At 58.0% G+C, this 115,436-nt stretch overlaps 1 protein-coding gene across 2 annotated transcripts; it reads right to left on the bottom strand.

Moving 5' to 3' along the window:
- Positions 5,160–101,310, bottom strand: PHF21B (PHD finger protein 21B). 2 transcript variants are annotated; one of them, XM_021091398.1, is made up of 13 exons: positions 100,820–101,310; positions 99,905–99,970; positions 36,819–36,911; positions 33,585–33,935; positions 30,470–30,610; positions 20,620–20,671; positions 17,751–17,827; positions 15,263–15,317; positions 13,287–13,309; positions 12,099–12,257; positions 9,089–9,164; positions 8,646–8,749; positions 5,160–7,244 (listed from the first exon to the last, which is right to left on the bottom strand). In XM_021091398.1, the coding sequence occupies exons 1-13, from the start codon at positions 100,871–100,873 to the stop codon at positions 7,026–7,028; spliced, it is 1,470 nt and encodes a 489-aa protein (XP_020947057.1). In that variant the 5' UTR covers positions 100,874–101,310; the 3' UTR covers positions 5,160–7,025. The 2 variants fall into 2 exon arrangements, with proteins under 2 accessions (XP_020947057.1, XP_020947058.1); XM_021091399.1 differs by lacking the exon at positions 100,820–101,310 and adding an exon at positions 100,138–100,383.

Below are 115,436 nucleotides of genomic sequence, written 5' to 3'. Positions count from 1 at the left end.
AAAACTCTTCCCAAGGCTGGAATTCAGATTCCTTTGACCGAAGTATGGTTGCAGTGTTTCCTGGATGGTGAAGTTGGCTGGGTGGCCTGGGCCGAGCTGATCCACAGTCACTGGGCGTGCAGGAAATACCCCGTGGCTTGCAGCTAAGCGGGAGCTGGTCGGTGGTCATACAGAGCGAACTGGGGCTTGACATCATTTTAAAAATTTGGGAGTTCCCACTGTGACGCAGCGGAAACAAATCTGACTAGTATCCATGGGGATGCAGGTTCCATCCCTGGCCTTGCTTAGCGGGTTGGGGATCCAGCGTTGCCATGAGCTGTGGTGTAGGCCGCAGATGTGGCTCGGATCCCACGTTGCTATAGCTGTGGTGTAGGCTGGCAGCTACAGCTCCAATTCGACCCGTAGCCTGGGAACTTCCATATGCCACAGGTGCAGCCCTAAAAAAGGCAGAATAAAAAGTTTAAAAGTAAAAGAAATGGCTCCCGGGTACTCCAAGCTCACAGGGACCTCGAGTGCCAGATGCTTGTATCCTGAAGGTCCCAGGGAAACTCCTGGGGCACCCTCTCAGTACAGGACTCGGGGCGTGTGGTTTTTAACCAAACTGCAGAGCCAGGGTGGGCTCAGCGATCTGAGTTCAATTAGCAACACAGGTGGTTCTGGTTCTCACTCACGCTTGAGAACTGCTCCCCTAAAATAACGTGAAGGACGTGCATTATGTCCAAGTATTGGATAATTGGTCCCCCCGAAAGGGCTGATCAAATTATATTTTCATAGTATTTGGCCAGATTCATTTATATCCGCACAGGAAAAGATATTGACACATAAAGCCTCCTTGTGAAGTTATTGTAGTTGGAGCCATACTTTTTTTTTTCCCTGTCTTTTTAGGGCCACACCTGTGGCATATGGAGGTTCCTGGGTCCCCAGCTCGAATCAGCACTGTAGCCGCTGGCCTACACCACAGTCACAGCACCGCCAGATGCGAGCCGCGTCTGCATCCTATACCACAGTAAGGGGCAACACCGGACTCCTCCCCTCCCCAAGCAAGGCCAGGGATCGAACCTGCATCACAGATACGAGTCAGGTTCATTTCCGCTGAGCCACCACGGGAACGCAGAGTCCTACATTTCTGAACAACGGCCAAGGCCAGAGGTTCACCTTCTGTGGAAACGCTAAGGGATCTAGCGTTGCCTTTTCAAAGCCAGCGGCTTCGGCTAATGCCAGGGGCCAGTTGACTTCGGAACCACACCCCCCGATAGCGTTGTCATTCACACGCATGTGCACACACGCGCACACACGGAGCAGTCTGCTCCTAAGTGTTTTCACCACTGGGTCTCTAGGGATGTAAACCCCGGGGTGGCTTCGGCCAGTTTCCGTGGTGTAAACGCCCCCACCGTGGCCAATGTTAAGCTGTCAGCCTGAAGTCGGTGAACGTGGATTTCGAAGGGGCACACACAGTGATCTCTGGGGATGGCATGAGCCTGCTCTGGCACCAGTGCCATGCTTCCCCGGGGTGGCCCGATCCCGGCTGGGCGCCCCCTCCATTTTCGGGCGGTGCCTCTGCCTCGCCAGAGCCGCAGCAGTGGATGCTGTGCGGACACCTCCTGCTGACCTAACCCCGGGGGTCGGGGAGCTGGGGATCGAGGCGGATCCGCACAGCCTGTCCCAGAGCCGGCCTTCCTCCACCTGGCTTCTTACCCCACAGTGACCTGCCTGGTGGCAGCACCTGGGCGAGGGGAGCTCTGTCGCCTGACCACACACGGGGACCCGTTTGGAGCTGCCTTTCAGGTGGGCGGGAGTGCTTCTGTTCTGTTTGGAAACCAGGGATCCTTGGGGGTGGGCGCTGGGGCCTTACCATGCAGAAGGTGGCAAGGGGAGGTAGATGCCGCGGCCAGCACCTAGCCCTCCGTGCCTGGTGCCGGTTGCTCCCGGGAGTCCTGTACAGGGGACCTGGCAGGCAGGGGAGGGGGCGGGGAGTGGCAGCTGCCCAAGGCAGGGCAGGGCGAGGATGGTGTGCCCGTGAGTGCTCGCCCACTCTCAGCTACCTGCTCACACTTCCCTGGGGGAGCCCCCAGACCATTCGGAGCTGCTGCTCAGGGGACGGGAGGACACAGAGGTGGGGACCAGAAACCACCCTGCAGCGTTGCTGGAAACCATAGGTGCTGTTCTCGGGAGCCATGGGGACTCTGAGACATGGGCGGGCGGCAGGGCAGAGTTTTGCTTAGGAAGCACTGCCCGCCCCATCCCCCACCGTGGGGCACACAGCCTGGCCTAAGAGAGTAGGAGGAGCAACGAGTGTTAGTAATGCTTAGCTAGCCTGTGCCCCCTCCTCTGTTGCCTCATGCCTCCATGGAGTCACCCAGGGGCCAGGGTGCCATCTGCAGCCCCAGACTGGTGAGCTAGCTGGGTGTGGAGCATGCGTGTGCACGGCTTGGTAAGGTGCATGACCAGTGGCCAGCAGCCAGAGGCAGAGCGGCCAGGAGCACAGGCACAGGGTCGCAGCCCGGGGTGTAGTCACCAGCAGGCTGTGTGACCTGGGTGTGTCCCTCGGGGTCCCTGTGCTTCAAGTCCCTGCGAGGGGCTGATGTGTCAGCGCAGGTCTGAGGAAGGTGCCAGGTAGGGTGGCACACAGCAGGTGGGCAGGGCCAGGCTCTCTACCCTGGGGGCTGGGCGATGCGCAAGGCTAACAGGGCAGCCGCGGGTGTTCCCGGGGTGGAAGCCATAGGGAAGCAGATTTCAGACAACCTGCAGCAAGGTGTCTGCTACGCATCATATGGTGACCCCTTGAACGAAGTTGGAAGTCCTAACTCCTCAAGACGTGTGAATGTGACTTGATGGGGAAGTAAGATGACCCAATTTAAAGGAAATCATTTGGGTGGATCCTAATCCAGTTCGACTGGGTTCTTGTGAAAAAGGGAAATTGGGGCAGAGACATGCATGTGGGGGGAAGGCCACATGGGGGGAGGCCAGGTGAGAGTCCACAGGCCAGGGAATGTAAAGCTGGCACAGAGGGAGAACGAAGATTAAGAAACTGACTAGTGTCCATGAGGATGCAGGTTCCATCCCTGGCCTCGCTCAGTGGGTTAGGGATCTGGCATTGCCATGAGCTGTGGTGTAGGTTGCAGATGCGGCTTGGATCTGGCGTGGCTGTGGCTGTGGTGTAGGCCGGCAGCTGCAGCTCCGATTGGACCCCTAGCCTGGGAACCTCCAGAGGCCATAGGTGGGGCCCTAAAAAGGAAGAAAAACTGAGGAAATACAGGGAAGAGACAGCCATCTACAGACCAAGGATGGTTCGAGGTCACAAATGCTGGGAGAGAAGCCAGGAACAGACTCTGTCCCACAGCCTCAGAAGGGACCCGCCCTACCGCTGTCACCGTGATCTTGGACTTCCAGCCTCCAAGGTCCCTGGCCCTGTGAAGCAGACAAAACTGTAAAAAGGTGACTCAAAGTAGGTTGTGGATCCGGCGTTGTCACTGCTTGGGTTTGTTCCTTGGCCCGGGAAATGCCCGCGTGCCATGGGTGCAGCCAAGGAAAGAAACGTTCTTTAAGGAATCAGAGAGCAGAGGGAAGGGAGGAAATACTAGGTCTCTGTGAGGGCGCCTGGGGACAACTGCACCGATAGGGGACAGTCCCCAAGCAAGTGGGGGGCCAGTCAGGGAGGCAGCTGGTGATGAGCATGCAGGTGAGGGAGGACACAGCAGGTGCAAAGGTCCTGTGGTGGGAGCGGGCCTCGTGGGTTCCAAGCAGCGTAAGGAGGCCACGGGGCGGGAACAGAGCCCTCGAGCTGGAGCAGAGCAGGCAGGGACGCTGGGGGGAGGGGCAGAGGATGCAGGACCTTGGCTCTGGTTAAGCAAGGAGGGCACGCAGGGCTGTAACACAGGCCATCACTCTGGCCACCACAGGACGGGGGAGGTGACCATGCTCAGGTGATGGTGGCGGTAATCCAGGCGAGATGATGGCTGAGACCGTGGGGATGGTGTGGGTGGCGTGACATGGACATACCCAGCCGACAGAGGGCCAGTGACCAGCGGTGGAGGCAGCAGTCAAAGTGACTCCACCGACTAGGAAGGCTGAATTCCCCCCGGATGGGGAAGGGGCGGGGGCGCTGGCCTGGCAGAGACGAGGCTGTTGGAGATGCCCGCTGGCATCCGCGCGGCTGGCCGTGGGCAGCTGGAGGCCACCTCCATCTCTGGGCTGGAGATGAAGGCTGGGGAGCCAGCCGCACAGAGTCACGAAGGCAGGAGGCTGCACCCGGCCAGCGAGGATGCAGGACGAGAGGAAAGGACACAGACCCAGGGCCTGAGGTGCTAGGTGATGAGGCCGGAGAGAAACTGGAGGATTCTGACTGTGCGACCCCGGGCCAGGTGGGAACAGGGCGGCGCTGTCCCCGCTGGGGGCTCCAGCGGGCGCTCTGTATTGCATCCCATCCTCTGGCCACAGCTGGTTTGTCCAGCGGTGAGCTCCTCCCCAGCTGGCCCTATGAGGCTTCTGCACAATGTCTGCAGTAAGAACCCGGGGGCCTGGCTTCCTAGTTTGTTCCTCGTTTGACTCAGCCCCAGGGTGGCTGTGGGACTTTGGTGCCTGGGAGGGAGGAAAGTGGTGATGCTGACACTGAGAGGAGGAGGGAGGGAGCGGGGCGGACATGGGCTCTGCGTGGCTGCGCATGGCCTGGGTTTCTGTTACTTGGATTTTTTTTTTTTTTTTTGCCTTTTTAGGGCCGCCCCCGCCCCCGCGGCATACGGAAGTTCCCAGGCTAGGGGTCGAATCAGAGCTGCAGCTGCCAGCCTACACCACAGCCATAGCAACACGGGATCCGAGCCGCGTCTGAGAGCTACACCACAGCTCACAGCAATGCCGGATCCTTAACCCACTGAGCGGGGCCAGGGATGGAACCTGCATCCCCATGGGTACCAGTCAGGTTCGTTACTGCTGAGCCACAGCGGGAACTCGGGTTTCTGCTCCTTGGGACTGTCGAGCCTGGCCCTTATGGGTGCAGGTGCACCTGCTCCAGGGGACCCATGCGTGAAAAGTGGCCCAGAGCTCTCCCCACCCCAGGGCTGCGGTGAGGGCTGGACCCTGACTTTCAGCCTCTCCCAATTCCCACCTCCCTGCCCCACGGGGCTCCCAGACGCCTCAGTGTCAAAGGCAAGGAAACAAATCGCTGGGCTTTGAAATCATCCATCGAGTTTAATGCATCGTACAGAAGGAAAACTACACCTCGCGTATTAAAGACAAACAACTTCTCTATCCTCACTATCCACTGGCCGGTCCTCCCGGGTCCAAAAAACTAAGTCTCAAGACACAGCGGCAGCTACCCCTCCCGGGTCCAACCTTTCAGATCCTCCCATGACATTAAAAAAAAAAAAAAAAAAAAAAAAAAAGTAACCCAATCCATCCAAGAAGAATAAACAAACCAAGAGAAAAACTGGAAGCTGAAGACATTTACACCACAAGCCACGCGGTAATGCATAATTGGCATCCAGAGTAACCAATATATAAGATGTGTGTCTCACAGTTCACCTTGTTCATCAATAAAAGAATATAAAAATCTTGTTCAACCCAGTGTCGAGTGTATTAAAATAGATCTGTATCGTACAGCACAGTTTCTCCCGGAGTCGTGAAAATGACAGGAGGGACCGTGGCAGTCTTGGGATTCCGGCCAGCCTCCTTGCTCTGCACCTGGCAGCGTGTGTGCGTGTGTGTGTGTGCGCGCGCGCGTGTCTGGGGCCACGTGTGCGTGCACACGTGTGTTCGATGCAGTTCGGCACCGTGTGATATGCTGGGGGCGGGAGCCCAGTGGCTCCCCCGGGTGCTTATCCTGTTGTGCCAAGTCCCTCGGGGACTGGAGAGGCTGGTGCGCACCAGGAGTCCGAGCAGCCCCCACCCTGGACGCGGGAGCCCTTTGTAGACGGCGGGCCGCCGCCGCTCCCGGGGAGGCAGCAGGAAGAGGGACCCTCCAGGCTCCCGAGGCCGCCGCCCGCTCTTCCTCCCCCACCCTCACCCCGATTCTTAAGAAAACCCTCTGGATCCCTCCAGTTTGGCAGCTTCCCCCCCCAAGGGGTTTTCCATTCATCTCTGGCAGCAGAGACCGCTGTGAGCAGGAGAAGCAGTCAGCACGTGTCCCCTTCTCATTAAATGTCTCACAATAAAAACGCCATACAAAAATGTAAAGTTATTTTTTTGGCATAGTGTCTGAACTGGCAAGAAAAGAGGAGTGGAACACTCTATCGGCTCTTCGAGAAGAGACAAGAAAAGGCTTCTGTCCTTATGCTCAACAATTCAACCCCAAATAGAAAACCTGCCACACGCCTCCCTGGCAGGGCTGCCGCTCCATCCATCCCGCCCAAAGACGCCGCAAGGAAACGACATCAGAGCGAGAGGAGTCCACGAAGTCGGCAGAGGAGCAGGGCGTGGCGAGGGCGCCCCCAGGACGGAGGGCTGGCTGCGGTGGCAGCACCCCTCCCCTCGGGGGCATCCTTCAAGTTGAACTGCTGCGACTCCATATGCTAGTAACACTGACGGCGGGCCGGGCCTTCTGGGAGGCGGCGGGGTCTACCTAGATCTGCTACCCACTTCGCCCCAGCTACCTCTACTACCCAGCTACCCAGCCCGGGGCTCCCCTCCCGCAGGGTGCCTCGGCCCTCGGCGTGGGGGCCTGGACTGCGGTCCTCCTGGCCCCTCCACAGCCTCGGCCCTTCTCTGTCCCACAGGTGTGGCACGAGGCCCAGGAGACAGCTGTGCCTGGAAGCCGGAGCCCTGGGCCACCCCCTGATGGCCGGGAGCTGACTGGGTGCTCCCCCGCCTGGCTTCTGGGCGGCCCGTCTGCCAGTGAGGGGCCTGGGGCCCCACCCCAACCCCGTCTGGCTCGAGGACTCTCACCCAGCTCCTCCTCCCTCCTCTCCTGCCTCCGTCTGGTTTTACTTTTGTCTGAAACTCATCGTGTTTGTGAATTAAGGCTGATAGAACCCTCAGGTCTTGTGAGCAGGGTCCCGGAGACTCTCCATAGGGGTGAAGACAGGTCCCTGGGCTCAGTTGTGTCCCTGGGGCTGCTGGAGGGCAGAGTGCATGGCTGCTGCTGAGGGCTTGGTCCAGGGCCCGGCCAGCAGCGGGGCGGGGCTGGCGGTTGTCACGGTGACCTGGAGCATCTGCTCGCCCTGAATCAGTCTCAGGAGGGCCCGCAGGCGGTCCAAGGACGACTGGGTGCCCCTCTGCTGGGCCAGCAGGCTCGTCTTCAGCTCCAGGCATTTCTGTCAGGGGGAGGATATCAAGAGAAGGGACTCTGAGTTCGGTGACACAGGCATCCGGAGGCAGCCACCCATCAGCCCTTCCTCCCAAAGGCCCTTCCTTCCCCGGCAGACGTCTGAGAGAATCCAGGAAGCGGGCCTCTTACACACCAGGCGGCGGCGAAAAGTGGAATTAAATGGAAGCCAGACTCCCAGGCGAAGTTTGATGGTTAGGGCTGGACACGGTGGGCACGTAGGGGAGATGTGAGGAAGTCCCCCCTCCTGGCTGCGAGGCCGCCTAGCCCACCACTGCCATGGCTCCTCCTGCCAGAGGAAGCTCAGAGCCTGTTCTGGCTCAGCGGCAGCCGTGGAAGACCTTTAGGTCGTTGGCCAGCTTTCTAAGCTCTTTCTTTTGCCTGCTGGGTTCATGGGTTTTTTCTAGCCTTTTCTATATCATGGCAACACGGTAACGTGGTAAGGAGATGCCTCAAGTTGCAGCTTTCATCCCTTGCTGCTTGGGCAAGTGACTCCCTGAGACCGTGTCCGAAACTCTAAGGCAGGAACAGTCAGTTTCTTCACAGGGTTACCGAGAGGACTGCGTGAGATGCCGCCGTCCCAAGGATTTCACCAGGGCCTGACACTGCTGTGACCGTCCTCACGACCTTCCTCCTCCTTCTCCTCCCATCACCACCGTCAGGACCACCTCCACCCTCCTCCTCACCAGCCTCCCCCACCACCACCACCACCACCATCAGCCAGCACCAGCAGCACCAGCACCACCACCAGCACCAGCACAACCACCAGCACCACCACCACCACCACCAATACTATCCCCATCCTCATCCCCATCATCACCACCCCCACCATCACACACCATCAACACCGTAACTTCACCATCATCACCACCATATCCCCCATCCCACCCATCCTCACCACCATCCTCACCACACCACCACCACACCAGCACCAGCACCACCATATCACACCAATATCACCACCATGCTCGGCATCACCATCCTCCCCACCAGCACCACCACATCAACAGCACCATGACTATCGCCTTCCTCACCACCAGCCTCACCACCATCCTCACCACCACTGTCATCGCCACCAACATCGTCACCCTCGCCACCATCCTCCCTCCACCGCCACCGCCACCCTGTTTCCCGCCGCTCTACAGAGGAGAAGTCACTGCGTCTCCTTTACACGGGAAGAACCCGAGCTTCACGGACAGCCAGGGCCTTGCCAGGGTCACAGAGCTGAGAAGGAGCAGAGCCAGGGGCTCAGGTGCTGGGTAACTGTTTGTCACCGAGGGATGCTGGCGAGTCTGCCTTCTGCCAGGGCCTCAGCAGGTGGCAGACAGCGGCGCAGAGACCTTGTGGGTCTGAGGGCGGACCCCGGCCCACACCCCCGCCCGCCGCGCACCTTCACCGCTGACGCCAGGCGCCGGTCCCGCTCCTCCAGCTGCTGGTGCTCGCTCTGCAGCTCGCTGCCCCTTTGCAGCAGCTTCTGCTTCTCCTCTTCTTTGACTGCGGAAGAGAAGGCCAGGCCCCGCCGGCAAAGGCGGGGAAGTCGGGGCTGGGCTGTGGCTCAGAGGAGAGGCAGAAAGACAGAGTCCTAGGCCTGCTCCTATGGATCCCTCTGGCCACATCCTCCTGCAGGAGCCAGCGGCTCTTGCCAGAGGCACAGGGACTGCACCTCCATCCCTAGAGTCACTGCCCTGCACACGGGACTGGTCCCAGGGTGCCGCTTTTCAGAGCTTTAGGCCAGAACAGCCTCCAGCGGGCCCAACGTGAGTCCAGCGGCCTGGGGGCGGGCGGGGCGGGACAGAGGGAGGCGGGGCCCCTTCGCTGCCTGGGATCTCTTACCTGTCTTGTGGGTGACGTAGGAGTGCACGATGGCCAGCATTCCGGTCCAGGGCACACCTTCATCTTTCTTTAAGGCCTGGAGGGCAGACAGGGAGCTGAGCAAACTGACAGCCCTGGGCCCGCCACACCCTGGCTGTGCCACCCTGGGGGAGACCGTCTCTGGGCTGCTCTCGTGGTCTGGTTCAGAGGCTGCTCAGTGAGACCAACACCCTCAGTTAGGAATCTGCTTGTCGCCAGGACCCCCACGGCACCTGGCATGGAGATTCTTCTCTTTTTCTTGTCTTTTTTGTTTTTGCCATTTCTTGGGCCGCTCCCGCGGCATATGGAGGTTCCCAGGCTAGGGGTCGAATCAGAGCTGTAGCCACTGGCCTACGCCAGAGCCACAGCAACTCGGGATCCGAGCCGCGTCTGCAACCTACACCACAGCTCACGGCAACGTTGGATCCTTAACCCACTGAGCAAGGGCAGGGATCGAACCCACAACCTCGTGGTTACTAGTCGGATTCGTTAACCACTGCGCCATGACGGGAACTCCTCTTCTTTTTTTTTTTTTAGGGCCACACCTGCAGCAACGGAGGTTCCCAGGCTAGGGGTCCAATTGGAGCTGCAGCTGCCGGCCGACACCACAGCCACAGCAACACGGGATCAAACCCACAACCTCATGGTTTCTAGTTGGATTCATTTCTGCTGCACCACAACAGGAACTCCCTGGAGATTCTTCTTGAAAGAAAGAACGAGCGTGCCTTCCTCCCATGTCCCACGGGCCTCAGAGCAACCCGGGAAAGTCAGGGACAAATGAGGGACTGCGTCCGCTCAAAAAGCTGTGACCCTCCCAGGCAGTCACGACACAGGGGCTGGCGGCCCCCAGAGGGGACAGCCCCCACAGTGGCACACAGTCTATCACACCCACCCTCCCCTGGTCGCCGCAAAACCCAGGATGACGCGAGAGTTGGCATTTTTTTGAAATAAAGATGATTCTTCCATGATTTTACAAGTACTACATGTTGTAAAAAAGCATTCTTTAAAAAAAAAAAAACATCAGGAGTTCCCGGCGTGGCTCAGAGAAACAATCCAACTAGGAACCATGAGGTTTCGGGCTCCATCCCTGGCCTCGCTCAGTGGGTTCAGGATCTGGCGTTGCCAATGGCTGTGGTGTAGGTCACAGACGTGGTTTGAATCCTGCATTGCTGTGGCTGTGGTGTAGGCTGGCAGCTGCAGCCCTGACTGGACCCCTAGCCTGGGAACCGCCATATGCCACAGGCGCAGCCCTAAAAAGGCAAATAAATAAGTAAATAAATAAATAAAAACATCAATGCTTCCCTTCACTCAGCCACACACGATATTAACACTGGGGGGGCATTTTCTCCCAGGTTTTTGTTCTGCACCCTGTTTTTCTCAGATGGCTGATGATCAAAACATACAGCAGCTAGAAAGCAATTTTTTCTTTTTTTAATGTAACTCCACAGAGTAAGTCCCAAACAATCACAGAATCCTTGGAAACATCATTTGCAGTGACCACATGACACCTCACGGAGTAAAGCTCTGGAATCTATTTCATTGCGCGAGGAAACTAGCCTGTTTCCATCTTCCATGAAAGCAAGACCGAGGGGCTTGACCGAGGGGCTTCTTTTTGCACGACACCTGACCTGTACTGGACTGCTGCCTCGGACTCTATTCCCTGAAGCAAGACTCCAGGTTTAAAAGTGTACACTTTTGGACTTCCCGTCATGGCTCAGTGGTGAACGAATCTGATTGGGAACCATGAGGTTGTGGGTTCGATCCCTGATCTTGCTCAGTGGGTTAAGGATCCGGTGTTGCCGTGAGCTGTGGTGTAGGTTGCAGACATGGCTTGGATCCCACGTTGCTGTGGCTCTGGTGTAGGCCGGCGGCTACAGCTCTGATTCGACCCCTAGCCTGGGAACCTCCATGTGCCTTAGGAGCGGCCCTAGAAAAGACAAAACAAAAAGGGTACACTTTTTTTTTTTTTTTTTTTGCCATGCTTGTGGCATGTGGAAATTCCCAGGCTGGGGATCGAACCTGTGCTACCGCAGCGACCTGAGCCACTGCAGTGACAATGCCAGATCCTTCACCTGCTGAGCCACCGGGAAACACCAAGGTGTACACATTTTTTTTTTTTTTTTTGGTCTTTTTGCCATTTTCTTGGGCTGCTCCCACGGTATAAAGAGGTTCCCAGGCTAGGGGTCTAATCAGAACTGTAGCCACCGGCCTACACCAGAGCCACAGCACCGCGGGATCTGAGCCGCGTCTGCGACCCACACCACAGCTCACAGCAACGCCGGATCCTTAACCCACTGAGCAAGGCCAGGGATCGAACCCGCAACGCCATGGTTCCTAGTCGGATTCGTTCACCAGCGAGCCATGACGGGAACTCCAGGTGTACATACACATTTTTAAAGCGATGTGTGGGAGTGACCAATTCATCATCACCAGAAGGGTGTGTTTTCGTTTTTACTAACGTGATAGCTTTCCATTTGCGTGTCATTATCACTGAGGTCAAACGTGGCCCTATTTTCTGCGGACTGTGTTGTTAGCCCGGTTCTCCCCGGGGAAGGTGGGGTGACTAAGGCGGCTGCAGAGGGACTTCTCTGCTCGCTCTGCACCCGCGGCCCTCGACCAGCAATGCCTGAGATGCCCGTGACGGGGGCTGTTACTGGCACCTCATGGGTGGAGGCTGGGATGCTAATAAATTCGGTACAGTGCACAGGAAGCCCCCACAACGGACTATCTGGCCCCAAACATCAACTGGACTGAGGCTAATGTTTGGGGGCCAGGTGCCATCTGTCTGGGGTCAGATAACACCTGGCTGTTCGTCAGATAACATCTGGCTGACCCCTCTCTTCCATGACCCGCCCCGTCTCTGCTCACGGTGGAGCTAGCCCAGGAGGCGGACGGCTTGAGCAGCTTCTGATGTTGTGCCCGGTGAAGGCCCTGCAGAGAGAGGGTGACGGTGACAGTGGGGCCGCCCACCCAAGCGACACACCTCCCGTACCTTCTGCTGGCACTTGGGGCACACCCACACGCCCTTGGGCGCTGTCTTGAGGGGCGGGTCCAGGCAGCTGAGGTGGTAGGCCCCCGGGCAGGTGCCGCAGGGCTGCAGGTTGGCCCCCCGCTTGCAGGTGGCACAGTGCTCATCGTGGGCGATCTCGCTCTGAAAGAGACAGGAGGGCGGAAGGGAGTCAGCCAGGCCGGGGGTGGGGGGCGGGGGCCCAGGCCGATGCCTCCCCCCAGCTTGGGAGCAGCTCTTCGCCAGGGTTTCTCAGCGGCTCTGGGAGGAATAAGCCCCAGGGGGCAGCCGCGATGACGCCGCGGGGACAGGCCTGGAAACCAGGAGGAGGAGCAGCACCTGGTCTCCCGCCTCAAAGGCACAGCCCCTCCAGGAGCCCCCGTGCTCTGCAGAGCAGGACTCGGGCTCAAGGCATCTCCTGTCCCCGTGCCCGAGCTGGCCAGGCACAGGGTGGCTGTGGACAAGCGCCACCCCCGCCAGCACCCGCCTGAGACCCCAAAGGGTTATTGCTGCACACAAGACGCTCTAACGGGAGCTTCATCACCTCTTGTTTTTCAGTAGCGTGACCATTACGGGCCTGTGGGAACTGGAAATTTCACTTAGAATTAGGCCTGAAACTTAGGAAAGAAAACAGTAAATAAACTCTGAAGCTGGGTTTACGGATGAGGTCATGACCAGCCAGCGTCCTGGGAAGCAGGGGCGTGGTGCGTGCATGCGGGTCGGGGTCTCCCAGGATCACAGAAACGTGGGCGGGTGCGCGGAGACCCTGAGACTCAACTCCAGGCCCTTATGAGGCGGGGGAAGAGGACCGGAGAGAGCCAGCTCTTCTTAGGGCCACACAGCGAGGCCACGGCGTGCTGGCACCCACCATCGGCCGATTCCTTTAGGGCCTTTGCGGCCCAGGGTCCCCGCACCCTCCGTTCTGTGTGGGGGCAGGTCTGGCTTAAGCCTGCGGGCTGAGCCCTGGGGCGACACCTGACTCTGCCAGGCAGGCTGCAAAGCGGACTGGATGTTGTATGAAGCTCTCGGCACTGACGACCGAGCCGAGGCCCTCTGCTCACTCAGGGCGGCGGGACACCAGGGCCCCGGCCCCCTTGCCAGGAGTCACCCTACCTGGACTGTATGGAGAGCATGCCCCACCCCACCCAGGGGTGAAGACCAGGGGACACGTACCTTCCAGCAGGGGTCCTCATTGGCTGGCACAGGGAAGAAGGGCGGAGAATATGTTAGCGGGCACAGGAGGAGCGCCGATCAGGACAGGAGTCCACGAGGCCCAGAGTCAAAGGGGTCCTCACCCAAGGCATGATGGGAGTATCTCAGGGCCCAGTAACCTCTGGGACCTCACCCAGGGCATGATGGGAGTATCTCAGGGCCCAGTAACCTCTGGGACCTCACCCAGGGCATGATGGGAGTATCTCAGGGCCCAGTAACCTCTGGGACCTCACCCAGGGCATGATGGGAGTATCACAGGCACCAGCAACTCCTGGGTCCTCACCCAAGGCCCTATGGGCGTAAAGGTCTCTGCCGGGTCACGGCCAAGACCCATCAAAGGCCAGGTTCATGGTGGCCCCTGAGCTTCCTAAGGGACGTGGCAGCAGTGAGCTGTCCAGCGGAGGGAACATTGCTCCAGGGATCCCTGAGAGTGACACACTGTCAACCTGTTTTTGGCCACTAACCACTCCCATTCCAGGGAGTGATGCCAAACCACAGATTTTAATGATCGTGACAGTTTTCCTTTCAGTTTCTGGAAATCACACCATCGAGTGGGAAGGGCAGCTCCTACGTTTACATGGCACTCGACAGTTTACAAAGTTGTTCACCCCTGGTGTCACTGTCCCAGCACTGTCTGAGATGCCGGCACTGTCGCCGGCCCATTTTTCAGATCAGTAAACCAAGGCCCAGGGAGGCAAGGTGACGTGCTGAAAACCAGCACAAGCTCCAAGAGACAGGCAGTCATTTCTGCCCTTAGGACTGTTCGTTTCTTTTTCTTTCTTTCTTACTTATTTATTTATTTTTTGTCTTTTTAGGGCCGCACCCATGGCACATGGAGGTCCTCGGGCTAGGGGTCGAATCATAGCTACAGCTGCCGACCTACGCCACAGCCACGGCAATGCAGGATCCAACCCACATCTGTGACCTACACCACAGCTCACAGCACCACCGGATCCCTAACCCAGTGAATGGGACCAGGGATCGAACCCACGTCCTCATGGATACAAGCGGGTTTGTTACCGCTGAGCCACAACAGGAACTCCTCATTTCTTCTGAATTGAGAACAAAAAGCGCCTCCAAGATATGGGTTTCTTGGTCCCTCTGTGGCCTTGCCCTAGGGCAAGGCTGGCACGGGAGGGAGGGGCCTGGGCATCCTGGGCTGGCGGCTGAGGCCAGGGGCCGGCCTGTCAGAGCCGGAGGCCCCCGCAGAAGGTCCGCTCCAGTGCCCTGCTGTGCAGAGGGGGCCTGAGGCCCTCAGGGGAAGGTCCGCCCTGCCACACTGCCAGTCACAGGCAGAGCTGGGCCAGGACCCAGGACGCCCACATCCAGCCAGGGCTCTCGCTGACAAGGGCAGGCACGTGAGGAGCAGGCTGAGAGCCACCAGCCCAGCCCGGGAAGCACCTGCTACCCGAGTATTGGGGGCGGGAGAAAATTTCTCCCCAGGGCTGTCGCCGTGGAGCGGAGGCCACGCCCACCACACCCAGGACCTGGGCAGCACAGGCCGGGCCGGGAAGAGAGGGTGGTGGGGCCCTTGCCAAAAGCACATCGTCCCCTCCCCCTGCCCAGGTCAGCCTGGGGTGGGGGCTGGGCCGCCCACAGCGACCTCTGGCACCACGTGGCCTGGATCTCTGCTCCAGATCACAGAGGGGCCGCCAGGAGCCTGGTTCTGGGCCTAGCATGTGACACTCCTGCGCAGAGCCGTGGTTTCTGCACCCGCCGGTCAGGGGCGCAGCTCCCTGGCCACCCTCCCCAGGAGGCATGAGGACCTGGGCGGCCACGGGGCCAAGGGCCTGGTGAGCCGCGATGAGACGCCCAACAGAAAACAACCACAGGCTCACTGCAGGGGACGAACGGGGGAGGGCGGGCAGCCAGGCCCGCTGGCAGCGGGGGCAGGTGCGCCGGCCCCACGGCGGCCCGGCGGCGGGAGAGGCGCTTACCTCTTGCTGTGAGGAACAGGGGAGTGTTGAGAAAGTTGGACGCCAGCCGCTTCCTCTGCGGGGACAGAAGACAAAAACCAAGCCGCCAGTTTGCATGGTGCCTCCTCGGCTACTCTGACCCCACCTGGGCTCTGGTCCCCAGCTGGACACCCACTGGCCAGAAGCAGAAACAGCGACAGACACAGGGTGCAGAGAGAAGGGGAGAGGCAGGTGGACCCAGACAAAGGCCAGCAAAGGCTCTGCCCTCCGGGTGGCCGTGGAGTCCATTCCTGCCCCCGTGGGCCCATCCGCCTCATTCAGGAAGGACAGGTGGAGCGCTCCAGGTGGGGCAACTCTGTAAGAGAGCTGCCATCTGGCTGCCCAGCTGTCTCCCCCTGTATCTTCTTCCTCAGCTGGCGCTGGGGTCAAGTGGGGAAATGAGAGGTAGGAAGGACTGGCTCCCTAAACCCCCTACTTGGCATAGGGTCCAGGAACAAAACGTGGCCCTTGGAGCCCAAAGTGTCATCGGTAGATGGAAGAAGGTTCTAGGACATTCCAGAAGGTGGCTTTAGTCCTGGGATCTAACAACCACAGGCCACACGGGTTCAGATCGTGGGGGTTCGAGGCGGCTTTAGCTGTGGCAAGAAGACGGTTCTAGGCCTCGATGACAGGCTGTAAACCTGGGTCTCTCGATGTGCTTGGGCCATGTTCAGGGCCAAGGCAGGGCTGCGCTTGGGGCTTCTTCACAGGGGTCTCAGGCTCAAGGTCATAGGGCTTTGTCTCGGCTCTTGATTCCCTAACTGTGGCCACAGACTTCGGAGACTAGGTCATGGCCAGGTCATCCCTCAGGGCAGGGGACAAAGGGGACAGGGTCCTTTCGCACAGAGGACACGCCATTTCCAGGGGTGGAGGTGGAGAAGCAGCTCCCGGATGCTCTTCCCACGGGGCCCAGGGCGTGGGGCACTCTCTCTCAGGACGGCTTGCTCAGAAAATCGGGAGAAGTGACGGCTGAACACATGCATTCGCCCAGCAGGAGTCGGGGGCGGGGACAGGCGGTCGGGCTCTCCCCCAGGACAATGGCAGGGCGGGAGCCGATGACCGCTCCACGGAGCCCTCTCTCCAAAGTGACCTCCAGTTCGTGAGCCGCAGATTTGGGACAACTGGCCCAGACCCACCACCACGCTGGGGGAGCCGAGCACGGCATTTTCTTGGCCCTCATCCAGGCCCAGCAGCGCCTCGCTGGCCCCTGGGACGCGCCAGGCCTTGGCCTCTGCAGACACAGCTTCAGAGGGCTGCCTCACCCTGGGGCCCTCGGGAAACTGCTTCCATTCTAGGGAAAGATTCCCGAGCGTTTTTCCTAGGAAAGCCCAGAGCATCTGGGAAAGCCAGCTGGCAGCCTCTGTGGAGCTGGCTTCTGGAAGATGCCATCTGGATTTCAGCCTGGAACTGCAGACTTTCGTTCCCAAGGGCAAGAAGATTTCTTTCGGGGTCAGTTCCTCCCCGGGGATGCGATGGTGGGAGGGGCCAAGGCGCTCCCTGAAAGCGACCTGAAGTCCTGACGTCATGTCACTGGCTGCTGTGGGGTCATTCGCATCTGATCCTCTAGGGCTGACGTGGACCTTGACCTGGGGGCAGGCGGCTGGGCGGGGATTGGGATGAGGGGGCTGGGGGGCTTCCCTGCACCGAGTTAACTTGAATGCCCTATTGTACCAGTTTGGGCTCTTTGCGGAAAGTGCAGGAACAGCCGTGTTGGAGCTGCAATAGCACAGTGGGCAGGGGGCACAGCAGCCAGGGTCTCTCATAGCCGGCAGAGGGGATTCCTGTGGAGTCACAGCCGCTCCTTTGCCGCCTCCCACCCCACCCCACTCCTCCGCGTGAGAGAGGGACCCGACCTCACTCAGCCCTGCCCGTCCAGGCCTTTCTCTCCGCTCATGAACTTGGGCTGCACTGGTGGGCTCCACAGTAGGGCCGGACTGGCCCTGGGAGGCACAGGCGGCCAGGGTTGCCCGTGACCTGACCTCATGGTCAAGGTGAAGAGTCAGGGAGCCGGCAGCAACCGGCCCCTTTCCCGGCAGGTGAGGAATCCCACTGACATTCTGACCTTCCACATCTGTCTCTTATTTCTTTTAATTTTTTTTTTTTTTGTCTTTTTAGGACTGCATCTGCAGCGCATGGACACTGCAGCTGCCGGCCTACGCCACAACGACAGCAACGCAAGTTCTGAGCCACATCTGTGACCTATACCACAGCTCATGGCAGTGCTAGGTCCTTAACCCACTGAGTGAGGCCAGGGATCGAGCCTGCGTCCTCATGGCTGCTAGTCGGGTTCGTTACCGCTGAGCCACAACGGGAACTCCTGCATCTGTCTCTTAATTGATTCTGAACTCAGGAGGTAAAGAATAACCTAGCGTTGCCCCCTGAACTCTAACTCTCCCTGGGGAGGGAGCCCTGCCCCTGGGACCTCCCCCTCCCCTCCCCCACCGGGGGGCAGAGACGGCAGGACCCTCACCTCTGTCTCCAGGAGGCCGCTGTAGGCCGGGTTGGCTGTGCTTCTTCTCTTCCGCTCTTGGCGCTTGCTCTGGATTTCTGAAAAGGCACAGATGCCGCGGTTACTTGAAGCTTCCTGCTCCAGGGAACCGTGGATGCTTCCTTGGCAAACCCTGGGCACCACCAGCCCCTCCGGTCCGGCAGGCTCTCTGCCCAGCATCCTCGCCCCAGGAGGCTCTGGGCGGGTTGGAGCCCCAGAATCACTCGCTCCGAGGAGGGACAGACCTGCTGGCCTCGGGCTGAAGTATGGGATGCAGGCGCCTGCTCTCAGCACAGCCCGTGTGCCCATCACCCCGGCTGGGGATGTCTCTTGGGACTGCTGGGACAGTAGGTGCCCGCGGGTCAGCTGCTGGCCTGGCTGAGCTGCAGAGCTTCAGGGCTCCTGCAAAGGGCAGGTGCAAGCCTGGGTGGGGCAGCCCGGCTCCAACCCGAGGCTTTCCAGCGGGGCCTGGTGCAGTGGTTTCTCTCCCTCTCCTTCTTTCTCTCTTCTTCTTTCTTCCTTTTGCTTTGACTGCCAGGTGGGCTCTGTTTCTCTGTGTACAGCTGTTTTTTTTTCCAGCCCCACTCACGGCATAAAGTAGTTTCTGAGCCAGGGATCAACCCTGCACCACAGCAGTGACCTGAGCCACAGCAGGGACAATGCCAGATCCTTTTTTATTTTTTTTTCCTTTAATATGAAAGTTCCTGGGCTAGGGGTGGAATCTGAGCTGCAGTCACTGGCCTATATAGCACAGCCACAGCAACGCCAGGTCCGAGCCAAATCTGTGACCTACAGCACAGCTGTGGCAACGATGGATCCTTAGCCCGCTGACTGAGGCCAGAGATGGAACCCACATCCCCAGGGACACCACGTTGTGTTCTTAACCCGTTGAGCCCCAACAGGAACCCCTGTGTGCAGCTGTTTTGACACTGCTAGCCTCTTGGACCTGATCTACCGCCTTTTAAACAGTCTCAATATCACTCCTGTGTTTCCTGGAAACACCTCGGACCCTCTGCGGAGAAAGAATCAAATAAAGAAACATCCAGGAGGCGGAGAGTTTTCCAAATGAGGGGGACGTATAAACACCGTAACTGCCACACGTCTCCAAGCAGCGTGCTTTGACCTCAGGCACCCCAGCAACCCTGCCACGTGGGCAGACGCGGTTTTTCGAGGAGACAGGTTCGGCGCGGGGAGGGAGCTCGCCCAAGGTCACCCAGCTCCAAGCAGTACCGCCAGGACGTGAACACAGGGCTTCGGCCACGGACCCGTCCCCGCACCCAGGCTGCCTCCGTGGAGCCAAGGAGACAGCATGAAGAGTTCTCAAGGCCGCCGAGCGCGGCCGGGTTCCGCACACCCGAGTTCAAGCAGGGCATCCACACGTGCAGCCTCGCCGGCAGAAGGAAGGGCCACGGGCAGGGGCTGCTCAGACAGGGCTTCCCTACCAGGGCCCAGTCAGTGGAACCCCAGGGGTCTGGTCCCTGTCCCTGCCCCTCTCCGCCCACATCTATGCCCCAGGGGCCGCCCAAGGGCACGTCAGACCCGGGGAATGCAAGGGAGGTGGCTGTGGAAGGCCAGGCATGCTACTCAGCACGGGAAGGCCCCAGCGGGCCCTGGGGCCTCGCCAGGTCCCTTCCCTGGGCTTCGGGAACTCACCTGCTGTGCCAGAGAGAACCCCACCTGAGATTAAAGACCGTGAGTGCCTCTGCACGGTGGGGGTCAATTCATTCCCTTCCTTTCCTGGATTTTTTTTTTTTTTTCTAGGACCACACCCGCGGCATATGGAGGTTCCCAGGCTAGGGGCGGAACTGGAGCTGCACCTGCCGGCCTACACCACAGCCACAGCAACGCGAGATCCGAGCTGCATTTGTAACCTACGCTGCAATGTGCGGCAATGCTGGATCCTTAACCCACGGAGTGAGGCCAGGGATAGAACCCGCATCCTCATGGATACTACGTCTGGTTCTTAACTCACTGAGCCGCAATGGGAACTCTGCCTTTCCTCGATTTTAACCAGGAAAAGGAAGTTTGGTTTTCCTCCCCGAATCCAGATTCACTTGGGGGAGAGGGGCGTGTCTTCACCTTTAAAATGCCTTTAGCAGCGAGGTCAGAAGCATGGCAAGCACTCTGGGTTGGGAGCCAGGAGACCTGGATTCCAGCCTGGGCCTGACCCTGGCTGGCTGTGTGACCTTGGGCAAGTGAACCAACTTCTCCGGCCTCAGCTTCCCCACGAGTGCAACAAGAAGGTTGGTCTCCACGCTTTGCAGGCCCTTAGGTTCTATGACGATGCACAGAGCTGATCTGTAATTGCGGTAAAATCAAACAGCACCTGGACTGCCACGCTGACCGACCGGTGTGCTCCAAGTTCCAAGCCCACAGGCCAGCTCAACAGCGGGGGAGGTGATGCTGGGCTTAACTGGGTGCCGGGCTCTCCTCTGGGTTCTTTACAACAACCCCAGGAGAAGGGGTGGTTACCGGCCCATTTTACAGATGGAGAAACTGAGGCCGAGGAGCTGAGTGACTCGCCCAGGCGTCGAGCCGTAGCAATGGCAGAGCAGGGCCCTTGGCTCTTGCCACTTCACTGCGTGGCCTCCCCTCCGGGGGCAGCGAACACACCCGGTCGGTCCCTCCACTGAGACAGGCAGATTTTGTGCAGAGTCACAGGCCGGGAGAGCAGGCGCGATCCGTGGTCTGTGTGATGACGGCCTGGCGCCAACCACGCAGAAGGTGGGCCAGGCTCAGGCAGTGCCATCTGACTGGGAGTCCGAGCCCCACTGCTTCTGTCAGGCGCCAGCTCTGCACCCACCCCCACCCCACCCTGCGGGCAGCGCCAGCCCAGTGCCCTGGTCCTTACCTTCCAAGTGCTCCGTCGTAACCAGGCCCAGCGCTACCATGAAGGCAATTTTCTAAGAGAAGGAAACAGAGAAGGATTAATGCAGCTTTTCTATTTGGAGTTTTCTTAGTTTCTGTCTGATGTCCTCTCTCTGTCCCAGGACCCCCCCCTACCCGGGAGCCCCCATGACTTTAGCCATCCTGTCTCCTTAGCGCCTTGCGGCTGGGAGAGTGTCTCAGGCTTCCCTGTTGGTTTCTGTTTGTTTGTTTTCTTTTTGGCTGCACCCATGGCATATGGAAATTCCCAGGCTAGGGGTCCAATCTGAGCCACGACTACGACCTGAGCCACAGCAGTCAGGTTCTTAACCCACTGTGCCCCAGCGGGAACTCCAGACTTCCCTCGTTTTTGATGACTTGGCTGTTTTGATGGGTGTGGACCACGAAGTTTGTAGGATGCCCCTCGACAGGGATTTGCATGATGTTTTTCTCAGGATTAGACTGGGGTCCTGGGTGTTTTGGGAAACCACAGAGGTCAAGTGAACTTCCCATCCCGGGACGGCAAGGGCCGTCAGTGTGACTGGTCACTGAGATGCCGGCCGTGATCACCCGGCTCAGGTGTGCTTGTCAGGTTTCTGCGCTGCAGTGTCACTCTTTACCATCTGGCCACACTGTCCTTTTGGGAGAAGGTCACCATGCACTGCTGTCACTTAAGGAATTAAGGGTAATGGTCCACGGGTGTTTTTTGGGCCACGGACAAAAAACGGAGTTCCCACTGGGGTGCAGCAGGTCAGGGATCCGGTGTTGTCTCTGGGGTGGCGTAGGTCTTAGCAGCAGCTTGGATTCGCTCCCTAGTCTGGGAACTTGCATATGTCATGGGTGCAGCCATAAAAAAGGAAACTGCATGTAGTAAAATTTACCAATATTTTATTTTGCAGGGTTCAGGTTTCTGCATCTTAGCTGGAGACTGGGTTTAGAAAGCAAGTTGCTTTTGTTTGATTTTAATACCTACAGTTTCTTTTTTTTTTCTTTTTTTTTTTTTTTTTTTTTGGTCGAGCCCATAGGATGTAAGGGTTTCCCAGGCCAGGGACTGAACCCACACCACAGCAGTGACAATGCTGGATCCTTAAGAGCTAGGTCACCAGGGAACTCTCAATTTGTGAGTTTTGTCTTTTTAGGGCTGCACCCGCAATGGAAGTTTCCGGGTTAGGGGTTGAATCGGAGCTGCAGCTGCTGGCCTACACCACAGCCCCAGCAACACAGGATCCAAGCCACATCCGCAACTTACCCTACAGCTCATGGCAACGCCAGATCCTTAGCCCACTGAGCAGGGCCAGAAATTGAACCCGATCCTCAGTGAGCCACAACGGGAGCTCTGGGGTTGAGTTTCTACTAGTTTTTCATGAATGGTTCATGGGAATGACAGCTCCCGAGATCTTGGCAGATTTAAAACTTTGAGTCTGTAGCTTTTCAATGTGAAGGACAGCTTGGCTGGATGTAAGGTCCCAACCTCTTTCCTCAAACTTGTAGAAGTCAGTGTCTGCAGTGAACGCTGCCGTGAGAAGTCAGAAGCCGGCCAAGTTCTTCTCCCTCTAAAGCGACTGTGATGGTTTTCGCCTGGATGCCTACAGGATCCTTTTGTTTCTGGTAAGAGTCAGTAACTTCAGGGAGTTCCCGTTGTGGCTCAGTGGTTATCGAATCCGACTAGGAACCATGAGGTTTTGGGTTTGATCCCTGGCCTTGCTCCGTGGGTTAAGGATCCTGCGTTGCCGTGAGCTGTGGTGTAGGCCACAGACGCGGCTCAGATCCTACGTTGCTGTGGCTGTGGCGTAGGCCAGCGGCTACAGCTCTGATAAGACCTCTAGCCTGGGATCCCCCATATGCCACAGGTGCGGCCCTAGAAAAGAAAAAAAGACACACACACACACACACACACACACAAGCGTCAGTAACTTTAGGAGTTCCCCAGGGGCTCAGCTGGTTAACAATCGGGCATTGTCACTGCTGCGGGGCAGGTTTAATCCCTGGCCCGGGAACTTCCATATGCGGCAGGTGAGGCTGGAAAAACCCAGTCAGAGACGTGACCGGGTTGGGCCCCAGTGTTTATCATTTCCCCAGGTCAACTTGCCGCCTGCTTCCTTTCCGTGAGGACGTTAAAGCTTCTATTTCAGCAAACTTTACTCATATTTCTGTAATTGTGAAGCATCATCGTGCCATGAAAAGTGGAGCCCATAAAATTTGATCCTGTGGGCTGCGTGTCGCGATAGGAAGACTCCTTGTGCTGTCACACGCCCATCACCACAGCGATGTTGCCTAGAAGCTTAAACCACACATTGCGGCCCATCTCTGGGAGCCGTCCTCCCAGGGAGAGAGCATTGGTTTAGATCCCCGGCAACGCCCTGACCAGCCCGCCCGCCAAGGGCAGCAGCAGGAAGAAAGGGCCCCACCGCCTCGAGCGGCTGGTGGGAACCAGGTGGCCTCTGACTTCACTCTCTTCCCTTTTAGTAAAAAGAAGCCTGAATTCTAACTCAGGCGAGATGGGCCTTTGGGACGCAAGTCCAGTGTCTTCTTGATCTGCCGGCTTTCTGAACAAAGGCACTGTTCCCTCACCTAACTACTCATCTCTCTATCTAACTGGCCCGTCGTGCCATGAGCAGTACAAGCTGGGACGCGGTCACATGCCCACATCAGCCCAAGACGAATGAAAGGGCTGAGTTGGCCACAGAGCTGCTCAAACAGAGATTCTGGGGGCCAGCCAGCTTCGGCCAACGGATGCCAGTGCAGTTTCTATGTCACATCGAGCATCCTGCGGCTGAATGGACAGTGGCAAGGCCTCCAGGATGCCCCGGGACTGGTGTCCTCTCACCGGTCCCATTTGGGACGGCTGGGCTGAGCCAATCCTAGTGGCATCTGCGTGGCTGCCTTCTGGTCCCCACTCAGCCAGCCGTTCCCTTCAGGCCACGCCCATGTGCCGAAACAGAAGCAAACGGCCGACCCCATGCCAGCCGCGTTACAGGGATTCGCCTGTTGTATCTACTGGATCTCTCTGCTCTGCTCCATCAGCCTGGTTTTCTTCTTAAAGCCTCCAATTAGCCATCTGTTGTATCTTCTTTGCTTGTCTTCTGTAGGCGCCACTTCCTAATGTTTAAAAATTCATTCCTTCTTTTTTGCATTGTAACCTTTTCTCACTTCTGGCTCCAAGGTCTCTTACTGTGTCTTCCGATGTGTCTATGGGGCCCTGTGCTCCTCCGGTTACACGTCTATTTACACGATGGCCTGATTATTTCTTCTGAAAATCTTCAGCTCCCATTACACCCTCGCCAGCACTTCGGCCACTGAGCCATCACTCCCCTCGGTCCTTGTGTTTCAGCACTGCAGTTTCCTCCTTGGTGGTGATTATTTTATCGATTTCTTTTAATTCACAGAAAAGATATGGGGGGGGTTTATGTGTGGCAAGTATTCTTTAAGATAAAAATCACTTCTCTTTCTCGGAGTGTCCCTCAGAGGGGCTTTGTACTGACTTCCTTCTTCAAATATGGTGCCTCTGTGGTGTTCCGTTTCACCATGTGTCCTTGGCCCCCAACAAGGTCAAGGAGGGTCTGCGGCACCTTCTCTGGTCCTGGATGCCTCATGGGTTGCAGTTGCAACCATCTTCAGGAGGCAAGCTTCTGCCTGTGTTTTCTGAGAGTTGCCAACACCAGACTCTCCCGCTTCCTGCATGTTCTCTTTGCTCGTGTGGTCCCAGTTCGCACCTGACCCAGCCCTGCCTCCCCCAAGGGCAGCTCAGGGACACTGCCTGGAACATGGACATGTGATCCTCAGACAGTGTCTGTGGCTGACGGCGTCCGCAGCCTGCAGCTCCTTGGCCCTGGGCGAGGCCTCCCTCCACCTGCTCCACGCTGCTGCTTCCCACACGCATGCGGATAATTGCTGACTTCTCTGCATCTCTCTGTGGAGCCATATTCCAAAGCACTAATTAGCTCTGTTCATCCAGTCTGGTAAGGTTTTAAAAATCTCAACCAATCACCCGGTTTCTCCTTATTGGATTTTCACATAATTTTTGTACCCATCTGACGAACATTTTATTTTTACGATTTTTTTTATTTCGTTAGCCCTTACTTATTTCAAGTGGATGTTATTCCTTTATTTTTAACTTCTTTGAGTATCCTAAACACACTTATGTCAGAGTCGTTGCTATGAGTATGCCACAAAATTAGCTTCATCTTGCATAAATTCACATTCCGAATGTTGATTCTATTCTATTTTATTTTATTTTTTTCCTTTTTTAGGACCACACCCATGGCATCTGGAGGTTCCCAGGCTAGGGTCCAATCAGAGCTACAGTTGCCGGCCTACACCACAGCCACAGCAACGCCAGATCTGAGCCCCATCTGAGACCTACACCACAGCTCTCATGGCAACACCAGATCCTTAACCCACTGAGGGAGGCTTGGGATTGAACCTGCGTCCTCAGGGATGCCAGTCAGGTTTGTTTCTGCTGAGCCACGACAGGAACTCCCCAAATGTTGATTTTATTGATTGTCCTTCTTAGCATCAGACGGCGTCATGTGTTTAGAACTCTGTCTGCAGACTCATTTTCGCACCACTTTCTTTTCCTCAGTTTTATGTGTCTTTTTCTCTTCCTACTGCTTACCTTCCCTTTAGAGCAAGTCTGCAATCACCCGGGCCTCGCCCAGCCCGTGGGGCCCCAGGCACAGGCGGCTCCCAGACTAGCGGAGAAGCCCAGCTCTGCGCCTCTCTTGCTGGAAGGACTTTTGGGACCCACTGCCCCTCAGGAGCTGCCCTCCCTCCTGGTCACCCTGACCCGATTCTGAACCTGGGGTCCCAGCCCGGGCATCCATCCTGCCCCTGCCTCTACCTCGGGGACACAGTGACACACAGATGCCTCTTTTTTGTGGGGGGGGCAAACCCGGGGCACATGGAAGTTCCTGGGCTAGGCATGGAATCGGAGCTGCAGCTGCCGGCCTACCCCACGGCACAGCAACACCGGATCTAAGCCTCACCATGATCCTCAGCCTTTGGCAAATGCTGGATGGTTAACCCACAGAGCGAGGCCGGCGATTGAACCTGCATCCTCACAGATACGGTGTCAGGTTCTTAACCTGCCGAGCCACAGTGGGAACTCCTGCCTTTTACCTGTTGTTGCTTTTGCAGCACAGATGTATAGTCCAAGTGAGAATTCAAAGCCATCCCGATGGGGGTGCATTGCAAGAAGAGGGGGTGACTAATTCAAAACTGAGGAAATCCTGGAGTTCCCACTGTGGCTCAGCAGAAACGAATCCAACTAGGAACCATGAGGTTTCGGGTTAGATCCCTGGCCTTGCTCAGTGGGTTAAGGATCCAGCGTTGCCGTGAGCTGTGGTGTAGGTGGCAGACAAGGCTCGGATCCCAAGTGGCTGTGGCTGTGGTGCAGGCTGGCAGCTACAGCTCTGATTAGACCCCTAGCCTGGGAACCTCCATATGTTGCAGGTGCGGCCTGACAAAAAGACAAAATAAAATAAAATAACATAAAAATGCTCATCAGGAAAAATATATAAATAAGCATGTGAGGTGACGGATGTGTTAACTACAATTTTTGTGGCGATATACACAGATATCAAATCCCCTTAAACGTACACATTGTTCTATGCCATTCTATTTCAATAAAGTTGGGGAAAATTATTTTAAAAAGAAGGGTGGGAGCTCTCTTGTGCTCAGCAGTCAAGGATCTGGCATTGTCACTGCAATGGCTCGGGTTGCTGCTGTGGTGCAGGTTTGATCCCTGGCCTGGGAACTTCTGCCTGCTTCAGGCGTGGCCAAAAAAATAAAAAAATAAGGAGGAAGATGACCTGGTTATTTCTGGATTATATTTTTAAAAATTTTTATTTTTTTTTTTTTTTTTTTTTTTAAGGGCCTCACCTGTGGCCTACGGAGGTTCCCAGGCTAGGGGTCAAATTGGAGCTATAGCTGCCAGCCTACCCCACAGGCACAGCAACGCCAGATCCGAGCAATGTCTGTGACCTACACCACAGCTCACAGCAACATCAGATCCTTACCCACTGAGCAAGGGCAGGGATCGAACCCGCAACCTCATGGTTCCTAGTCGGATTCGTTAACCACTGAGCCACGACGGGAACTCCTCATGAATTTGTTTTTTTGTTGTTGTTTTTTTGTTTTTGTCTTTTTTAGGGCCGGACCTGCGGCATATGGAGGTTTCCAGGCTAGGGGTCTAATCAGAGCTATGGCCTCTGGCCTATGCCAGGGCCACAGAAATGTGGGATCCGAGCCACGTCTGTGACCTACACCACAGCTCACAGCAATGCCGGATCCTTAACCCACAGAGCGAGGCCAGGGATCGAACCTGCGTCTTCATGGATACTCGTCAGGTTTGTTCCTGCTGTGCCAAGATGGGAACTCATATTTCTACATTTTAGAGAGGTCCTTCTAGCTGCAGGGTCAACACACAGGAAAGAACCACCCCAAAGGGGGGAGGGCAGGGCCGGAAGGGGCGGTGGCAGCAGGGGTGGCACGGAGGGAAGGAGCGTCCGTCTGCTCGGGTCCTGCCCAGGGAGGCGGCCGGGGCGCGGGTGTGTCCGGAGCTCTGCGCTGGCTGCCCCTCCCAGGGGCTCACGCTAACCCAAGGGTGGCCAGGATAACGAGTCACACCGAGACGGCCAGGCTCTGTCGTGAAGAAGCCAGGGGGCCTTGCGACAGGAAGGAGCCGGGGCCCGGGTTCTGCCTGGGCTAGGTGCCCACTGCTGGCCTCGGAGCTGCCTCCTCGTCTGTGATGTGAACATGGTAATTCCCGCCCGGCGCTTGGCAGCTGCTGGGAGGACGCGGAGAGGGGAGAGGGAGCGTGAGCGAGGGAGGCTCCATCGGCAGAGAAGGGGGTTGCGGCCCCGCGTCCCTTCGATGCCTTGGGTGGACTCCGTCACTTCATGTGACGTCCCCACTCCTCTCACAGGGGGCCGGGGCTTGGAAGGTGCCGTGCGGAGGGTGCGTGAGAGCCCTGGGACCCAGCCAGCCACTGCTCTGCAAGCCACTGCACAGAGCCTTACAAACACCAGTCAGTGTCTCTTTACCCCCAGTCCATGCTAAGACCAAGGCCCCTGCGCTCCCCCAGGGCTTGTCTGGTGACGTTTCTGGGCAGCTGCTGCTCTGGCTTCAGGGGATCTTTTTTCTTTTTTCTTTTCAGGGCCACACCTGTGGCACACCCAAGCTAGGGGTTGAATTGGAGCTGCCGCTGCCGGCCTGCACCACAGCCACAGCCACACTGGACCCGAGCTGCATCTGCGATCTACGCTGCAGCTTGTGGCAACACCAGATCCTTAACCCACTGGGCAAGGCCAGGGATCAAACCCGCATCCTCACAGAGACCAAGTCAGGTCCTTAACCTGCTGAGCTGCAACGGGAACTCCTTTTCTTTTCTTCCTTTTTTTTTTTTTTTAAAGGAAGGATCTTGACTTAGATCCTCCACCAACAGGTTCAAAGGGCGCCAGGAAGCCATGTCTGTGGAGCACGCCTGCTCCCAGCCCTCTTCAAAGACAACGTTAATAAGGATTTTTATATCAGGATGTGTTGTAATTGCAAGTTCTATTTAAGTCATTACACGTATTTACACTCATTATGTAGTTAGCTGTAATTATCCTAATTGTATAAATGCACAATAATTGACTAAGATAGACTTTGTAAGAACAAAAAGAATCCACCCAGAAAACCTTCCTGAATGTTGAGAATGCAGCAAACCCCATGGGAGGCCCGGGGTGGGGGTGGGGGGACACTTGTGGGAGCTCGAGCTGCGAGCTGGGCCCTGGCCTGATCCCGTATACAGCAGGTACTCAAACATTGCAGCCGAATGGAACTGACGGTCTTTCCTGAGACAAAACTGAGGCTGAGGTCACAGAGGAGACTGGTTTCAGCCTCGGGAGGGGTCCAGTCTCCGAACCCCCAGTGGGCTTTCTGGACGTGCCAGAGGACGACCACCACGCCACCCTCCTGCTCAGAGATATTCCATGGCTCCCCACTACCCAAGGAATAAGGTTCTGGAGTTTCCGTCATGGCTCAGTGGGTTAAAAATCTGACGCAGGAGTTCCCTTTGTGGCTCAGTGGTTAACGAACCCAACTAGGAGGCATGAGGATGAGGGTTCAATCCCTGGCCCTGCTCAGTGGGTTAAGGATCCGGCGTTGCTGTGAGCTGTGGTGTAGGTTGCAGAAGTGGCTCAAATCTGGCGTTGCTGTGGCTGTGGTGCAGGCCGGCGGCCGTAGCTCCGATTCAACCCCTAGCTTGGGAACTCCACATGCCGTGGGTGTGGCCCTAAAAAGACAAAAGACAAAATAAATAGAGTGACTCTGACACAGTGTCCATGGGTTCAATCCCTGGCCCTGCTCAGTGGGTTAAGGATCCAGTGTTGCCAAAAGCTGCAGTGTAGGTCGCAGATGCAGCTCAGATCTGGCGTTGCTGTGGCTGTAGCGTAGGCCGGCAGCTGCAGCTCCGGTTGGACCCCTGGCCTGGGCACTTCTATATGCTGCAGGTGTGGCCGTAAAAAAAAAAAATTAAAGAATAACGTTCCACTGTGGCATTCTGCTTCCGGTCTTCCAGGATACCCTCCAGTCGTCTATCTTTAATGCCATGCCCAGAAATTCTCCGGCACACACGCTTCCCATGGTCTGGACGGACCAGCTGACTTTCCTGGGCATGCTGTGCCCTCTCCCAGGCACTGCCCTCTGGCTGACTCGCCACCCTCCTGCCTCTTGCCCGTCTACTGGAGCCCCACCTGCTGCCCCAACCCCGTGAGGGCCCCTCCCCCGCGAGGCCTTCCACGGTCTTTCCCCGTGGAAACTCGGCTCTCGGCTTCTCCCCACATCGCTCACAGCTCAGAATCTGTAATTCTCTGATGACACCTGACGGCTTCCTAACCCAAGTTCAAGTCTTAGTGGCCGCGCCTGTGTCTGCCAGTAGGAGCGAGCTTCCCCAAGGCCAAGATGAAGGACACCTGCCCGGTCTCCGTGTCCCCACCTCAGCAGAGCCTGTGTGGAGCTGACGAGTGAATGGACGGAGCTGTGGGTGAAGGACTTCTCTGGACGGCAACACTCTCACCAACAGAATCAGAGGCGTTCGGGGAGCGCAGAGGGATCTCTTCTGCCAGCTGGGGGCAGGTGCTCAGGGAAGGCTGCCTGGAGGAGGTTTCTAAAGGGAATCTCGTAAGATAGACCCGTTGCTAGAGAAGAGGGGCGCTGGCAGACAGAGTCACATGGAAAAAGGCCCAGACGGTGGGTTTTGGCCCAGGGCGGCAGAGGATTCAAGCAGGAACCAGAAGTCCAACACAGAGCTGGCTTTTAAGGCGTTCAGCGTCCTGCTGTGCCACCTACAGATGTTTAGTGACCAGTGGGGCAGAGAGAGGAGCCAGACAACTTCAGAGCCACAGGCTGCCAAGAACAGCGCTGTCCCGTGGACGGAGGGTCCTGATGACGCAGAGATGGAGGGGACAGCTGGGCTCGCGGACCCCACTCTTTAGGGCCTCAGCAGACACAGACTCATGAAATGCTCCCAACATCATTGCCAGGAAGGTTCAGCCCAGGCAGCTCACAGATGAGGAAAGGAACGGGCTCGGCCCCCACCCCCACCCCCAGTCACACGGCCAGAAATGGGCAGCGAGCGGGTGTGCAGATCCAGGCAGCCTCTGGGTCTAGGATCGGTGTCAACCACTGCCCCACACGGCCACTCAGGGAGTAAATCCGTGACACAAGGCGGCTGAGACCTCGACTTGCTGGGCGAGTCCCCCCTCCCAACCCTGCCCCCCCAACTCCCACTGCTCCCGGTGGCTGTGCCCCTGCAGAGCCATATCCTAAAGCCGCCCCCAGACCACGCCACCCACCTCGGGGTTCTCCTGGCTTGGGGGCCGGTCTTCCGTCTTCTTTTTGGTGGCCTGAGCTCCCTGAGATGGCTCCTCCGTGGGCGGCCGCGACTCCGCCGTGCTCTCAGGCTGCGTCTGCACTTGAGGCTGAAGGATGATGACCTGGGAGACCGGCGGGGCGGTGAGGGGGCGGAGCTTGAGGGGGCGGGCTTGAGGGGCGGGGCCCGAGAGGACCGAGGAGGCCGCCCCCGCCTCTCCCACCCCTTGGTGGTGCAGGCCTTCCACCGCCAGGACAGTCTGCCCGAGAATCGGAATCGGACCTGGGTCCAATCCTGTGCGACTGTCTCCCAGCCATGTGGCCTTGGGGAGGTCACTTCCCATCTCTGAGCCTCAGCTGCTTCATCAGTTAACACCTTGGCAACATGCACCTCCAGGTGGCAGTGAACGTTCAGGCGGCAAAGACTCAAGATGCATCAAATGCAGGTAAACTGAGCTCAGACCTGCTCCCTCCTGACGCCACGGTATTAAGGGGGCAGAGGGGCTGGGACCCTTCCTGGGTCTGTCTGGCTGCTTCGCCTGATCCCCCCGCCCCGACAGCCACTCTGCCACCTCCTCCAACAACCCAGGCCACTGTGTCTGAGGTGTTCAAACCTGGCTTAGGGATCAGGCAGGTGGGAGCCGATTTGCTGACTCGGAGGGGCCCTGCCAATCCTGGGGGATGGAGAGGGGAGGGAACCTCGACCCTGCTCAGCAGCACACACAGCAGCCCCACTCCAGTGCCCTCCCGGGGTTCAGGAATCACTGGCTGGACGGACTGAAGGGTCTGAAAGCTGAGACACTGAAGCCTGACCTCTGCCACCCGGCCTCTCCGTGGGCTGGGGTCTCCTCCATCCGTGGCTCGACCACTGCATCTATTCTTTTGGACAACGAATGGGGAAAGAATCTAAGCAAAGGAATCCACCAGGAGCAGCCCTGGTCTGGCCTCAGCCAGGAGTAACTTGAATTTGTTTTTCCCTCCTAAAAACGTAGTGACTTGTGAAGAGAAAAAAAAATTTGGGGGTCTTTTTAGGGCTGCATTGTGGCATATGGAGGTTCCATAGGGGTCAAATCGTAGCTACAGCTGCTGGCCTATGTCATAGTCACAGCAACGCTGGATCCTTAACCCACTGAGCGAGGCCAGGGATCAAACCCACGTCCTCATGGTTACTTAGTCGGGTTCTTTTTTTTTTTTTTTAGGCCTGTGCCTGTGGCATATGGAAGTTCCCAGGCTAGGGGTCTAATCAGAGCTGTAGCTGCCGGCCTATACCACAGCCAAGGCAACACAGGATCCAAGCCATGTCTGTGACCTACACTACAGCTCACAGCAACGCCAGATCCTTAACCCACTGAGTGAGGCCAGGGATCAAACCTGCATCCTCATGGATGCTAGTTGGGTTTTTTAACTGCTGAACCACAATGGGAAGTCCAAAAAAATTTTTTAGACCCTTGTAGCAGACTTTTTGTGTGTGTGACTTGCGAATTTGAAGCTCTTAAGCACAAAAAGAAAATGCATCCCATTTTTCTGCTGGCTTGAGGGAAAGTAGTCTGTTCTTCTTATCGGAATTTTGAAGCCCCAGAATTCTCTGGATGGAATAAAAAAAAGCTCCCTTTTTATATTCATGGGAAAAAACCACTAAGATCCCCAGCAGAAAAAAAGGGCAAAAAAAGTTCTCAAATGAAGGAGATAAGACTCTTGAAAAATACAGGGAACCCTTCAAGCCCAACACTAACCAAAACAATTCAATTTTCAAACATCAGCATCTGGGAAGTTCCTGTTATGGCTCAGGGGTATTGAACCCAACTACTAGGCATGAGGACGAGGGTTTGATCCCTGGCCCTGCTCAGTGGGTTACGGATCCAGCGGTGCCGTGAGCTGTGGTGTAGATCAGACATGGCTCAGATCTCGCGTTGCTGTGGCTGTGGTGTAGGCCGGCAGCTTCAGCTGCAATTCAACCCCTCGCTTGGGAACCTCCAAATGCTGTGGGTACAGCCCTAAAGAAGGCAAAAAAAAAAACCCAACCAAAAAAAACAAAAAACAAAAAACAAAAAAACCCAGAACAAAACCAAAACTAACATCTGTTTGCACCGACTAAATGAGCAAAAAGTGTTTTAAAATGCCAACACTGAGTGCCAGTGAGGTTGCAGTGAAACACGTACGCTCATCCAACAAACGTCTGCTACGCTCCCTCTCTGGACCAGGCGCCGTCTGGGGTGGGAGTTTCCTCACTGGAACTTGCCACCTGACTCTGGCTGGTGATGACCCTTTGGAGATTCCCTGGGGATGCCGTCCCGTCTGGAAGTGGGTGGGCCCAAAAGCACCCTCCCAGAAATACACCGCGTGCAGTACCACAGAGCTGCGTGGAAGTGGCTGCCACTCGGGCTGGAAAGTGGAAGGGACACTGGCCATAGGCAAGGGACGGGCAGCCTGGTGGACCCTGAATTGGATACGGAGGAAAAGAAGCCAAAGAGAGGCAACAGCACCTGCTACGCAGCCCCAAGTGCACCACGCAATCGCCGGGGAGCTGGGCGTGGAACCGGAGAGGATCTTGGTTTTAGTTTGAAATCTTGGCAGGAAGTCATGACGATTTCCATGCAGTCACCCAGGGGCCAAAAAGCCCCTGACCGCCTCCCTCCACCCGCAGAGACCAGGCACGGGCCCGCCGTGCCCTCGGCCACACGTTTCATCGGCTAATGAATTGTTCTGAGGAATGAAGTTGCTCAGGCACCGAGGGATCGCACTTTCCCGACTGTGTCCACTCGCTCAGCCACGTGTCCTTTCGCTCCCCGTTCATTCGCTTGTAGCTCCCGAGTCCCACCTCGGTCCTCCCACCTTGACTCGCTCGCTCGGCCCTCCGTCAGGCGCCACTCCTGCCATCCGGGCAGCGGGACCCTCCCCACTGCTCCGCCCGGGCCGATTCCCCGACGGCTCATTCACGCTCTGTTCCTTCCCGCCTCTGTTCCCACTCCAGCCATTCGCTGGGCCGCCTGACGGTTCTGCCAGCTGGTCACGCGCTCCGCCCGGGCCTCCTTCACCCGACCCCTCCCGACGCCTGCCCCCCGGGCGCGTGGGCCCACCTGCCCGCGGGCACGCGCTCACCTGGTTGTCGGCACTGATGAGGAGGGGCTGGACTTTGATGCTGTCGCTGACCGCCGACACGGCGGTGCTGGGGGCGATGGCGGCGGCATGGCTGGGGGCGGTGGAGATGATGGCATAGGCCACCCCGGCGCTGCTCAGCGGCGAGGTGATGGCGGCGGGCTCGGCGAGGGCCTGGGGCTGGCTGCCGGGCGTTGGCACATGGCTCACGGTGTTGTTGGCAGTGGGGAGGGCCGGGCTGGGGTTCTTGATACTGACCACGGTGGCCTTCTGGAAGGTCGGGGGCTGCTTGGGGGGCCGGTCCCGGCCGGGGGTGACGGGGAGGCTGTCTGGAATCAGAGTCTTTGGCCTAACCTGGGGAAGGGAGGCAGCGGCACGGGGTCAGACAGGCACACAGACGAGGTGACATGAGCAGAGCCGGACTGGGGACGAGTCCAGGCACGGCACGGACACGACCCCGCCCAGAGACTCCCACGTGAGAGGTGAGGGCCGGGCAGCGGAGCGCCCATGGACCCACCAAGGCTGCCTGCGTCCCGGGCTGTGCCCTGCCTGGCCAGGGGCGTCTGGTCACCAGCGGCCACAGCGGAAGGGGAGGTCTGGGGTGGTTTCCGTGCCAGTGCCACATGGCCCCCGTTAGGAAGGCGTCTCGCCAGGGCCACCACGGAGCTGGTCTCCACTTGGGTGGCCCTCCCTTCTCCCGCCACAGTGGGCCCGCAGCCAAGCAGACCTGCCCTCTAAGCACAGGCACGACTTCCCCGCCATCAGGGGCGTCGCAGAGGCCGGGCTGAAGGCCTGGCACCTGCCCTGTGGATGGCCGGGCTGGGGGTGGACGGCCCTGTCCCGCCCGCTCTGTCCTTGGCACCTCTGGTCTGTGGAGCCAGGCTCAGAGCCCCACACAAACAGATACTGAGTGTGGAAGGTTCCCTCTGGTCCTGGCCGCAGGCGGGGCGAGAGGCAGCCAGCGAAGACCCCAGCTGTGATCTGCGCTCACGTCCCAGGGGCTCCGTCCTGTGCTCTGGGGGCCGCCCCCGTCATTCGGGGTACGACCACTGGCCCTGGTCCACACGGCTAACAATCCATCGATCGGACTCTCAACGGGGGTCAGCCGGGCCCAGACGGCAGCGCTCAGCTCTGAACATCAGCTCGGCCGGGGGCTCAAGGTTTGGCTCAAACGGGTGGGCCTCTGACCCAGAGAAAACACATCCGGGAGACCCCTGAGCTCAGGACCTTTCACCCCTGCCACCCAGAGCCGTGCACGGCCAGGCCCGGTCCTCCCCGCCCGTGATGCGCGCCCCCTCCTCTGGGCCTGTGGTCGGTTCCCACCGAGGCTGCTGGCTCTGCTCCCATGTGGCTGCTTCCTGTGACGGCAGCAGCCGGCAGCCAAGCAGGTGAGCACTGGGCAGCTTCTGGCCTGAGTGGACCCCCTGGCAGCTCACCAAGCCCGCAGGTCTGGACATTTGCTGGGAGGGGGATGGCAGAAGCCCGGGAGCAGCAGGGGGAGGGGAAGGAGCAGGGCGGGTGCAGAGGCTGGGGGGTGACAGCGACAGTGTGTGTAAGTTGTGTGTGTTGTGTGTGCCATGTGCTGTGTGTGTTGTCTGTGCACGTGTGCTGTATTGCTGTGTATGTGTGTGTTGTGTTGCTGCATGTTGTCTGTGCACATGTGTGGTATTGCCGTGTGTGGTATGTTGCTGTGTATATGTGTGTGTTGTGAGTGCGGTATCTTGTCTGTGCATGTGTGTTGTGCATCGTGTCACTGTGTGTGTTCTGTTGCTGTGTATGCGTGTGTGTTGCGTATGGGTTAGGTTGCACGTGCTGTATGTTGTATTTGTGTTGTGTGCTGCATGCTATGTGAGCACGTGTGTTGTGTGTACTATATGTTGTGCATGTCATGTGTGGGTTGTGTGTGTGTGTGTGCATGTGTGCTGGGTGTGTGTTGTGTGTGTGTCTTGTGTGGGGGGGGACTTGGACTTTTACAACCGAGGGAGGCAGGTGGGAGTGGGAACGAGGGAAACAGCTCTGACCTGATCGGAAGCCTTTCCCTGGCCCCCATCCTGACCCTCCCTTTTGCTCAAAAGCCTTCCATGGCTCCCGGCTGCCATCAAGTCACAGGCAGGCAAAGCTCACTCCACAGCTCAGCATCCAAGGCCTCCGAAAAGCTGCTGCTGCCTCGCCAGCTCTGCGCCTGCTCCCACCGCCCTTCCAGGGCTGCGAAGCCTGCGGTTCTGGCCTCCCCGTGTCGCTTGCCTCCCTTTCTCACCCCTGTGTCCTTGTGTTCCACTTCCAGGACGCTCATTCCCTGGGGTCTGGCTCCCCGGCACTGCCAAGACTTCCCACCCTCTGAGGCCTGCTTCCAGCACCACCTCCTCCAGGAAGCCCTCCCTGACCGCTAGGCAGGCTATGGGCCTCCTCGGAGCTCTCACGGCCCTTCCCTGCAGATCCTTCAGACACAGCCCAACCACCCGAGTTCAAAGCGTCTGACTGCTTGTCTGAACCCCTCCTGGGCTCTGGGCTTCCTGGGGGCAGGACCCTGTCGAATTCGGTCCAGGTGGAGATTCAGCGAGGCTGCCACGAGGACAAGAGGGCCGCGGACAGGCAGCAGCCCTCACCACCTGTGCAGGTGGCATCCCGGGTGGCTTAGCGCAGGTGGCCCACAAAGCCGGGCGCTGGGCGACAAGCAGCAGGCATCTGCTTGAGGCCAGGCACTGCTCCAAAGGCTCTGTGCCCCCTGGTCCGGTCCCCACTGAGGAGACTCGGCTCAGGAAGGTGAAGACGCCAGGTGACTTGTCCAAAGGGGGCAGGCCAGTCAGGACAGGACCCAGGGCACCCAGCCTGCGTCTGGGTCTCCCGAAACGCATCCTCTTGCCCCCGCTTTCTCACGCTTTTCTGGCCGGGACCCAGACTTAAAATCTCCATTACATCGTGACCCAGCCCAGAAACAAACTGCTGATGAAGGATATGCTGATGACGTGTCTTGACCTCCTCTCTTCTAGTCCAGCCTGGTTTACTCCATTAAAAAAAAAACAAAAAACTGGTCATAACCCATTAAATTGATCTTGCAATTCTTCACTCTGTGAAACACCGAGTCTGATCCAAAAATCTCTGCAGGACAGACAGAGGGGGCAGGAGAAGGGAGGGACCCCCACGCGGGTCGCGCCCAGCTCACTGCCCTCCGGAAACCTCAGCCCCAAGGACTGGGCGCAGACAGACAGAAACAAAGCCCGCCCTCAGGCTGCTTACCTGAGGTAGCACTGCCGCTCCTTGCCCAGCCAACCTCTGCAAGGAGCTGACCTGAGGACCCGTGACAGGCACTGCAGTGATGGTTCCCAAAGCCTGCAAGACAGAGGAGGGTGGCACTGGGACCCACATGCCCCCCCCCCAGCTGGCACCCAGGGTGTGCCCTGGGGACCGTGGACGCTGCTCCCTTCTCTTCATTCTGAGTTTTTTTCATCACAAACGTAACACATACCATGCAAGAAATTTTGGAAGCTAGAGGAAGAAAAAGAAGGGCACCCCCAGGAAACAAATGGCACCCCCAGAAAACATTCACCCTTTGTTTGGCCTCAGCTTCCTTCTAAGTACGTTTTCTCCACAGCTGAACACTGAATTCTGTAACCCGTTTTTCTACTTGTACTTAAGGGCACATGTGAGATTGCCCCATGTCACGACCATCTGCATAAAGCACTCTTCCAGTGGCTGTGGGGTCTTTCAGGCAGCAGACACCACGGCGGTTCCTCAGCCAATCCCATCCTCCCAGAAATGTGGGTTTTAGTCCCGTCCTTTTCCAATGAACAAGCAGTGCTGCCATTCACATCTCTGCGGATAAAGCCATTTCCACATCACAAGCATTTCTGCAGGACAGGGTCTGAAAATACGGATCAATGGACAGGAAGTGTTAAAGGCAGGACTGTTGGGGCCCGCGATGCAGGTCTCCACCAGGCTGCTCAGCAGGGCAGAGACCAGGGCTCACCCTGACACACCCTCAAACCTCAGCCTCCGAGTCCAGGCTCTCTCCAGCACGCACAGGCCAGGATGGATATTTAGGGTGGGGGGATGGGAGATGACACCTCCCAGGGACTCCAGGGCCACACAGATACAGAGGATGTGTTATGGCCCCTTTTCTGGGAAGCACCACTACCCACAGCTGATGAAGGGCAGTTCCACACAGCACATTGTACTCCAGGAGTCTGCCTGGTGGGCAGAGGCATCCGTCACTCGGAGCCAGCCAAACCGCCAGTGACCAGTGGCCAGATGCTCTCGTGAACATAGATGCCAAAATTCTTTGCCAAGTGTCCGTGACTCAATCCCAACAATAATAAGAAGGATAATACATTCCAAACAAGCTGAACTTATCCCAGGAAGGCTAGACTAATGTGACATGGGTCAGAAAAAGATGCTAGGGTTATCTCATCAGATGCAGAGAAAGCCCTGAGCCAAATCCAACATCCATCTATTCCTGATAAAAACATGTCAGCAAACTAGGAATAGAAAGTAACGTCCTTAACCTGATAAAAGGCGTCTCTGAAAAACGCACAGCTACCTCACATTTAATGATGGAAGACAACTCCTTTTCTGCTGAGATCAGGAACAAGGCAGGGAGGTTCTCTCTTACGAGTCCTCAGCCCCACTGGACTAGAAGTCCTAGCCAGTGCAATAAGGCAAGAAAAAGAAATGAAAGGCTCCCACAGGAGGAAGAAGAAGTGACACTGTCTCTGCAGATGGCCGTATCGTTGACGTGGAAAATTTACGCTGTTAGAACGAACAAATTAAACAAATAGTTTAACGAGGCTGAAGGGTACAATTTCAATATACAAAAAGCAACTGTATTTCCACGTACTAGCGCCAACATGTAGAAATTTTAAAAATGGTGACCTGCCACCTGCGAGAGCACCAAGAAATAAGGAATTCTTAGGGGTAAATATGACAACAGTCGTATTAGAGTTGTACACTGAGCAATTTCAGAGACTGCTGAGGAAACTGAACCAGCACCTCCCCAGAGACAAGCGGATCATCAACCCACACACCACAGCGGGAACTCCTCAGTATTAGGAGATGTTACTTGCCTGCCCTGATCAATCCATAGCTTCACTACACCCTCCATCAAAATCTACTCCCAAAAGGGCAGAAACGGACAAGGTCCTTTCAAAATGCGTATGGAAAATGCAAAGGACCCAGAATAGCTAAAACCACTTGAAACAAACAAAAGACAAAAAAAAAAAAAAAAAAAAAAAAAAAAAAAAAAAAAAAAAAAAAAACAAACAAAGACAACATCCAACAAACAAAACGAGTGATTTATTCTTCCCAACTTCAAGACCTAGTATAAAGCTATAGCCATCAACACAGCGTGGCATAGACAAATTATACAGATAGGTCAACAGAACCAAATAGAGTCCAAAAAGAGACTCACACGAATGTTGTCCACTGATTTGTCAGCAACGACTGCAAAGTCTATTAATTCAGTGAAGAAAGGACGGTCATTTCACAAATGGTGTTGGAACAGACAGATACCCTATATATTAAAATCAAACAGGAGTTCCTGCTGTGGCTTAGTGGGTTCAGAATCCGATTGCATGAGTTCCTGTGGTGTCTCAGCAGTTAACAAACCCGACTGGTACCCAAGAGGACGAGAATTCGATCCCTGGCCTCGCTCAGTGGGTTAAGGATCCAGTGTGGCCATGAGCTGTGGTGTAGATCGCAGACGCGGCTTGGATCTGGCGTTGCTGTGGCTGTGGTGTAGGCCGGCGGCTGCAGCTCCAGTTCGACCCCTAGCCTGCGAACCTCCATATGCCTCGGGTGTGGCCCTAAAGAGACAAAAAGACAAAAATAAATAAATAAATAAATAAATAGAATCTGACTGCAGCAGCTTGGCTTGCTGTGGAGGTTTGGATTCAATCCCTGGCCTGATGCAGTGGGTTAAAGGATCCAGCATTGCTGTTGCTTTGGCGTAGGTCGCAACTGTGGATCGGATCTGATCCCTGGCGTGGGAACTTCCATATGCTGTGGATGAAGCCATAACATCAAAAAACAAAAAAACAAAACAAGCAAGGAAAACCCCATAACTTCCATCCGTACCTCTCACATGTTTAAAAAAAACACCACTCAGTGGATCAGGGATCTAAATGGAAAAGCTAAAACTGTAAAACTTCTAGAAGAAAACACAGGAGAAAATCTTCAGGGGTGCGGGTTAGGCGCAGGGTCTTAGGCACAAAAGCATAATCCATATGAAAACAAATTAATAACAAAAATTTAAATTAAAATAAATGTGAGGATTTATTCAAAAACGAACAAACTAATAGACAGGACTTCAAAAAATTAAAAACACCTGAAATTGGAAAGACAGAATTAAGAGAATGAAAACGTGAGCCCCAGACTGAGAAAACACACATGTAAATCACTGATCTGATAAAAGACTTGTACCCAGAATATATAAAAGAACCCTCACATCCCAATAATCAGAAAACAAACAACCCAATTAAACAGCGATCTGAACAGATACTTCACTCAAGAAGATGCGCTCATGGCAAATACACAAATGAAAAGATCCTTAACAGCATTCGTTATTAGAGAAATGCAACCAAACCCCAGTAAGATGCCACCACACACCCGTTCACACGGCTCCCCCCGAAAGAGGCCGACCAAGTCCGGAGGCGGTGAGGTGGGCTCGCTCTTCTTGGGAACGGAAAGTGGCCCAAACACGCTGGAATACCTTGGCCGTTCCATAAAATGTTAAACGTACATTTACTGCTACGGACTGAAGGCGGATGTGCCCCCAACACTCGTATGCTGAAACTCAACCCCAATGTCATGGAATTTGGAGAGGGAGCCTTGGGGGGTGATGACGTCATGAGGGTGGGGCCGTCGTGATGGGGTCAGCGCCCCCTCACAAGGAGACTCACGGAGGGCTTCCTGCCTCCCCATCACCCACCAGGGGCGAGGACGCAGTGATAATGTCTGGGCTCACTTGCCGAAGCCTCACTGCTCAGTGAGATGGTGTCAGCAGGCGGGGCCGCAGGGAGGGTGCTTAAGCCAGGAGGGTGGGACTTGAGGAAATAAATGCCATCAGTGCCTATAAAAGAGGCGGCAGCGTTCCTGGCCCCTCCCCCATGCAAAATACAACACGAGATCTGCAGCCGGAGAGCCCTCACCTGACCGTGTTGGCGCCCTGCTCGCCAGCTCCCGGCGTCCAGACCTGGGAACCGCACACTTCCGTTTACAAGAAGCCGTCCAATCTGCGGTCTCTTGTGACAGCAGCCCGAATGGACGAAGAAGAGATCGTCCGTCATCAAATCGCGACACGCGCTCGCACGGCCAGCACCCTGATCTTAGACGTCCCAGGCTCCAGAACTGCGAAAAGTAAACGGCTGCTGTTTGGGGTTTTTTTTTTTTTGTCTTTCTAGGGCCACACCTGCGGCATATGGAGGTTCCCAGGCTAGGGGTCCAATTGGAGCTGTAGCCACCGGCCTACATCACAGCCAAGCAACACTGGATCTGAGCCACATCTGCGACCTACACCACAGCTCACAGCAACGCTGGATCCTTAACCCACTGAGCAAGGCCAGGGATCGAACCCGCAACCTCATGGTTCCCAGTCGGATTCGTTAACCACTGAGCCACGACGGGAACTCCTGGCTGCTGTTAAGCCCCACTGGGTTGATAGTGTTTTTGTCATAGCAGTGCCGACTAAAACATTCAACTCATAGGTGTCACTCAAGAGAAAGGAAAGCTCATGTCCGTCCAGAGGCTTGCCCGTGACTGTTCGCAGGAGCTCTAGCCATGATCGCCCAAACTGGAAACGGCCAAGCGTTCATCAGCAGGTCCACAGATAGACCAAACAGTCACATAGTCACCCAGTGGAATATTACTCAGCAATGAAAAAGGAACAAGCCACAGATACCACATGGATGACTCTCAAAATAATTCTGCTGAACGAAGGGAGCCAGACCAAAAAAACAGGGAGGACAGATTATTGTATGATTTATAGAAAATCCCAGAAAACGCAAGCTCATTTAAAGGGATCAGAGGCTGGGTGGAGATGGAAGACAGGAGGCACAACACTCTATCAGTGGGTGGAGCTGTGGGGCCCCTGGGGAGTGAAGAAGATTCTGGGGCTCCGGGACCACCGGCGCAAATCCACGCCCGACACCCGTAGGAGCCAGAAAACAGGCATGAAGTGGCTTTCCTGGTAACTCTCTTCCTGCTAAGGTCCCCAAACAAGCCCTCCAGACAAGGGGTGTGTGCCGTCTGCGTGTGTTGCCAGTCGTGTGTCTCTGTGTGGAAAGGTGACAGGGCTGCCGTGTGTCACTTTCGCAGTGTGTTACTGCATCAGCTACTTCATTCTCCAGCATCCGGGTGGGCACATGTGTCCTGTGTTTCGTAGAGATCCCTCTCCGGGTACCTCTTTGGCTCTGTGTCTGTGCGTCCTGAGGGAGCCAGTGATGCTAAGCCTTCACTCCAGGTTGGTGTTCAGCCCTCTCTGCTGGCATGGGACCCTGGCGACTTCCGCCCACACACCTTAGAAACCGACCATCAGGGAGGGGAAGGAGGGGACCACGGGAGGAGGGGTGGGGGAGGGTGCTGGAGAGGCAGAGCCTGCCAGGTCAGGGTGGGTCCGGCGAAAGACCCTGGAGCCCAGGAGCGTTGCTTTGACCTCGTTCTCAAATACTCAGTCACCAAGACAGACGACCTGCCACGAGGAAAATGCTGGACGCCTGCAGATGCTGACAGAACAAAGAGCGTTCACCTGCTCCGTGAACTCCAACCCAACCTGACCACTGGCATTTATACCGCTGCCTGGGCTGCGGGGCGCCCGAGAGCTCTTCACGGGGCACCTTACAGTGGGTGGGTGGGGGCGCCCCTTGTGCCACGTGACCAGATGACTCCCTGGCTCAAAGCCCAAAGGCCCAGGCTTTTGGGCAGAGTTTGCGACAAACAGGCTGCTGAGCAGGGTCCCTCTGCCGCGTGGCTTCTGAACTGTAGGTTTCCTCCCGAACACCAGGGCCCCCTCCCAGCCCCGGCCATCCTCCGTCTGCGCAGAACGGGCGGCCAGGCGCCCCCCGACTGCCGTCTGTCTGCGTCTCTCGGCTCCAAGGCTGAGTCCCGAGTGCGTTCTCCCACGTCCTTATACACCTTTAATTAACAAGCTGAAGAGACGTTTCTCTGGCAGGGCCTGACCTTTCGGCTCCGCGTCGGAATTCATCGATACCGGCAGCAACAATCATCTCCGCGGCTATTTCACAAGCAGGGATGGTTTATAGCCGCACTTTTGTCGGGGTAAATGAGCTCCTGATGAGACGTTTACAGCTCGGAGCATTTTAATAGGAGGGAAAGGGCCGTAAAACTCGAAGATAACTTCACAGTCTTCCTGCATCGGCGGGTCCTGGGGGCAGCTGGGGGACCTCGAGAAGCGCAGCCCCGGCCGAGGCAGGTGGCAGGCGCCCAGGCGGCAGGTGTCATCGCTGACTGGGCACACGGTGGGGACGGCCTGGGCTGGGGGCCAGGCTCGGATTCTGGCTCTGGCGCCGGCGGCGTGTGGCCCTTAGCTCTCTGTGCCCGGCGCCTACCTACCTCCCCAGTTCTAACCCGGGTGTCCGCACTCGTCTCCCCACAGTAAACAGAGTGAAGTGCCCTGGGGTGACGAAGCAATAAAGGAAACCAGAGCCATTGTCCCCGGCTCCCCACCGTCTCAAGTCAACAGTGTTCCCTGGCATCAGAGGACAGGCACTGAGCCCATCTGCATCCGGGGCTCTCACGGGGCCCCAGGCTGTGTCCCTGTGCCCGGGATGGGGCACAGGGCCTGCTCCAGGCTCTGACCTGACGGATTCGACTGGCCTTTCTCATCTCCCCTCTCCTGCTGGACAGTGGCTCCTGGACGGCAGATGGAGGCCCCTGTGCATCCTGGAGTCCAGCCCAGGTCCTGGCCTGGGCAGGTCCAGGGTGAAGTGACTGATGACGTCATCAGACAAAGAGGGCCTGCGGCCCCCAGGGTCCCCCAGGGTCCAGCTCTGGGACCCTGCCCCAGATGCTCAGGGAGCAGGACGGCTTCAGACCTGCACGCATGGTCACCCAGAGCACCCCATTCACGAGGCAGGCCTGCTGCCCGCCAGCCCATGCCAAGCCTCCCCTGACCTCCTGGGCTTGGTTCGGTTCCTGCGCCCAGAGCCACCCTCCCCGTGGGACCCTTGGCGCGCGTGCGAATGAACCCAGGGTGGGGGAGTTGGAGTGGTCCCGTCTTGTCTATATAAACATGTTCCCAAAGCCGACAGACACCCAGCATTAGGGACCAGTGGAGGGGCCGGCCTGTCTCCAGGACTAGACAGGACAAGCCCCCCACCAGTGTCCGCCCCAGCCTTCATCGGCCACGTCTCGGGCACCATCCGTGGACAGGCCTCTGTTTCCAAACAGCCTGCTAATAAGCTCTGAGTCCCAGGGCCCTGCACGCTGACAGTGGAGAGACTGGCAGTCACAGCTGGCAGCACGCAACGTAGCAGGACTGCAGGGCCTGCAGGGACGAGACCACGTGGGTGGCTGTCTGCATCTCCCACGCGCCCCAGCCACAGCCACACAGCAGTCAGAGAGCTCAGTCCTCGGGCTCCTCTTTCCTCTTGGTGGAGGGGGGGGGGCGGGGGGGCGGTCACGGAGAGTCCCTCCCCCAGGCGGCCTGGAGGACAGGTGTATGCCTGGGGCGGGGCTGCGGGGGGAGAGCCTTACACCTCACAGCCAGGCAGGCAGAGTCACAGGGTGATGCTCTCACCCCATGCCTTTTTCCAGGACTTTCTCTGTTCTTAGGACTCACAATTCAGGGCTGACCCCTGCTCTAACCAGGCCCGTCCCATCCCTTCCATAGTTTGTGCATCTCTTCCTGACTCTGAACCCAGCCTCCTGACCAGCTGTGTGTCCTCGGGAGGTTCCCAAGCCTCTCTGGGCCTCAGTTTCCACAACTGTCCGCCAAAGACCACCTCACTCCTACTTCCCAGGCCTGGTGTCAGCGGAACTGTCACAGGACAGACCGAGCCTGGACCAAACCCAGCCGCTCCTGCAGGCTGGAGGGAGGCTCCATCACCACGGTGAAAACCAACTCTCACCCACCCGTAACGCAACGCTGGTGGCAGAGCCTCCTGCAGTGTGAGCTTGGGAGACTGGTGGCACGGGGGCGCCTGCGGACCCCAAGGGCTCCCACGTGCCTCTTCCCCAGTCTGACCCACTAAACCCAAACCGCCAGCCCTCAGACACATGCTCCCAGCGGAGACCCAACTCCGCTTCCCCATGTGCTGGGGACACTGGAAGCTATTTTAAAAACAAGTCTTTTTTCCATTCAGCATTGCCAGGGCTGGTCTCATAGCGAGATCCTCTCATGGGACAGCACCAGGGTCAAGGACACACAGTGCCCTCTGAACCTCTGTCCGTACATCGTGAGCCCATCACTGGGCCAAAGGGGCCACAGACGACGCGGCTCAGAGGCTGCAGGATCCAGATCTGAGGAGAAGCTTTCTTTTTAAAAAATTTTATGGGGCGTTCCCGTTGTGGCGCAGCAGAAATGAATCCGATTAGGAACCATGAGGTTGTGGGTTTGATCCCTGGCCTTGCTCGTGGGTTAAGGATCTGGCGTTGCCATGAGCTGTGGTGTAGGTTGCAGACACGGCTCGGATCCCGTGTTGCTGTGGCTAAGGTGTAGGCCAGAAGCTGTAGCTCCGAGGAGACCCCTCGCCTGGGAACCTCCATATGTCGCAGGTGTGGCCCTAAAAAGACAAAAAAAAAAAAAAAAAAAAAAAAAACCCAAACCAAAAAATTTTTATGGCCACACCGAGGGCACATAGAAGTTCCCAGGGAGGGGTTGAATTGGAGCTACAGCTACTGGTCTGCACCACAGCACCACCAATGCAGATCCGAGCCGCATCTGCGACCTACACCACAGTTCACAGCAATGCCGGATCCTTAACCCACTGAGTGAGGCCAGGGATTGAACCCACATCTTCATGGATACAAGCTGGGTTCTTAACCCACTGAGCCACAACAGGAACTCCAAAGCTTTCGATTTTAACATCTCAGAACCCAGAGGACAGAAACTTCTCAGAGCACTCTGGACTTGCAAAGAGAGCTCCGTTTTCCCCCCAGAGAAACCGAACTGCATGAAGGGAGTGTCTGAGCTGGGACGCCACGCGTCTCTGCCTCCATTTACAGATGCAAAGGCTCAGGCCCAGAAGCCGAAGGCGTCTTTCCAAGACCACACGACTCGGCTGAAAACGCAGGGCTCTTCTCAGCTTTGCCAGCTACGAGCAGGTGCCCGTGTGCAGAGAAGGCATGTGCTTCTGGAGAAAGGCTGGCCCCCACCCTGCCCCGCAGGACAGGCCACGCAGTGGTGCAGGACACACAGGAAGCCACCACGGCCCCTCACCTGCCACCCCTGCTCGGAGCCCTAAGTGCCAGCAGACACAGGAAGAAAGGCCAGCAGGAGGACACAGGTCAGATGACTCAGACATCAAGAGTCCATCCACCCAAGGAAATGCCGGTGGGGGCAGTGGGCAGTGGAGGAAGCAGGTCCCTGAAGGCCTCCTGGGGAGAGGGGACAGCCCTCCCTCCCATCCCCCACACCCAGGCCTGCCCAGGTGACCGGGACTCAGTGTCCTCATCTGAGAAATGGGAGCCTAGCGTTCCCTCTCACAGAGCTTCTGAGGACTGGACAGTGACATTGCGGGGGGGGGTGTCCCAGGGCCCCCTCTCTGTGGGGACAGTACGAGCCATGGGCATTGTCATTAAGCCCCTCCCCCTTCTAGGGCAGCTGCTGCCCAGAAACAGACACCACCGCCCCGGGGAGGGGACCGGCTGGTCTGGGGCCCACACCTCGGTGCCCCTGGTCTTCAGCTGCATCCCACCCCCTGGGGCCACTGCTGTGCGAAGGCCAGGGTTGATATCAACTCAGGTACACAGAAGAAACTAGAGAACACACAGGGAAGTCCTCCTAGAGAAAATGACATCCTCAGTGTGACTCCTCTCGAGACCTCGCTGAAGAGGGCAGACAGGGCTCTTGGGGGCGCGCCCTGTCCCCAGGCAGGTGGGGCAGGTCACCGAGGCTGGAGAGACCCAGGACCCAGAGCCTCTGCTGAGCAGTCAGGGAAGGCCCTCTGTGCGCCCAGGGCCACCCCAGGATGTGGCTCCTGGCTCCTCCCAGGCAAGGCCCTCACTCAGGAGCAGAGGCAGCAGCCTGCCCAGATGGCACCTTCAGCCACAGCCCTGCAAACTTTCAGAAGCACAGCCCCAAATCGGCTGCTGGGAAAGGTCTGTGCCCCAAGCAGCTTGGGGACAGGAGAGGCTTGTTGCTGTGTTTAAACTGCAGGGTTTTCACGCCTGTCTGGGGCAGGAGCTCGGGCAGGGCTCCTGCGTCTCTTCGTTGCCCACCAGGAAGGAAAAGCAGAAGCTGAGTTTTGCCAAAGGAAGCCTCCTGGGGGCTGCCTACAGATTCTGCTCCCATTTACAGCAACACTCTGCCATGCGTCCCTCCCCAGCAAGGGACACCGAGACAGGGGCTGGTGCCACATGGCCAGCCTATGGTGGCGCCTGGGTCTCGCCAGAGCCTGAGCCCTTGGCCACCGCATGGGAGTCCCAGACATCTCGGGGTTGGGGGGGGTCCTGGTCCTCAGTCCCCAAACATCCCTGCAGATCTGTCCCCCGGTTTCATCCAGGTGGGCTCCCGGCCCCTCCCTGGCACTTACCCTGCTCAGATGCCCACAAGCATCCTGTGGTGGGAGGTGATCCCAGGCTGAGACTCTGAGCCAGGGGAGAGGATTCGGGCCTCGGAGCTGGGGGGGGAGGGCCGCGAGCACCGTGCCCGGGGTGTGATCAGCAACCAGAAGAGGGTTTGCGGGCTGCGCGGGGGAAGCCGAGGCTGGGACATGGCCCGCCCCTCGAGGAGCTCAGCCTCCATCACCGGAACAGAGGTCCCGGGGAAGGAAGCAACGGCACACAGAGGAGAATGTTCCTGAGGCACATGTCGGTCCCTCTGCTCGTGAGGCCGGGGAGGCTGGGCTCCAGCCAGCCCTGTGCACACAGAAGCCGGAGGACACCCTGGCTCGCCGGCAGGAGGAGGAAGTGCCCAGGATCCCGTGCGCCCTGTATCTGGGGACAGACCCTGTGACCTTGATTAACCTTGTCTGGGAGACGGGCGTCCTGTCGGGGGCCCAGGACGGCTCTGTCAGGTGTGCATGCCCAGTGGGGCTTCAAGGAGGGCAGGGCAGGGAGGTCCCCTCCGGCGCCCCCTCCGGCCTGGAAAGTGTGCTGGGCTGACCAGAGTGGGGGTCCTGTGGTCCACACCCCCGAGGTTCCAGGCGCCCAGGAGCAGGCAGCCGGCTTCCCAGCCCAGCGCCAGCCGAGCGGCCGTGCAGCTTCTCAAGTTGCCATTTTCCCTGCGTCTTCATGGAACCACCGTGACGCGGGGCAAAGATAACAAGGACGCTCCACCATCCGTAAGTGCCAATAAATATTAATATAACATAAGCACCACTTTTACTGTCGTGCGAAACCAGTTTATTATTCACAGATGAAATCCGCCCGCCCGCCGCCTTTATCACTGTCGGGAACGACTGAGTTCCCAGTGTGCTGGCATGCTCTGCCAGCCCCGACTCGGTGCCCCCACACCTGCCCCCTGCCTCCACTGGCCCCGGGGAAAGGCACATCTGCCTTTGCCTCCCCAAGTCTCCTCCCAGCCCATGTCCGTGTCTACGGCTGGGACCCCATACACACCTGGAACATGCAGGACAGTGGGCGCCAACCCACCTGCACTTGAACTTCATTCCCCTGCCGGCCTGGGTCATGCCAGGCACCCCTGTGCTCACCTGAGGCTGGGGAGTGAGGACCACCTTCCCCGTTCCTGGGACCAGAAGGGCCAGCAGGAGGCACCTGGAGCCACTGCTGTGAGCCACTCCCTGGGACCTCTGATCACAGATGCGCATCAGGGACCGTGTGGTGACGGGAAGGCTCGTGGGAGGGCAACAGGGTCTCCTGGTGAAGCGAGGACCGGCGCACCCAGGCCTGTGGTTCCCTGCCGGGCACATCTGGGGCCACCCAGCCCACGTGCACCGGGACCAGACCTGGGCACTCTCACAACAGCGCCTGCGACAGGGAAGACAGCGTCTGCAGGGGACGGATCAACTGGAACGTGCTCAGGACGGAGAACCTCCCGCTGCCAGAGCGAATGAACCACCGTGCAGGTGGCATCGTGTGAGTGAGGACCTTGGGACTCAACGCAGGACCTGGGCTGCTCCCCAGGGGCAGCAGGGGCCAGGCAGGCTCTCGGCTGGCATAGCCAGCAGAGCGAGGCTGCTGTGTGGGGGCAGTACCTGAAGCCAGGTGGTAAGGTGCCAAAGGTGGGCCAGGGTGGGCCCCTCTGGGGCAGGGGGTCCGAGGGGCCCACGGTGTCGCAGAGGCCAGCTTAGATCTGCCCTTGAGGGAGGCGCCTGTCCACAGGCTTCCACGCCCGCCAGCCCCTGCCCTGGGCATCCCGCTCTCTCCCAGGGCCTGGTGGTGATGGGGGGAGTCTCCAATGCTCAGCAGCCCCCGGGAGAGGGGCGCTCCACCCAAGGGGTGCCCCGAAACCGTAACACCGAGTCTGTAAAACAAGAACCCCCTTCCCAAACCTGCTTCTCCCAGCCCCACGGGGAGAGTCATTTTCTGAAGCTCAGATCCTGTAGCTGCTGCCAACTCCCCACCTCAAAGCAAACCTGTTTACGGAGCGCGCCGTGGGGGAACAGCTGCCCGCACAGGTGGCTCCAGCCAGGCTGGGTCCCGGTGACCCTGACCGAGTGGGGCCAGCGGAGGCAGGCTGCCCGGGGCCACTCAACCAACACAGAGGTCTTCACAGAGGCGGCCGCTCCTAATCAGAAAGCCCCAGAAAACACAAGTGGCTGCGCGGCGCTGACATTTAAAACACACCCTTCAACAGCCCCTGGCGTGGCAAAGTGGCTTAATTAACTTGAAAGGATGTAATTTTATGCTATTTAGTGGGAAATACATACTCTAAATGGCACTGTGGACTAAGAACTGGAGGCTGCGATCTTGAGAAGGTGAAAAAAATTACAGCCATGAGCCCCGGGCAACCACAGGTGTGGGGTGGGCGTGGGGGTGGGGTGTGCTGGAAACTTCCCCACAGATGGCAGCCTCCGAAGCCGCGACAGTGTCCACAAGGCCAGCTAAAACGACCACATCACATCCACTCAACTGGGAAACGAACGGCGGTCTGAAAGAAACCCGGACGAGGGGGGAGCCTGGAGCCGGCAGGACCCCCATCCAGCCCCCCTCGCCAGGCCCTCTGGGCACCCGTTTCCCAAGGGGGAGGTACCCACCTTGCTGCGCGGCTCTGCCTGTGTGGCATGTCACAGGGCGGGGAGCACCCCGGAGGGTAGCCCCTGCTGGAAGCTGCCCCACCCCCGCTGAAGGGGTTGCCTCTTCCAACCTGGGGTGCCCTGGGGGGAGGCCAGCCTCTCGGCCTTGAGGCGGGACGGGGAAGGCAGGGTCACCCACAGAGGACCCAGGGACTGGGGCTGCAGCCTCGCGGGGACACTCGGGAGACCCTGGGGCTACTTCCTTTCTTCCATCTGTTCCCTGCAACGATGCGGCAAAATCCACTGGGAAGGACGTGGGCTCCTGTCTGGGGGCAGGAGGGGCTCACGGGGGCTGCTCCCTCCCCCAGAGATGGGGTGGCCTCTAGGCCTGGGGCAAGAGGAGGGCACAGCCTGGCTGGTGCCTGCCCTTCCCCGGGTCCCCACGGACTGCCCCCACACCTGCCCCCTGCTCTCCAAGACTTGGTGGCGGGTGTGTCTGCTTCTCGGCAGGGGCCCCGGAGCTGCTCCCTGGGCCCCTGGACCCAGAGGCCACCACCGCCAGCTGGGCATCTTCCTGATGAATCATAGAGACGGCGAAATGCATCTATGGGCGGGGGGTCTTCGTCCTCGCAGCCTCTCCCCCACCGACCCCGGACCTCCATGAAGTGAACAGTCATTGGGGAAATCTAATTTCCATGTGCGGTCGGCTGAAGCGCACCCCCACTGGCCCAGCCCCTTCATCCTGCACCTCCAATGGCCAGGAATCTAATTTAGGGGACGCACTCGGCGCCACGGGGAGCCCTGCTAACAGCCACGACACGCTCCCCAAGCATGGAGCGAGCATGGCCTGGGCGGTGGAGGGGAGGGGTGAGGCCCCGGCCCCGGGTGGGGGGGGGCGCCCGGCTCGCCACAGGGGGCCCCACCCGTAGGTAAAGCTGGACATGTAACTTGCAGTGAGTGGGAGAACTGAACGTGCGGTTGGATGGATCTCAACACATGTCTACACCCAAGTAACCACCACCCACACCTAGATACTGAACACTCCAGCAACCCTGGAGGCTCCTGAGAGCCCCACAAAGGGGGTTCCCGCAGGGGGAGCGGGGTCCAGCCCTTGGCAATCGGCTCCTGGTTTGAATTCATGACCGGGCAGCGGATAGGAAAACAGGATTAAATCCACACTACTTTCCTAACCTGTGGGCAGTAATGAGACTCAGCACTGTTTATCGAGCAGGCGCCCCCCCCCAGCCTCGGCCTCCGCCCAGCCCTGCGTGGACAGAGTGAGCAAGGCAAGGTGACGCTGCTCCGCCAGCAGAGATGCGGGGACATGGGGGTGCGGGGGGACACGGAGGTCCTGCTGACGCGGAAGGGCGTGGGGTGCTGTCCGAAGTTGAGGAAGCACCCCTGCATCTGGGCGGTTCCCACAACACGGGGGAGGAGCTCAGGACCTCAGCCCGCAGAGGAGGGAAGTGGGGGGCAGAGGGACCTGCCCCAGGAGAGCGGCTGTGAGGATGGGAGGGGACCCCAAGGGGGCCCAGGCTCTCGGGTGTCCGCGGACAGCCCTTTCCCCTGCCCTGCAGGACGAGACCAGGCCCCGCGGAGGAAGGGAGGACACACAGAGAGGAGCTCGGGTGCCCTCGGGCTCACACACACAGGCGGGGGTACCACTGGGCAATGCAAGGTGCCAGCCACGGTGCCCGGCGCACAGGAGACCCTTCAAGCCTGTCCAGGGCAGGGCGGAGGGGGACTGGGAGATGACGGCCGTGCTGGCTCCCGGGGCCTTTTGCACGCGGCCTGTGCAGCAGGAACCACACTGAGCGCGGGAGGGGAGGGGCCTCGGGAGGGGCGCAAACGTCGCCAAGTGGAAACAATTCTGGCGGCGCCTCCACTTCTGAGCGACTCCGGACCAGCTGTCTCACCTCCGGATTCAGTTTCCCTGTTTCTATGACGGGGCCACCAGCGTCCAGGGCAGACAGTCAGGCAGGTCACTAGAAGACAGCTCCTGAACTTGACTTTGAGATGACAAAGGCCTAGAGCAGGGGGCGTGGCGGAGGCCACAGGAGCAATGACAGTCACGGAGTGGGCACTGGGCAACTCCCTCATTCTGCAGCAGAGAACGAGCCCCCACCCTGGTCTGGCCTGCAGTCTTTCCCCAGCAGGATGCTGGATGCCAGGCCCCCCTCATGCTGAACGGGTCCGAGAGCTCACCGCTGGGAAGCCTTCCGGCCTCGCTGAGACCCACACGGGGCACAGGCCTGAAGATCCAGGCAAGGACGGTTGCAGCAGTGCTGGGCGGACACCGGCTGACTCTCACCAGAACCTGCCTCCAGCCTCCCCATGTCCCCAAGATGACCCATCTGCCTGGGGGAGGCTGAGCCAGCGTGTCACGTGGCCACTGGCACAGGTCCACGCGGTGGGAGACGCCTCTCAGAGAACTTGACCGGGGCCAGGGGCCCTACTGCAAAGTTCCCTCCAGGCACCCCTAGCGTCAAGGAAGTCCCAGGAGGACTAAGGTCCCCCACACCCCGCAGGCCACACTGAGGGGCCAAAGCCACCTCTGAACACTCGGACAGATGCCAAGGCACAATGTGCTGTCCTGAAGGGTCCCTCCCTTCACCCCAGGGGACGACTGGGCAGACTCTTCCTCTGCAGGCTCCCCGAGGTCCCCAAGGACGGTGGTCTGCAAATACTACCCACCCCCCAGACACTGTGTCCTCAATGGTGACAAGAGGAGGAGCCTGAGCCAGGGATGGGGGGACAAACTCTTTGCAGCACACGTGTATGGGCACACACGCGGGCGTGCACGCAGTCGCTTCTGCCTGCAATGCCCTTCTGTGCCTGTGCCAGGCCTTTGTCAGCCTCCGTGAGAGTGGGTGACAGTCCCTAAGCCCTGTGCTGCTGAAGTTCTGGCTGCCTGACCCCAAATGACTGGGTGGGTGGTGGGCCAGGGACCCAAGACCCTCTCCCCAGCTTCAGGTTGGAGCACATGCCCCAGCCTGGCCAATCACAGCACTGGATTATCTGGGAGCTAATACTGGTCTGGTGGGCGGCCACGTGACCCAGCAGAGCCAATCGGAATTCTTCCCTGAGACTGATTCTCCAACACGGGGTGTGTGTGGTGGGGGAGGCTGCCCTCCTGCCAGGGACTCCCATCACCACTGGGCTGGTTCACACTGAGTAAAGGGGGGGAATGCAGGGCGGGAGCTTCATACCTGCAGCTCTGCTTCCCCCAAGGGGAAATTCCTGGGGCCTCTGGAATCTTTTATTTTATTTTATTTTATTATAGTTGATTTACAATGTTCTGTCCATCGCCTTTGAATCTTGATTCCTGGTTAAACACACACTTGCACACAATATAAATACCTCCTCTAAGTCAAGGGGAAAATTAGAGCCTTCAGAATGCCACTCCAGCCAAATGCCCACGCACGCAAAAGCTGCCAGGGACGGTTCCAAGGAGCCTCACAGAGGTCAGTCCACTGTCACCTCCACCCCGAAACGCACTCCCCAGGAGGCCAGCGGGGGCTGCAGGAAAGCGGCCCAGAGCCTGGGCATCAAGTCCCAGCGCTGCCACCCGTGGGCTGTAAGACCCCGCACAGCTTACTCCGGCTCCCTGGGGCTGCCCGTTCTTCTCATCTGCAAATCAGGGCCACCTGACACTGCACAGGTTTGCTGTGACAGCTAAAAGAGTAGCATGCGGCACACGCCTGGAGCCTGGAGTCCCAGAAAACAAGGCCAGCTACCCCGAGAGGTAGGACCGCTGTGACTGGGTTAGGCTCCCTACCCGGGCCCAGCCCCAGTTTTGTCCTCTGTAAAATGGGAGATGGACATCAGATCCAAAGCAGTGAAGCATCAGTGAGGTTAGGAATGTAAGGTGTTCTGCTCAAAAAAGAGTGGCCCTGCCCCGCCTCTGCCGTCCTGCAGGGCGCCCAGGCCCATGCAGAGCCCGTTGTGGGTGGGAGGGGAGGTGCGCCCCCAGCCCGCAGCCCGCAGGGACCCTCCACGCCCTGTCCTCTCTGTTGGGGTGTTTTAGAAGGCATGGCATTTCTGCCGGAAATGAGTCAAGTGCTGAAAATAAGCTTTAGGTTTTGAGGTAAATGCACGGGGCTGGGGTGAGAGTAACGCACCCTCGGAGGCTACCCATGGGGGAAAACACCTCCAGGAGGCCCCGGGGACGCGGGGCCACTGTCTTCGCTCCTGGGATGAGCGATGAGCGCGAAGGCAGTGGGGCTGGTCCTGCTTCGTCATCCTCGCCTCCAGGTGGCCTTGGAGGGCTCCTCCCAGCCGGGTCTGGCGGGGCCAGGGGTGGTGCTGGGCGGCGGGACAGGGGACTGGAGAAGCTACTGGCACCCAGACCGGTTCCAAGCAGCTCCCTGCAAGTTCCCGCTGTGGTGCAGTGGGTTAAGACCCTGACTGCAGCAGCTCAGGTCACTGCAGAGGACGGAGGGCCGGGTCCCAGGCCTAGTGCAGTGGGTTAAAGGCGTAGGTCACAGCTTCGGCTTGGAATCGGTCCCTGGCCTGGGAACTTCCATATGCTGCTGGTGTAGCCATTTAAAAAAAAGAAAAAAAGAAAAGGCAGCTCCCCGCAGAGGCCTCTGAGGGCACCCAAGCCCCAAGGCCCCACTCTCCCCCTGACCTGGCCGAAATGCTGGCCACTGTGCATGCCCCCCAAACCCCTCTCCTCCGAGCTCCAGATCTGTGTGGGACAACCACACCGGGATGGCCCCTTGCTCACAAGCCAGTCCTCCCAGGCCCTCCACAGCAGGCAGGGGTCCCCCTCTGCCCATGACACATCTGGCTCCGCCCGGCCCCCCTTCCGGTCTCGAAAGCCTTCTTTGACTTCCCTGGCCAGGTGGTCGCCACAGACTGCTGGGGGAGCCAGAGGTGATGCGACACCCTGGAAAACAGTTTCCTACCCAATTAAACACGCCCGCTGCCCTAGGCCCCGGCAATTTCACAGACACGTGGAAATGTGTCCTCAGAACGGCGTCTGCCCAAGTGTTCGGCGCAGCCTCGTTCGGAATCACCCCAAAAATGTCCCTCACCTGGAGAAAGGACAAACGTGGTGACGCACCCAGGCCACTGGGTGTCCAGGAACAGGCAGGGGGAGGAGCCTCAAGCAAATGCAGGGGGACAAGAAGGCCACTTCCTAAGGGGCCTGTGGACACGAAGCTCGTGGAGATGAGCAAGGTGTGGCCCCCGGGGGAGGGCTGCTGGGGCAGGTGCGCGAGGGGACTCCCGAGGAGACGGGACCATTCCGCGTCTCCGTCACAGGGCAAGGCACTGCGGGCACACAACTGCCAAAACTCCTCAATTAAGACCTGTGAACTTGGAGTTCCCGCTGTGCATCCCTGGCCTGGCACAGTGGGTTAAGGATCCGGCATTGCCGCAGCTTCGGCTTAGGTAGCAACTGGGGCTCAGATCTGATCCCTGGACCAGAAACTCCATATGCCACAGGGAGGCCCCCCCCAAAAAAAACCTGTGAACTTCAATGTATGCTAATTCTATCTCAAAAAGAATTAGATATATTTTAAAAAACAGCAAGAGACCTCCTGGAAAGAAGGTGGGGGCGCTGGAGAGGTGCCTGCTGAAGCGCAGACCCAGGCCCACGGTGGGGGGCAGGGGGAGAACGTGGATCATCGCCCCCAGCCCTGCCATCTGGAGGCGCCTCAGCCACCCGGCTGCCTGCGGATGGAATCCACAGCCCTCATTGCGGCGTGAGGGCCCGAAGGGCAAGACGCTGACTCCGGGAGGGGGCCCGGGGCCCGGGACCCGGGAGTGGGGTCAGGAAGAGGTGTGGTTTCTGGAGCGCTGTGAAAGCGCCGGGACAGACAAAGGCCATTTACAGACACAAAACACACGTGGGCCTCGTGACCTCGGACAGGAAGTCACTGTCCTGTTAGGCTTCTGTTCTCATCTCTCGGACAAGCATCAAAAGCAGCTGAACCTGCAGAGAAGGACTGGCCGGCCGGGGCCTAAGAGAGATGGAGGAGGTCCCCAAACCTCCCTCAGGCTTCTGGGCCGGGCACGGTGGCACCTGTAGCAGGCAGCACGGGCAGCGGCAGCGGCAGCTCAAGGAACGGCTCAGAGTCGCAGAAGGGACCAGAGGCTGCACAAGCAGAAGCCCTGGGAGGCCACGGAGGAGGGGCAGGGAGGCAGATCTGGGGGCCCTGGGTCTTCAGCTGGACATGACACGAGTCATGAAAAAATCCTGGCGACAGCCTGGAGTTGGGTGGTGAGACCAAAGTTATGAAAAAGGCGACGTCCTTCTCGAGAAACAGCCAGGGGAGCGTGTGGAAAGTGACTGCTGCTTGGAGCCTCGATTCCTCTTCGGCAAAAGGGGACACTCAGGGTAGAAGGCAGACGTGCCTGCGACACCGCCAGCCTCCGCCAGGCTCCGGGTGGTTAGACCACGGGGAAACCACGCCTTCTCTAGGCCAGCGGGCCGGACGCTGCGGCGGCCAAAGCCAACAGTCAACTTCATTACTGCCGCACTCGGAACACGAGACTGGCCCTCCCTTTCCACGGGGGCCCGCGTCCCCGGCAGGTCTCTTCACCCGCATTAGCGCTGCTGGTCTTCAGACCGCCCGCCGCCAGCGACTTCACAGAGGCGGCCGGGGTCCAGCGCTGCATCCTCGCGTTCGTACGTCAGAATAACGAAGCTGTGCACAGCAGCAGGGCCCAGAGGACAGGGGGCATATTTTAATTTAAGATTTGGGGTCTTAAGTCATGAGGGACAACTGGGGGAGGCGGGGAGCAGGCACAATCCCTGGGGGCCGGAGCCAGAGGCCGAGATGCTGCCCAGGTCAGCTGGGGCTGTGGGAGGACGGCATGGACCAGGCTGGGATGCGGGGCTGGGCTCTTGGGATGGGGGAGCGGGGGCCTCTCTGCTCAAGCTGCACAGATGCTCGAGCCCCTCACACCATCCCCGCCCAGGTGGCCCCTGCACACCCGGGGGCCAGGGCCAAAGGGGGACTTCCCTGCCCAGGGTGGTCTCCCCGAGCCTCTTTCCTCCGTAAAGCTGGAGAGATGCCCTCCTCACAGCATCTCAGGAGATTTCTGCATGAAGGGTGGGCGGTACCTCTACAAGGTGTTCCCAGCGGCCCCTCCCACCCCTCCTGCCTTCGTTTCCTGTAAATTGCCAGGGATGAGGATGTCTGAATAACAGGATGGGTGGAAATGCCGTCAGTGCTGGCAAGGGCTGCAGGGGGAGTTTTCTCAAGCTCTTGTTCCCAAGGAAATTCTCTCACAGGTTCCTCCTGCTTCTTAGGAGGCCGGTAGGCGCTGTGCTCTCCCGGGAAAGGTGGGCGAGCTGGTTTTCCCAGGAGCATCAGAAGAGGGTGAGTGAGAGCCGGGGGTCTAACCGGGCTCCCCCTCCTCTGTGAAATGGGGCGACCTCATTCTGGCCGAATACTGAGGTCCGGTGCTTCACACACGTCTAAATCTGCATTCCCACCCCCCTCCTGAGCGGGAACCCGGAGCTCACAAAGCTTCTGCTTTCTACAAATCCCCCGCTCCGGGAGTGGACATGGGCCAGTTTCTAGGACAGAGGCTGGAAGCCTGGGCTTGTCTCCTGCCCATGGCCCTGGCCCCAAATCTCTGTGCTGGGCTCAGGGCAGAGCGCCTCCGGGAGGGCTGGTGAGGGGGCACAGACAGTGATGCCACTGGACAAGGCTCCCCTCAAATACTGATGACAGGGTCGGGGTGGTAAGCAGTCCGTGCTTAACCTCGACAGGTGGGGGCGGCAGGTGGGGGCGGCCTAAGCAAACCTGAATCTTGGGGCTGCACGGAGGGCTGGTGGTCCAGGAGGGACCGGAACTCTGGGGTCTCAGCAGGGAGATGGGGACAATGCCAGATCCGCGTCCGGATCCGCTGCTGCACCATCTGGCCAAAGCACTCTCCTCTCTCTCGGGCACCCATTTCTGCATTCCACAGATGGTGGGCTTGGAGACTTGGGGACACTGCAAACTCTCAGGGACCCCCTTGGTCAGCCCTTGGGAAAGCTGAGAAGGGGGTACCCAACCGAGACCCTGGGGTTTCTTCTACAGCAGCCCAGGGAGCGTGGGAGGTGGGAGGCCTGGGTGCCAGGAGCCCACGTTCCAGGCCTGGCTCTGGCCCTGAGCCCGGAAGCCAGGGGAGACGGTCCCCACAGCGCCGCCCTCCGTGGGGACACTGAGAACTTCCACAGGGGAAGGGACCCATCCCCACACCTGGGGGAGGGGGCAGTTGTTAAGTCTGCATGTGGTTTCCCGGCTTGTTTTCAAGCAGAAGCTCAACCAACTTGGAAGGTCAAACTGGAAGCTGACAGTCAGCGGTTCCACCTGCATCTCCGGGCGCCCCCAGGGCTCATGCAGACCAGACCGGTCCCGGACGCCACTGGGCTCCCTTGGTGGGATCACGTCCCGTTTCCCCGTGGCCCCTTTCATTCTATTTTTCCTGCTCTGATTCATTCATTGGTCTCTCTGCTCACCATCTAATCCCAGCCTGGAGTGGATCTTTTAACCCGGCCAACATCTCTGAGTGTTTTCTCTGCTCTTGCTTCATGGAAAGGGAGTCAAAGCGGAGTGGAGCAGGGGGCTTGCCGCCCGGATGCAGACTCTCCAGCAGAGCAAGGCCCCAGCCTCCTCCAGAGACCCGCAGCTTCCAGGTGTACAGGCTTGGCTCCAGAGGTTCCGCTGCTGCCCAGCTCCGACTTCACCTCATTTGACTTGGAACCAAGACGCTGCAGGTACCCCTCCCGCATCCGCTGGGGCCCCCACACCCCATCTCCTCTCCTGGACTCTCCCGGATCCATCGCTGCTTCCCAGCGTCAGGCTGGGTCCTCCAGGTCCAGTCCAGCTTCTTAAGAAGCCTCCTCCAGCTCAGGACCCACCCCAGTTTCCTCGACCCCTGAAAGGGTCCACGCTGTGGCAGGGGGTGAGGGACGCTGCGCGGGCAGGAAGGCTGAAACAGCGCTGGCAAGGTCTCTGAATGTCGCCACAGCCGCAGTTTCTCTTCCCAAATCCGCTTGGAAGACATTTTCACCAGCGCCCAATTCCAGTCAGCCCCAGAAGGAATCCGCAGCCCCCAGGACGCATCGGTCCCTCCCTCCTCTGGGCCTGAACCTCTTCGTCTCGGGCTCGGGGGACTTTCGGAGCCCCTTTTTGTGTGTAGAGCGACTCCTTTTCTTTTTCTTTTTCGGCTGCACCTGGGGCACACGGAAGTTCTGGCAGGGATCACACCACCACTGCAGTGACTTGAGCCACAGCAGTGACAGTACCAGATCCTTAACCCACCAGGCCACCAGGGAACTCTGAGACTCACCTTCATTATCTCTGAGTCCCACACACGCAGGGATCTGGACCAGGGAGGACGCTGGCCCCTCCTCAGCAAAGCCTCTGCAGCCGGGGGTTGGGGGGGGTCCCTTGTGCCAACCCAGCCAACCTGAGCCACGAGGGATGTATTTCTGGGTCAGGTCCTGCCCTGACTTTTCCAACTTCCAACCGTCTCACCTGGTTCTCCGCCAGCATCCGTCTGGCTGCTCCAGGGACACTTGGGTCTATAGATTCACCGAGAAGCAATTACTTTCCCCCCCAACCATCACTTCGCCAATGGCAACATCCCTTCTGGCGCCAAGTCCGTGACATTGGCCCCCGGCAGGTTCGAATCTCCCCGCACTGTACCTGCAGAACCACCTGGGAGAACGAAGGGTCCTGAATCGTATTCTGCTCCTGTGTCTTTAACAAGGGGGTCCCGGCTCCACAGAAGGCTGCCAGGCTTCTCCAGCCCACAGATCAAATCAGGTCTGTTGCCTAATTTTGCACAGCCCCCTAGCTAGGCTTTTTAAAATGGTTTTGGCGGGGGATCACATAAATATTTTGTGACGTGTGGACGTGAAATGTGCATATTGGTCGCACTGGATCAGCCACACCCACTCCGTATCGCCCACAGCTGCCTGACAGCAGCAAAGCACTTACAACAGAGGCCCTGTGGCCCCCAAAGCTGAGAAGCTACACAGTCTGGTCCTTTGCAGAAAGTCTATCTACCTCCCAGCTAAGCCACAACAAGGGCTCTGTCTGGATCCAACCACGTGCCCAGTGCGTGTCTCTCTGGGGCTGCCTGTGACTTCAGGGGACGCCAGGACATCAAGCAAGGCTGAAGTCCGAGGCTGGGCCTCACCGTCCACTCCGTTCAAGTCAAGAGGCTTGACTGGACCAAGGACCCCAGAGGGGACAGCTTACCCGAGGCGCAGCTGCTACCAAACCCAGTTAACTCAGAACCCAGGCTGCCAGCGCTGGGGGGCATGAGGGTGCTTTTCCAGCACTGATGAAGCCGGAAACAGAGAAGGTGTCATAGCAAAGGAGGATGGGGCCTTGTGACAAGATGCGGGCAGCCTGGACCACGAGGTGATGGGGCGCAGGGCCCAGGCTAAGCAACCCCGTGGGCCCAGGTTTGAATCCCTGCCCTGTGAGGAGGGCCTGAGGAGGGCCCAACCCTCTGGGCCTCATCCCCCCTGCTGTCTGCTCTGAGGGAATCCTGTAAGGAGCAGATAGAGGGGTGTGACGCAGTCGGTGCCAATTCCAGCGTGTGCACGTGCTCAGGACGTTACGCTGCTGCTGCCGTTACCAGTCAGTCTCAGCTCAGCCCCCGAACAGCCCTGTGGGCTCAGTATGTTTATCCCTGTTAACACCTTTTGAAAAAGACTCAGAGAGGCGGAGGGACCTGCCCGAGGTCACACAGCAAGATGCAGCCAATCTGGCTGGACCTGGGCCCTCTGACACCAGATCAACGCCATCCAGCCATGCGTCCTGGCGGGCTGTGGGGCGGCAGCGGGGCCGGCTTCCCAGAGGATGGACGCTGCCCCGGCCACTTCAGCTGGGCTTTGAAGGCCAGGCTGATCTTGACTCGTGGCACAGGGCCTGCCCTCCAGGGCAGGGGAAGGGGAAGCTCAAGGCGAGGAGGCGTGAGGTGTGAACAAACAAAAAGGCGCAGCAGTGCCACGGGGTGTGTGGGAGGGCGGGCAAGACAGAGCTTCCAGCCCCGCAGCCACTGTCAAGCTGAGCCCGGAGCAAACACAGAACAGACCCCTGGCCAGCCATCCAGCTGGGTCGGGCCCGAGTGGGCAGAGGGTGGCGGCCGGGTCCCTGGTCGGGAGCACGGCTCCGGGCTTAGACGGCCTGGTGCAAAATCCTGGTCCGTGCGACCGTGGCTGTGTGACCTCGGGCAGGTCCGGAACCTCTCTGGGCCTCAGTTCCCTCATCATGACCTGTGCTCACAGGCTGGTTGTGACCATTACGTGCGACGATACAAGAAACAAGGGAGCAGAGTCCCCGCGGGCCGGTCCTGACGGCCGAGATCCCCGTGCCTCCGAGGGAGACCGGTGAGGTGAGAGGACGCAGGAGGGGGCCAGGTCCTGCAGGTCCGGCCGGAGAGGAGCCGAGCAGTAGTGACCGCGAGGAGGGCTGTTCCAGGAAGACCACCCCACAGAGGCCCCCACCGACGGACGGGCGGAGGCCCGACCTGGGGCAGCGGGGTCAGGGCTCCCCCCCCATCACGAACCTTTTCCTGGTTACTCAACCCTCCCGGGGACGAGGGTGGGATGAACTAGTCCTCTCTGCCCACGACGGCCCCGGCAGGACGGCGCCAAATTACACCCAAGAGTCAATGAAATCGTCAATATTCCCTTTACTCACTGCAGGTGGCAATTCAGGCCTCGTGACGCTATTGTTTAATGGCAGAAATACTGGGATTTATCCGCATTATGGGACTCAGAAGGGCGGGGCTCTCTCCGCCAGGCGGCCACCACCTAGGCAGGTGGGGGGTGGAGCCCGGGGGGACCCTCCGTGCAGAGAGCACGTGGCCCTTGGGGAGCCCCCCCTCAACGCTAACCCCGGGCCACTGCAGGGACTCCCAGGACAGTGCTGCCCAGTTCCAAATCCACTTGGCCGTCTCTGGAAACCGGAAACAGGCAGAATTCAGGGATGGGTGGCCCCTCCCGATCCTCTGACCTCCCTCGCCTGGTCCCCGGAGCTGGGGCGGGAGGAAGGGCTCTCCTGAGGGCTGTGTCCCCCTAATCCTCCCGCCACTGCCCCCCCCAGGTACCTTCCTGGACCCACAGCCACGGCCAGTCACCACCCCCCCTTTCCGCAGAGGGACCGGATCCCGCTCCCCAGGCTGTGAGCCCAACCAAGGAGGATGCATCGGCCGTTTTCTGGGTCAAGCAGCGAATGCGTTCTTTACAAGGATTCCCCCTCTCTCCCTAACAGCCACACCCGTGGCGGAGGAAAGCTCCCGGGCCAGCGATCAACCTGAGCCGGAGCTTCGGCAGTGCCGGATCCTTAACCCACCCCGTTGGGCCTGGGATCACACGTTCTCGTCCCGGGGCCCCAGAGGTGCTGCCGATCCCGTGGCGTCACAGCAGAAACCCCTAAACTAATTCTCACCTGCTGTTAAATAAGGTGAGTCGTCCACAGCCACCCCTCACCTGTGCTTTTCCCCGGCTTCGCGTTTTCTCTGGCTTGGTTTTCTACGACCCTCTTGCTACTTTGCCTAAATCCCCTGAGTGAGTGAGAAGACCTTTTTCTGTAAAACAGCCACGTGCCAGTTCCTTTTTTTCTCTGGAAGCTTCCATCTTCTGCTCCAACCTAAACGGGTCTCTCCCAAGGTTGCTGGGCCCCTCTCCTGCACTAGGTGGGTTTCTTTCAGAAGGCGTCGGGCAGGGCTGCTGCCGGAGTGAGTGCGGGGCTGTGTGCAGAGCGGCTGGAACAGGGCGTCGGGCTGATACCCGGGTGGTGTCATTACTGACGCAGGTCCCAGGCCTCGGTCCTCCCTGCATGGGGTTTCCCACTCTGTCCCCCCAAACACAGGTCCCACGCCCCAGACACACTCTGAAGTCAAGTCTCTCCTCTGACAGAGCGCCCCAGCCCTGAGAGAGGAAGGGGACCCCGCATGGCCCATCAACTGCCCACCCCATCACCCCCGCACCTGGCCCCTCCCACTGGGGGGCTCAGCCTGACCCCTGCGGGTCCCTTCTGCACCGCCCCCAGCAGGAAGACCACACCCCCCACCCCCAGGGAGAGAGCCTCACCCACTCTGCGGGCATTTAAACGCACCGGTTATGCTAAATTTCAGCCGAAGTGATTAATAACTACATTTTAAAGGGGGCGACCTCCCAGCGTACGGTCTTTGGGGGCAAGTTCTTGCCTGCAGCACATGCTCAAAGGTGACATTAGACCAGAGACGGTCTCTTGGATTTATTCATTTATGTGGGGGAGGGGGGGAAGCTTCTTCCATCCCAGGTTTGGGTGTGGGGCACCCCGGAGATTCACTAGACACCGAGCTGGGAGCTGCCCCTGGATGGTTCTCAGAGCAGAGCCTTCGGCTCACATCCGCTCTTGCTTTGTGCTGTGTGAGCCTGGGCAAGTATCGTCACCTCTCTGGCCTCAGCTTCCTGACCTTAGGGCACCGACCTCTCTCTCCCCTGCGGTTGGTGGGTCTCCCAGCTGGGCTGCCTCCTGTGGTGTGGACGCCCAGCTACTCAGAGTCTCAGCCTTGGAATGCGCTGGCCTGAACCACCAGCCTGGAGGTGGGTTTTGCCGACACATCCCTCCCCAGCCTCTGATCCCCCCCCATCCCCGGGAGTGGGGTTGGGGGGGTTGGTCCTCTGGGATCCGCGCTCACTCCACAGCCCCGCACACGGCCCCCTCCCCACCCCTCCAGCCACTTCCTTCGGGGGCTTCCTTCATGCTTCTCAGCTTCCAGGTGTCCCCACGGGAGCTCATCGCCAGAACTCGGCCGTTCCTGCCCCACCTCCGCCTCTCGGGCCTTTCCCGGCTCTTCAGGGTTCCAGCCCTGCTGGCCGGCTCATCGCTGCCTCATTCCCTGGCTGGCAGCCTGGGTTCCCATCTGACCTTCCAGACCCGCCCAGCACCTCCTGCCCAACCCTTTCCCAGGACCCTGGGGCGCAGCTGACCCCCCACTTGGGGGCTCCTCTCCATCACGGAACCACGATCCTTCCCCGCCAGGGCCCGAGTGGCTGTGCCTGACCTGGGAGCTGGCAAGCAGGGCCTCAGGGAGGTCTAGCCAGCACCTCCTCCCCCAGGGCGTTAAGCCCTGAGTGTCCAGCCTAGTGGGGCAGGGGCCCTGGCGGCACCACTGCCCGAGCTCAGCTGAAAAACAGCCGGGTGACGGAGGCGGCGGCCGGTCCCTGGAGCAGCGTGGCCTCAGCCAGCTGCTTGAAGTGGCTCCTGCGCCCCAGAGCCCCGCTCAGCTCGGACAGGGTTCTGTGGGACCGAAGGCACCCTGCCCTCTGGCTGAGAAGCCAGAGGGGAGCCAGATGCCAGGCACAAACCCACCCCGGCAGCCTGGGTCTGAGCAGGATACCAGGGGCTCCCCCACCCAGCCCCCTCCCCCCCGCCACCCCTGCACACACGGTTTCCTCCCCACGGGACGTGGAGGCCCATCCAGAAATCAATTTCCAAAGGCCTTGCCACCACGTGCCTGCTCACCCACCCACGGCGGAAGGCAGGGCCGCGTCTCCCACGGAACTCAGCAACACGGGAAGGCACCGGACAGGGCTGGGACGATTCCAGAAATACCTCCACACGCCTTTGAGGGGGGTCGGGCCCTTGTCTGGGATCTGTCTGGTGTTTTCCTCACGTCTAGACAGGGGTCCTGGGTTTGGGGGCGGGGGGATGGCGGAGGTGAAGTGACACTTCCATCTCGCTCCACCCAGGCATGTGTGTCGAGGTGGCTGATCGCCGACCTTGGCCTTGACCACCTGGTGGAGGGTGCTTGTCAGGTGTCCGTGCTGCAGACTTGGGGAGGCACAGCTCCCACCAAGGGGTGCGGGTCGGGCCCCACCTCGAGGACAGCGCGCCTAGGTAATTACTGGAGTCGGCATGGGGGCTTCTCCTTTCTACACTTGTTCAGTCACTTAGGACAGACATTGACTGTACGCTTTGGGCCACAACCCACCACTGTACTTTGTCCCTCAAACGGTCCCAGCGGTGGCCAGGGGGCTCTCTGCCTTGGCTCCTGGCTCCCTTGGACGCACCCCCATCGGGAAGTCGTGTCTAACACAAGATGCTCAGCTCTTGGGCTCCTGTCACCGGGTGCCCTGAAGGTCACGGACACTTCCTGTGGCCAGGGTCACCCCTTGACAAGGGTCAGAGCCACAGGTCCTCCGCGTGATGGCTGTGTGGCTGGGCCGCCTGGCCCCGCGCCCGTCAGGTGGCAGGAGATCCCCAACAAAGGGCGTCTCCAGCACCAAGGGCAGGGGCGCACACGGCTGACAGCTGTGGGGCTCGTGCCCCAAGACCCCCCACCTCTCACTCTGGTCAGAGCATGAGCTGTGGAGTCAAGAGGCCCGGGGCTCAACCTCCGGACCTCTGCTCACCAACCGACAGACGAAGCCGCCTGAGGATGACAGGGTTGGGTGCGCGGACAGCTGAGAGGCCAGGCGGCCCTTCACGATGACACGGTCTAATGACGTTTGTCTGCCACGCACAGCGGTGACCACGACCTCCTCTGCTCCTTGACACAATCTTATAGGGGCCATTTTACAGATGAGGAGATGGAGGCACAGAGAAGTTAATTAACTGGCCCGAGGACATCCAGCTACTCGGCGTCAGAGCTGAGACTCGAACCCTGCCTCATTCCCCCGTGAGCTCTGGAAACCTTCGCGGTTGCTTCTCTTTCACCCTCATGTCCCCTGGCAGCAGGGTCATCTCATGAAACCCCAGGAGGAGAGCTCTGGAGAGGCCCAGAGACCACAGCCCCCCTCCCAGCATTTGCTACTCGGGAAAAGCAGAGCTCAGAGAGGCTGTGTGGCCAGCCCGAGGGCACGCAGCTAGCTCATCAGAAAGCGAGGATGGCACCCCTGCCTGGCAGCTCCGTTCACTCACTTCCAGGGAGAAACAGCCAAGGGTCCCAAGACGGCAAAGAGGTCAGCACATAGTGACCTCCGCCGTGTTCGCGCCCCCGGGCCGCGTGCCCTGTGGTGCATCCCCACCCCACACTGACCTGCTCTGCAGAGAAGGGCGGCAGGACTCCTTTTCTGCACACGATCTTCTCAGGATGGACTCCAGCAACCCCCAATCCATTCTGCAAAGCTACCGGGCTGATGCTGGCTCAACGCCATAGGCAGCACCTGTGCCAGGTACTCAGGGAAGCAGCCCACCCACCCCCGCACCAGCTGCATAACTGCTGCCAGAGACCCAGCAACACCTACCCCTTAAGCCAATGCAGTGCGGCCCCTGCAGGCCACCTGTCACTGGCAGAGAAGTGACCCTTTCACCACAGCCACCTTTAATCACGCCTGATTCTCTCACTCTCCCTACAGCTGTGGGCTCAGCAGGCAAAGAGGGGCCACCTCCCCCATATAAGCAGTCCTCGGACCAGCTCCAGGGAATGTTGCCTCGGCTCGCGTGCCAGTGCTGGTCCTTGAACTCCAGATCTCTGCATCAGGGTCCCCCCTCCACTTCTGAGAGTTCCCCTCCCTGTCCCCAGAGCCAGGAAGGACAGGAGGGGTTCCTAACACACCTTGGGAGCTTTCCATTTGCGGTGTTTCCTCATTCAACACCCGCACCCCATGCCCGCAAGCCTGTTCAACGTGGGTGCCTCTCAAGCCCCTGGGAAACGGCCCCTCCACACCCCGCGGCTGGTTCTGCGATTTCAGCCTCCTGCAGAGGCCGAGGGCTGGTGGACGGGCCAGCGGCGGAGGCCACATGCCGCACGGCAGACCCTCCGGAGGCAGGACGATGGAAAGAGGCATGTCCACCGCGTGTCCACCACTGTCCCAAGCACCTGCAACCCCTGAAGGACCCAACACAGCCCTGACTGACTCCAGGACACCCGGAGCCTTTGGGCAGCCGAGATGGGGCCTGGCTTTCAAGTCGTCTGCTCCCTGGGACACCCCTTCTCCAGCACGTGCCCAGCAGACACTCTGTCCCCTGGGTCACCTGAGTCTGGGCTGACCCTTCTGGCGAGAAGGTGGGTCTGTCTCCCCACAGGGCCGAGAGCTCCGCTGAGAGGTGCTCCATCCTACACGCCTTGCACCCCACCTGGGCACTGACAGGTACCCCACAGCTGCTGACAAACAGAAAGGAAGCCAGCGGATCCGCCAGGCTAAGCACTGGCATCCCCGGGGCGGGGCACGGGGCGCGGGGCGGTGGGCGTGAGGTGGGCCACGTGGGCTGATGATGGGGCTTTAAAGAGAGACGGAAGCCACGCAGTCCCTGTCCCTGAGCTCCCCACGGACGAGCTGGGTCTCGGGGGAGCCCTCACAGCAGAAAACATTAATGAGGGCTAAAGGCTTGGCTTTGAAATTCAAATGCCTTTGCACAGTCTCCATCAACTGCTTCGCCAGGACTGTGATTCAGATCGGTTTTTCCAGACCTCGTGGCTTTGATGTTGTTAATGAAAATATGAAAGGTGATTAAGGAGAGCGCTTCCTTTTATTTTTTTTTAACTTTGCAAAAATGTTTAATGAGTTACGGATGTGGGCATTTGGGCCTACTGTGCATTCATCATTTTGTTCAAGGAGGGAAAAAAACCCTGAAAAGCCAAAGAAGGCTGGAACAGAGCCCTGGCTGAGCCGACTCCCCAAGGGGACGGAGGAAACGGCGGGGCTCTTGTGGCCCACACGACTGAGCCCAAACTCCTCCGCGTGGGCCAGCTCGGGGGCTGTGGGCAGAGCCACGTACAGGGCTGGCACTTGCAAGCCCTTACTCAGTCCATAACACTGAAGGATCACTTTCTGCGTGCCCGGACCTGGTGGCGCTGACCCCTGGGACTAACACGTCCCAGCTCCGGAGTCCCCTTCGTGGCTCAGCGGTTAACGAACCCGACTAGGATTGATGAGAAGGCGGGTTCGACCCCTGGCTTCGCTCAGTGGGTCGGAGGTCCAGATCTGGCATTGCCGTGAGCTGTGGTGTAGGCCAGCAGCTGTAGATTCGATTCGACCCCTACCTAGCCTGGGAACATCCATACGCCACAAGTGCAGCCCTAAAAAACAAAAAGAAAAAAAAAAAATCACCCCAAACAGCATATCCCAGCCCTGTCCCTCTCCAAAGCAGCCTATGCCAGAGTTCCGTGGTTGCCCCAACAGACGGGGCGCTCCTTACTCAGCAGGGATTGTGTCTTTGCTGCCAGACAACCGGGGCCCTACACAGGCCTGGTCCCCGGCAGGTCAAAGGAGGAGAGGCAGGGAACGGAGGCAGGAGGCTGCCTGGACAGAGAATCACAGCTCACTGCGAACAGAAGCGCGACAACTGGGTACCGGCAAGAACACGCATAAGGGAACTTCGACAAGTCGCTGGAGGTGGAGCATAGACTAGTTGGAAAATTAAAAACTCCCAGGGGTGAGTCTAAGGGGACGGTTCCATGTTTTTGTGGGCTTTACCTCCAGGAGTCCCACCAAGTTCTCCCAGGGAACCTGAAGAAAAATCCTCTCGTGCTTGGTGAGAGGAGGGGAAGAGGGAGTCCTGAAATACAGCTAACACATGTCAAGCACCTACCGTGTTCCCAGCTTCGGCGAGACACCATGGGAGGTGGACAGGCCACCGTGGGAGGACACTGCGTGGCCCCTGCTCCCAGAGCTGTGCAAACAGCTGAGGAAGACCTAGCCCCACACCGTGAAACCAAGGAGGACTTCTTGGAGGAGGCACCGAGTCAGTTCTTAAAGGATTAACAGGAGTGCATCAGAAGAGGCAGCAAGAGACAACAAGTGCAGAACACCTGGTGCCTACGTTTGGGACTCTGATGAATCAGCCAGGTCTGTGGCTTGTCCGGGAGGGTTATGTCCCTGGAGTCCTGGACTAAGCTGACCCCCCCTTGTCTAGAAGCACCATAAGCGCTGGGCTGGTGTGCAATGGCGTAAACACAGACGTGTGTAAGGACACAAGTCTTACAAACATGCTCTGAGAGGGCCCACGCTCACAATCTCCCAGACACAACCTACACACTGGAATGTGCCGGTGCCACATGCACCACATCCTTAGACTTACATTGAGGGTTTTTGCTTTGTTTTTTTTTTTGTCTGTCTTTTCTAAGGCCGCACCCATGGCATATGGAGGTTCCCAGGCTAGGGGTCTAATCCGAGCTGTGTCTGCGACCTACACCACAGCTCATGGCAACACCGGATTCTTAACCCACTGAGTGAGGCCAAGGATCGAACCTGCAACCTCATGGTTCCTAGTCGGATTCATCAACCACTGCACCACGAGGGGAACTCTTTACACTGAGTTTTTTTTTTTTTTTTTTTTTTTTTTTTTTTTTTTTTTTTTTTTTTTTTTTTGTTTTTTGTTTTTTGTTGCTATGAGTTCCAGCTAGGCATCGGAGCTGTAGCCACCGCCACCAGGCCACAGCATCGGATCCGAGCCGCTCGCCCACCCACCCGCCGCCGATCGTTACCCACTGACAGCGGACCGCCCGCAACCTCATGGTTCCTAGTCGGATTCGTTAACCACTGCGCCACGACGGGAACTCCTACACTGAGTTTTAACGCTAGAGAGACCACTGTGCCCGCAGCTGGTCACTTCCTGCCCTCGTCTGGGACGCCAGCGAATGTCAGGTCAGGCCAGAAATCACGGAAAAAGAGGGGGAGCTCTTCAAACAGCAGGACTCCTTCCACCCACGCTGGGCTCACAGCTCACATCAGAGCTGCCCAGTGTGAAGGCGATTTAGACTTAGCAAGACCAGAGTGGGGTGAGCAGCTACAGACGCCGACCGATTTGTTTCAATTAATGGTGAGTTTTCCTTGTTACTGAGAGTTTACAGCAGATAACACTGCCCTAGCATCCGATGGTTAAACCAATGAAAAACAATGTGAATTAACAGATGTCGCTGTGACGAGAAGCAAAGGCCCCAACCTGCTGAAGAGCACAGGGAACTCTTCCCACTGTTCGCTCATAACCTGCATGGAAAAGAATCTGGAAAAACAAAACAAAAACGGGTATGTGTGTAACTGAATCACTTTGTTGTACAGCAAAAATTATCACAACATTGCCAATCAACTGATTCAATAAAACTTTTTTAAAAAAAGGCAGGGAGTTCCTATTGTGGTTCAGCGGGTCATAAACCTGACTAGTATCCATGAGGATGGGGGTTCAATCCCTGGCCCCGCTCAGTGGGTTAAGGATCTGGCATTGCTGTGGCTGTGATGTAAGCTGGCAGCTGCAGCTCTGATTCAATCCCTAGCCTGGGAACCTCCATATGCCACGGGTGCGGTCCTAAAAAGAGAGAGAAAAAAGGCAAATGCCCCAGAACTGACAGTTCTGGTCAGTGCCCGCTTCCTGCTGCAGAGTGCCAGGGGCTGGCTGGCTCTCCTGGACAGACGACTCCCCACCCCCACCTCTGTCTTCATGGCTCCTCCACCTACTCCCCAGACACACACTTGGCTGAGAGACTTGCTTCTCACTTCATGGAGAAAAGAGCAGAGACCCTTCCAGAAACCACTGTCACCCTCTCCAGAGACTGATGGTCAAGGGGCCAAGCTCCTGGCTGAGACATCTGTTCCCCCTGCCAAGTCCGAGGCGATGCTGGAGGGCTCACTCCTCCTCTGGCCACCCCAAGGCTGGCCCTGAGCAGGTGGTCAGGGGCCTCGCAGAGCCACGGGGGGGGGGGGGCAGCCTGCCCCTATGCCAGCTGCCTAGGAAACATGTGAACACGTGTTGGAGACACTAGTGACCACCCATGGTGTCTGTCACATGACTCCCACAAGCAGGACAAAAATTCTGGCTTCTCCCACCCTGACCTGCTCACCCCAGCCCCCTTGACCACCCTGCCAACTAATGAGACACTTCACAGACACACGCTGCACCCACGTGTGTTGTGGGAAAGAGCCCCTCCCCCTCCAAAAGCACAAAGGGTTTTCCCTGGCAGCTTATCTCCCCCCCGCCCCCGCGCCCGGAGAACAGCAGGGAACTGAGGCCCCAGGGCCCTAAGAGATGTGCCCAAGTCCACACAGGTAATACGTGCAAGAGGCAGGATTCCAACCCGGGTCTCCAAGGCTCCAGTCACCCTCCTTCCGCAAAGCCAGCGCCAACGCAGGGCAGCGGGGCGCGGGCGCTGTCCGTGGTGCTGACTCCGCGCGGGCCCAGCCGTCCTCCCACTGGGGTCGTCAGGGCTCCTTCTCACCTTGCCCAGGAGGGGGCGCTACTCAGCTTTGCTTCATTTCCAGAATCCACCCTCCGTTACAAACAAAACTTTTTCACAACGTGGCCTTCATGCTACTTCAGGGGGAAAAAAAACCCACCAAACTTGTGGCTTATGTTTGAAAATATACACAGCTGGCTTCATATAGTTTTGACCACTGTCTGATTTGTGAAAGTCGCACAACTTTTTTTCCTCGAGGAACCCGGAGGCGCCCTGCCCCTGGAGGTTATACCGCCAAGGACAGCCCTGACCCCTGCCTGCCTGTCTAAAGCACATAATCTCACCGTGGCCATGAGGCGGGATGCTCCATACCGCAGGTGCACTTTCAGAATCCATGTGTGTTTTTATTAAGTACTGAAGAGATATTAGAAATGATAAAATGTGTGCCATTTAAGGAATAACAACACCATCTGTGCACAAAGGACCAGCTTAAGAAAAGAAAATGAACACTCGCTCTGAAATACCCCTGCCAGCCCCCCTCCTCCCTCCCACAGAGGAACTGCTATTTCACATTCAGCATTTCCTGACTTTTCTTTATCCTTTACCAAATATGGCTATAAAATACATAGTTTCGTTTTGTACATTCTGAACTTTCTATACACGGACTCACGCCAAAGCATGTTTCTGCAGCTTCCTCTTGGACAGAGTACAGATTCCCTGCACGTGGCCTGGTGAACCCCTTTCTGCTGTCATACGAGCCACGTGACTGCTTACCCTCTACCGTCAGAGGCACCCTAGTTCTCAGCACTTGCGTTTGTTTGGACTGCTGGGCACGTGCAGATCCCCTAACACACCTGGCAGCATCTAAGACACGCACCTAGAAGTGCGAGCTCCGGTCCCAGGAGACGCGCACCCGGCTTCGGCTCTTACCAGACTCCCAACCGTTTTCAAAGCTCTCCACTCTCTGGCCCCCACGCAGGCGCTGCGCAGAGCTCCGCCAGTCCACCTGCTCACCAGCCTCACGGACCAGCAGCACTGCCGTCGCTGTGAATCTGACCAGGAGGAAATGGAATCTCTCCCGGGTTTTCACCAGGCGGTCCCTTGACGCGGGCGGAGCCTGACTTTTCACTTGATGGCTTCTTCCAGGAAGGCCCGTCCAAACCCCCAGCCTCGGAGGAAGGCTCTAGACCACGGTTTCGTTCCCCTCTGGGGGACTGTGCAGGCTCACCTTCTGGGCGGATTCTGCCCGGAGTCCCCCAGCGCGGCAGGCCCCCACCCCCAGGGTCCCGGCCACACAGGGGAGCTCATTCTCCCAGTTCACGGCTAAACATCTCTTTGCTGCCCCCCCCCATAAAAATTCCTTAAACTGAGTTCAGAAAGCGTTTCCTCGACCTGTGCCCCTCTCCAGCACCCCCACCCCCGCCACCCACTCCCACCACATGGCCTCCGGCAGCTCTGGACCAACAGCCCTTCCTCCCCCCTCCCCCACCGTGGGCAGATCACATCTTATTTACTCTGCTGCACGGGTAGCGCCCGGTCCTGGCCAGGCACGGATCTGGATCCCCGACGACAGTCCTGATGGCTTGGGGGTGGTGGGGGACCAGCAGGAGCTGCCCTCTGGGGGCTGCCCCTCGGCACAGCCCTGGTAGATGCTGCTGCTGAGGCCAAGTCCCCCCCACCCCACCCCCTGTGATGCCGAGGAAAGGGTGCACACTCCAGAGGCTGCTGTGGTTTCTAACGTGCACAGGCAGCCTGGGGTGTAGGGGCAGCCTCCTCCCAGCCACAAAGATGGCACACGCGGCTGCTTCCCCCAGTCCCCGAGGGCAGCCAGAGGCAGAGAGGAAACCTCGTGTCACCTCTGCCCACATGTCTCCGCCACCCCCTCATTCTCAGCCTAAGGACACGTGGCACCCCTGCGCCTGGGTCACTGCACCTGGGCCTCGGGCTCACGCCTCTCCCCGCCTCCCCCTCCCGGCCCTTTCTCATCTCAGAAGCGGGCTCAGCATCCATCATAGCCACTCACTGGCTCGGAGTTTCCAGAAACTTCAACTCACTGAAGCCTCCGGGATGCTCCCAGGTGACCGTGCTGGGTCCCCCCGAACATGTCAGCATTTTTTTTTCTGTTTTTTAAATTGAGGTGAAATGGACACAAGACACCCCTCTTAAGGTGAACAATTCAGTAGCGTTTAGAACGTTCATAGAGTGGGCCGCCGCCTCCTCTCTCCACTTCCAGAACGCGACGGCCCTCCACAGGAAGCACTCGGCCGCTTCTGCAGGATGTCTGCTTGGTTGGCGCCCCTGTCGGAAGTCTGGGGACTCCTGGAGGACAGGCAGAGTCCTGGGCGTCTCCCTCCCAACTTCCATCCTTGTTCAAGGTCACTGGTCACACTCACCGAGGTCAACAAACTTGTAAACACGTGGTCGCAGGGTTCCTGGGGTCTCCGGACACACCCCAGCACCTCACAGTGTCACCGGCCAGCACCGCGAGCCAGCAGAGATCCCCGGGGCCCCGGGGGAGCCCTGGCTGGGCCAGGGACGACAGGCCACATTCGGAACCCCTGATGAACGCGGTCTGGAGGTGTGGCTGTGCCAAAGGCCTGGCCAGAGATGCGAGGGAGGCGATGCCACCCGCTGCTGCGCTCAGCAGAGGTGCCAGTCAGGGCAGGCTGGAGAGGGGCCCGGGTCCCCCGAAAGTCAGGCCCCCCAAACATCGCAAAGTCACTTTACACGGACCAAGCAGGTCTGGCACGTGTCTCCATGATGCGACTAATTAGCTGTTACTCAGGCTTGCTGACAACCGGGCTCGGGTCCTAGGCCCCCTGGGAGCCGAGTCCCTTCACACGGGGAGAGTGCCCACCCAGTCTAACCCGGGACCAGGAGGCAACATCTGTCACCCAGCACTGCCACCCAGAGTCATCAGCACAGCTAATTACCACTAATTGTAATATCGTTTCTGTCTTGCTGCTAATACATTTAGACTTGCTAATCTAATCAAACCGTTCCACCTTGCCATGCCGCTTTCCAATAAACATTTCTGCAAAGCGAGAAATAAATAAGTAACTCCCGAGCTTTGTTCTCACCTCTCTGGAGCCCCGGTCTGCAGAGACATGGTGGCGGGGCGGGGTGGGGGGTGTCATTTATTTGTCTCAGGACCAAAGGCAGAGAGGAAATCTGATGCGGAACCAGCCTTTCTGTCCAGAGCTTCCAAGGAGAGAGGGAGACAGAGGGGAAGAGAGAGCTGGGGACTGGGAGCAAGAGAGGAAAAGAAGGTGGGAAGGAAAAAGGGGGGAAGGAGGGGAGGGGGGAGGGCAAGGGGGGAAGGGGGGGGGAAAGAGCAAGAAACTACCACAGAGGAGCCGGGGGATCTGAAAGGCCCTCCTCCTGTGTCACCTCCACCCTCCCAGGGACACGTCTCTTGCGGCCCCTGGCTAGACTGGCGGCTCCTTCTCAGGACCCCCAGCAGAGCTCCAAGCCCGCCCCATCCACTCACCGAGCTGGGGGGCTCTGATCTGTTGCCACATCTGGTTGTGGGCGTGTCGAGGGCAGACCCTGTGCTGCTGGTCTGTGTGCCCAGCGCCTCGCATCAGGAAACGCATCCCTCCCAACACTGAGCAAACAGCCCAGCCAGGAGGTGAATGCCCCTTGGATGAGTAAGTGCCCTTCTCCCATTTGCAGATGGCGGCAGACGAGGAGACTGAGGGGGCCAAAGACCTGCCTAGCACGTGTGATCAGGAAAGAGCGGAACCCAAGACTCAGTCTGGGGTAGGTCTGGCTCCCGCCTGTGCTCCACCAGGAAACGGGGAGGGAGGGAGATGGCACCGGCTCCTCCGAGGCCCTAAACCACAGCCACGAGGGACCAGCGAGGACACGGGGAGGCGAAGGGCGCTCTGCTCAAGACGCACCGCAGGGATTCTGCGACCTCTGGGATGGAAACTGACAAAGGGCCGACCATGAGTGCAAGGCCATACAAACGCATCCGGTTCCTACAGCAATGCTGCAGGAGGGCTTCCACACCCTACACGTCCACCCCGGTGCTGAGAGGGGCTTGCCGGATGCCAGGAGGGTGGGCGATCACAGAGCTCCCTGGCCGTGGTCCCCAGGCGGCTCCCTCTGCCTCAGCCAATGCCAGCTCTGACCCCACTGCAGCCTCGAGGGCACAGGGGCGGGGTGGGTGGAAACAGCATCCAGGCTGCAGGCCTGGCCTGGACCAAGTCGGCTTCTGTGTAGCTGACGGCAGGAGGACGGAATGAAGAAAGAAATGGTTTGTGGCAGGGATAGCGGGGCAGAGAGCATGTTGAGAATAAGCCGTGAGGCCTGGCTCTGAGCGGGCACATCCTCGCCACCATCCGGGTGGCTGGCATCACCAAACCCACTTCACAGACGAGGAGCCTGAGGCTCGGAAGGTCGTCCGACCACCAAAAGAGGAGATGGGACTGCCAGCCAGGCGTGGACGGTGCCAAAGCCGCGTTCTGCCCCCTCCTGCACAGGTCCTCCAGCAAACCCCGGGACCCCGGGACCTGCAGCCGCAGCCTCTGCCCAAGCGACACCTGCACAGCTCACACACAAAACTGAAAAATGAGAAGCACACCGGCATCAAATGAGGCTGTCAATTTCAATTAATTTCAGACTTTGTGTGTTTCTGGCAATTATTTGTAACAAGGTTTACAGAGGGCATTTAAAATTAATTGTGATTTTTATCTAGAAATCAATGCTTATTTTTTAAGTAGCTCATTAGGGGTTAGTGTGTATTCCGGGAGCAGCAGGCTCTGTCAGGAACGAGGCACCTGAGGCTAAAGCGCAGCCAGCGAGGGAAGATGTCTCAACTGCGACGATGGCATCAAAGCCAGCGGGATCATGAGACAAAATCGGGTTCGGAGGGAGCAGAGCAAAGGGTGGGGGGGGGATCTATTTAATAGCCTGGAATGGGAAGAGAGAGCTGGGCTCCTTTCCCTCCTCAGCCTTGGCTGTTGACTCTCAGGGAGGTCCAGCCGTCCAGGCTGCTCATCGAGGCCCCCGCCCGGAGACCAGAGAGGAGGGGTCACCTCGGCGTCAGGGACAAGCCTGGAGGAGCCAGCACACGGGACCCGGGACCCGGGCCAGGGCAGGTGATGAGGACGCGCAGGTTATCTTTTGCACTTTCTGTGTTCATTTTTTATTTTTATTTTTAATTTAGGGCCGCACCTGCAGCACATGGAAGTTCCCAGGCTAGGGACTGAATCGGAGCTGTAGCTGCCGGCCTACACCACAGCCATGGCCACACAGGATCCAAGCCGCGTCTACAGCCTACACTGAAGCTCATGGCAACACCAGATCCTTAACCCACTGAGGGAGGCCAGGGATTGAACCTGCATCCTCATGGATACTAGTTGGGTTCATCACTGCTGAGCCATAACAGGAACGCCTGTTCGTTTTTAAAAAAAGAAGTGTTAAGAGAAATATGTTTTAAAAAGACTACTGCAGACAACCGGAAATGTCTAAATACATCACAGAGACGTGAAAACAGCCTGACCTCAGTTTGCAGACTGTCAGCCCTCCTTCCCCTCCCCCCTTCACAAACAGACACCCCACGATTAGCATCTGGTGCAGGCCTCTGAGTCGGAATAACTGCGCCACTGATACGTGCATAGGTCTCACCGCTTATGAAGATGCTGCGACTGCCATCCTGCAGGCTGGGCACATGAGGGTCAGGAAGTTTCCAGGCCTCACGATGCCTCCCGCGACCCCACGGCAGCGCGTGAGACAAGCAATCTGAGGACTGGGGCCGGGCCCCTCCTTCCAGCCTCTGGTCTCCTCAAACGCTCCCTGAGGTCAGTGAGGTAGACGAAGACCACCTGCCATCACCCAACCACCCCCACCGAGCCCACCATCCTCGCCAGTATAACCACCCGTCACCACCACCTCCGTCACCGCTGTCATCACCGTGACCTCAACGCCATCACCACCACCAGCACCACTCTCGCCAGGACCAGGGCCGTCACCATGACAACCATCATCCCAATAATCACACGACCACCATCTCCACCTCGCCATCACCGCCATCAGCGCCAAAGCCGTGTGCCATCCGTACCTTCCCATTTCTGTCAGGTGGGCAGGGACAGGGTCGGCCTCACCCGGGGCCCTGCTTCTCGCACTTCGGGCGTTCCAGAATCTCGCGGGAAGCGTGTCACCCACACTCTTGGGCCCAGTGGTGGAGCTCCTGGCTCCACAAGGGAGGTGACGCCAAGCCTCTCCGGCCGGCAAAGGAGCTCTGGGAGGTTCAGAGGCAGATGGTCAAAGGGCCAGGCTCTGAGGGACTCTGAGCAAAGATCCAATCAGGGGCCAAGTCGGCAAAGCTTGAAAACAAACACTTGTCGAGAATCAAGCGTCACCTGAGCGTTAAAAAAAATGTATCTTCAGTGGCCAATCCCATGAAAAGTCTGGACGCACAGGCTGGCCTGTGTTAAACTTGCTCCATAGTTTATCAACTACACCTTTAAGGTGGTAGGATTACTTATCTTGCTGTTTTTCACTTAAAAATTTAATTCTCAAGAAAAATACTGTTTTCTACACCTGTGATTTCTTTCCAGAACCTCAGCATTAGCCACTGGCAGCCAAGAGAACCGGGGGCTCAGACAGAAGAGGAAGAGACCAGCCCCAAGGAAGGAGCTGATCGGGAATTTTTCAGGCCTACTAAATAACGTCAAAGGCCACAAGAATAACTGCAAAAAAAGATGTACTTGCACCAGAACAAGTATACTTGAGCCCCACCGTCTTTATTTTTTTTTAATTTTTATTTTGTCTTTTTGCCTTTTCTATCCAAAGAAGACACGGATGGCCAAAAAACACATGAAAAGATGTTCAGCATCACTCATCATTAGAGACACGCAAAGGAAAACCTCTCTGAGGTACCACCTTATACCGGCCAGAATGGCCAGCATCCAAAAGTCTACAAACAATATATGCTGGAGAGGGTGTGGAGAAAAAAGAAGCCTATTACGCTGTTGGTGGGATTGTCAATTGCTGCAACCACTGTGGAAAACAGTATGGAGATTCCTCAGAAAACTAAACATAGAACTACCACTTGATCCAGCAACCCCACTCCTGGGCATCTATCCAGAGAAAACCACGACTTGAAAAGACACATGTACTCCGATGTTCATTGCAGCACTGTTTGCAACAGCCAAGACATGGAAACAACCTAAATGTCCATCGACAGAAGAGTGGATCCAGAAGATGCGGTCCATATACACAGTGGAATATTGCGCAGCCGTTAAAAGGAATGAAATACCAGCATTTTTGCCTTTTCTAGGGCCGCTCCTGCAGCATATGGAGGTTCCCAGGCTAGGGGTCTAATCGGAGCTGTAGCCGCCGGCCCACACCACAGCCACAGCAACACAGGATCTGAGCCATGTCGGCAACCTACACCACAGCTCACAGCAACGCCAGTAGGTAAAGGCCCACCAGCCACAGGCGTCCGGCCTGTCTGGGAAAGAGCCCCGCCTCCGTGTCGGGACGGGAGGAGGAAGAAGCGGTCTGGAGCCAGACAGCAAAAGGCCCTGACGGTCGACTGCCAAGACTTCGGAGTCGCCTTCTTCAAGCCGCTGACACGCGCGTCTTCTCCCCGGAGCCCAGGTGTCTCCCACCTGCCAGGGTCCTGGAGTTGAGGGCAGAGGCCAGGCTGGCTGGCGGGGCTCCAGACCCAGCTCGGCCGCAACACAGCAGCTCCTCTGTCCGCCTCAACTCACCTGGGCAAGAGGCTCGGGACGCGGTGAAGCTCTTGCCACGGGCAGCAGGGGCTGGTGCGAGGCACAGAGAGGTGGCGGCAGGGCTAGACTTTGGAAAGACAGCCCTGGCGAGGGCGTGGAATGCACCCCCTGGAGGCAGAGACAGCAAGGAGGCTGCTGAGAGGTGAACTGGAGTACAGAGGCAGGAAAAGGGAGAGGAATGCAGAGGAGGTGAAACTGGCCAGCGGTGGTGGGGAGCTGGGGGGGGGGGGGCGAGGCCAGCGGGCCCCAGAAGCTCAGCGTCGGAGGGCAACGGCCCGGCCCACGACACAGGGTGAGAACACGTTTCCCCGCAGCCCTTGCTGAGCACCAGGCTCCCTGCCGCCTCCTCCGAATCCTTCCAGGCCAGGCCCTGCACTCCCTCCACTTAGCAGGGAGGACCCGGAGCTTCATCAAGGTCACAAGACAAACGAGGGTCAGACACGGGATCTGAGAGCTGCGCGGGGTCAGGGTTTGGAGCAAGAGATCTCCCGTCCTCTGACCTCCCGGAGCACCGACGGCTGCCGCCTCTGGTCCTCACGCCTGGTCTCAGGCTGCCGGGTCACTGCTCTCCATGGTCATGGGGTCTCGGCGACGGCGGGCACTGAGGCGTCCGTTCTTAATTCTAGAGAGCCCCCAACACACACGCTCACACTCACACACAGGTCTTTCCCAGTGGGTGGATGGATGGCCCTATTAGAAACAATGGACCTCGCTCGGTATTCCCGTCGTGGTGCAGCAGAAACCCACCAGGAGCCATGAGGTTGCAGGTTCGATCCCTGGCCTCACTCAGTGGGTTAAGGATCCGGCATTGCCATGAGCTGTGGCGTAGGTCGAAAATGCGGCTCGGAACCCACATTGCTGTGGCTGTGGCATAGGCCAGCAGCTGTCGCTCTGATTTGACCCCTAGCCTGGGAACCTCCATAGGCTGCAGGTGTGGCCCAAAAAAGCAAGAAAAAGCAAGAAATGATGGATCTGAAAATAAGGGGTCGCTGTGCAGATCAGGGCTGTCCAGGCCTAGATGGACTTGTCTGAGGAAACGAACTCTGCCACAGTGGGAGTGATCAGGAGGGAGTCCCTGGGGCCTTTGGTCCGTATGCGCCAAGTGGATTCAGGAAGCAGGGCCTAGAGGTCACATCTTCGCAGAAGCCCATGAGCAACGGACACATCCCATCCCACCGAGAAAAGACTTGACGACAGAAGACAGAACTGCACTGAACTGCCTGCAAAACCAAACACTCACAGACTCCTCCAAAGTCTTCAAAATGATCACAGTCGAATGTAAAAACTGTGTTTCCAGGCCAGGGATCAGATCCTAGCTGCAGCGGCGACGGACGCCACAGCGGCGGCCACTCAAGCTCCTTGACCCGCTGGGCTGGGCCGGGGATGAGACCTGCGTCCCAGCGCGCCAGAGACGCCCCCCGTCCCGCTGTCCACAGAGGGAACGCCTGTGAATTTTTTTCTGCTAATTCTTCTGCCACGTTATCCTCTGCTAGAGCCCAAACACCAGAAGTTTAAGAAATACTAAGGCCAGAAAAAAAGCGTTCCTCTCTTTTGAGCGCTGGGAGGAGGCCGTGTGATGCGGGCGGTGGCAAACGTCGCCCCAGGCCAGGCCAGCGCAGGCTGAGAGCCAGTTAAAGAGCCGCTGAATTAGCCACCTTTGGGGACCTTTCAGTAATGACATCCCTGAACCCCTGGCCGGGGAAAGAGTAAGACAGCAGCTCCAGGAAGCGCCTCCCAGGCCCCCGGGCCTCCTGCCTCTGGGTTCCCACCCATGGGGGCTGTGGATACGGTTTCTTCACCCACGAAACGGAACCTTCCAACGGGTTAACGTACGTGGCAGGGCCAGATACACCGAAATCCTGCTGTGCAGATGTTAGCTGTTGCCGAGTGAGGGCTCGGGGGATCCGGCCCCACACCTGCGCTGAGAATCATCGTAAGAGGAAGAAAAAGGAAAATAAATCACACATGATCACATCTGGACAAACTGCCACAAGAGGGCTAATTTTGGTTTTGTTTTGCTTCTGTCCTTTTATGGCCGCACCCTCAGCATATGAAGTTCCCAGGCTAGGGGTCAGATCAGAGCTGCAGCTGCCGGCCTACACCACAGCCGCAGCCACAGCAACTTGGGATCTGGCTGCATCTGTGACCTATACCACAGCTCATGGCAACGCTGGATTCTTAACCTGCTAGTGAGGCCAGAGATTGAACCCACATCCTCATGGATACTGGTCGGTTCTTAACCCACTGAGCCACAACAGGAACTCCCGGCTACCCTTTTTTTTTGGTCTTTTTGCCATTTCCAGGGCCGCTCCTGCAGCATATGGAGGTTCCCAGGGTAGGGGTCAAATCGGAGCTGTAGCCGCCGGCCTACGCCAGAGCCACAGCAATGTGAGATCCGAGCCGCATCTTTGACCCAACCCCAGCTCACGGCAACACCGGATCCTTAATCCATTGAGCAAGGCCAGGGATCGAACCCGCAACCTCATGGTTCTTAGTCAGATTCGTTAATCACTGAGCCACGACGGGAACTCTCGGGTTATATTTTTAATGTCCGTGTTTTTAACTTTGACACACACCTGAGTGGGAGAAATCCTTGCAGAGGCATGAGAAGTTGTGCGCTGCAGGGGCCACCGGCTTCGTGGAAGCTTCTGCCGTGGCCACGTCCACCCAGGCCCACGTCCGCAGGGCAGACGTCTCCAGGGGCGGGAGACACCCCGAGTTCCCTAGAAGATGGCGATGCCCAACCGGTGGGTCCCCATGTCACGGGACGAGGGTCTGAGAGAGGGGCCGACCCCTGACTTTCTCCCCCGGGGCCACCTTCAGGCACCTCTCAGCCACGGGTCTGTCGGGGGGGGAGAGCAAAAGCCCAACCCAGCAGCTCCATTCCAGGACCACACCCTACGTGAGCGAGAGCAGGGACTCGGACAGACACCTGCATGCCGCGTTCACGGCAGCATCGCTCCACAGCGAAGGATGGAAATCACTGGCTTGTCCCTGACGGGGAGTGGACACACAAGAGGCGGTGCATGCGTGTGCTCCAATGTCGTCCAGCTCAAAAGGGAGCAACACCGTGGCGCAGGCCACAGCGTGGATGGACCTGCAGGACTGCATGCCCAGAGAGGTGAGTCAGACGCGAAAGGACAAATATTGTATGATGCCACTTATATGAGGGACCCAGAGCCATCAAATTCAGAGACAGAAGGTGGAGAGGCTGGAGCTCCCTGGTGGTGCAGTGGGATCCAGCGTTGTCAGCGCCGTGGCGCAGGTTCAATCCTGGCCCGAAAACTTCCACATGCTGCAGGTGTGGCCAAAAGAACTTTTTTTTTTTAATTAGAAAATAAAATAAATTTCTCGAGTTCCTGTGTGGCTCAGTAGGTTAAGGATCTGGTGTCACTGCTGACACTCCAGTGCTGTGGCGGCACGGCTTCGATCCCTGGTCCGGGAACTTCCACGTGCCATGAGCGCAGCCAAAAAAAAGAAAGGAGAGAAGGTAGTGGGGTTGCCACGGGCCGGGGGACGGGCAGCTGTGTTTAGTGGGGACAGAGTTTCGGTCTGGGATGAGAGGACAGTGATGGCCACCTGACATGGAACGTGCTTAATACTGAACTGTCCACTTAAAAAAGGTTGAGAAGACAGAGCTCATGCTGCAGATACTTTACCACAATCGAAATTTCGATGTGACTTAAACCTGTGATGCACATAATAAACGCGTCAACTGAGCAACCTAGAAAAGGGAGCTGTGGCCGGGGCTGTGTTGCAGAGGCACCTTGAGTCTCAGAAGGTTCTGGATGTTAAGCCAAAATTCAGCTCCATGCGAATCCATCCCTCCAACCTCGGCGGTCGCAGGAAGGACCACTCCCACGCCCTCTAGGTTAGGACAGAGCCACCTGAAACCAGGTCGCAGGTAAGGATGGTGCTGCCCACCTGCTGGGGCAAAGCGGATGCTCAGAAGGACAGTGGCCATGGGCGCAGAGCAACGTGACCAAGCTGGAGCCCTGAACTGCCACCCAAAGTGGTAAAAATAGGTGAGCTCTACCTGTATGTACGTGACCACGAGTAAAAGGAAAAATTTTCAAAGGAATTAATTGAGACCCTGCAGTAACGCTGAGCTCACGGCTCAGCCCCGATGACAGAGGAGTTCCAAGGACTGCTGGCCCCGTGCTGCCCAGAAACACGTGCCCGGGGGGACAGTCCTCGGCCAGCTCAGCCCACGGGACAATGAATCTGCATCGATCTCTGGCCTCTGACCTGCCGACCTTGAGCAAGCACAGGTGTTCTCCATCTGGAGACGCCGTGTCCCAGGGTCATGCGTGCTCGCCCGCCTGGCCGGTGAAGCACAGCGTGGGACAAGGTCCAGCTTTCCCGCCATTTCCTCCCGTCCCTCACGATGGCCCTTGAGGGGTCTGGAACCACATCGCAGGCGGTCCCAGGCCCGAACCGGAGCCCAACTCCTCCCTCCTCGTTCAAACCGCGCCCCCGTTTGAAGGGAGGCTGGCTGTCACGGGAGCACGCTGGGAGGGCAGCGGGAGGAGAAGGGACAGTGCCCACTTCCTGGCTACGGGTCGGGCTCTGCCACCTGCAGCTGCGAGACTCCTCCTCCACGCAGCCCCCAGGGAGGGTGAGCCCTGGGGCCGAAGACCTGGGTGGGGCTCTGGAGCCAAGCGACTGGGGACGTTACCTGGCCTCACGGGCCTTGGGTTGCTCATCCGCAAAGTGGGGATAACAGTGCCCCCTGGAGTCCAGCAGAGGCTGCCGAGTCCTGGGGCGCCCCTCACTTGCTGGGGGCCTCAGGCAGGTCACTTATCTCTCTGCTTTCCGTTTCCTCAGTTTCCTCATCTGCAAAATGAGCAGGTTCATGTCCCAGCGCTTCCGGCGGAGAGCGGAGCGGCCGGCCCTGGAGCTTCAGCCCGGAGGCTGGGACCAGAGCCCCGGGACCGCTGGACGCGGCCGCTGCCAAGCCTGCTCCCTCCATCCCCTCACATACACAGGCTGTGTCCCGTGTTTGTCCCCACCCCTGACACCCGCCACAAGGCCAGACCTAGAGAACTGGGAGGGGTGGACGGGGGCGGGGGAAGGACACCCAAGCGCCTGCCTATGCGGGGTGAAGATTTTCCTGATGACAACGATACTAACAGTGACCCCAGGACACCGCCTCCCCTGTCCCCAAGGGCCACGGTCACCCGGCGCCCAGCACACAACGGTCACTCGCTGAAATCTGGATGGAGGACCGACGGAACGATCAATGGTCTTTCCACGCGTACTTCCACAGGCTCTCCCTGAAGCACCTGCTTAGAGTGGCGGCTCCAGAGGAAAAGGATTCCTTTACCAACGACTCGCAGCCGGACCCCGAGGCCCAGACCAGCCCACCCAGCCCCCGCTGTGTGCCCAGAGCCAGCAGGACAGGAGGGCCCTGGGGTGGGGAGGGTGCGGCCCTGCCTCACACAGCACAGCAGCCCCGGGGCAGTGGGCTGTCAGGACCTGGCAGGGGACAGGAAGCACGTGTGCAGGCGACTTGCTACACGACTTAGGGTGACCTCCCGCCCTCGGGCCCCATGCCCAGCCCCCGAGCCCGCGGGCCGGATTTCCGCCCTGTGCGGTTGTCATCTCCCCCTCACGGCTCCCTGAGGCCGACAGGAAAGTGTCATCCCATTTAACAGATGCAGAGACTGACTCAGAAAGATCAGCGCCCATGGGGTCCTGGGGGTTCGGCATCCTCACGCTCGGCCCAGCGGGGTACCCCGCCTGCCACTCCCCGAGGGCCACCCATCTCTGGTTCGGGCAACCCTGGTGAGCCTCAAACTCTGCGTGCGTGTGCAGTATCGCTGGGTGGAGGCTGGCTGGCAGCGCGCCGGGCCTGCTGGCAGGGACCAGCTGCCGGCGTGGGCTGGGGGTTCTGCCGCCGTGGCTGCCACTGTGATACAGTCAGAGAGGGGCTGGGGACCCAGAATCCTCAGGTTCATTTCAGCCCCAGAGCCACGTCCTGGATGAGTAACTGTAGCCCCCGCTGAATCTGCTTCCCACCCCCTGAAAAATAGGGACGAAGAGGACCCGAAGTTCTTGGAAGAAGTAAAGACACATTCTCACCTGTCCCAGGAAGTGCGGGCTCCATCCCCCCCACCCCGAGATAATGGGTTCAGGAAACACAGCCCTTTGGCTCCCACAACTGGCACCAGCGGCTTCCCCATCTCAGTCTCAGCTCCCTCGGAGGCAGGCATGACGAGCTTCCGTGACGGATGCCGTGGGTTAAGCAGAGTCCACCCCAAACCTCCGCAGCTCACCCTGTTTGGAAGTTGGGTGTTGACGGATGTGGTCAATCCGTTGAGGTCACACGGCACTGGGGGGCTCTAAGTCTAGTGATTGGAGTCCTTAGAAGAAAAGCCACAGACCCAGAGGGAAGGCAGCCGTGTGAAGACAAAAGCAGGGGCCTGATGATGCAGCCACAACCCAGGGGCAGCTGGAGCCTCAGGAGCTGCCTGAGAGGCAGGGAGGGTCCCCCCCACCGGGGGGAGCACAGCCCCGCACACCTTGATTTCAGACTCCAGCCCCCAGACGGTGAGGGGGGAAAGTTCTGTCGCTTTAGTCTGCCCTGTGTGCGGTGAGCGCTCTGCTCCAGTGGCCCCGGGACCCTCGACGGCAGACAGGAGAGTCAAGGCTCAGGGGAGGGAAGGGGCCGGCGAAGTCCCCGTGCTCGGAAGGGCCCCGGCCTGTTTCTGCGCGGCGCCGCCCTCCCCACGTCCGCTCCATCCAGAACGCGTCCCATCCCACCGAAAGGCTTGCCGATCATCACGAGGAAAGATGTGCACATGTCCCCACTTCCGCCGCATCCAAATGAGTGTCATCACAGGAAAGAAGTCCAGATAAAAATACCCAGAGCCAGGCTGCGCTGGGAGATACTCGGCACATCCCAGAGGCAGCCTGCAGCGCCTGCACCCGAGCCAGGCTGCCGCCCTCCTTCAGGCCGGGGCCGCGGTCCCTGCTGCCGGCCAGCAAGGTCCCCGCTCCAGGCACCCCGTGCACCTTCTTCATCAACCAGACAAAGCAGAAGAGACGGAAACACAGCCTTGGAAAAGCGGGTCCGTCACCAAAGAGAGGCGGCGGGGGGGGGGCATAAATTACTGTGCCGGAGTCCAGCTGCTCCAGAATGTAATAAACGCGTTGCTAAGATACAAGTGCCAAAGAAGTTCATTAAAGGACACTTTAAACCGAGCTGCCAGACTCTTCTCCCTCGAAAGGCTGCGTATTTGGTGTCATCCCTTGTGTTTATAATTAGATCCACAATATGAGAGCTCGGCCCCCATTCAAGCCCACTCAGCAGAACTCGTTAATAAACTAACTTCAACAGGCACCGGCTTCCGCTGGGGCAGGGGCAGGGGCTGGGGCCTGTTTTATTTACAGAAATACATCCCCGCTCCGCTTACTACTCTCAGCGAGAAGCGAAGGCTCCTCAAGAACCTCAACGGCCCTCCAGCCCAGCAGCGACTGTCCTCCCCTGACAGGAGCTGGGGGCTTTGGGACGGGGGCTCGCTGGGCCTCACACCCCTCGACCCGACCCTGGTTTGCCCCGTAGCTCTGAACATCGGCCCCACGGAGGGACATGGAGGTGAAGGAGGCAGGCAGTTACCTGCTCAGGACCTGCCGTGATGGGGCCAGAGGGAGGTTCAGGCCCCTCTGGGGAGGTCAGGCTGGGTCCGAACAAGGGAGGAGGGGCCAGGTGTCCGGGGCCTGGGGAGGGACTCAGAAGGGCGCACAGGAGGCAGGTTTGGTGTGGCCGGCGGGAGTGTCCTTCGGGCCAAAGCATTTAGAAAAGGCCTTAACGGAGCTCCCATCGTGGTGCAGCAGAAACACATCTGAGTAGGATCCACGAGGACGCAGGTTCGATCCCTGGCCTTGTTCACTGGGTTAAGGATCCGGCGTTGCCGTGAGCTGTGGCGTAGGTCTCAGACACAGCCCGGATCCTGCGTTGCTGTGGCTGTGGCGTAGGCCGGCAGTTACAGCTCCAATTTGACCCCTAGCCTGGGAACCTCCATATGCCGAGGGTGCAGCCCTAAGAAGCCAAAAAAAAAAAAAAAGAAAGGAAGGAAGGGAGGGAAAGAGGGAGAGAAAGAAAGAAAGAAAAGAAGGAAGGAAGGAAGAAGGAAAGAAAGAGGGAAGGCAAGGCCTTCAGGGAGCACCTACATCAAATCGCAGATTTCACGTGAGCGCGGGGCTCTGGCTTCCCCTGGAAAAAACTCAAAAAGCAGGCTGCCCACGGGCCACACCACGTGATGACAGGGCTGCTGCTGGGCCTCGCTGCCCCCCGCCTCCCCACAGAGCACGTCTGCCCAGCGCCCGCCCAGGCTGCCCGCCGCCTGCCCGCAGTGTCGGGGATCCCGCTGTTGTCAGGGCATCACAGGTTGTGACTGGGCAGAGATGGAACCCTGAGAACCTGGGCTTTTGGGAACTCAGCACAGGGACAGCCCACCTGGGCCCCCTCCAGCTGCTGTCGGGACTTCCGCTTTGCTGCTCAAGTGCTGATTGGACCAAAGAAGGTCTCAGAACGACCGGTTGGCCCCCCAGGGAGGTGCCTGTGTAAGGGAAGTCCTCCAGCCTCAGAGCCAAAGCTGGCCTTCTGCGGTCAAGTGCTTTACCATTGAGCGATACCCCCACTGACACTGGCCTTCCAGTAACTTCCAGCTTCTAGTCCAAACCCTGCCTGATGAAAGGGCCACCTTCTCTTCTTCGCCGCGGCCAGTTGGCGACTGAAAGGCAGGGGACAGCCGTGCTGGGGAGGTCAGACCCCGCCTGAACCACCAGCTCCAGACTCCCTCAGACTCACCTGTCACTCACGATCCTGGCCACGCCGGCCTCCACTGGAAACGCCAGGCAGGTCCTGTCTCCCGGACCCCTGCCTAGGACACTCGTCCTGCAGAATGCCCTCTTCACTTCTCCAGCTGCTCTGCAGGCCTGGCTCTGACGCCTGAGGCCACCCCATTTCAAGGAGCCACCTGCCTCCCCTCGCCGCCCCCTGCTCCCCCACACACTCTACTCTTGGCTGAAACACTCGGCCCCTTCCCTCCTATTCATTTATGATGTGTCTTGCCTATTACCTGCCTCGGCCCCTGAGCCTGAGCACATCTCGAAGGCCTCTTCTGTCCACTGCTGTGTCCCCAGCGCCTGGCACAGAGTGGGAGCCCAGCAGGCGTGTGTCCCATCTCCGTAACCAGCGGTGGCTGCTGCCGCCCTCCCTGCCCCCCAACCCCGAGCACTGCCTTCTGCACATGTTGGTGGGTACACCCCGGACAAGACCCAGACATGGACAGCTCTGCCACCCTGACTGCCCCTCCCTGGCACCCCCGGCCCAGCTCCTGCTCTAAGACCCCAGCCAGGTGGTCCCCGAGATCCGCCCATTCCCAGCACCAGCAGCTGTGACCTCGCCCAGGGCCCCTCTGACCTCTGTCCCCAACGACAGGCTAAGTGTCTGTCACCTCTCCTGTCCAGTCAGGACGAGCCCTTGGAAGGACTTTCTTGAGTCCGTGTCCCCTCGGCAGTGACAACCAGGAGAAGGAGCTTGGTGATGTCAGCAAAGAAAAGTGACACTCAGTGGGGCCGTCACACTCCAGCTTGAGACATCAGCCCGGCTGGGCTGCACTCATCTCCACCGAGCTGCATTAATCACAGAGCAGATTCGGTCCCACTGATTGTAGGAAATGCTGCTTGTCGCTTGGTAACCTGCAGCTCACATTAAATTCTGGATCACAGTCTCCAATATGTATACATTTTTAATTGCATTTTCAAGTTCATTTACATGTGCAGATTGGCTTTCCGCCTGAGTGACACCAAAGAGAAACATATCTCCTCCCCTATCCCCCCCCTCGTTCTCTTTCCTGGGGCAAAAGCTTCTCCCCAAATTGATGAGAGCATCGCCCACGTGGGAGCCTGCTGGAATCCCCCACAGAGGCCAAGAGACCCTCACCTGCTATTTCAGGTAACTTCCTGCTGCCTCCCCCCAAGAGATCAAAAGGCAGCGATTATTTCCCCTAAAGATAATCCCCCCCACCCCCCGCCCCCTGCAAACTACTATCTTTTATCACCTTTGCTATTTTGGAAGGTGACTTGGCGAAATCTGACAAACACTTTCTGGTTTGTGGCTGTGTAGGTCGTGGCCTCTGCCAGACACACGTCCACGATGGACCTCTGTCCCCAAGTGCAGCCCTGCAGGCACTCATGTTTCTGGACTGAACCAGCGTGGCGCGCACCGGCCAATCTCTGGTGGGAAGTCTCGTAGGACAGACGGACGGTCCCGGGAGGCGCTGCGCCCTTCCTCCCAGGGCCGCCTCCCCCCTTGGGCGCATCGCAAGCTGGGGCTCTCAAAGTTGACCGCCTTCTGGAAGCCTCCAGGGTGGTGGCCCCAGCGACCCTGCCATCCCCACGAGGACCCGTGTGAGGGACCCAGCCTGCCTCCCCCAGGGGGCAAGTCGCTTCTGAAAGAAAACAGCATGAGCAGAATGGAGTGGCTTGACCCAAACGACATGCTTCCTGGGCAGCTGCACTGTGGTCCGGAGACTGGAGCCTGGGGCCCGGGGCGCCTTCACCACCCCCATGAGGGCTGTCGCTCCAGCGAAGGAGGGGCTTGGGGTGGCCCCTGGTCACGTGTATCTCTGCTGGACGCCCTCTGCCGAGTCTGCGGGACCTGGGCCCTCAACTTCCACCGAATGCCAAGGTTAGGGCCCAATCCCAACTGGGGACACACCAGTCCGGGGAGACAGCAAGCAGCCCGGGGGCTTCGGTCCCGACAAGAGCCACGGTCACCTGTCTGTCCACCTCTCCACCGCTGTCGTGTCTCGGGGGCACCGCCAGGCCCCTGCTTCTCGCATGACTGTTAAAAAGCTACACCGGGAAGGGCTCCCTCTCACCCGGCTGCCCGCCGCGGGCCGGAAATGGCACCCGGCACGTGGGACAGGCACCCGCACTGGTCCTCAGGACAGCCCGGCCTGCAAGCCGCGCCGTCCCCACTTTGCCACAGGAACCCCAACAACTGCCCTCCCTGGCTTACTCGTGGGGCTGCGGAGCCACTCAACCCCGAGTGAAAAAAAGGAAAAATCCCCCCACGGGTGCCCTTTCTGCTGCGCTTTAACAAGACCAACACAGGGACCGAGCGAAAAATAAAAATAAAAACGAAAAAAGCAAAGCGCGGCCCGCTTGAGACCGCAGGGGATGCCCGCTGGTGGCGGTCAGAGGTCACCACCAGAACGAAGCTCCATCAGCCATTTCTCACCACACTTAAGTCGCGAACAAATAAACATCTTAAGGAAGCACGTCTGTTCCTTTGGAGAACAGAGGCCATTTCAAAACGAGGAGATGCCTCCACCTTAACGTATAAAACCCCAGTGACAAGGAGAACAGAGGTGCTCAGGCCACTGCGGGAATGACAGAGCAGAGGGTGGGGGGCTTTCGCCCGGGGGTCCGTCCAGACCACCTGCTGCTGGCTCGTTCTATGCCACAGAGATTGCCCTCCCCACTGCCTGCCCCATGCTCCCCACCCTGGTGCCAGGGGCAGAGACCGGACACAGACCGAGCCCCGCCCCTGCCCCAAGTTCCATGACCTTCTGCTTCACCATAAAATCCCCACTCGTCATCACAAACAGCACCGAACTTGCTGGTGCTTCTCTCTGACATCCTAACTCCATTTCCTTTCATCAGAACACGTGCCCTGGAGTCACAGGACACACCCGACTTTTCACATTCAGCCGAGCTGTCCTGTTCCCCCACATGCTGCGATCGTGAAGCCACAACGGCCCAGAACTGGACCACGGCTCCCTCGCCACTTGCCAGCTGAGTGACGTCAACAAGCCGCTCTAGCTCTCGGGGCTTCAGCCGCCTCCCAGCTAGGATGAGGGTTAAGAGCAGGCCGTGCACAAAGGGCTGTGTGCACAGTGACTGAGGCAGCAGTGGGGGCACCCAGGGTGTCATCCGATGGGACAGCTGACTCGTGAGGCTCAGATCCCACTTGTTGAGAACTTATCCGGCTCAGAGCGCCACGTGTCGTGTCAGGGAATCCTCCCTACACGCCAGCACTCAGCTCTCTGATGGGCGATGCCTGGCCTGCTAGTCCCGCTTCACAGCCCTCAAAGCACAGAGCTGGGGTCACACGTCCAGCCTGTCCAGCTGTAAGGCCAGGCGGTGCTTAACCTCTTCCACGCTTCTCAGAGTCAGAGTTAAAAGCCTTCTTAGGGGGACTCTTCCTCCAGGAAAATCCAAGAGTCCTATTTCCTCAAAAGCTGGAAGTTCCAAAGAGCGTGGGGTAAAACGACCCGTGATTTCATCCTTCCCCTGAAGTCAGGGACAAGGGACTTAGAGAATGAGCCAACACGCGCAAAGGGGCCTCCTTAAGCCCCCCATGTGTGACCAGAGTGTACCCAAGATGCTGCCCGCGGGAAGGACCCCCACCACCGGCTCAGACCCCACAGTGGGCTCCGTGGTGGACCAGGCAGCGCCACGCTGAGCACCGGCTCGCACGAGCGGAGTGACAACGGCAGTGCGCCCATGACTGGGTTTCTGAACAGACAAAGGCGTTGGAGGAAAAACTTGCTAAATCACAGGGCTAATCACCAGCCAGCCGCTCTAATGAGGCGGCATGGGATTACCAAAGTTATTATCAGAGTCATCTCACTGAAAAAATTCAAAGTTAATTGAAATCAATTGTACAGTTCCGACAGCAGGTGTTTTAAGAGGCTAACATATCAAAGCCAACTCCGTGGACCGGCAGAGGGGACAGCAGTCATCAACCTCGACCAAGAAGGACAAGTAACAGGACAAAAGCTCCAGCCTCCCCGGTGCCACGAAGGCCTTTCCTGGGGTCACCCACGTGGCCAGTGCAATTCTACTCAAATCACCCCTTTAGCCCATTGGCAGTTCGATGCACTGTCACCCATCACCTGATTTCACCTCTAAAACCCAGGAAGGTGGTTTTTACTATGATGCCCAGATGGGAAACTGCTCGAGGAAGCAAAAGGACCTGTCCCAGGCGAGCCAGATGGAGGCGGAACAGGGATGGGAAGCCTGGTGTCGTGACCTCAGGGCCTCTGTCCTCCCGGGTACCCCAAGTTACAGTCTAGAGACCAAAGGCTGAACCAGAGGGCACCCCCTCAGTGGTCCCAAGCTGTCTAACTGGGGACGCTGCCCCTCTCTGCCCTGTCCCACTGGGAAGGTGCACCTGGCCTGGCCTGAGCCACACGTCACGAGATTATCTCAACAATCCAACAAAAAGACGTGCATCTCACTGAGGCCCGTGGGCGGACTGGGCAACGGGGCCCTGCTGTACAGCACAGGGGACTCTACCCAGGGGTCCGGGACGGTCCATGAGGGAAAAGAATCTGAAAGAGAACGGACGTGTGTACACGTATAACTGAATCACTCTGCTGTACCGCAGAAATTCACCACAACGCTGTAAAGGAGCTATACTTCCACTAAACCTTAAAAAACGAAAAGAGACGTGCATCAAAGAGGCATTGGGGAGTTCCCTGGTGGCTCAGTGGGTTATGGAGCCAGCATTGTCACTGCTGGGGCTCAGGTCCCTGTTATGGTGCCGGATCAATCCCTGGCCCGAGAACTTAAGCATGCCATGGATGTGTGTTTCCAGTGTTGGGACAGACCCACTGGAGAACCTCAGGGCCGCAGACAGCCAGGGCACAGGGCCTGCAACCTGCCTCTCTGCTTCTCCACAATGCAGACAGATGTCACCTCCTCAGTGACCCACTGCCTCATCACAGCAAGCACCCCATCCCTGCCCGGCTGAGCCCCAGGTAACCCTCCACGCAGGCGCCTGGCTGGACAGGTAACCATGAACATACCTGCCTCCCCGACTACAGGAGAAACTTGCTGCCAGCACAGCCAGTGAAGCCTTAGTGTAAAATCTTGGATGAGAGCTGTCGCTATTACTAAAAATAGCACATCACCCACCATCAAAGCCACCCCCACACCAGGCGGGAGCTCATTACATGTTTGTGGAATTGAACCGAGTTGTTCCCAAGAGATGTCCAGACAAATGTCAAGTGCAAAAAACAAGTTTAGGAAGCGCGTGCTCATGAGTAACCCACTAAGCGTGTTTATCTGTGTTACAAACGTGTGTACATGCACAGAACATGTCCACAAACACACCCGAGAACCAGCACGGCTCTCGTCCGCACAGTAGGAGGGGCAACGGCGGGGTCATGTTTTACGACTCACGTTTGTGCTGTGAATTTTCTCCCCAACAACCAGATGTTGCTTTTACAGCAGAAACTTTGCGAGAAGTTGACTTCTTCCTCCTCTCCGAAATGTTACAGAAACAGGAAGAAAAGCAACTGCTGCCTTCCGCAGTTTTATTTTTGTTTGTTTGTTTCTTGGTTTTTGTTGTTGTTGTTGTTTTCAGGGCCAAAACCTGCAGCATATGGAAGTTCCCAGGCTGGAGGTTGAATCAGAGCCGTAGCTGCCAGCCTACACCACAGCCACAGCAACACGGGATCCGAGCCACATCTGCGACCTACACCACAGCTCACGGAAATGCCAGATCCTTAACCCCCTGAGGCGGCCAGGGATCGAACCTGCATCCTCATGGTTCCTAGTTGTGCTCATTATCGTGTTAAGATTTTACTTCCATAGGAGAAGGGTCATTATTTTTTTGTCTTCAACAAATCCTGTCTCTGGTTTTAGTAACATAATCCTGGACAAATTATCAACGCACTTTATATACACACGGCACAGACTCTGTGCATATATACTGGCATCTTTCAATGTACGGGAGACCCTTGAACAACACGGGTTCGAACCATGCAGGTCCACTTCCACACAGATTTTTGCACTAGTAAATACTGCACTACTGCAGGGTCTGTGGTTGGACGAATCCCCAGGTAAGAGGACCTGCCTTACACGGAGAATCAGAGAATCGCCTAGAAGTTACACACTGAGGGTCACCATCTCCAACCCCCACGTTGTTCAAGGGTCTTCTGTACTTGCTATTTGTTATTACACACTTTACAACTAGTCTAAATCAAATCAGTAATGGAAACCTAGCCAATACATGGAAATACGTGTTAAGTACACACACACTTTTTTTCTTTTTCTGCTTTCTTTTGGCTGTGCTCACGGCATGCAGAAGTTCCCGGGTCAGGGATCAAACCCACACCACAGCAGTGACCACGCCCAGGTCAGGGATCAAACCTGCACCACAGCAGTGACCACACCAGGTCCTTAACCCACCGAGCCACCAGGGAACTCCTACTTTTTTTCCTCTTAAACCAACCCAGCAGAATTGCCCACCGAACCACTTTCAAGGAGCTTCCAGAAGTGTTCCCCCACCAAATTCTCGGTCCTGAGAAGCCCTGGTGAAGTCAGGAGGAGGGTCAGCTCATAGCCACTGACCCCTCAGCCTGCAAAGTACCCGTCACCTAGCAGCCCCCTCTCCTGCGTCATGTTCAGATGCCATCGTCGCTGTAAGAGTCTTCCCAGGCAGGTGACAGATCAAGGTGCTCACACGGCCAGGCCAGGCAGGGAATGAGTTCAAGCCTCCTTCCCTCTCTCCCCTTCTAATCTCAGCACCAAAGCCCTGAAAGCCCCAGGCCTCTCCCAGCCCCAGCACAAATCCAGGCTCTGCGCCGGTGTTAGATGCCCCCCTTGCCCGGCAATCTCTGCTGTCTGTCTGTCTCTCTTATGGTTTAACTGCCAGAAATTCACCAGCAGGTTCTCTCAGGCCATTAGCCCCGAGCTCGGCCACCAGCATCTCCAGCCCACACCCCCAGGCGTCCTCAGGACCCCCCCCCCACCCGTCTCCCCCAGGAAGCTGTCTTCTGTCTCCGGAGACCCACACACACAGCATGGTTCCCACAGAACCTTTCTGGAGTTTCCTTGACACGTGGCTGTTAAACCGCACTCCGTCGTGTGGCTTCCAAAAACAGGGAGCTGCCGGTCTTACTCACCTCTGTGTCCGCTCATTCCAAACACGACCGAAAAAAACTGTTCACGGCAGGCCCACGACAAGGACCACTACGAGGGGCTCCTCTAGGGCCCCGCTGCACGTCCCTGCCGGTCTGCACACCCACCTTCTCCCGGGCATCTGCTCCTTCAGGAAATACGCAGCCAGCCCCTCTAAGGCACTGCTCTGGGACCTGTAAGCTCCCTTAGAGCCTGGCCCAAACGACGGACGGTGTTGAAAAGATGGGAACGGATGACCGTCAGCAGAGTCTCCAGAGCAGGAAAATGCTCGCGGGCGGTACCCGAGGCCAGGAGCCGCGCTGTCTGGGGGCAGGGGGCAGGGGGAGGCACCCCTCGCAGAGGCCGAGCCCTGGGGAGGGTGGGGGGCAGGGCCATCCCTGCAGAGAGCAGAGGGAAACCCCTGGAATGGCTCCAGCAAGGGAGCATCGTGATCTTGTTCCAGTTTAAAGACGCTTCCTCCGGTGGAGAAAGAACCAGAGGGGGCGAGAGCCAAGAGCCGGAAACGACCCAAACGCCCATCAGCTGGTGAACGGACACAAAGTGCGGTCTGCCACACGACGGAACAGAATTCACACCCAAGAAGGTGTGACACTTGGCTGAGCTTAGAAGCGGTGCGCTCGGTGGAAGAAACCCAGTATCTACGAGCCCAGATTGGACCATTCTGTTCATGAGAAAGTCCAGACTGGGTAACTCCACAGAGGCGGAAGGTAGATTAGTGGTTGTTTAAGACTGGGGGTGGGGGTGGGGACGGGGGGCTGATACCCAAAAGATAATGAAAATGTTCTAGAATCGATGGCAGTGACCAGTTGCAAATACCTGTGAACATACCAAAAATACTTGACTGTACACTTTCAACGGGTGAATTATGCAATCCATGAATTATATTCCAATAAAGCTTTCTGAGTGGAGCTTTAGGTGAGGAGGCTGTACTCTTCCAGCCAAGGGATGATGGGGAAGGGACCAGAGTGGTGGGCAGATGGAGGGCAAGAGGGGCCCCGGAAGACGGCTCAGAGAAAAGTGTGGGTCCAGGAGACTCTGGCCGTGGGAGGCGGAGTGGGAGGTCAAGGCCGAGCAGGTGGCAACAGGGCAAAGCCAGGCCTGGGCACCTGCTCTCTCGAGCCCACACTCTTTTCCAGAACATGAGACATGAAGCTCTGAGCAGCAGCATGAGTGATCTTTTCCATGGAATGCTGCTGTTTTAAGGATGAGATTTTGTGAACACCAGGTCAGGAAGGTTAAAAGTTAGCCTCCGGGATGAGAGCGGACTTGGGGGGAGGGCTTGGCAAATGGCGCATCCTTTTACTGAGGGACTGAAAACAAGTGGGCAGCTTTCAGAGTAACTCCACCCCGCAGCTGCCTTCGGTGGATGCTTCTGGTGGAGTCCCTCTGGCGTCCGATGCTGCTAGTGAATCACAGTCAAGACGTGATTCAGTGCCTGGGTGAACGCCACATACATAATACCTTCAAGAAGACATATTTTTATTGCTGCACTTGAGGACGCTCCCTCGGAATCCAGAGTCCATCAAATGGACAGATCGAGCCGCACGCAAGGCCCTGAGTTCAGTGTGTGTGTGTGTGTGTGTGTGTGTGTGTGTGTGTGCGCGCGCGTGTGTCTCTGCCACACTGGTACAGACTGCGTTCATACAGAAGGCTCTTCTCACTCCATGGGGAAGCTGAACTTGCATGAAGTTCAGGTCTGAAGATGCCCCTTCACATGGCAGCTGAACGCTGTGCTGAGAACTCCAAAGACAGAGGGGAGGAAAAAAAAAAAAAAAAAAAAAAAACAAACCCGGTATTCCGGTATTTATGATGTGGGGCTGTTATTTACACGGAAGTTCTTGTTGCTTGACAATTTAGATAAAAATGTTACTGCCTCTCTGCATGTGCTGCAAATTCACAGCGTAAAACCACTGGAGCAACTAATGGAGTCTTCACACATCATATCTTGTTAAAGACGAAGGGTCCAGCCTCCACCAGATTCACACCCCAGGGGTGGGGGGGGGGTGCCACACGGGAATGCGGTCTGGCCACGGAGGGCTGGGCCACGGCCGGGCGCTGACCAGCTGCCCCTTATCTCCCTTTCTCTTTTTTGTTTTTAAGGAAAAAAACATGAACTCTGTTTTCTAATAGCCAGGTCCCACGGAAACTGGTTCCCTAGTTTATCCTCTGGAGATGCTGGACGCTTACACAGGATCCGGATCTCTGTACTTTGGACCAACAAACAACCTCTCTACTTCCAGGAATCCTTGATAAACATCTTCAAGCACTCGTCCATGTTTCCAGAAGTAACGGAAAAAAAATCCCAGTGCCAAGGGCGTGCATGGGAACTCGATGGCGGGCACCAAAGATATTACTCCCTGCTATTGTATTTCTAACAAATGCGGACGATGGGGTCCTCCGACTACTTTACCACCGAGCTCATCACCCACCCGCGTTGGCACTTCTCAGTGACACTTAACCCTTATGTCCCATATTCCGAGCAGGAGCAGCACAAAAACACATCCCCGGAGGTGAAGATGGCGTGTTCCTTCCCAAGCGAACCTCTAAAGGGACACTACCCTTATGTTTACGGGGCGTGAAAAACAAACTCCGGAATCCTGGCTTTTTTCATCCTTGATCCCGCCTTTCAGCTCCTCCTGGGCAGGTGCAGGGGTGACCAAGACGAGCCCACCGCTCCCCTTCAAGACCCTGGGTGCAGCCCGGAACCACCTCCAGAAGCTCATTCCCTGACCTCCCTCCAGCCACGCTGCCAACCACCACCAAACTCGCCCGAGGAGAGGGAAACGAGTGAATGTGAACTCTCCCCAACTCATTTCATAGGTGACCTCGGAAAGATTTCTCGGCGGAGCTTGGGAGAGACGAGGCAGCTTTATTAGCATGCTGCACCACGGCCCCAGCCCCTCCCTCTCTCTTTTATGAGCCCTTTGCTACATAAAATGCCACAAAGAGAAAAGGAAAAACAACACACTTGCAGTTACCAACACAAGTGCCAATGGCCAGGACAAGCCCTGGCTGCTTCCCAAATGGTATTTTCAGCCACTTCAAAGAGAATTGTTTTTAAAAAGCCAGAGAACAAAAGTTTTTGTGGCTTTCTTTCTCTCTTTTTCAACACACACTCCGACACACAAAAAGATGGAGGTACAGTCCGTTCTCGGGCCTCCTTCCCCGAGTTCAAATTTAAAGGCAAAGGCAGCCTGGAGCAGGACAGTTCCTTCCCCAAGCGCCACCACAACCTTCAAACACGATCTTCAAATGTTTCTCTCCTCAGCCTCATCTAAATTCAGGCATGACAGATAATAAATAGCTACTCATTTACTATCATCATAAAAATTTAAACAGCCTTGAAATAGTTGCCACAATACAGACATGATCAAACCTAAGCTCCGAAAAGCCACTCCAAATAGTAAAACTATTGCGATGTAGAAGCACACATAAAGAGACATTGTTGCAATAAAAGCTGCGGGATTATTGGATTTTCTCGCTCTCCGTTTTAAATCTTCTACTCGGAGCATAAGAGTCAACAACTTGCTATTTTACCCAGTGAAAAGGGGGCTTAGTAACCCTCAGCTATCACACGGTATCAGATTCGATGGAGGATTTTTTTTTTTTTTAAGAAAGTATCTGATTTGATTCTACACAGTGATTAAACATCTTTGTGCTCCGCGGAGAAGGGTCTTCCAACCCCTCCCCCTCCAAAAATGGCATCAAAGCAATCAAAATGCTAATGCGGGGCCCGGGTCCCCTCCCCCCGCGAACTCCCCGACTTCGCCGGGGCCGAGAGCCGGGCCCCCCTCCGGCGGGAATGGAAGCTTCCACTCCTGGCCGGGGGCGCGGGGCGGGCGGGCGCGCGCGGCCGGGAAGGGGGCCGCGGCACCGCCAGAAAGGGGTTAACGCGTTCGTCCCGACCCTCGGGTCCCGCCCGGCGCCCCCGACCAGGCGCCGACCCGCGGGAACAGCCATCTTTCTTTCCGCCACCCCCGGCCCCCGCCTCTCCCGCACGCCCCCTCCCACCACTTCTCAACTTTAAAGACTCGAAATGAACACCCGGCCTCCGAGTTCTCCCCCTCCAGACTCCTCCACGTCTCCCCGCCAACCGACGAGCCCTCTGGGGAGGGGGGGGCTTCCGATCGGGCAGACCCGGCCGGGACTTGGGGGAAGAAGGGGACCCGCTCGGCGGCCGAGTCGGGGAGGCGGAGGGGGGGGGCGCTGTCCAAGTTTGGTGCCGACGGCGGCGACCGGCATTCCGAAGGAAGCGCGATCGATGGCTCGGGGGCGCGGCGGGGCGGGGGCGGGCCCGCGGGCGGGCAGAGGGAGGGGAGGGGGCAGCGGGGCGGGCACCCCCGCCCCGCCCCCCTCGGAGCCCCGAGGCCGCCATTGGCTGCGCCGCTCAAAGTTCTCGGCTCGGGGAAGGGGCGGGAGCGAGTGTGCGGGGAGGGAGCGCGGGGGGAGGGGGAGGGGGAGGGGCGCGAGCGGCCGGGAGGGAGGGAGGGAGGGAGGGGGCGGGGGCGCGCGGCCGGCCGCGTTCCGGCGGCGGCATCTGTTCGTGGTGCTGAAACCCCTACCGCTGAGCTCAGCGCAACTAAGTCACAATGGACAACTTTTCCTCGCCGAGGGGCCGGAAGGGGGGTCGGTGGCCCCCCACCGCGAGGAGCTTCTCGCGGGTCCCAAGCTACACCTGATGCCCACGACCAAAGTTGGAGCAGAACTGGGGAGTCCTGGGGGGCGCCTTTCTTTTGTTCCCCGGGAGCGGGCGTCAGGTTCCAAGAATAAAAGTGATGCTGGAGAAGTGGAGGGGAGGGGGGGCCCAGAGGGACGCTGCTTTAAATAAGATTTGCAAGGGAACCAAGAAATCGCTTCCAAGTACTTCGGTGTCCAGGCCCGAATGGCCGCCCCCTCTCCCCCCACCCGCCCTCACACCAGCGTGAAGCGGGGGACACGGAGCCGGGAGAAACTGCCACATTCCAAAAACATGTCCACCAGCTCAAAATGGACGCCGGGCTGCTCGCCGCCTTTTAAGTGCAGCGTCTCTCTTTCGGCCACTGCGGGAGCTGCGCTCTGCCCACTCGGCCGCCCATAACCCGGCTCTTTCTTTCCAGAAAAGGGGGGCGAGTAACTTTGAGGACTGAAGAGACTCCTTTGGGAGTCTGAGCGCGCGGTGCCGAGGGCGGCACTTTTTAGGGTGCCGCCAAAGTGCCCGGCGACCCCTCCTCCCCGCCCCGAGCGGGGGGCGGGGGCCAAGCTCCAGCTCGCTTACTTGTTTGTCGCTGAGCGCGGCGATCCGCGGCTGCCTCTCGTGGAGCTGTTTCTTGAGGTCGCCGTTCTGCGGAAACACGGAGGAGCGGGCTCAGGCCGGCGCCCTGGGCGGGGGTGGGGTGGGGGTCAAGTGTTTCCGGACCCCCGCTCGGGCCGCCAGCCACGCGCCCCAAGTTCCCCGGGGCCGCGTCCCGCTCGCGCGGCGGCCGGGCAGTGCCGCGCGGGGCCGCTTACCTGTGGCTGCCGCCTCATCGGGGCAGCTCGCGGGGCGGGGAGGGGGCCGAGGCCACCCGGCGGCGCGCCCCGAGAGGTGCAAGTTTGCAGGCCGGGGTGTGTGTGCGAGTGAGTGTGAGTGTGTGCCGGGGGAGGGGGGAGGAACAAAGAGCCAAGTAAACACGGCGAGTCCGTGTCGAGCAAAGCTCATAAATATTCAAGTCGCGTCCTAATCTCCCCAACACACACACGCGCGCACGCCGCAATACCGCTCGGGCTTCGGCCGCCACGCCGCTGCTCGCCCGAGCAACAATCGCCAAAACTACTTCTGCAAACTGTGCAGGACTGCACGGGGCGGGTGGGGGCCGGAGGGGGTCGGCGCACGCACTCTCACACAAGCCCCGGGGAGGTTCACCGAGGGGGTCCCTCCCGGGACCTTCGTCCTGTAGACCGTGCTCGAGAAAGAGAAGACGCCGGGCTCGGGTCCCACCGGCCTCCGACCTCCCAAACCGGGCAGGACTGCACGGAAGAGGGGCAGAGGGGAGGTCCAGACCGGGTCCCGTGCAGGTACACACTCCCCTCGCCCCCAGGGCAGGCTCGAGGAGCGGACCCTCCAGCCCTGCAAACCCCGCGACAAGGAAGAGGACGCCGGCCTCCGGTGTCTGGAGCCCCGACCCCAGGCCCGCAGCCCCGGGTCGCCTACCTGGTGGCGCGCGAGTTCCACGGCGAGCGCCTCGGGCCGGCTTTGCAGCTCCATCCCGGCAACTTGGGCGGCACTTTACGCTCACTTTGGCCCCGGCTCCCGGGAAGTTGCGCGGCTCCGCCGGGGAGGGGGCGGACGGGGATGGACTGGGTCTCCGGGGAAGGGGGGGCGACACGAGCCCCCTCCCCCACGGCCGAAAGGGAAGGAGGGGTCTGGCAAGGGGGAAGAAAGGCGGCCGGGCGCCGCGGCGCCGAGCCCGCGGCCGCCCCAACTCCTCAGGCTGCCCGGCAAGTTGCGCCGGGTCCCCGGGCTGCCGGCGCGGCCCGGCGCATGGCCCCCAGGCGCCGGGAGCTCCGCGCAGCCCCGCGCGCGCCCGCCCCTCGGCCGCCGCCGCCCGCGCGAGCCACCAGCCGGCAGGGACTATATTTCCTCCGGCGCGCGCCTGGATCTCGCTGGGCCTCGGCAAAGTTGTGCCTCGGCACGATGCTAATTCGGCAGTGCCCGGATGGAGCGGGCCGGGGCGCGGGGGGCGGGGCCGGAGCCCGCCGCCCGCCCCGCTCCGCCCCGCCCCGCCCGCGCGTGCGCACTGCCGCTCCGCCGCGGCCAGGCGCCGCGAGCGCAGAACAAAAGTGGCGGCGCTCAGGGGCGCAAACTCGCCGGTCCGCGTCTTGGGGCGCCGGTCCCCGGGCCGCCCGTGCGGGGCGCCCTCCATCTTCTCCACCCCCGGCCCCGGCCCCGCCCCCTGCCAAATCAGGAAAACGGGACGCCCTGCCCGAGGCCGGGGTTGGAGATACTTGACACTGGGAGGGGAAATGTCCGCTTTTCCGTGTCTTTTCTCCTTTGGCTCTCGGGGATCCCTCTTCCCCTGCCTCCCTGCGCCTTCCTCTCCTTTAAATTGTCTCCCACCCCCTCCTGCCCTCGGTACACTAGCGCTGCGACTTGGGAGATTAAATTAGTCGTGTCACCAGATTCCTCCACTGCCTGATGGCCACCGTGTTGTTTAAACAGTGTGAAAACTGATCTCTTGACTGTCCCTTTAATGATTTTTTTTTCTTACACTCTCAATTAAACTCTCGACAGATGTCACTGGACTTTTTAAGGCTGTTGTTAAAAAATCGTAAACACGCTCGGTCAACGTGACATAAAACAATTACAACTAGAGCTGCGGAGATCGCATTTCAAAGCTCTCAGCCCCGCAGCCAAAAGGTTAACATCTCCGAGTCGATATTACCGTCTGGAGTTACCACCCTCCTCAATTAACGTCGGAAAGCTCTGTGCTGTATTGGTAGCATCCTGGTATGTTTGAGAGATGATGGGGGGAAGAGTGTAAATTGTATTCAGAGTAAACGTCCACCGTTTATCCTGACGAATCATTATAGCTTCATATGCCTCTGAGCGCAGGAAATGCCCAGGTCCACACAGTCCGCTAATGCCCCTGTCAACATATGCCAGCATGCCTCCAATGCGTCTACTCTCAGCAGGAGTTGTTGGAGTTTTTTCCCCCCAAGTCGGGATCTCAGCCTTGTTCTGGACTTCTAATCAGGCCATTTGCCACAAGTGACTTCTGCGTTTGTCTGTTGGACTCCCCAAACCCTAGGGGCCTCTCCTCCCTGACCGCAGCACCTAGCATTCAGGAGGCACTTGGCCAGGAATCAGAGATTACTTTGTGGGCTCTGCTACAAACTCACAAAACTAACACATGTCCTAAGCGCCGTCATCTGTTTGGTCTGGCACCAGTCAGAGAGAAGCAGAGCTCACCAAGAGCAAAACAAAAAGCCTGACGCTAGTTTCTTCCACTCCTCCTTCAGCCCAACTTAGCCTGGTGTCCCCTCTACTTAGGGCTTTTGCAGGGCTGGACACCAGCCAGGGAGTGGACCGTCTGGGGACCGGAGCGCCTGGAGCCAGAGGGAGGATACACGTGTCAGAGAGTTTTCCTCTTGTAATCTCTGTAAATGTCACTGGCTTTTTAGTAAAATTTCATAATAATTTCATTGGCCGTGTGTGTAATTAAATCAACAGAGAGGCTGTGCAAGTTGTCCGTGACCTGCGCAGACTCAGGCGAGGGGGATAGTGACTGTGAAATGCTGTTTGCAAGTTTCTGTTGTTTCACTCGGGTTGGGTTGCGGTAAGGATGCTCATTCCCCGCTGTTGTTTTCAGAGTCACCTAGTGCCTGAGGGCGCCACAGAGACCAGCGGCTGGGTGCTCCCTGACATCGAGGGGAAACGGTTATGGTTACGTGGAGGGAAAAAACGTACCAGGATGGGGTTCCCTGGTAGCTCAGCAGGTTAAGGATCCCGCGTTGTCACTGCAGCAGCTCAGGTCGTTGCTGTGGCTCGGGTTGGATCCCTAGCCTGGCACCTTCTGCCAAAACTTACCAGGAGACCCGTGCTGCTACTGCAGACGCACTCTTCCCTGAATGCATTCTGCACTCCAGGCCAGCATCCCTTTGCTCGAGCTATGCCTGCTCATAACGCACCTTTTATTTGTTTTATCTATTTACTTTTGCGGCATGCAGAAATTCCTGAGCCAGGGATTGAACCTGAACTACAGCAGTGACCATGCCAGGTCCTTAACCACTAGGCCGCCAGGGAACTCTTCATAACCTACCTTTTAAAATCCTCTTCATTCTCCAAGATTCACTTCAAATGCCATCTCTTGTGGGAACTTCTAGTTTCTACATGTAAATTCTTCACTCTTCCATCTAGAGGCTTATCATGAAGAGCTTACTTAGCAAGGGGGACACTCTGTTCCATGATAAAGGTGATTGCTTCCCTCCTGGAGCCCGAGCTGACTCTGAGGCTGGCTTGTAGGCTGCGCACAATGTACGATGTTGGAAGAAGGCAGGGCTGCCTGGTAGGTGCTCACCTAATGAGTAAGTGCAGAAGGGGGTGAATGAAGGAATGAATGAATGAATGCTGAAAGGGAGACAGGTTCCATTTTTGGAAAGGTGGGCTGTGAATCATGACTGTAGATGTGAGCGATTCATTCCAGCACCCACTCGCACTCTGATCAAGTGGACGGGGCCCTAGGCTGGACTTTGGGTATGTGAGTTGGAGACTTGAGTTCACTCCTTAACGGCCTTGAACCTCGGGCAAGTTACTCAACATCTCCTAGCCTCCATTTCTGCAGATATAAAATGAGAATTAGCCAACCAACCATAGTTACCCCTGGACCTTCTCGGCTCCTCCTGGGCCTGGACCTTGGCCACGTGCTCAGTGGAGAGTCCCTGTCACAGAACCTCTCTGGCGTACCTGGCCTCCAAGGGAGGGCAGGCCTTCACCACGGCCTCTGCCACACACCTGCCACAGGGGGTGCTGCTGCAGCTCCAGCACCACGTCCAACCTTGTGGACCCATGCGGGCGCCTGCTGCTCCCACCGCTTCCAGCTTCTGCGTGAAGATTGGCATCTCAGGGCCAACGGACCAAGGGTTGAGTGACACAACTCGGAAGTCCAAGGCTGTGAGTTATTTCATTGAATGAACTGGGACCCACTATACAGGATTCAGAAGCCAGCCAGTCAACGGCACTGCGTTCTTGGCTGGTTGGAAAGCTCAGGGGGCTGGGGGGCCCACCAGGCAGCCTGCAAAGTGTCCCATGTAGCCCAGCAAACAGCTGTCTTTCGTAAGAAGCAGTGGACAGCTCGATAATCCATCACCTTGACCTTGCTCCCTCCCCTTCCACTCGCTCTTGCTGCATCTCAAAAAGAGATTCTAGGCTTGATTTGGCCTCTGCTTTTGACGGACCCCCAGTCGAGACGTGGAAATATCTATGGATCTCATACTGCAGGGTTCGGGTGAGCGCTCATGGAACCATGTCTACGAACACCCTTAGTCCACTGGAAAGAACCGAACATATTCGTGAATGTTCTCAGACTAAAGAACAGATCTTCAGTTTCAGCTCCGATTCGACCCGTAGCCTGGGAACTTCCATAGGCCACAGGTGTGGCCCTAAAAAGAAAGGCCAAGGTGAATCTTGAAAAAGGACTTCAAAGGCAGCTTAGTAAGCATTTAGTATGCACCTTTGGTGTACAAGACCCTCCTGCAGGTGCTATGTGACCCACGCCCAGTTAGACGGGTCACAGAACCTGGGAGACCATGGTGCAGTGAAGGCTCTGACAGAGAAAACACAGGTGTAACAGGTTATAATTCAAGGGGCCCCGCATTAAAAACTGCAGAGTGAGATAAATGGGGCCACAGGGGAGGGAAGGGTTAATTCTGGGAGTGACGTGGTCTGAGAGGGGCTTGTCAAAAAGTTTGAACAGAAATGGGAAGATAGGCGTTCCTGTCGTGCCTCAGTGGTTAACGAATCTGACTGGGAACCATGAGGTTGCGGGCTCGATCCCCGGCCTCACTCAGTGGGTCAAGGATCCCACGTTGCCGTGAGCTGTGGTTTAGGTTGCAGACGAGGCTCGGATCTGGTGTTGCTGTGGCTGTGGTGTAGGCCAGCAGCTACAGCTCCGATTAGACCCCTAGCCTGGGAACCTCCATATGCCGTGGGTGGGGCCCAAGAAATGGCAAAAAAAAAAAAAAAAAAAAAAAAAGAAAGAAAAGGGAAGATAATGATACCATGTCTTCTGAGATTCACCATCCACAAAAAATTCTCCGTAGCCGTGATCTCACTGACCCTCCCAGGAGTTCCAGAAAGTCGGCCGGGGACCCCCATGACACGGGTTGGAAGGCTGATGCTCAGCTTGACTGGGGCTGGCCGCCCAGACAGAGGAAGAGAAAGCTGGGCAGAGGTTTAGGCTAATCCACTTTGGGAAGGCGGGAGCTCGGGCCAGTTGGCTGAAAAATGGATTGGTTTCCAAAGGTAGGGATGGATATTCTGGTTGGGAATACACCGAGAATATCAAACGGCATACACCAAGGTCCTGGGGCAGGCTGCAGCAGAGACCTCAGAGAACCTGCCATGGTGGGAGAGAAATAGGACAGAAGAGATAGTGGGGCCGGACCACATGGTCTAAAACGCTAGGCTGGGGTTTGAAGGTGTTATACAGGCAGGATCCCACATTGCTGTGGCTGTGGTGTAGGCTGGCAGCTGCAGCTCTGATTGGACCCTAGCCTGGGAACCTCCATATGCCACAGGTGCAGCCCAATAAGGCAAATACATATATATTATATGTATGTATACAGCTGTGGGGGCAGGGCATCGCGGGGCGAGGGCCCACTGAGCCTTATGAGGAGGCATGAGTGCGCAGGTGGGTATGGACACGGTGATGCCAGAAAAGGAGGGACATGGTGGCTTAGTCTGGATTTAAACTTGATGCCGACCCTGGGCTAGGAGTTGGGTAAAGGGGTTTAGTGGGGAGGTGAGCTCTGGGGGTGATCCCAGGAAGGGCCTGTGGGCTGTGGGAAGGTGACCTAAGGAGCAGGAAAATGCAGGGGGCCACAGTGCTCCCAGCTGTCCTACTGGAGGGGAGAGAGCTGGGGTACTTCTCTCTTGTACCCACTGGGCTAAGCCCACTCCTGAGCCTGGAGCATCATAGGTGATAACAGAAGCTTCAGGATGCCCGGGAGGGATAGATCAGAGCAGCATCGGCCCCAACCAGAGAGGCCTGGGGATGGGCCAGGAGCAGAGGCAGATGCCCTCGCTCGCACAGCAGTTGGGATGTGGTCAGCTGTCCGTCGGGAGCCACTGGCGCTTAAAGTGCAGTGATGGTTTCAGTGTCTGCAGATTCCAGACCCAGGGGGATGCGGGCCAGGGTGATGGGTTAGGATGCTTCCCTGGGAGGATGGGCCAGACCTGGTCCTACCCAGGGGTGGGGGCAGGAGAGGGATGTGGGTTGAGGAGGTGGTGGGGAGTTAGCACTGAAGCCAGGCAGGCGAGACGGCCAGGGCAAGAGAAGGCACCCAAACACTTCTGTGAGCCAGGTGGACAGTGATGTTGCCACAACAAACTGGGTGGGGGTTCCCTGGTGGGCTAACCACCTTAACATCCGGAGTTGTCGCTGCTGTGGCTCAGGTTGCTGCTGTGGTGATGGTTCAATCCCTGGCCTAGGAACTTCTGCAGGCCATGTGTGCAGCCAAAAAAGCACAAACAAATGAAAACACAAAACAAAAAAACCCCAGTGGATGGGCCAAGAAATAGGTCCTGAGGGGGACACTGCTGGTCAGGGTATCTGAGTGGGATGCATCTCCTCCTCCATCTCCATCATCTCCTCCTCCATCTCTGTCTCCTCCTCCATCTCCTTCTCCATGTCCATCGTCTCCTTCTCTGTCTCTATCTCTGTCTCTGTCTCTATCTCCGTCTCCATCTCCATCATCTCGTCTCCATCTCCATCTCTGTCTCCATCTCCATCTCCATCTCCATCTCTGTCTCCATCTCCGTCTCCATCTCCTTCTCCATGTCCATCGTCTCCTTCTCTGTCTCTGTCTCCATCTCCATCTCTGTCTCCATCATCTCATCTCATCTCCATCTCCGTCTCCATCTCCATCTCTGTCTCCTTCTCTGTCTCCATCTCCGTCTCCATCTCCTTCTCCATGTCCATCGTCTCCTTCTCTGTCTCTGTCTCCATCTCCATCTCTGTCTCCATCATCTCATCTCATCTCCATCTCCGTCTCCATCTCCATCTCTGTCTCCATCTCCATCTCCATCTCCTTCTCCATGTCCATCGTCTCCTTCTCTGTCTCTGTCTCCATCTCCATCTCTGTCTCCATCATCTCATCTCATCTCCATCTCCGTCTCCATCTCCATCTCCATCTCCATCTCCTTCTCCATCTCCATCGTCTCCTTCTCTGTCTCTGTCTCCGTCTCCATCTCCATCTCCGTCTCCGTCTCCATCTCCATCTCCGTCTCCATCTCCATCTCTATCTCCATCTCTGTCTCTGTCTCCATCTCTATCTCTAGCTCTGTCTCCATCTCCTTCTTCATCTCTGTGCAAACACAAGGAAAGGCCATAGGAGACACAGGGAGAGATGGGCTCCCTACAGCCAGAAAGAGAGGCTTCACCAGGAATCCACACCACCACGCCTGATCTGGAACTTCTGACCTCCAGAACTGGGAGAGAATAACCTTCTGCAGTCTCAGGGCCCTGGTCTTTGGAATCTTGTTGCGGCGGCCCCAGCCCGTCGGTCCAGCCCAGTTTGGGAGGAGGAAACAGGCTTAGAGACATCAGCGGACTCCTCCAGCTTAGAAGACCATGGGATGAGGCTCCAGCTCCTGCAGGCCCTTCTCACAAGGTGGAGGGAAAATGATGGAGGAGAAAGCTCCCGAGCACCCCCCCCGCCCCCGCCCCAGCCATGCCTCCCTGGCCCCATCATACTTCTTCTGCTGCCGTCGGCCACCACCTGGCCACCCTCTGCAGCCTCTCTGGCTGCTTTGTTCTGCGCTTGTTGGACGAGCAGTTTTCCAGGGCAACGCACCTCCCGCTTCCCTCCTCCGGGCCCTGCAGGGTCGGCCTTACTTTCCTGCCTGGGGCCACCATCCTCCGTTGCACGTCTGTCTGTCAATCTCAGAAACTCCCTGGGGCCCAGCACAGCATCCTGCCCATGCGTGTCCCTCAGCGCACAGCCCAGGTCCCTGCACGCGGACCATCCTGGGTCCAGAGGGGGAGGTGGGGTCCCATGTGAGGGCATGTTTGCCGTGCTGAGCGGAACTGGCACCCGTGTATAAATAGAGTCTGACGGGTAAAAATATATCCGAGAAGAATGCGGAGGCCGAGAGAAGATAAGCAGTTTGTTTTCACTTGGGGTGACCAAGGTGACTGGCCTGAACGAGGTCACTCGGCCACCTGGAGGCACGAGCCAACGTTGGCTGAAGCAAGTGGCCCCAGACCCCAGCCACACCCCACACCCCTCCGGGCTTTCTCTGCCCTGAGGGTCTTTCAGGGGTGGTGTGTCAGTTAGTTTGGGGGTGTCTGCTAAGCAGGCATCCTTGGGATACAGTAGGCACTCGATAAATGCCGACCTAGGGTTGACACGGTGCAGAGCCCTGTAAGGACAGGCAGAGAAGAGGCGGCCTAGAACCTGCCCTCTCTCACCTGCACCTGCTTCCCAGGCCCCTCCCCGATGGAGCTCCCACTTGCAGGCCGAAAAAACCATCCGCTGCGTCCTGAGCGGCGGAGACTTCTCTCCAACCCCCTGCCCCTAGTACACACACACACACACAAATGCACATGTACACACACGCACACACACACCACCCTGACTAAGCAAAATCCAGTGGAGACAGACTCTGCCCAATTAATCTAATTAAACTCTCAAAGTTAGGAGAGTCTTGCCCATTCTCTCACTTTGTGGATGAAGAAAGGAGGGTTTGGAGATTTTTTTTTTTTTTCCCCTTTTTGGGCTGCACCTGCAGCATATGGAAGTTCCCGTGCTAGGGGTTGAATCAGAGCTACAGTTGCTGGCCTACACCACAGCCACAGCAACAGGGGATCTGAGCTGCCTCTGTGACCTACACCACAGCCTGCAAAAATGCCAGACCCTCAACCCACTGAGTGAGGCCAGGGGTGGAAGCCACATCCTCATGGACACTATGTCGGGTTTGTAACCCGCTGAGCTGCCGCGGGAGCTCCTGGTTTGCAGAACTTTGATTGTGTCTCAAGTCAGCAGCAAGAGGGCGATTTTTTCCCCAACCCCACTCTTCATACCCTAGACCAAGAGAGCAACTATGAGGCCCATGTGCCGCCACGCAGGCCCTGCTCCCGAGGCAGACATGAGTAATCAATCGTAGCTCTCTTCCTAACCGAGCCTGAACTTGGCTGACAAGTTCTTCTCAGTCCTGCCTTCCCGGGCAGCCACCACTCACTGGTCAACTTGCCCTGACGCTGCTCACCCTCCCAGCTGTCCCCATGAGCACATACCGTCCCAGAGGAGCTGAGCATCAGCAGTGCCAGCCACAGCCAGAGAGCCTGTGGGTCTCTGCACAACGGCAGGGACTTCGGGGGGAGCCGGCCTGGTTCTGGGACCCCATACCCCTCTTTGAGGGTCTTCTACATGGTCTTGACATTGACCTACAGTAAGAAACAAGCTCTAGGCGTTCCCGTCATGGCGCAGTGGTTAACGAATCCGACTAGGAACCACGAGGTTGCAGGTTCAACCCCTGGCTTTGCTCAGCGGGTTAAGGATCCGGCGTTGCCGTGAGCTGTGGTGTAGGTCGCAAACACGGCTCGGATCCTGCGTTGCTGTGGCTCTGGTATAGGCCAGTGGCTACAGCTCCGATTCGACCCCTAGCCTGGGAACCTCCATATGCTGTGGGAGCGGCCCTAGAAAAGGCAAAAAAAAAAGACCAAAAAAAAAAAAAAAAGAAAAAAAGAAAAAAAGAGAAGAAACAAACTCTACATGGAAACCCAGGACCCACAGACTTGTAGGCACATTCACACAACTAAATCGAGAGTTTCAAGGTACGATAGCCCCAAAGACCACCAGAAACTATCCCCAGACCACCTGCCTCTGGCCTTGATGACGCTGAAATGATCTATGGAGGGAGAAGCATGCAGACCCCCTAATCCTTATCAACAGCCCTGTTTTTTCGAACTAAACCTAGAAAACCCCTTGCTGTCCCCTCTCAAGGGAGCACACAGCTTGGAGGCGTTTAACCTGCTGTGGCCTCCTTTCTCTGGCAGAGCCAGAGCGCTGTTCTCTCTGCTTCACCCGACGTCATGGGTGCCGGTGGACAGAGGCCGGTTTGGGCCCCGACACTGCACTGAGGACGCACACACAGCAGCCCCATGATGACACTGCCAGCGCCAGGCAGACACAACCACCACCCCACAGTACACAAAGGTCGAGCAACTCGTCCAAGGCTGACAGGAAGCGCAGGTGAGGCCGGGACCACAGGGCACACTCCCTCCTGGCCCCCTCCTTTCTGAGGCAGAAGGTCTTTTTTCAGGGGGAAGGGTCTTAAGACAAAGATTGTTGAACCTGACAGAGCCACACTCTGAGATTTGAGCTCAAACTTTGGGAGTTTCCTTTGGGGCTCAGCAGGTGCTTAACCTGACAAGGGGTCCATGAAGATGAGGGTTCAAACCCTAGATTCACTCAGTGGGTTAAGGATCTGGCATTGCTGCAAGCTGTGGCATGGGTGGCAGATGCGGCTCGGATCTGGCGTTGCTGTGGTTGTGGCGTAGGCCGGCAACTGTAGCCCTGATTTGACCCCTAGCCTAAGAGCTTCCATATGCAGCAGGTGTGGCCCTAAAAAGGGGGGTGGGCAGTGGTCCCCAAATATAAGATGAAGGTTTAAACAGGAGAATCCTACCAAGAGTTTGTTTTTCCCTAACTCACAATGGGCAGGAGTGGGTATCGTCTGCACGATTCCTCGCAGGAACGGAGGGACTATAGTTTATAAGAGAAATCAGAGCAGAGAGATTTGGTTGTTCTTAAGTTATTTAAAGCTTCAGCCTGTTCAGAGCTGTGATATTTGCTCCCACTGGGCACTGACTGTGGGATTCAGTCCCCATCGGAAATAGAAATAGAGGGGACAGGATGACCAGCAGGCCTGAGAAGGGCCCACCTCCACCCGCCCCGGAAACCTGGGTTCTATGGGTAGACGTCACGGCTGACCCCAAGTTCAAAGACTTCAGTGTGAAGGGGTGGATGGCACACCCCACCAGGTGCTCGAAGGCAGCCCCCCTCACCGACATCTGGTTTCTTTTTTCTCCTCTTATCGAAGTGATTGTGTTAGATTCATTTGGGGGGGGGTTAGCCCCACACCCACGGCATATGGAAGTTCCCAGGCTAGGGGGCAAATCAGTGCTGCAGCTGCCGGCCTACACCACAGTCACAGCCACAGCCACACGGGATCCAAGCCACATCTTTGACCCACACCACAGCTCACGCCAACACCAATCCTTAACCCACTGAGCGAGGCCAGAGATCGAACCCACATCCTCACGGATACTAGTTGGATTCTTAACCCACTGAGCCACGTCGGGAGCTCCTGTTAGACTCGCTTTGCACGCGGTGGAGTCAAGAGAACAGCTCGGGGTTGCCGAGATAGCCCTGCCTTCAGAGGCTGAGCTGTGCAGAGGGTAAGAACCCGGGGCAGGGACAGGCCCAGGGGGTCAGGTGGACCCACTCGTGGGCCCACACTCGGGGTCAGAGGAGCCGGGCTGGTCTTGGACTTGATGAGCTGTGCCCTGACCACCCTCCCGCCCACAGACCAGAGTGAGGCTTGAAATGAAAACTGCTTTGGGAACCAAGAAGCCCAGAGTTGACCTTCTGTGGTGATGGGGGGGTCTGGAACTATTTCCTCCTGTGCCCTCAGTGGCGTGAGACCCTGGCATGCCGGCGCCTCCTCGAAGGGAGCTGACCCAGTGGACCTGGGCTGGGGTCGGGCCTCCCCTGACACCCCATCCCCGTTCTCTCCTTGGACTCCGCACCACCCGATGAGGCGGGGGCGCCTGCGCAAGTCACACTCCTCCAGTCCCAGGGCCACAACTGCCACAAGAACTCAAACGCGGGGGATCTGCTACCCAAGAGCGACGCATCAAAATGTCAGCTCTGGGAGTTCCCACTGTGGTGCAACAGGATCAGTGGTGTCTTGGGAGTGCTGGGATGCAGGTTCAATCCCCGGCCCGGCCCAGCGGGTTAGGGATCCGGCATTGCTGCAGCTTCAGCTTAGGTGGCAATGGCGGCTCGAATCTGATCCCTTGCCCGGAATCCATAGGCCGAGGGGCAGCCAAGAAGAAAATGAAAAGAAAAAAAAAAATGTCATCTCTGTGATGCTTTCGGGGAGGGGGGGGAGCTCTGACTCCCATGGCTGCCGAAGGTCTGGAGTAGATGCTGGGTGAGGGGTGAGAAGTGCAGGGACTGGAGCCGGGCCAGCCTAGGGCAGCAGCGGGCGGGGCCTGTGCTCCCAGCATCTCTGAGGACCTACCCTACCCACCCCTGGAGGGGCCTCCGCTGGGGGCCGGGTCCCCCACCTGCCCAAGATGCTGCGGTGTCTAGAGAGGAGCCTCCTTTGTCAGGCTCTCAGCCCAGCGCTCTTTCTGGCCAGAGTCGGATCTGTCCACCGTCTGCAAACTTCCAGAAGGAAACCAAGTCAGTGGCACCACGCCCCGTCCCTCTCCAGCCACATGGCGAAGCCGCCGTCGGGTCTGAGGCTGCCTGGAAGAACACCCCCCCTGCCAGGCCCTCCAGTAAATCACCCTCATCTTGGGCGATGTTTCGATGCTGTTTTCCTCGCCGGCCACAGATGCTTGTCACACCAGTAACTCGCTTGGCGGCTCATCCTGGGTCTCCTTGACCTGGTGCGGTTTGAAAGCAGAAGAAAACACTCCAGTTTGCCAGGGACACCGGTTTCCCTTGGGAACAAACGTTTGCATGCGGCCCCTTCTGTCCTTTCTTGTTCGGTCGCTTGTAACAACAGAAGAATGAACTCTGAGAAGTCAACCTACGCCAGGCCAGGCCTTCTCTCCGTCCCTCGTGTCCCCACCTGGCCCGGGTGACTTGCATACACGCCCAGGGGCAGCCATCCCCTCCGGCTTTGGGTCATCCACCTCCCATGACCAGGTGAGAAATGGGTGGCTGTTCCCAGGTCACCCCCCACCCCCAACGATGCTCCAACCCCACCCATCCCTGCCCCCACCTCAGCCCCACCCCACCCCACCCCCCCCACCCCACCTCCCCTAGTTCCCCTTGGTCCCCTCTGTGAATCCCACACCAGGGCCCCCACCTGCTGGGCTCTCCCACTGCTGCAGCCCCAGGACTGTGAGGCTCTGCTCTGCCTTCCTTCCAGAAGTTACCCTCCTAGAGCCCGGCTCTGGGGGGAACACTCCTCTCCCCACTCAGACAACCAAGACCCTTGTTCTCTGCCAACCAAGCCTCTCCCCACAGCACCCTCCCCACAACACATCGCCCGCCCCGGCTCTTCCCAGAGTCCCCACCGCTTCCACACCTCCGTCCCTTGGACAGCTCCTCTGTCCCTGGAATCCCCGTCCCTGCCACTTCCACCTGCAGGCTCCGGGCCATCCTGGAAGGTCCCATCTGCAGCTCCGCCCGCTCCCTGAGCAGACATGCCCCTCGCTGGGCTCGCGTCCCTGCCGCCCCCTCCCTCAGGGCGGGGCGGGAGACCCTCTACCAGGCCGAGCTCCTCCTGGACGGGCCACCTTCCCTGCCTGTCAGCCACGATCCTTCCAGAATGCTGTGGGGCTGGCACCGAGCTGGGGCCCAGCGCCCGCTGGTTAAGTGAACAGACTTAAGAACTCTGGGTAAATAATTTTTAACATGTGGAAACATTACAAATGCATTAGGAAAACTGGCTATTGAAAGGAATTCCATAGGGATTCGTTTTCTGAAAATGAGAACCTCTTCTAAGGGGAATGACCACTGGCTAATTCCAGTCGTGCCCTTGTGTGAATGCTCATGGACCACACTGCCTCTCTTAACGCAAAGAACGCCTTGCAAGGACATTCTCTGTTGCCAGAAACTTTACTCCCGGGGCAGTCAGCGTGCCTGTGGGTGGTCAGGCCAAAACATACAATGGAATATTAACTAAAACTACGTCGTGTCCAAGAAACTATAAAGTTCATTTCTAGGTGTCTGTGCTGCAGGTAAGGGGTTAGGGCTGGACCAGAACCAGCTGCATCATTTACAGGGCTCCGAACGATGTGAAAACGCAAGCCTCTTGTTCAAAAACGATTCAGACATTCAAGGCAGGGGTTCCAGTAGTGGCCTAATGGGTTAAGAACCCGACTGGTATCCATGAGGATTCGGGTTCGATCCCTGGCCTTGCTCAATGGATTAAGCATCCAGTCTTGCCGTGAGCCGTGGTGTAGGTCACAGACATGGCTTGGATCCCGCGTTGCTGTGGCTGTGGTGTAGGCCAGCAGCTGTAGCTCTGATTTGACCCCTAGCCTGGGGACCTCCATATGCTGCATGTGTGGCTCTAAAAAGCAAGAGGGGAGGGGGAGCTGGCTCGGCTGGGAAGCTGCCCACAGGCCCGTTCTGCAGCTCTCAACGCTAGATTATGAAGAAGGAGAATGTCACCGGCGTTGAGGTGGGAGGGGGGTCTGCGTGGACAGCAAGGCCAACCCCTTGGCTCTACCCGGGGAAACTGAATTCAGACTCCTGACCTTCAGACTGAAAAGGAATATCTCTGTGTTGTTTTAAGACGCTGCTTTTTTTTAAGATGGTTTATGGAGATCCTGGGCCAGGAGTCAGATCTGAGCTGCAGTAGTGACCTACACTGCAGGTGTGACAACGCTGGATCCTTAACCCCCTGGGCAGGGCCAGGGAACAAACCTGTGTCCTGGTGCTACGGAGACGCTGCCGATGCCCCGTTGTGCCACAGTGGAAACTCCCAAGCCACTGCTTCTGATAATTTGTTAGGGCAGATCTAGCAGGTGAATGCAGATGTGGGGTCAGGAAGGGATGCCGGCTGTGTGGCCCTTTCTGGTTTTAGGGTCACTCAGGCAGCCCCCCACCTCTCGACCACCAGTCTCCGCCTTTGCAAACTGAGGAACCCCTTCAACCCCAAGGTTGCCTTTCCCCAGAATTCCAACCACCCCCGAGAGGTGCCGTCCTGAGTGGCTAAGCTGGCAGCCCTCTGCACTGCACACGTGGGAAAGCTTTTCTGGACGTTCCTGCTTTCCTGTCCTCTAACGCCACAGCTTCACTCACGCAAGGCTCTCCACCCTTGCCCACTCCATCCACCGCCCTTGTCATCATCTAAAGAG

Source organism: Sus scrofa, chromosome 5, assembly GCF_000003025.6.
Source record: "Sus scrofa isolate TJ Tabasco breed Duroc chromosome 5, Sscrofa11.1, whole genome shotgun sequence".
In the NCBI taxonomy this organism is placed as follows: domain Eukaryota; kingdom Metazoa; phylum Chordata; class Mammalia; order Artiodactyla; family Suidae; genus Sus; species Sus scrofa.
This window is presented reverse-complemented; position numbering and strand designations above follow the sequence as displayed.

Excerpts from the sequence above, each read along its gene's own strand:
- PHF21B (XM_021091398.1), bottom strand. The coding sequence starts at position 100,873 with ATGGAGCTGCAAAGCCGGCCCGAGGCGCTCGCCGTGGAACTCGCGCGC. Across the intron at positions 36,912-99,904 it reads CCGCGCTCAGCGACAAACAA|GCTTTGGGAACCATCACTGC; the intron begins GTAAGCGAGCTG and ends TCTGTCTTGCAG. Across the intron at positions 30,611-33,584 it reads TCATCAGTGCCGACAACCAG|GTCATCATCCTTCAGCCTCA; the intron begins GTGAGCGCGTGC and ends CCGGTCTCCCAG.